The 144,179-nt window shown below is 43.0% G+C and overlaps 2 protein-coding genes across 2 annotated transcripts; one reads left to right on the top strand and one right to left on the bottom strand.

Annotated features, from left to right (window-relative positions):
* The first annotated feature begins 36,421 nt into the window (after positions 1 to 36,421).
* Positions 36,422 to 108,463, top strand: LOC147898510 (mitochondrial outer membrane protein porin of 36 kDa-like). Its single transcript, XM_087379186.1, has 9 exons — positions 36,422 to 36,529; positions 36,692 to 36,881; positions 68,795 to 68,979; positions 73,035 to 73,125; positions 107,040 to 107,107; positions 107,266 to 107,376; positions 107,490 to 107,576; positions 107,678 to 107,886; positions 107,978 to 108,463. Exons 1-9 carry the CDS (start codon positions 36,422 to 36,424, stop codon positions 108,282 to 108,284), a joined length of 1,356 nt encoding a protein of 451 aa, XP_087235312.1. The 3' UTR covers positions 108,285 to 108,463.
* A 26,943-nt stretch (positions 108,464 to 135,406) lies between these two features.
* LOC147898509 (tRNA dimethylallyltransferase) lies at positions 135,407 to 137,518 on the bottom strand. The gene is given in 8 exon segments (XM_087379451.1): positions 135,407 to 136,051; positions 136,236 to 136,347; positions 136,435 to 136,553; positions 136,637 to 136,726; positions 136,856 to 136,966; positions 137,059 to 137,179; positions 137,182 to 137,300; positions 137,384 to 137,518. Coding segments are annotated over 8 exon segments (837 nt in total). The 5' UTR covers positions 137,488 to 137,518; the 3' UTR covers positions 135,407 to 135,990.
* Positions 137,519 to 144,179: the final 6,661 nt, after the last annotated feature.

The following is a 144,179-nucleotide window of genomic DNA, read 5'->3' as shown; positions in this document are numbered from 1 at the left end:
CAAACTCCAAGGTCCATGACTAGCAGAGCAATACCTCCATGACGGATGAGCAAGCCTGCTACTCCAAAGGCCTCTTCAATGGGATCTAATGATAGCCTCGATGAGTGACACCAACACGCCATCACCTCGCCTCTAGTAGCCTCTTCAAAGCGGCTTTGCAATCTCAGCACAGTCTTCACGACCAAATGAATTCTGTCAAAAACAGAATCTCTGTGAAGATTTTGATCAGTTGAGTACTGACACGTGACATATATTTTACCCTATCCTCTAGGGTCACCACACACCATAGGGTTGGCTTAGAATCTGCCACGTGGTAGATTGGGTAAGACTGCCACATCAACAAGTGTATCCCGGTGCCACGTCAACCTTATCTATGACCTCAACTGACACATGGCATCCATGTCATCATTTACATCATCATCAACTCACCACATCATCAACTAACATCACTGCCATGTCAACATGTCCACATCATCTATCATATCATTAGGGTTGACCAGTCAATTACCACATCACCTTGTCCAATCATCAGTCCACCTCAACACTACCACATTAGCACTGCTGCCACATGGCAGCACCCCTTGCCTGGCACTCTTACCCCTCTGCAAGCACACTGTGCACACTCCATGTGCACACAAGTGACACCTCATCACATAGTGCTTCACAGGCACACCCCTTGCTAGGCACAGTCATAGCATGTGAACATAGTGCTACATCATCACTTTGCACGCTTTTTGCCCCTCCACCTAGATCAAGCCGTATCTCTTGATCTAGGAAGAATTTGAGGGCGCTCCAAAAAGGAAAAACGCTCGATTTTATATGCTCTATGTGCTCGTCACATCACATGCACATTCCAGCACAAGTATCACACACTTTTGAGCCTCGGTAAAAAATCCACTTCCTTCATGCACATCGGCCTCTACATCGACGCATCTGACCTAGCACATAAAATGAACAAAGAAAATGAATTATTTGCTACTTTTACATCACTCGATGGTTGGTCTAGATCTAGTTCAGAGTAGATTAGATCATCCATAGTGGAGAGAACTCCAAAGTAGCCAATCGAAGCCATGCTGAAAAATTCATAATTAGTTCCTACTCGAAGTTAGTCCCAGCGCTCACATGTGGTTTCACATCATCACATTACCTGAAACCTGGAGACATTGACCGATTGTTCAGTGGGCAGATAGCACATGATTTGATTTTTCACACACACATGCCATCACTGTAAAGCCTATTTGGCTATTTTTTGGCATTGTGTACATCATTTCAAGCCTTCTAAAGCCTCTTGGCTATTCCTGGCATCATTTGCCACAAGCCTTGTAGTAGATTTGATTATATATTGCAATTCTATCTTCACTGGCAGTTCAGATTGCATTTGATACAGTTAGTGTTTTGCAGTTGATTTAGACAGTGATTTAACATACACTTTGAGTACATTTCTTGCACCATGTCTACTATTAGCAATCTCAACCTGGAGGCATCTGCTAAGCTAGACAACTCCAATTACGGCACGCGGAAATACCAAATGGAGACCATTCTTGTACTTCAAGACAAATGGGAGTATGTCGATGGATCTACACCTAGACCATTGGACGATCCAGCCAATAGTAGCTCTACTCCACCTATTGTCACAGCACCAACAACAAGCAGGATCTCGAGCTACACCAATAGTGACCAAAACTGTAGCAGGTCCTGCCATTGCCCAAGCACAGGTAGAATGGGATAAGAAAGACAAGCATGTATATCATCTTATCAAGCAAAATGTGCAAGATGTCATGCTAGGGCAACTCAACATAGTTAAGACATCAAAAGAAGCATGGGATATGTTTGCATCTCTCTACGAGTCCAAGAACACTTCTAGGATTCTCACACTCAGAAACCAAATTAAGAAAAGTTTCCGCAACAGCAGTGAAACTGGTATGCTTTTGTACTCAGGACCAAATATTACAACAATCAACTCGTAGTAGCAAGAGAGACTATGAATCCCACAGAAATTGTTCAAGTCATCCTAAATGGACTAGGACAGGGATACAAGAATCTAGTGCAGAGTATTGTCGTTCAATGGCAAATTCTGACACTAGAAGAGCTCTTGTCAGTTTTACTTGGTGAAGAATTCAGGACGCAAGCCATCAGGAATGTTTTTATCGAAGCTATGCTTATATATTAATATAAAATATTGGCTAAAGTTTATCTAGCTAATTTTTTTAGTTTCACAATATTTATAGAACATATTATAATTTTAAATATTTTATTTTGAATTTAAAGAAAAAGCTATAAATCATGGGGAAATTTTAAAAATTTTCTCATTAAAGTTTCAAACCTTGGTGAATTGATCAAACCTTTATTTTTATTAGGGCATGCAAACTTTCGACACCAATGTAAAAGTTTTGTTTTGTAATGAAACTAATAGGGAAAAATCATCCATGCAAGCCATTCATGCACGCAAAGGTCATTCCAATGATCAAGCATTCACAGCTTCAGATAGAAGCAGAGGTAGAGATGGAGGCAGAGGTAGATCATTTCAGCAAAGTGGTCATCATCAACAACAAAGTCAGCATCAAATTCTGAATCAGCATCAACATCATCCTCAACAACATCAGCATCAACCAAGAAGAAAGCATTAGGAAATCATTCCAATCGAGGAAGATTCCAAGGATGAAGGAATGCATCCACCAATGTGTCAAACTTTCAGTGCAACTCCTATCATAAGTTTGAGAGATTGCCACAAGAAGCAGTACGACTAAGGCGGTCAATCCAACAGCAATCAAGGGAATTTCCAAGGAAGGGGAAATCATTTGGAGTGGACATTCTTATCACAGTCATTATGCAAGTGAACCTGAGAACATGTTTCTTGCAAGCAAGGATATGCAAAAGGCTAAAATAGTATATCTTGACATTGATTGCAATTCAAAAGGGGAATGCAGTTATCAAGTCGATCAACCAAAATAGGACTTGGTACATCGACAGTGGTGCATCATCTCATATGACAAAGCATCAAGAATGGTTCACAGAGATGAAACCATTAGAAGGTCAGAAGAACGTTATCTACACAACAGATAATACACCGAATCCAATTCAAGGGAAAGGCATTGTCCCTATGAAGAAAAATTTCACTAGTACGAAAGGATTGGTGAAAGATGTACTCTATGTTTTGAAGCTCAGTAAGAACCTCTTGTCAGTTGGTCAAATGAAGTAACCCAACTACCGAGTCATTTTTGACGGAGATGAATGCACTATCAGAGACAAAGCCAGAGGATATCAACTAGTAGGAAAAGTAGCCACGGAAAGATGCTTGTTCAGAATGCTAGCTACAGTACCAGATTTACATGCCATGTTAGCTCAACTGCAACAGATGCCACTTTCTACAAAATGGCACAAGAGATATGGACATGTCAATTTCAAAAACTTGATAGATCTTAGAGATCAAAATATGGCAATTGAAATTCCTAAGCTATAGTTTCTTGGAAAAGTTTGCAAAGCATATTGCTTCAGTAAACAAAAGCGAACCAATTTCAGCAGAAGCACCTCTCAAGCAAGAAGTATTCTTGATTTGATACATACAGATGTATGGGGTTATGCCTAGATCCGTAGCATCAATGGTCCAGTTTACTGCTTGGCTTTCATCGACGACTACAATTTCTGAAAGAGAAATCTAAAGTCTTTTCTAGATTTCAAGAATTCGAAGCCATGGTTGAAAACCAGACAGGCAAAAAGATCAAAGTCATGAGATTAGACAGAGGAGGTGAATACATATCTTCGGCATTCATGAACTTTTGCAGAAGTCATGGCATTCGAAGACAGTTCACTTGTGCAGATACTCCTTAGCAGAATGCAAGAGCTGAAAGGAAGAATGGTACTTTAGTAGACAACAATGCTAGAGCAATGCTCTGTGAGAAGCATCTTCCAAATCAGTGTTGGGCAGAAGCAATAGCCACTGAACTTGGATGCGAAGTCATGTAAATGCATCATGGTTGGCTACAGTGAAGAAAGAAAAGCATACAAGTTGTATGATCCCATCCACCGAAAGGTCATTATCTCTAGAGATGTAATCTTTGATGAGGAATGAGAATGGAAAACCTCAAATATACAGAGATAGAAGCATCGATTACACAATCATCTACAGAAAATGTTGATGAAGAAGAGAAAGGATCGCCCAAGAAGCACCCTGAGAAGAACCACAACAACTCAGATGGTCTACTAGGGAAAGCAGACCACCTCCCAGATTGATATATGCTCAGAAAGGAAAAGCAATTCAGGTTGAAACCACCAACTATGCTCTTATGACTACCATCATGGCTACAGAAGAGCCAGTGTACTTCAAAGAAGTAGTTGACAAGCTAGAATGGCAAACTGCTATGAATGAAGAAATGGAAGCTTTGTACAAGAATAATACTTAGGAATTATATGACCTTCCACTAGGAAAGAAGGCCATAGGAAACAAATGGGTATACAAAGTGAAGTACAATCCAGATGGAAGCATTGAAAGATACAAAGCTAGACTAGTTACAAAAGGATTTGCACAGCAATATGGTCAAGATTATGATGAGACTTATGCTCCAGTAGCAAATATGGATTCCATACGGTTCTTGAGATCATAGTGACACTCAGCAGATGGAATGTGTATCAGCTTGATGTCAAGAATGCTTTTCTCAATGGTTACCTAAACAAGGAAGTCTACATACAACAACCAGCAAGTTATGTTGAACTAGGAATGACCTCAAGAGAATTAGGCCGCGTGGACGGGGATGGAGAGGCTGCAGCATGGATGGCAGATGATTATGCTTCTTAGTTCCATGTGTGTGTTAGAAAGGACCCAACAGATGGTACACACAGCGGAAGACTGATAGTAATGCCCAGGAGCTCACACAGTGTGGTGTGGGGTGTGGAATCACAAACTTCTTCAACTTATGTGCATAGAATAGATGTGTAGACTCATCAATAGACAATGAACCAACCAGATAGAGAAACCACCAAAATAATGTATTTCCGTCCAAAGCTATGGACACAATACAAAAGAGATAGATCCAGCGTCCCACCAATGGTGTGGTCCTCTGATCTTACCACAAGGTACTTCTCCTATCTGCTGGCTATATCTAGACTCGAGCCTGCGTGCTCCTTGTCAAGCGTCTGTAGACTTTCCGTCCAGACTTGATCTCTACACCTTGCTGCCCTGGATGTCAGCCTAGGTGTGCAGCCCTAACTCAGCTTGTCTGCAGCTCTTCAGCCTACTATACACCTCCTGGATGTAGGCCCTATAGGTACTGATCTGCTGCTCCAGTCTGCTAAGGCTCTGCTGCTCCAGATGATGATCAAATGAGGGCTGGAGGCCCTCCTTTTATAGGCCCCAAGGGGGCTGACAAAAAAACCGACCAGCCTGCAGCAAACTGGCTGACCAGTCTGTGGCTGGTCCAGCCCTATAAGGGCTCACAACCCAGGGCCTTTTGGGCCCACACTTCTAGGGCCTTGGTCCTCTTATCAAGGCAAGGGCCCAGCCTATATAAAGGCATGTCCCTGCCTCATGGCAGCCTCTTTTGCTGCTCCACTAGGCCTCATCCAACCCTGTACTTCTTCGTACAGCTGTGTGCCACCTGTCCCGGGTCTGCACACCCTCCGTACTGCTCCATACAATTGCATGCCACCTGTCCCGGGTCTGCACACCCTCCGTACTGCTTCGTACAGTTGCGCCACCTGTCCCAGGTCTCCTCTAGGTGTGCTGCCCTCATGAAAGCCATGATGCTGTCCATGTGGCAGCCCCTTCCTCTCTTTTTCTGTGGGGTACTGCCCTAGGTCTCCCTCCCCCATGCTCACCTCACATGGGGGCTTACAGATGGGGAGGTGACCATTCCAACAGTGTGACCCGCCCTACAGCGTAGATCAGTCTACAATGGTACTGTCATGGCACTGCCCACTAATGGAGCTGCACATAAGCCATATGAAGGGACATTCGTGCTGCACAGTGGCCACATCTAGATAGGCATAAAGCCCACAGTATGGGCCAAGGCTGGTGCAAGGCCCTACGAAGGTGGGCTTGGTAAAGGCCCTTATATAGGGAAGCTAAGGGGCTGGCCTGCACAGGTCAGCCAGTCCAAAGACCAGGTCGGACAACCCTAACTGGGCCAGCTAGGGTTTAGGGCCGTTGGCCAGATTCAGAAGGCCTTCATCCCTATAAAAGGTCCCATTAGGGGGGCACACCATCATTCAGAAAGACAGGTGCAGGCTGCAGGACGAGGGCTCCAGAAGTAAAAGGCAATAGAGGAGCCATCAAATGTGCAGCAGGAAGGTGCACAAGTCACAAGTTCACGTTCATGTGGTTACTTCTACAACCAACCCCAATTCCCTAGATGAGTCTAGATTGCCATATGTCCAATTTCTAAAGCTTCCTTAGATATTCTCTTTACCCCTTCTTGGGATACCTTTAAATCTGTTGCCCCGAAGCATAATTCCCAAGTAGGAGCACCTAGGCCTTTCGCCTTTAGACTCACCTAGTCGTGTAATTACACTCACCGATGACCTTGACATTGAACTTCTTGACCAATCCAAATACAATACAAATGTCGGCCAATTAGAAGTTAATGACGACTGATCCTTCCGAGGTCGTGTTATCTTGGCTTGAGCATACCATGAGGAACAACTTGCTTCAACTAGTAGAAAACATGGCTCTGATACCAAATGTTGGGAATGGAAATGAGAGGAGAACACCAAAACGTGGAGATGCATTGAGAAAGCAAGCGTTGTGTTACAAAGAATGAAAAAAACTAGGAATATATCTCTACAAAAGAATATAGTCCTAATACTAATCCTAAAGGGGGAAACCTCCTAACTAAAGGGCAAAATGCCCCAAGGTGTGTTCTCATCACACTACTCATAATCTAACAATATACAAGAATGAGATGGAGTCCTCTTGTCCACTTGCCAAAGACAAAACCAAGATGCATATGGGAGCCAAGTAGTAAACCACTCCTCTTCATGAAAGAAGAACTCACCTACAAAAACAATGGTGAGTGAAGATGTGAAGACCATGCTATACTTGAACATCAATAAGCACCGGCCACTCAATGAGTGATGACTTCTCGGACCCACCTTCATGCTTTTGCCTTCACTTTTTAAATTTAGAGCTTGGTATTCTGTATTGTAGTTTTTTAATGTTCTTCAATCATTTTTTGCTGGAATGCCATGTTTGGAATCTCAATAAAAAATTCCAAGGTTCAAGATTCAACATCCTAAATCTTTCATGCTATTGTTTTTTCTTTTATATTATAAGCTACACATTTCCAGTTCTAAATTAAAAAGTTCAAACTTGGAAGTCAGAGAAAGTCATTTGATAATCGTCATGTTTTTGTTATTGTATAGCCATGTGGGTTAGCGGCAGTGACTGCGGGGGGTGTGCGCGGGTAGGTTAGTCGCAACGGTTGGCGGTTTAGGCCTTCAAGCAGTTCGGGTCTTCAACGGTCTCTAACCAACAGTCGGTTCTTGTACGCATGCTATTACTAGCATTCCGTCTCTGTTCTTTCCATGATATATGAGCTCTTGCTCCGAGATATACAGAGTTACACAATATTGTGTGATCATCTTATCGTGTTCTCTGTATTCTTTCAGTGGATGTTGCATTGTTTATTCATTCGTATTTTCCCGTAGCGTCTGCGTTGTATTATGACACTACACAATGGCGATCATGATGCGCATTCTTACTATGCACAAAAGGAATTCGATATCTAGCGAGTAACCTGTTTTTGGTAGGGTGTTTGCGATCTCTCCCTACTGCAATTGCGGAGGCACGTCACATGGAAGGTTACGCGCATCGACACGCACTCGAGCAAAGGTGTAGGAGGAGATTGCAGCGGTGAGGCTTCACATTCGCAACTTTCAAGATGAGCTCCATCGGATGCGGACAGAGCCACAACACCCTGCTTACGGTCGGGCAAGTAAGGAAATCCCGGTGAAGAACCTCATCCGGTGGTCTTGGGAGTGCATTTTACACTTGCTATCTTCACAGTAGGCATGCATGCGAACACGTCGCAGGGTCCTCCTGATCCTTTGACAGCAACGACACAGTTACGATAAAGGAGGAGTGACCCCGAGCATGGAGACGGTATGTCTCAGGGTTCCCCGGACGGAGTTGGCCATCGTCAAGGAACACCTTCACATTCACACTCACCGCCTCAGTTGCGCTCAGAGTTGTGGGTACAGGTTTCGTTGGATGGACGTAGGATGTTGAGTGCATCCTCGTCTCCGACAGTGGTTTTGACTGCTTCGCGCAACCTCTTCGGTCAAGGAGGGCCATCAAGAGGAGGAGCACCGAACGTTCCTCCCATTGGAGTCGAAGCGATTGCGGGTCAAGTCAAGTAAGCCAAGTTTTCGAGGGGAAATCCGATGACCCAGATGCTCATGTCCGACAATTTGAAAATGTGTATGGGGTCAACAACACGCCACCCGTGGTATCACTCCAACAGGAGGCAGTGTTAGAATCAACCTTGGTAGGCAAGGCATCAAGGTAGCTTGCAGAGTATGCGGTGGACCACTTCACCTCATATGATCTCGTCCACAAAGTATTCTTGAGACGGTTTCGTAAAGAGAAAACAATATTGCAAACTCTGGAAAGACTGCAGCGGTTGGATCAGGGAGATGAAGATGTGGAGGATTATGACACTACCATTCGCAACAAGAAGTTCCAAATCTACAATATATACAGGCTGCCATCTCAAAAATGCAAGGAGAACATTAAAGATGAAAGGGATACACCACCAACAGCTTTTGTTTTATATTTTGATGGGGCTTTTAGTCCGACGCCCCAAGATACTTGCGATCATTAACAAGTTTCCAACATAAGTAGAATTCCGCAAATAGTTAGCAATCAGCATTTTACAATTGCAAGTCTACACTGCCTGAGTTAAAGCCAAATTAGCAGTTCTAAAAAATAAATCCAAATACCCACTCATTACAATTATAAATAAACTTTTATTCACAACTGCCGAAAGACCTGTTCCATCCAATCGCTAAGTTTGACTTATAAACAACATCTTACACAATCAATATAAAGAATGCTTTCATATTCTCATGTGCCTGGTAAGAAAAACACCATGAGGGGCACCTTTAAAGAATGACTTAGTAGAGTCGCATACTGCAGCTTGCTCCTGTTTTCAATATCTCTTTTTTGCAGCGGTCAAGACAAACTCCGAGTATAAATTCTTCAGTGAGATCGCCACAGTCATAAGCAACGGCCCCATGATGGCTCCTTGTAATAATGATTAAGAAAGTTCAAACAGAGCATTAATGAGAGCACTGCTAGACTTTGCTAGGGACCACCTTTTACACAAATTCTGAATCCATCAACACCATGAAGACTCATGCTTCAGCAGTGAACTTCGGAGGAAAAAGGACAGCATAATGAATATTCAAGAGTACAAACACGCTAAAAAACAAACCCCAGCCTGTGCACATAGCCGAATTATGCTAAGAAGCTTTCAAAAATTAATTGCCATTGAAATTAGTTTCATCTTCCTATGGTCCTTTAAACTCTTTCACAACAGCACAACTTGAAAAGGCAATGAGTTTTGATTATATGGAGAGATAGCAAACCTTCAGACACTTAATATGGCACAATCAAACTAAACATGACTCAGCATGGCTAGAATACTTATATGCACTTCTTATTGTCAAATGGGTGGAATGAAATCTTCGCTGGTCTCATAGATGGCTGTAATCAAAGCATTATACTCAGCTGCATTGTTAGTTGTGATACCTGGAAGCTCTTGTCCTCTTGCCCATACCTCTTGACCTTCAGGATTCGTCAAGACTATCCCCCTGGCTCATTGAGGCAAAGTTTGACTATTGACCCTTAATCCCTTTTGTATGGATAGGATCATTCTAGGTGGCAACTCTAGTTGTGAGAGAGTACACCCTTGCACTAGAGAGTATGAGAGAGAGTAGACGCTTGCACGAGGATCCAAGTGAGTAATTCTATGGTTATGAGAGAGTACACCCTTGCACGAGATGCAACAGGATCTAGATGAGTAATCCTAGCCGTTCAAGGTAGGGCACTCAAATCAAGTGGCACAAGTGCCCTTCTCCTACACCACGACATTGGTAGACAAGTTTAGTCGGATGCTTTCACCTAAAACCCTGAAGAGAGCAACATTGTCTTGAGAATCAAGTGCCACAAAAGGGTCTTACTAGATTTTGGTCTATTGACCAGCCTTGGCCTAAGGAAGATCTCTTATTTCTTTTGGTTAGTAGCTCATGGAGGTTTGCCCATAGGACCTTGGTAGGAGAGAGGACGGTAGATGGAATTTGTCATTGGTATGATGCACGTAACGTTGAGACAATATAGCTCATTGCTTATGGAGCTATCCAATGGTTTAAAGGATCTAGGAATGCTCTCTCAAAATGGTGGCCAATATGCAAGGTACTGCTTTGCGACGTATTCTCACATGGGCATAGCAACTTGGTTGACAAAGGGATGACATGCTTTTCCCATTGCATGGGCATAGCAACTTGGTTGACTAAGGGATGACATGCTTTTCCCATTGAGATGGTCTAACCGATAAGGTAGACTGACTATCACTGACCTAGACATTCAAGACTCTCCCTCTCACCAAACGTGTGTTCCGTATGGAGTCAGTATGGGAGACCATTGCCAACATTACCCCCTCAAATATCTCCGTAACATCATCAACCTTTGGGAAGATATCTAGACCTTGCGCACCACCCAAGAGCAAGGCATAGAGGGATGTAGAAAGACTGCCAAAAGGCGGGAATATTTCTACAAGGCATGTCTTGCAAGCATGCTGTACACACATGGATCAAGAAATCCATTGGTTGCATAGCCCTTCACCCTGGTTGTTGGCACCTGTTTCCAAGTTACTGTTCGCAGTGAGCTGGAATCCTGAGAAGCACATTGCAATAGCAGCCGGCTGCCCTTTTTCGATTGGTCAAATTACTCAACCATCAAGTATTTTACTCATTTCTTTGGGGGGGGGGGGGGGTCTTTGAAAAGCATAGGAACTAAATGACAGACATTCAATGCTATTAGTTAAATTTTTATTTTGTTCACTGCAATTTAGTAGTGTTATCATTTGTCATACTATGCTTTAAAAATCAATTTTGTTAACATAACAAAGTCCTCACAAAATGCCAAGAACCCTCCATAAAATTGTCTATATCGAGTTCAGTATTTCAGGGCCTACTGTGACCGAATACACGCAAAGGAACTTGCTAGCGACTGACCACACGGACCAGTTGATCAATATGATATTGCAAAAGGTTGCGATCATCCGAGACTGCCCGATGGAAGCGCCTAACATTGACCAGCAAACCGTCGAAGGGCCAACACGCGCGAGGATGTTGGAAAAAATGGCCGAGTTTCGCACCGTCGCCAATGCCGCATTGACAGTAGAACAACAAAGAGTCTTCGAAAGCCTGGCTTCAACAAGCTCGGGGCTGCACGTTGTCTGTGGAACACCAGGTAGCAGCAAAAGCTTCTTGATACGGTACTATGTTTCGCATCTGGTAGCGCAAAACAAAATGGCAATACTCTGTGCATCAACAGGGGCGATTGCGGCGCGACTGAGCGGGATTGCAACCACTGTACACTACCAATTCAAGATCCCTATGCGCAGCAGTCAGTACCCACTGAACATCCATGAGACGGATGAGCGACACCTCGCAATCAAGGAAGCCAACGCGATCATCATTGACGAGATGTCCATGCTAACAAGGATGACTTTCGATCTTGTGGTAAGACAAATCGTCAATGTCACTAATGGCACATTGCATGAGCCATTCAGACACAAAATGCTCATAATTTTTGGTGACCTGGCGCAATTACCGCCAGTCTGCAAACACCGCGAGGATCTCTGTGAGCCGTGCCACATCACGTCCTCCGCGCACTGGCTTGCAGCGAAAATGTACCACATGCAATTCTCGGTGCGACATGCACGAGACATGCCGTTCCTGGCATTCTTGCATACCATAAGACTCAGGACGCCCACAACTGACGAGATTTCCGACTATTTGGGGCAGTGCATTGTCGACAAGGAAGGTGCATGCCACTTCATCGATGCCGAAACAACCATCATTTGCACGCACAGAGTCAATGTCGCTCTCATGTCGCTACCTTCAACAATGAGCTTGTGGAGAAATTCAACACTCCCGAGATGATTGTGCATGTTCAAATACACAGTAACGCCGCGAGCGAACCAGCTCTCAAAGAATGGTTGGAGGACAAAAGCTTCAACGAGATAGGAAAAATTTGCGTGGGGGCGAAGGCAATGATAACGGAAAACATCGACCTCGCAATAGGTGCCGCAAATGGAGCAATGTGCAAAATCAAGAGCATCAATGCAACTAGCAGGGGGGAAATCAACGGTATCACTATCGTCGTGGAGACAACAGCGGCCGTGCTCACATTACGACACTCGAAGCATCAGCGGAAGGCAATAAATGGAAAATGGTTCCACAAGTCCACATTTCCACTAACCCTAGCAATCACGGGACACAAATCCCAAGGCACAACCATATCCAACAAAGCGCTGCTCATATTTCGAGGAGTGTTTGCCCCTGGCCTAGCATACGTGATGTTGTTCAGAGTGACTGAGAGAACGAGGCTGCGCATACTACATTGCCCACATCCAGACATATTCAGACCAATTCCATGACAGTTCTCACAGCCGACAACACAACCACGCGCATAAAGGTATTCACTACCAGAGATTGAAAAAGGCAGAGGCAAGTCATGAATATGTTACGTCAAACATGCGTGCAAGGAAAATGGTTTTAATATCTTGTCTGTTGTCGAGAACAGGTGCAGAGAATCAGAAAGCTCGGGACATTGCAGCATAAGACATGGACGCAGACAAGGTAAATTCCACCAGCATGAAAGAATCTTTTTTTCTTGAAGATTTAAAAAGACGGCTCATTTGAAAAGACGGTGTAATAAGTCGTGCCTGCAAGCAGCTATTTGAGTTATACAAAAGCAACGCGAAGGCAACAAAACCTCCACCAGCAAAGAGGAGGTTCTTCCTAACCACAAAGCAATTCCGGCTAGCAAACAATGCAGGAGAACGTCCGAGAGCTTACATCAACGGCTTCAACACGTATGCGGAACTATGCGACTTCATTGACAACTGCAATAGGCATTTGCCAGCTAAAAGACAGCCTGGAGGCTTGAGATTCGCAAATGGTGCGTAATGCTTTCGAAAATTAAAAAAAACCGCAACAATTGAGAAAAAGAATTAACGAGTTGCAAGAACAACAAACTCATCATGGATTGCACTTCTCCTGCAGGACTCCTCAAAAGATCCTTGTCGAGCTTGACATTGAGTTCGATGAGACCGATAGGATGATGGAAAGTTTGGAGGGGCAGAAGCTACTAGACACGAAGACGAAAGGGATCACAGCGTATGCGTGCGAGCTGTTGCATTACGGGTACAACGTATCCTTGGAGTTGCTGAGGGACACGACGCGTGATCAAGCAACGGCTATACTCGAACAATTCATGGAACAATTTGGAGGGATGCACGACGCGACGCACCCGGTGACGACAATGGAGAAGCTTACGTATATTTTTGACAGGGACTTATACGAGGAGTGCTTCGGTATTGGAAACGATCCTTTCACGCCAATAGAGAAAAACCAGCGCAAGTAAATAAATGCATTCTATCATGGAACTCAAACGGGAAAAAAAAGTCCGAAAACCTCGATGACTAACGTAATTGTCAATGTTTACGCAGGTACGACATTGAAAGACGCGAGCCTCGAGATGAAGGAGGAGCCTCCACTGAAGCGCCCGTGCAAGGGAATCGTGCGAGCCTCGTCGTCTACTGCATCACGTGCAAGCCCAACAACAGAAAATACATAGGGAGCACGACGGACCTGCCGCGGAGGATCAAACAGCACAATAAAAAACCACCGGCGAAAATGAAAGAGGACTTGCAGCGTTACAAGCCCTTCGAAAAAAATTTCGAAATCAAAGTTTTGGAAACAACAGACACTGTAGACAAAGCACGAACTTTAGAGCAGTACTACATAAGGAGCCACAACACAGTAGGTCCATTAGGTTACAACATGCTCGAGGGCCATCCGGCTAGAGCGCGGAAGTACTATTTCCTAAAGCGTAGGAACATAATTTGACCCAAAAAAAAAACATTTGCGCCTTCGAAAAAAGGGATCCAATGAAGTTGCAAATGGTGCTCGAACTTTTGTCGTACATGCAATGCAACTTTGGGTTTGGATTTTTCCTGTCACAGTTGCATGCTTCTGGCTCAATTTGGTTTTGATTTATTATTTATACATTTCTGAAATACATCTCCCCGTCTTTCGCTCGAAGTGGAATGACAATAGATTTGCTTACAGTGCAAAGAATAGAAATTTGTCTTCCTCCGAAAAAAAGAAAAACTACGTTTTACTGTCGACATGAACAACATCAAGTGCAAGCAGGACTGGATGATAACGAAATCTCTAGAAAAGGTTGCATGCAATTGAACATCAATCTTCTGCATCATTTCTGACAACGTGACTCATGTGAACCTCAACAAGATAGCAAAAGAGAGAAGTAGTCATCAAGAGCCCAGCTGGCCAAGCACTCTAGTTATCCTTATGCATGAGCATATGCTCATGCATAAGCATATAAACAAAAGCATACACAAATGCATATGCTTATGAAAAGAGAGGGGAAGATAAGAAAAAAGAGAGGGGAAGAGAAGAAAAGAGAGGAAAAAAGAGGAAAAGAGAGAAAGTATATGATTATTCTTATGCATGAGCATATGAGTATATGCTCATGCATAAGCATATGCAAATGCATATGCTTATGAAAATAGAGAAAAAAGAGAGGGGAACGAGAGGATGAAAAGAGAGGGAAAAAAAGGAGAAGGAAGAAGATGAAAGAGAGTCTTTACTCCCCCCTTCTTTCTAATTAATTTTCTAAATTATTTTAGAAGTGAAAAATCCCAACCCCCCCCCTTTTTTCTCCCCCCCCCATCCATCGCATATCTTTCATCCTCTATCCTTTCTCCAAATGACACTCAAATTTATGCTTTCCTAGAGCTACCTAAACTACCCGCTTTTCTAGAACATTTATTAACCCCCCCTGTCCATCGCATTCTTTCTCCTCTTGGCACGTTTATACCTTCCCTAGAGCCGCCTACCTACTTGCCTCCCTAGGACAGTTATTGCACACCTAGCTACCCTCTACCTGAATACCCTGACTACTTAGCCTATAAAATACCTTCGCTACCCTAGTCTCCCTATGCCTCACTAGCTTTTAAATGACTTTATGCACTCACAGCCCCCCTACTTCCCTTTTCATTGCTAGATACCTCCTGCAGAGTCAGAACAGACTGTGCGCGGGCTAGGTAGGGCTAGGTAGTATGTACTTTGCAAGCCCTCCCATTCGTCGTGTGGATCTTTTTGACTATAGAGGCTACTGCTCCCTGAGTCTCTAGCCCCTGCATACCGGCTCTACTTACAGTGCATGGTGCATATTGGTGTGATCCCCTTGATTGCTGCACTGCCTACCTTGAACTGCTACACGGCCCCACCTTAAAAACTACTGCTGCTGCACTGCGCCTCGACGACTGGGCTGCCCAAACTTCTTCCATTTTTCATGCGAGTGGGAGGCCTCGTGCACTGTTTCACCTTCTAACTCTTGACAAGCTACGAGCTTTCCTACAGTACAAGCAAAGATGGATGCTAAGGTACTTCATTGCCGTTAAATACAATTTCCCCCATATCCCCACTCTACTCTCCTCTACACACCCTCCCTAGCCCCCAGCGGTGCCCTTCCCCTTCCCCCCCTTATCCCTTTCTTTATTCCTTGTCTACTATAAATCCCTCTTCTCTATCCACCTTGTCCTTAAAAAGGACAAAAACCCTTTTCCCCTTACTGGATCTTCTTTTAGCCCCCTTCTTTTTCTTTTCTTTTTTCTTGTTTCTTTTGTATGTTTAGTTATTAAGTATGTCTTAATTAGTTAATGTAAATGCCTCTTTTATTGAAATAATTAGTTTATGTAATGCTTCGTATATATATGTTTTCCTTTTTTTCTTTTCTTTTCTTTTTTCTTTTTATTTCTAGTTAACAACTATTTCTTAATTAGTTAATGTTATGCTTTTTACATTGAAATATTTTTTAGGCATATACCGGTTTAACCTCTAAAAATATAGGCCTTCTTGTTTACCTCTTTTTCTATAGCGATAAGTTTTTAACATAGCAGTCTTGAAATACACCCCTATGGCTTATGTGAATATAATAGCATTGATTACTATGGTTTCATTGACTATAGCTCAGTTTATGCTTGGTAGTTTCCTCTTTTTAACTTTGATGCATACTTCACATAGACTAAAGAGGAAATTTCTAAACTATATTTTGTACAAGGGTGTGGGTGACCCCCCTACACTCTGTATTAAACCCCCCCTTCATACACACACTCACACACAAGCTTTTGGTTGTTTAATCTTGTTTATTAACTAACCCCTTTAAAAAGCTTTTGTGTTGGACAATCCCTTGAATTGATTGATAAATGCATTGGATAGGAAATTCTGGTGACAAACTCAAACAAATTCCGTACAACTGCTAGGACGTCTACAATCATAAACCTTACTAAAATGGCCTTGATTTCTCAAAAGCTGGAGGAGGCACAAAGGGAAATGGAAACAACTAGACAAAAGACTAGAACTAGACCATATCTATATCAGAAAGCTAAATGCAAGAAACATTAGATTACTTTTTGGCTTCTTTATGGTATCCAATTCAATTAAAATTTTGGTATCCATTCAGAATCTTTCGTTAGTTCTATGTCTCCTTGGTATAAGCGATAACAAGCTGGGGAACACATGCACTACCTGTCTTCCCACATGATGCTAGATTTGTTCTAACAAATGGTTTTGTATGGATGGTGACATGTAAGTGGACCCCGACCTCAAAGCCTAGATTATCGGATAGATTCGACACTTTTTTACCAGTTGTACTCTCATGAGAATCCATATGCCAATGTTAAAGTTTTTTCCACCTTTATTTGAGCATTGTATGCCGTGTTGTCTATACGTTTCTATTTTTTAAACACACACACACCCAAACCTTGTTAACCTTTGGACGGGTTAACCATGTGTCACATTGCTAGTCCTTGGTTGGGTTAGTTGCATGTCACATTCCACGTGCCATGTTGCTCGTTAAACTCTTATCGGGTTGTGCAGGATTGAGGTGCTTGTACGACTCTGCTTCAAGAATGACTTATCCCTTCCACATTCTACTTTTTGTTGGAATTGTCATAGCTATGCAATCGTTGTGCCTCGTGTGTGATTGTCTGTAGCTAGTCATGGAAATTCCATGATGTGTCTTATTCCATTGAACAACTTGAAGATTACAACTTGAAGATCGAAAAAGAAATATCCACTCATGATATCCCCTTTTTTGCAAACACTTACATAGAGGCTTCCTCTTTGGCTTTTTGGTGTGGGGTAGGACTTGCCCCCATCATGTGGTGTCCCCTTGGGTGAGGGTGGGTACACACACACACACACACATGCGTGCATGCGTGCACACACATGCACGCACGCATGCATGCACACACAGATATGCATGCGACCGCGTGCATGCATGTGCACACACACACACACATTTTCTACACTCTTTCACACATTCATGGAGTTACTGACATTTAGATATTCACATTATCCACATTTCCCCCACCCCCCTCGTCTAACTTCTCTTGTCTCTGCATCCCCCCCAATTAATCTCTGCCCTAATTTATCCCTAGTCGAAGCTATTCCCCTTCTTAATATATGTATATATGTGTGTATTTATACATATATTAATCTCTCTCTCTCTCTCTCCCCAAATGAAAACCCCCTTTTTTTTCATTCTTTTACCCCCTTTAAAAATATATTTCCTATTAAAACTCCTTTTTTGCAAATTTTCCTATATCTACTTTTTAATTAGTTATCGTGTCCTAATTTATCTTTCCTTTACTCCCCCCATCTTTCTAATTAATTTTCTAAATTATTTTAGAAGTGAAAAATCCCACCCCCCTCCCCCACCCGCTGCAATTCTTTCATTCTCTATCCTTTCTCCAAATGGCACACTAATTTATGCTTTCCTAGAGCTACCTAAACTACCCGCTTTTCTAGAACATTTATTAACCCCTCCCCGCCCACCCATTGCATTATTTCTCCACTTGGCACGTTTATACCTTCCCTAGAGCCGCCTACCTACTCGCCTCCCTAGGATAGTTATTGCACACCTAGCTACCCTCTACCTGACTACCCCGACTACTTAGCCTATAAAATACCTTTGCTACCCTAGTCTCACTTTGCCTCGCTAGCTTCTAAATGACTTTATGCACTCATAGCCTCCCTACTTCCCTTTTCATTGCTAGATACCTCCCGCAGAGTCGGAATAGCTAGGTAGTAGGTACTTTGCAAGCCCTCCTGTGCACCGTGGGGGTCTTTATGACTATAGAGGCTACTGCTCCCTAAGTCTCTGGCCTATGTGTACTGACTCTACTTTATAGTGCATGGTGCATCCTGGGGTGATCCCCTTGACTGCTGCACTGCCCACCTTGAACTGCTGCACGGCTCCGCCTTAAAAACTACTACTGCACTGCGCCTCGGCGACTAGGTTGCCCAAGCTTCGTCTTCCATTTTCAGTGTGAGTGGGAGGCCTCTTGCGCCATTTTGCCTTCAAACTTTGCACAAGCTACGAGCTTTCCTATAGTACAAGCAAAGATGGATGCTAAGGTAATTAGTTCCACATTCGGTAGGAGTTGTTTGGCTTCTTGAACCTAAAGAGTCGTAGAGTTCATGGCTCATATGGACATCTTAGGATCACCATATCCTTTATAGGATACAGAGTGCATCGATCGATGCTTGCTTTTGGTCAAGGTAGAAATGGCAACTACATGTACACTTTCTTCATACACCTACTCACCACTCCACATGATGGTAAGCACTCTCATGGAGCATCAGAGGGTTCATTTGTGAACATGCGCTAAAGTGTATTTCCATTCAATTTTTAAAATTCTTACATTCATCCTTTTTTACTTGCGTAGGTGTCACTGGCATGCCGGGATACATGCGTCATTGACATATACTTATTCCAACACATCCAGGACATCATGCACAATGTCTATTTCATTAGCAAACCTCTATGTGCACCTACACTTATTTGACTATTGGAGCTTTATGGACTTTAGAATATGCATGCACTTTCAATTTTCATGTTTTTTCGACGATTTCAACAATGAAATTTCTATCGTTGTGTTATTATGCATCCATATGGAGGGGGAGAGAGAGAGAGAGAGAGAGAGAGAGAGAGAGAGAGAGAGAGAGAGAGAGAGAGAGAGAGAGAGAGAGAGAGAGAGAGAGAGAGAGAGAGAGAGAGAGAGAGGTGCATTGGTATAAAAGTATTTTTCAAAGTATATTAATTGTGTTCATATACATATACGATGGAGAGGGAGACATGCACATGCACATGCACACACACATGCATGCACGCACGCTCGCTCGCACACACACACACACACACACACATGGTGTAAAAGTGTTTTCTTAGTAAAGGCACTACATTAAAATTTTAATAATTGTGTTTATATATATATATAAAGAGGCATAGAGAGAGACACTCTAATGAATTTGTTGTTACTTTCAAACATAGATAAAGAACATGTGAATTGAGAGAAAGAGAGAGAGAGAGAGAGAGAGCGAGAGAGGGGGTGGGAGGTTACCAACCCTTCGTAGACGGGTTAGGGTACTCGTCCCCTTAACACCGATGGTGGCAAACCCATAGGTTCTCCCAGCATGGGAAATCTCCAATTGGTTTCATAAGGCACAGTCACTAGATAGTCTATTAACTCGTGGTATCACTCCATTATATGCTTATATGGTGGGTGATTACATAACCATGGGCATGGACTTTTCACAGTCTAAGAAAAATGAAAAGTATTCTATTTTTCATGAGTTTTTCATGACTGTGGTTAGTCCTGATCGAGACTACGTGTGGTTGGGTAAGAAGATTAAGTGGGCTGCGAATTTGATATTGCTTGACTTTCCCACTGGATTTCCACTTGATGAGAGAGGACCCATCCTAGTTTGGAACCTCTTGTTGGAGGACCATGTGCGTTATGGGCTTGCCGTTGTAGTAGCTTTATTATCAAATAGTGGCTAGCTGGCAGTTATATGTCCTATGGCAACAGGTAAGGTTCACTATCTAGCACTATTGTTGTCATATGTCCTCTATTCCCATTTTTCTTGAGATAGTATCATTTGATTGTAGGACACTGTATTTCTTGGCTGGAGCGCTTTGCATTTGTTCAAGGCTTGGAAGTTGTCAGATGTGTAGTCATTCATGACAAGCTTCCACATGGATATTGTAAATACCATGGTATAACTCTTAAGGTATGCTACAATTCCATGCATGGTGTGTTGTAATGCTACATTCATGAACTTTTTAATGTGTTTCTTTATGTGGGATTGATAGATGCCATGTTACATGTAGTATGAATGGTAGGTTTTGATGATAAAATCATACATTTCATTTGTGTTCCATATGTGTGGTCACATGTAGTCTTTCATGCTATGATACTTGTTGGCTAAGGTCATTCTTTGGTATGTGGTTCTCTATGCATGATTCACAAATGCAATACTATAGTACGTAGAGCTAAGAAGAATCCATCAATTTATTTGGAAGAGAGTGTTCCACTATTTCAAAACCTTTCCATTGATCCACTATCTAATTTATGGACTCACTATGTGCCTCTCAATAAGAGAACAATAGTGACTATGTCTTCTGAGATGGCTCAAGGTGGACTTGAGCAATGTTGCTACTTTGTTGGGTGACTTTTGTCTCTCCTATGTGTTCTAGGAGGATTGGTTTTGGAGATGGGTTGTGGTAGAACTCCTCTCATGCGTGTTTGTCAGGCTACTGGTAGACCTTGTTTTTCTTTTGACTTAGATAACAGTATTATGGCTACCATTGTTGAGCCACTTGTAGCAGACCATTCTAGGAAATGGGTGAGGTCAAAGCATGATGGTGATGGGGATTTAGATAGCAGTATTATGGCTACCATTGTTGAGCCATTCAGCAGACCATTCCGAGAAATGGGTAAGGTTAGAGCATGATAGATAGAGTGGACCCCATCACAAATCCATATGATGATTAGTATGGTACTGAACTTAGATCTTTGTTTGATGACATTTGGATATTTTTGGATTGTTGTTATGGTGTGTTTAACATTTTTACTTACTATGGTTTCAAATGTATGTTTGATTGTAGCTTGTTACCATGCTATGCAGAAGAAATGGCAAGATTCATGTCAACTGAAAGAAGATATGATGAGAGGCATTTAGATAGGCCACGAGCTCGCATTTACTTTGTTGATGATGAGTGTCAAGAGGAGTAGAAAATGATTTAAAACAGCATTTTGATGAGAGCTTGGTGATACTTGTGAAAAGAAGACCCATTTTGAATATGGTAATATTGCTCTATGTATTATGAAATCCTATGCTTTCAAATGACACTTGGGTTTCTCGACATATGGGTGAGCTAATAGTAATGTGGTAATATTGCTCTATGTATTATGCAATCCTATGCTTTCAAATGACAATTGGGTTCTCCCACATATGGGTGAAGTGATATGAATGTTACTAAGTATAATTTCAAGCAATGTGGCTGTTTTGATTGTACAAAAATAAAACCCATTTTGAATGCGGAAGAATTGTTAATGCAATCCACGTTTTGAGGTGACAATTCACTTTCTTTTGATTACTTACATTATTGAGATAATTCTAATCAATTTCATATCTTTTCATGTACTGTTAGTCCAAAACATCACTTTTTGACATCGGGTTTGTATACAGGTCATTTGACACCCAAATCATGTCAACTACAAGAAACATTAATCTTGAGATTTTAGTGAATCTAGACAACTCAAATCATGTTACTTGGAAATGTACATTGGTTTATTGGATGACAGATGGGAATATGCTGATGGTACATTAACAAACTAGCTATTGGTAATCCAAGAGTAATCCATTGACACAATCTATTTCACATGCACAATTTAAATGGGAAATGGGATAGGAAGGACAAATATAATTACCATTTGACAAAGAAAAATGTACAAAATGTTGTGCTTGGATATTTGAATACAATGAAAACATTAAAAAAGGCATGGGATATGTTTGCAACTTTATATGAGGCAAATGAATACCTAGAATCTTGTTGAAGAGAAAGAAAATCAATAAAAGCTTTTGACATAGCAATGAACTAGAACATGCGTATATAGTGAGACTCATAGACATAAATATACAACTTGCAGCCATTTGAGGGACTATGAAATATCAATAAATTGTGCAAGTCATCATCAATAGGCTCACTAAAGGATATGAGAATTGAGTTCAAAGCATAGCAATTCAAAAGCAAGTGCCAACATTGGAAGCACTCCAAAATATTTTATTAGGTGACAAATTAAGGACACTAGGAATTCAAGCTAGAAAAGACAAGCAATTGTAGAAGCTTTTGTAACCTCTAATAGAGGTAAAGGAAGATCCACATCAATATGTAAGGAAATGGAAATTATCATCAACATTAGCAACATAATTAGCATCAACAACAATGTAGAAATCATGGCAATTATCAGCATACAAGGGGGAACTATTCGAATAGAGTTAATGCCAAAGGTAAAGAAAATTTCTTCAAGAAATATGTTAAGAAATGTGAAGGCCCATCATATATTGATAGGGGTGCATCATCTCATATGACAGCACATAAAGAATGGTATTATATAGAAATATGACCTTTCTTTATATGTAATACATTTCCTATCCAAGGAAAAGTCAAAGTACCTTTACACAATTTTTTCAAGACATAAAGGATTGGTAAATGATGTACTTTAGGTTCCAAAAATAATCTCTTGTCAGTTGGACAAAGACAAAGAAAGATTATAGAGTCATCTTTAATGGAAATGAATGTGTAATCAAACACAAATCCAAAAGATAGCAAGTTGTTGGAAAAGTGTTAGTTGCTTTAGTCTCTCCTATGCTACCAAGTCAAAGTTACATTATCAAGATAATTCGAGGCAGTCGATCAAGCGAGCGATGTCGAGCGAGCAGGACCAATTAAGCGAGTGAGAAAAAGCGAGCAAAGCAGAAATGGTTGGGCTACCAACACATATTCTCATTGTATGTATGTACTCATCATTAATAAATATTTATAGTGCTTCCTCAACATTGGGAACATGATTATAACATAATATTGCAGGTGTGCATTAGTAATAGTGTTCTATATTCTATGAGATGAGCTAAAATAGAAGTAATTTGGCTATCAACAACAAGTACTATATAATTGAAGTGCATCACTTGAGAAAAACATAACCTCACTATATGTATGTACTGATTGTTAATAAAGCTTTATAGTATCACCACAATTTTGAAGATGATTATAACATAAGCTTGTAAGTCTACATTAGTGATAGTGTTATTTATTCTCATGAGATAAGCTTGCATAGAAATGCTTTGGCTACCAACAAGCAATATATAGTTGAAGTGCATCATTCAATAAAAAGCTCAACATCGAACATGATCATAACATGTTATTCAACGTCCACCTTGGTAAAAGTGTTCTATATATTTTCATCAGAAGAACTTGCATAAAACACATTTGATTGCTTTTGTCTCAATATATAGATAGAGCTCTAACATGACCCTATTACGAGTGCCCTTGCTTTAAGTCTGGTGTAAGAAACTAGTAAAAATTCCATTAAATTCACATTTTGATGCATGAAGTTTTGCTAAATGGTGCAAAAGGTCATGATAATCATCTAAATCATGCCTTGCCATTCGTTTTGATATGTGACATGACCCCATTTGGATTTGTAAATCAAAAGATATAAGACGTCGAAATTCTCATCTTTTGGGCCAAAAGAGGGAGCGCGTTAACGCGCTGCCTGTTTTGGCCCAAAAGATGAGAATTTAGGACCCTTATCTTTTGGGCCAAAACAGGCAGCGCGTTAACGCGCTCCCTCTTTTGGCCCAAAAGATGAGAATTTTGACGTCCTATATCTTTTGATTTACAAATCCAAATGGGGTCATGTCGCATATCAAAATGAATGGCAAGGCATGATTTAGATGATTATCATGACCTTTTGCACCATTTAGCAAAACTTCATGCATCAAAATTTTAGGTCCTAAATTCTCATCTTTTGGACCAAAACAGGCAGCGCGTTAACGCGCTCCCTCTTTTGGCCCAAAAGATGAGAATTTCGACGTCCTATATCTTTTGATTTACAAATCCAAATGGGGTCATGTCGCATATCAAAACGAATGGCAAGGCATGATTTAGATGATTATCATGACCTTTTGCACCATTTAGCAAAACTTCATGCATCAAAATGTGAATTTAATAAACAATAAGCCGATTTCTTACATCAGATCTAGAGGAAAGTTTACCTAATAGGGATCATGTCAATATGTTGTTTATTTTGGCTTCTACCATTGATTTCTACAAGCAAAGATTGATTTGCTTGGAATTTAATTCATTTTAAAGAAAGGGATGTACTTACTCTTTAGATTTTGTTGGATAGGTGGGATGTAAGAGTGATTCATTAGGGAGGGTTTTTTGGCAAACAGAAAAACATGGGTCTTGTTCCAAGAGTGAATAGAGTTTCAAAAACCAAGCATTTGCACATGCATGTAATGTGGACTATTCCATTTAAGAAGTCCTATGAAATTTTTGACTTGTGTAAAAGATTTCATTGGTGATCTCACTTATGTTGGTGGAGAAAGAGAACTTGATTATGGAGGATTACAAAAAATTGAATAAGTAAAAGTGAGCGAAGATAGGGTGCATCTTTACTAATGATGCCTTGGCAATGACATAGGTCCAAGTCTCTCATGGGCTTTTGAAGAACTTAAACAATTGCTAAAATAAGGATTTGTCAATCTATTATTGTTTTTTTTTTAATTTTTTTTTGGCTCGCTCACTTTTTCTTGCTCACTTTTTTTGGTTTGCTCACTTTTCCTTGCTCGCTTTTTGGTAATCCTCAAATAATTCTAATCAATTATCGACTTGCTTTAGTCTCTCCTATGCTACCAAGTCTAAGTTACATTATCAAAATAATTATAATCTATTTATCAACTTACTTTTTAGTCTCCCAAGTATGGAAAGTAGGTTAAGTTTCATTTTGGAGATTCTTCCCAAATAGTGGATAGCTATGTTGGCTACCTCTATAAGGGATTGTGGAAAAGATCGCTCGCCTTTTTGGGCCCGCTCGCTTTTTCTCTCTTGCTCTATCGACTACCTCCCCATAAGAAAGCTCGAAACAGGCTCTCAATTTCTGCCCAATGTCCCTTTTGAAGTGCCACACTGTTGCCAAGTATGTCGTCAAAGCCGAGAGGGTATGATTAATAACCAGGAGCCTGGCATTCCACCTGAGCAACGCCCCATGCCATTTTCTCAGTTTATCTTTTACCCTGGTCTTAAACCAATGAAAGCGCTTCTTGAGAGAGATATTAACTCCTATGGGCCCTCCCAGGTATCTGACCACCTTGCCTCTCTAAATAATTTGGACACGAAGGTTCAACACCCATTCTGGAGGCGGCTGCCAACTCGATCTCAGGAGGAAGGACTTGTCTAGACTGCAGACTGCCCAGAGACCCTGCAACATAAATTAATGCATTCCATCAAACAGTCTACACTTTCAGGCTCTTCCTAGACCATAGCTATGTTGTCGTCATCAAAAAGTTGGTTGCACATGATTTCCCCATTTGGCAATCTCAAGCCAGCAATTCTTCCTAATTCCATCTTCCTTTAATGATTGAGATTAGGGGAATTGAGAAGATGGCAAAGAGAAGTGGGCACCCTTGCCTAATCAATCGCCTGAGTGGGAATTTTCCCACTACTCTGCCATTTAAGCAAAGTGCCGCCGATGCATTTCCAAAGACGCATCCCACCAAGCCTACAAATCCCACACCAAAACCGAGGCTTTTTAGGCATTCCAGTGGAAAATCCCACTTGACCATGTCATAAGCCTTATCAAGATCCATGCTAAAAATTAGGATTTTTTGCCTAGTCTCCAATGCCCAATCAATGGCTGTCAAGACATTTAAGGGATTGGCAAAGATATTTCTCCCTTTGACAAAACCATTATGTTCTTGATCCACTGCTATTGAACAAATTTCACCAATTCCAATGGCTAGGGCCTTCACCAAAATTTTGTAGGAGGTATTAAGCATGGAGATAGGCCTCCAGTCACCAACCCGAATTCGATCTTGGCGCTTTGGAAACAGTTTTACCAAGCCAACATTGACATCCTCGGAGAGATATCCCCTGGCAACTGCCACATTAGCCATGTTCGTCAGATTGTTACTAATGATCAACACGCGGCAGAAGGCCCTATTCATTAGATGAGGGTGGTAAGCTGTGCTGAATTGGAGTTGAGTGCCAATGGCTTAAATAAAGAAGTCTACAACAAAGAGGTGAACTTAGGGTCACAATTTCTGATTATGAACTTGGGGAGACCATGAAGTCTGAAGATCTCGCGGATGAAGATCCGTGCCACATTAGGAGCCTTAAGAGTCTTCTTTACAGGAATTAGATGAGCTACCTTGGTGAGGCGATCAACAACAACCATAATGGAGTTAAATCCACCACCCACTGAGGGTAGTTCAGTGATAAAGTCCATGCTAATACTCTCCCATTTCATCTTGGGGATATCCAAAGGGCCCATGGAGCTTCCCAGGGAGTTTAACTCTTTCAGCTTTGATTTTCTAGCATATCAAGCTTTGGGTCCAAAATTAACTCTTTTGTATGGCATTAAGAGTCTTTGCATAGCCTAGATGGCCCAAGACTAGGGTATCATGGGCTTCATAAAGGACTTTTTGCCTCAGGTCATCACCAAGTGGGATGTAAAGGCGATTCTAATAGTAGAGGATCCCATCATTCAGAATGTAATCTTTGGTGATCCTCGCCTATTTCTCAAATAAATGTCCTTGGGAAAGGAGTTGGATGATGAAGGAGAAATACAGATGTAGGGGTAGATATTGGACTAGAAGAGGAAGTAGCGGATGATCGGGCATGGAAATTGCCCCAAAAAAGGATTTGCAGCTCAAGGCATCAGCAATCACGTTGTCCTTCCCAGGTCAAAAGACAATCTGTGGTACATGGAACTCGTGAAGGATCTCAATCTATCGCCTTTGGCACATGTTGAGCTCCAGTTGTGTGAAGATCTACTTCAAACTTTTATGATCTGTGACCAGGAAAAATTGGGCTGCGAGTAGATAATGTCGCCATAGCTTCAAGGCATGAATCACGATGACAAGGTGTTCCAAATCATGAGTGGGGATAGTTCCAGTCATAAGGCTTGAGCTTGTAGGAAGTGTAGGCCAAAGGATGGCCTTCTTGCAGAAGCACTTCACCAATGGCAGTGCCGCTGTCACCACTTCAAATAGCAGACTAAAATATCTTGCTAGCTTTCAAAATATAGATAAAGGTAGCTGAATTTGGCGAGATGCCCTCAGCTTGCATGGACCCGTACTTGATAAAAATCTCTCATGATTTTGCGAGCATGCCACTCTTGGCATACATGTCCACCAATGTCATGTTTAGTACAATATCATTATTTTCAGATAGCCTCAATGTCCAAATCTATACATGTATCTTTTTGCCCTTCTTAGTTGATCCTACACTGTGGTAAATTGTCAAAATTTAAGTGACTCCAAACGTTTGTTACCAAGGGAAAGTCCAGTGATCGATGCAATCCTAGTGAAAATATGTGTAACACAATTCAAGGTTACCCACCATCAATATAAGACTCTTAGCATACATGTCCACCAATGTCATGTTTAGTACAATATCATTATTTTGAGATAGCCTCAGTGTCCAAATCTATACATGTATCTTTTTGCCCTTCTTAGTTGATCCTATGCTGTGGTAAATTTCTCAAAATTTAAGTGACTCCAAATGTTTGTACCAAGGGAAAGTCCAGTGATCGATGCAATCCTAGTGACAATATGTGTAATACAATTCAAGGTTACCCATCAATTTAAGAGTCTTAGAAAACAACATCCCATCTAAGCTTGCCAAACACTCCTTGTGCTTTTGCACAATGCACACTATAATTTTCAAATAGCCCCACCCTTTAGATTCTACCATGTTAACCCCTTACCCCTTTTAGGTCACTCCAAATGTGGGCAAGCTTTCAAAATGCAAATAAAGGAGACCATCTAGGGAGAGACCCTTGTCTCACATGCATGCGAAGTAGTTAATAGCCAACAATTAGCTCATGCCAAGTATACTTTAAGCAAGAAGCTCATAATATTTTATTACTTGTGTTTATTGAAGAGACTAAGGTGGGTTAAAAACAAGGCAAGCCATAGACTAAGCAACGGACCTTGCCGCATACTTTATGAATCAATGGATTATTGCTCATAAGAGTGTGCTTTTTATGAGAATTTGGGCTTCTTTTATAAGAGAAGTACAAAAGAATCTTGAATATGATTGGACCACTCTCACTCCCATCCTTATCTTCTAGATGATTCTTTTCCATAGGTCTTGTTCTCATGCTCTCTTCTACCTCTTGAGTGCACCGTGGTACCACAATTCTTAACACCCCCCCTTGGTGCCAAGCTAGCATTATTTGGATTTTTCACTTGTCACCAGGGATGTAGTGTTTCCCACCCCACTTAAGCCCCCTATCGTGCATCTTACGACACGTGCAAGACTATCAATATATGGGGTTCTTACAATGGCATTTTAGCCTTGGATTTTGAGGTTTCTTTTGTTCTCATGCTGTTGTTGGTGACATTTTAGGAGTGGTGGCATATCAATTAAGCTTGGTTGCATGGGGCTTTCATGAGATCACACTTATGTGTCACGATGGGCATGTATACAAGCGGTCTTACCAGCACACATCTTTGGTGTGGGCAGTGTCTAGAACAAATAGTGCATTTTTTATCTTTCAATAATGTTAATTCATTGTCAATAATTTTGAATGCTTTGCATCCTATTTTCCTGAGTAAATCACTAAGATAAGTTAAAGATTCCATTAAACTATCTTCACTATAATGAGATATTGCCCTGGGGTGCCAACTCAATATGTAATATGTTACTACCCTCATCCAAAATCCAGAGTATGGGGGGGACAAGGTCCATATATAATATGCATGGATTTCCTTAAAATTTTTCAAATATGCCAGGGAAAAATATGAAAATTTCATGTCCCCCCTCCCACAAAATATAAGGTATATATGTTAAAAAATATGCACGATTTTAAGATATGTACATATTTTTCATAATATGTGAGGCCCAAGCGGGGGGGTCTTTTGGATGAGGGGGGGTAAAACAAAAAATACACTAAAATATGAAAACCCATCTCCTTTCAAATTAATGTAACTTTTTCATGTGTTGCCCAAATTTTAAGATGTAAAGACATATTTGAAGCTCTTTTAGTATAGAACACAACCATGTTAATTTGAATCATATCTACTCATGGCATATTCTTAAATTCATCTCATACTCAAGATTTTGATACGTTTTCTTACTGAAGGGAGTTGGCGCCCCAAGGATATTGCCTCATAATAGGTTGTTATGTCAAAAGTATGCAAAGAAGTTATTGAGCTAGGTAGATTAATTAAATTCATTGCTAGTAATTTTGAATCCTTTGTATCCTATTTTCTTGAGTAAATCACGAAGATAAGTTAAAGATTCCATTAAACTATCTTCACCATAATGAGGTATTTCCTCATAATAGGTTATTATGGTAAAACTATGAAAAGAAGTTATTGAGCTAGGCAGATTAATTAAAAATTATATTGATTATTAATTATCCAAAAAGCATTTATTTTTTACAACAAAATACCCTTATATCTTTCTTCATAATGTTTATGATAGCTTTAATTCTTGCAACATACTATTGAGTCTTGAGTTAACAAGAATAGTGATTTTTGAAAATATACAAGATTCTACTTGTGAGCCTTGAATATTCCCATTAAATAGGGTCGAGCATTTTGCTCCAAGGGGATAAGATTAAACTTGTTTAGTTTTTCACAGATTGTTGTTAGAATTTCTACTTCTGAATTTTGGACAATTTCAAACTTTGCACATGAAATTCAATGGTTGGCAAGTGCTTGAATGAGTTTCTTACATACAAATGTTGGTGTTTGTGCAAACTTATCTAATCGTCCAATAGATAGATGAGTGTTAATTTTTTCTATAATGTCATTATCAATAAACCAAGGTTTAGAAGGATTCCAATTAGGGCATGATCTATCCATTCCATTTAGGGCATGATCTATCTAGTTTAGTCAATGCCAAGGCTCTAATTTTGTCTTTATGCATACCCCATATAAATAAGTTTGCATAGTATTTCCCATTCCTTGAAGACTTTTTCAATAATATGGAAGGGATTGTGGGGAAGGACTAGAATGTGATTAAGTCCTTTAGACAAGAAATCTCTAAGTTTAGGATGTCTACATATATTAATGCCTACAATTAAGAAATGACATTCCCCAAAGGTAATATCTAAAATGAAGCAAATCATTTACTTGTTCAGCAAATACATGTGGTGTTTGGAATTGTGTTACAAAATGTTTCCGAGGGTTTATAAACCAAATTGCCAATGTTAAGCGTATGTATTTCTAAAAATCTATTGTCGAATTCATCAGCTAGAATAGTATGATTGGTACCTTTAGTCATGTAGATTTGGCAGATGATATCACTGGTGGCATTGAACCTCTGTGCTCCTCGCATAGGTTGCTTATTTGATGTTGTTGAGTTTGAGCCATATTAAGTAGTACCTTTGGACCTTTTTAACGATATCTTTGAATTTTCTAAAAGAGGGGTATGTTTAAGTATGTGCTCGATGATTCCTGCCACTGGTGCATGTCCAAGTAATGGTGATCCAAATGAGGCTCTTGCTAAATTCTTGGTTCCTTCCAAGCGTTGGTCCTAAAAAATGTAGAAGGTTGTTGTGGCAATGTGCACTTCCAGTGTACGGCTGTTTGCAAACTTGCACTTGGCAAATGGCCGTATGATATTCCAACATGTTTTTATATATTTTGTGGCATTTTCCCTATATGGAGGGATTCCTTTAGTCGTGAACTAGATGTTGGGATTGATGCACTTTGAGGAGTCAAATGATTGTTAAAAAAGACTAGTCTAGAGTGAATTGTACATCAAAGGTTAAGAATTTGTCTTCCTTGCCAAACTGAAAGCTTACATTGATCAATGGCTTTTGATGAGAGAATGCACACTATGGAAAGGGTTTCATAGTTGATGGTTTGATAAGCCCAAATTTTGTGTTCAAGAGCTCAAGAATCTAGCTCTAATTGTCTCAGTGGTAGAAGCAAAATATAAACTACAAACTTGGCAATAAAATTATCTATATTGCTATAATTATTGCTAAAGGCTTGGGAGATGTTACTAAGAGCCTCTTTGTCACTAGGATCTAGGTCACTTTCATCTATAATGAGGTTAAGAGATACACAAGCTAACTAAGAGGGAAGGGGAATCAAGGGTAGATTATAAAAATTAAGCAACTTATTGACTATGGATGGCAAATACCGGTTGTGAAATTGAAGATCTTGTTCAGTAGTTATGTCCAATCAAAACAACAAGTTAAGGCTTGGTTGCTTTTAAGCCATTATTCATTTACAAAGGCATTTACATCATGATGATTTTTACATCTCCCCTTTAGCCGTTCGGGAAAGATATGGCCTAGTATGTCTATTAGGATAAGTACGTTAAAAAATGGCTTCTTCTAACTTGCATTTGATAATAGCTATTTTATCATAATCCCTAGTTATTGACATCCTTGTTGTGAGGCGTTATTTGACCTTGGTAACCGTTAGTGCTACCTACAAAAAGAACTACCATGAATTTTGGACCAATCCTAAGTCTACGATTAACTTTGGGTCCTTCCCTACTATGTCCTGTATGCCATTAATCAAATGGTGATTCTATGCCTAAGTATTTGGGCCTGGCTCTACCATGGCCAACAAGTGAAGCATCCTTCTTCTTTTCATATGCAATTAGTGGAGTGCTAAATATATGATTAAATTTTGGTCCTTCCCTACCACTCTGGTAATAGTTTTCATCCCATATGCAAATTAATCAAATGCTAAGTCTACGATTAAGTATCAAGGCACTTATTTTCTTTAGGATTAATGTGGAAGCTTGTAACTCTTGGCTATGGTCATCTACGATTGATCCCATGCAATTAGCAACATTGTCAAATCTACGATGAAGTATCAACACATTGGCATTTCGTAATTCAAACCAAATGTTGATGTCAAAGCTGTGACTATAGTCATTTCTACAAAGTCATAGTGCTAAGTCAACAATAAAAAGTCACTCACTAAAGCAACAGGCTTCGGCTATGGTTGTAGCAAAAAAAAATCATTTGTAAAATACAATTAGGTAACGAAGCAACAATCTTTGATTGTGGTAGTGGCCACTATCTTTTTCCCATATAGAGTTCACAAGATACCTAGTTAATGATTGAAACATCGGTGCCAACAGTCGAAGAAATCAACTAATGAAGCAACATGCTTCGATTGTGGTAGTAGACACTATCTTCTTCCTATATAGAGTTGACAAGATGCTTAGTTAATGATTGAAAAACTTGGGCTCCGTCCCATTAGTGTCAACAATTAAAGCAACAAGATTTTGTTGGTGGATGGCGTATTCCATGACATGAGGTATACTACATAAGTGCTTATTATAAAATGATTCATGAAGGGCATCATGCAAGCACCATCAAATTTGAAGTTTGAAGCTTGTACTTGGTCTATTGTTTCTAAATTCTAAGCTCCAAATGTATCAGACCTTCCTTTTTAGATCTTAAAAATTGTTGGACCATAGGATGCAATAGATTCAAGAGATTGTGGAGGAGAGATGGCATTACATGCATGGGCCCATTCATGGGATGACGACCTTGTTGCATCCATTGTATAGATCACAACAACTACTCTCAAACATTACGATTCAATCAAATCATGATGCATACTTTGCTTAAGTGTATCATCACAATCACAACAAACAAATGAAAGTTGATTAGTACATGATGGGTGTGGAGCTTGCATTCTCTTGTGCAACATTTGGGTGAAGAGAGACATGTGATAGGCCCTTGAACTAGTGGACGCGTATGGATATTGTATTTCACAAGTGAGCCTCCTAGCAATGTAAGTTTTTGTCCCAAGCATATGTAGTATTAGGGTCTACATATTACATAGTACATTCAGCTATCAGAAATTACGATGTCATGATTTGATTAAGTAACAAACCCCATCTATTTTTAGATTGTTGTAGTTCCATAGTGGCAAAGAACTGGAGTTGAACTGGAGTTGTTCTTCTTTGATACACACAAGGCTCTGCAACAGGCTGACCATGCTGCAATTGTAGCGAATTGTATATTATCACTCAAACATGAGGTTGTTGTGGAGGATTCAAACGATAGAAGGTCCACAATAAGTCAATCATCATGATTGTTCATCCAACCTCAATGGTTACTCATATTGGAAGTATCTTGGATTTGATTAAGTAACAAAGCCCATCTATTTTTAGATTGCTCCAGTTCCGTAGCGGAAAAGAACTGGAGTTGTTATTCTTTGATACACATGACGCTCTGCAACAGGCTGACCATGATGCAGTTGTAGGATTCAAACAATAGAAGGCCCACATCAGGTCAATCATCCAATGGTTACTCATATTGGAAGTATCTTGGAGGATAGCGCAACAATTGGAGGCTACCTTTTCAAAAGAGGAATGTTTAAAAGCTCGAGGCCCTCCCAATGCAAAAATGCCTCCACAAGATGGCATGTGGCATATGTCTGATCTTAGAATAGGGGGATAGGACAAGCATTCAGCAATGGCATCTAGTCACTCTACTTGAGCCTGCATACAAGATCTTAGTGAACATCTTGAGTTTGTGGCATGGCCCCTTCTTCCAAATACCATTCATGACGTGCATGAATGTTTTTGCTTAAAAGCGCAGTATCTTGGACACCATCTTTACTTTTGGATATGCAATGACATGGGCATGCCCTTTGCAAATTGCAATTCTCCTCTTGAATTTCCACAAGGCTTGCAACAAAGTAGATTGGGCCTTCTTAAAGGAAGACCATGTGCAGACTCGGATTTTCAGAGCAATGGATGCACAGAATTTCAGCTTTATAGGCAAGTAGTTCTAGTCAGGTGTTGATCTTTCGCCATATAAGAGATGTGTTTCCCTCTCTAAGTGCCAACGAAATGCCGAGTATGTCCAAGATAGTCCTAGACTGGGGTGTCATCCCCAATTGTGAGCTTTGCAGAGTCACACCAGAGGAGGGATCTCTTTTTCCTTCTCTTTGCTTCTTATGTTTTGATTAGGGGCAGAGCCTTGAGGAGGGCTAGCCATTTCAATAAGGAGGGAGGAAGGCAATCTATTATAGAGGCAGCATAGGTCAAAAGTGGCAGAAAATCAGGGATTTGAGGGGAAGGGGTCAGCCAGCTGCTGCAGGCTGACTTGCCTGGTCCACTGAGCCCCTGCAGGTCAGTCAAAGCTGGCCGACCTAGTTGGTCAGCTGCTGACCAATTGTATGATAGGCAGTTTGCTAACCAACTGTAGGATAGGCAGTCTGCCGCTACCCTTGGCCCCTTGCCTATTTAAGAGCCCTTCTCCCATTCTTCTTTATTCAATACCGAAGTCTGCTTTAGCACGTATCTGAGAGAGGACTCGTCCTATTTTGCCATTGTCTACCACAGCTTTTGGTGCAGATCTGACAATGTGGTTAACAAAGCAAAGCCCAAACAATTACACAGCCTTGCAAAGATTAATACAGAGATTTCTTCAAATGGACATGTAGTCCACACGTACCTGTCAGCTTTTGCAAAAAGCTATGTGCCTTACAGACCTTGCCATCAATCCCAATGTATTTCTGGTAAGCAGTTCTCTCAAACAGCTCAGGTGGGACACAGGACCATAACTCATAGTCCTCTTGTTGCAACTTTTCATCAATATCCATTAAACCCTTGAGTTTATACTTATGATCTCCCTTTTTCCTCTTGAATACTTGAATGAGAGTCTTTTCACCCAAGAATCCATCAATGACAAATGACAGGGGAATTTTCCTCCTCCGGCATTACATAAACCCCTTCCGCTACATTCTGCTTCAGTTCAGCCATGCCACGGATTGACACGGCCTTAAATGGTGGGTGCTCAACTGTTTCAACCGGATAAGAGCGACCACTGGCATCCACTTTCTTCCTTTGTAGCACACACCCACGTGTCAATATGCAATGTACCAACACTTCAAAGTAACAGCCCTACATGGTTCCAAATTGTTCTTTGTAAACTGTCGCTGAAAGAAGCTGGCTGATTTTCAAATCAGTGACTACTTTCACTTGCTTTGTAATCACTCTCTTCACTGCTGGGGTCGCAAAATCATAAACTGGCGACTTGTGGTTAGACCTTGAGGCTTTAATGTGCACAAGACGATCCCTCATGTCCTTTACAAATCCACCAGACAATGCTTGTACTGCAGCATCCATATTTGCTGAGAATATGCTGATGGCCTGCGTTAGCCGTTCCAATCCATCCTCATGTTGTGTTCTCAGTAGTATATACCTTACAACCCCACCTAGTTTTCCGTACAGCCTAAGCACAGAATCCTTGTCATTAATGTCCATTTTTTTGTACTGCTCCCTATATGGCTCAAAATCTTCAAGGAATTGAACAATCTCCTGCCTGCTCCCTACGGCCATGTACAACTTGAGGGTACGTTGAGTCTTGCCAAACTCTTCAAAGTTGGCAGGCTTCGTTGAGCATGCCTGAAGAATATTGCATCGGTAAGGTAGACGACCAGTTTGCTCTCCATCAATCACCAGCCAGCTCATTCTATTATTTAGAGCATTATGCAACACAGGTTCCGTCCCCTGGAAGGAGCCGCTAGCAGTCCTGCTAACAAAGTCCAAAATGTACCAGCCGACGGAGGACAACCTGGCGACCCTCTTTCGCAAGTTGCAGCATCCATACTATCGAGAACCAAGACTTACCAATACCCGCCGTACCAAGGATGATGAACCTTGTAAAGCCATTAATACGCCCCAAAAAGACATTATATATGGTGCGATTCCAAATCAGGTTAGGACAATCAAACTTAGCAAATGGATCAGGTTTGATCCTCCAAAACTTGCCATCACTAGGAAGGCTTTCTTCCTCACCATTAGAAGTGCCATTAGAAGTGCACTTAGAAGCCTTAGAAGCGTGATGACTGGTGGTGCAAAACCCTTCTCAACGCATATCTTTTTGACATTGCGTGGCCATGGTGGTGTAAGCATCCTGAATGATGCTTGCGATTGGGCAACTATACTCCCCTTCACTTGAAAGGCTGACAAGACAACCAACGATTCAGAGCCACTACTTTGCTTGAGCAGCACTACATGTTCGACGGAGCAGCGATGGCTTCAGGTGAGACAACCAGCCATTCAGAGCCACTGCTCAAGCAAGCACTACCTGAAGCCATCACTGTTCGACGGAGCTGTTCGACGGAGCGGCGATGGCTTCAGGTAGTGCTTGCTTGAGCAACGGCTCTGAATGGCTGGTTGTCTTGTCGGCCTTTCAAGTGAAGGGGAGTACAATTGCCAAATCGCAAGCATCATTCAGGATGCTTGCACCACCATGGCCACGCAATGTCAAAAAGCTTTGTGTTGAGGAGGGTTTCACTACAGGATACACCACCAGTCATCACGCTTCTAAGGCTTCTAAGGGCAGTTCTAATGGCACTTCTAACGGTGATGAAGAAAGTCTTCATCGCAACTTATCTAGAACATTACTGCTCCGTTGAACATTTTCGACGAGCACAGCCAGAAATGGAACAAGCAACAGTGTTGACAAAGAATTGGGCGTTGCCCAAAGAAAGTAGTGAAATTCTCATACATGAAGGATCTTTAAAATTGTCAATTGCCTTTCTTGGGTAGATTGCATGTTGCATTTAGCACATTGCGTATTGCATTCCACATATAGCGCTTTGTATTTGGCACATAGCAAGTTTGTAATTATCACATAACATAATGGTGTTGGCACTCTTTTTCTCCAAAAATCATAAGGTGCCCTTCCTTGGATAGATTGCATGTTGCATTTACCACATTGCACATTATGGTACATAGCACTTTGCACCTATCACAGAACCACACATTCATGTGAGGGGAGAGTTGGCACGCTTCCTCTCCAAAAATTATAAGACTAAGGAATGTGCCCTTCCTTGCGTGGATTGCACATTGTGCTTAGCACATTGCCTTTAGCATATTGAGTTTCACATATTGCACTTTATATTTGGTACATAGCACTTTGCACTTATCACACAACCACACATTCATGTGGGAGAAGAGTTGGCACGCTTCCTCTAGACCAAGGAACGTGCCCTTCCTTGGGTAGATTGCATGTCACATTGAGTACATTGCACACTACGTTCTATAGATAATAATTTACACAAAGCACTTTGTTTTGCAAATAAGATTTTGCATTCAACAAATAGCATTTTGAATCAATAAAGGAGAGAGTAGGATCAACAAATAGCATTTTGAGTCAATAAAGGAGAGAGTAGGATCTTGGACTGCTAGTTGGATGACTTTTGTTTGTGCATCGAGCCGTCAACAGGCTGGAATTAGTCAATAAGAATCTGCTTTGCTTTTATCGTTTACACTTTACTACCTCAAAAAGAGTATCATGGAAAACTTCACGAGGATAAGAGTCAATTCATGAAACGAACAATAGAGAGGAGCAAAGCAAACCGACCTGGAGGGATTTGAAGCAAGCAAAACTAACTTGCATAGCAGAGAATTCACGTAACAGCCTGCAACAAGAAGAACTCATGAGGCGAATCTATAAAGCAGCGTGAGAACAACTTGATGGTACAACTACGTAGAACAAAACTCTTTTATATATGAGTCAAAATGACGATTCTCCTCTCTACGCGTCGCAACAGCAAAATTCTTGCATCTGTAAGTCATCAGCTTTGTCGATGCCCATTCATTGCACACACCAGTCGTGCATCTCTGTTCTGCCAATTCCATTGCAGAGTCATTCTCTCCCGACCAGACAAGCTGACATGATAGTACATTGTCTACAATCCTAAACTTGTCGTTTAGATAGTTGCACACGTCCATACAACTCATTCATTGACAGGCAATACACTATCCCGCACTGATTGTTGAAGCGACTTTGTAGAGTGTGACCCAGTTGCTTAAATAGATCCTGCTCCTTGATAACAACTTCGCACGTGAGGTTGGGTTAATCGAAGCTACCTTCCACCACAAGAGCACCCGAGAGGTATACGTAGGATCTTCATGACTTCCTGCAATTTTTTTCGGCAGACGTCGTGAGACATTTGAGTGGCGGTGGCTGTGAGAGCCATGAGTGGGATGCCTGGAAATTGTTGTTCCAATGCTCCAAGAGCCTTGTAGTCTGGTCTGAAGTCGTGCCCCCATTGACTGCGAGAAGAGAAAAAATGCAAAGAATTTGTCAAAAATCCATCGACGACTCTGCTAGTGCTGTAATGCAAGTATGTATTCATCCTCTGTTAACGATAAGTGTTGCAAGAATGAGTCAAAGTCCATCGTTAGTGTGTCTGGTCTTTCCAATGATGATGAAATGCGCTTTGCATTTGTGGCATGCTTTGCTGCATCGATGTTTGTACTTAATGGAAATAGTATGGTTGTTTCCCTTATTGGTGGCTTGGGAAAACCAAAACGACATCGTTTTTGCAATTTCTTGCATGTTTTGCGGTGCTTGTGTGTCTGTATCTCCTTCTCGGGCGAGTCTATTGTTGCTATTTGTCGATGAATTTTAGTAATTCCTCTCTCATGGACCCGTCCATGGATGGTGCATCTTTGATCCATATTAAACCATGCTCATGTTGACTTCCTCTCTTTTGGAACTCTATGACAAAGAAGTAGTCCACAACTTCTCCTACGACAAGGCTATCTTTTTTTAGCACATGCTTAAGTGCGTCGAACTTGTGAACGAAGTATTGTGATGTAGTTATTGGGTCAGAGCGTATCAAGTCATGAATTTGTGTTGTGGACGTGGAAGATTGAATAGGTGTGGTCTAATTTCATAGAGCTTGTAAGCATTGTGTTAGTGGAGTCCACAATCTTTCTGCTGCTGATAGTGTCATAAAGAATGTTGGCGCATCTAGTTGTCAGAACATGGCAAATATGTTTTTCTTTAGTTTGTTCTTATAATCCATTGATGTTCAAAGACACAAAATCTTAATATCGAAACGAATGTTTGACTGGAGGAGTCTCTCAAAGTTTGTGTCCAATATTGCATCTTTTATAGATAATTTCCGCCCCTTTAGTTGTCCTTTCTGCATTCTGACCAATGTGGATGATAAGATTTATATTGAGGGGCATTCTGTTTGAGCAAAATTATGGGATGTTTCCACGATTGATTTGTTTGGCACACATTGTGCATAGAGATCGTTCACTTGGTGAAGTTTCTGTTGGAAGTACTGAATGTTCATGCAAAAAGGATCTTGTTTTCTTTGTAAGTGCTCTTAATTTTCGTGAGAATGTCAATGTACCACAACAAATGCACTGGAATTGAGGCGAGTTGGAGATTTTCTCATAGTATACTTCTTCCTGTGACTTTGTTTTTCTTTGTTGACTTCATAGGTATGATGTATGTGTCTTGCAAGTGGTCTATGGTGAACTCTGGAGTGGTAATGGACAAGCGACGTTGCTTTTTGGTGATGTGAATGCATTCTTGATGCCGATCTTTGTAGCATGTTGTTGTTGTTGAAGTAATTGATGTAGTTGGTTCTCGTCTTCCTTTTCCCATCACATTTTTTCTTTTTGTCTTTCTTGGGAAAAGTGGTGAGATTGTAGGGGGTTGCTTATGCTCATCTAGTATGAGTACGTTGCATTATTTTTCACTTTGATCACCAATCTCGAAGAGTGTAATTATACTTTGCCCATCATAGAGAAGGACCTTGTATACAGCATTGAGTTCTATTAACAAATGTGTCAAGTAATCATGAATTAACATCCTTGAAGAAGAGGCTGTGTGCACAAACATTGTAATGTGTTGTTGTGTAATGGCTGTGTGAGGAATTTTCTCCAAAACACTAGCGAGGAAGAACAGCGGTGAAGTTTCCAATGTGTAGATCTTCCAATGCAGGAGGCGGTCATATGTACTGGATGGGTGTAACTGCTCCAAACATTTAATAAGGTCCATGTTTTTTGGGTTTTCATCATTGAATGCTTTTGTATGGTCAATGTCAAAGCCTCGCAAAATGTTTAAGTCATCCATTATGTCGTTAAATGTGCATACAATAAGATCCGCAAATGTTGAAGTTTGAAGCGCTTCACTTTACACCGTATGAATGTTTTGGCTTTATGCCCTATGGAAGTTATTCCGAACGTAAACCAAACAACTATGTCGCATTGCATAGAAGCATGCTTGGCATTGCTACAAGTTGTCTCAAGCGTGTGAATCGCACGTTGTATGTAAAAAAGTATCGACTTTCACCTTTGCAATCGTTGCAAATAAAAACCTTTGCAATCGTTGCAAATCAAAAACTATGTAAATGTCTTGGTATCCAACTTTGCATTGTGAATGAGTAATGCAAACAATATGAAGTATGAAGGAAAACCACAACTCTTTATTTCAAACCAAAAATGAGGCTCAAATGAGGTGTCAAACAATTGAAGTCCAAGTACAAACTGATGTGTAACTCAAGCCAAAATGAGGGGAGTACAGCCCCTACTGCACATGGATGCAAATATCAATATTGTGTAGAGACCAACATGTATAAATATATCTCAATGGAATGAAGCTCCCACTCTTTGGGGTTCAGTGTTCAAGCTCACTATTGTGTTCATGTGATTGTTCTCCATTGCATCCATGCTCTCTTACACTATCGTGTTCTAGCATGCCCTTACCCTTGCATTCTCTACCCTTGTACTCCCTCCTCCTTCCTTCCTCCTACTCCTCCTCCTCCTCTCTCCTCCTCCTCCTCCTCCTCCTCCTTCCTCCCTCCTCCTCCTCCTCCTCCTCCCTCCCTCCTCCTCCTCCCTCCTCCTCCTCCTCCTCCCATCTCCTTCTCCTTTCTCCTCCCTCCTCCTCCCTCCTCCTCCTCCTCCCATCTCCTTCTCCTTTCTCCTCCTTCCTCCCTCCTCCTCCTCCTCCCTTCTTCTTAACCCTTACCCCTCGAAGGAGACTAGCTCTCCACTCATCATCCTTGGACTCCTCCTAAACCTTGCAACCCCCTCTGAACCCTATAACTCCTAGTTAGCTCTCTCAACCCTGTCTCCCTCTGGAACCTTGAAATCCCCTTCTAAACCCTTGAACTCCTGTGGAGACGAGAGCCTCCATCAATCGTTACGATCAAGTTCTCTTTCTCATTCACGCACTCATAAGATCTGCTTTCCACGCTTTAGCCTATACCTCTCACCGGAACACGACCCGAGGACCTATGCTACACTTGTGAACACCTATGCTACAACGAAACGACACGACTGTAGGTGAATAACACCCTCGGAACCTGCACTTGGATAAAATAGAGACAATATTTGGTGTTGTTGTCGAGGAGGTTAGCGCTTGAAGCGAAAGTGGAGCACATGCTTGCATGTGTGAAAAAGAACCCCCTTCGAAAAACTATTCAAGATACATCCCTCAAGGCAAAAAGCTTCCAAATGATGCAAAAGGATACTGTTGACTTACAAAATCACATTAATACACCAAACACCCAAAATTAACCCTTAATCCCCCCATATCCTATAAAAGCAACACCAACACCCTCATTTCTTTCCCCACACTTTTGCTAGCTACTTCCTTCTCCAAATTCCATTAAGCCTCCATATTTTCCGTCTATCTCTATTTTTCGTCCTCCAACTTCTGTCCACCATTTTCACCCCCACCACTTTTTCTGTCACCGAACCACGTCCACTTTTTCCATCCATCCCCCATCTCCCCCACTCAAGGTAACGATCCTTTTCCCCTCCACCATCTCTCTACCTCTCTCTACAACCCATCTCCCCTTTTCCCCCTCCACCTTCATCCCCCATCTCCATTACCCTCCACTCTAATATCTCTTTATCTCTCTCTACCCCCCATCTCTATCAACCACCACTCCACCATCTCTCTACCTGTCTCTACCCCCATCTCCATCACCCCCCTTTCCCATCAACCACCACTCCACCATCTCTCTACCTCTCTCTACCCCCCATCTTCACCACCCCCCTTTTCCCTCCCCAACCCCTCCACCTCCATCTCTACCCCCCATCCTCCACCCCCCATCTCCATCACCCTCCACTCCATCATCTCTCTACCTCTCTCTACCCCCATCTCCTCCACCGCCCATCTCCATCACCCTCCACTCCACTATCTCTCTACCTCTCTCTATACCCCATCTCTCCTTCCCCCCCTCCACCTCCACCACCACTCCCCCTTTTCCTCTCCCAACCACCCCCCATCTTTTCCCACCTCCACCCCCCCCCTCTCCAACCCTACTATCTCTCTACCTCTCTCTACATCCCCATCTCTCCTTTTCTCCCTCCATCTCCCCTTTCCCCCACCTTCACCTCCACCCCACCCCTCCCCTCCACCCTCTCCACCCCCCCCCCCCCTTCCCCCTCCACCTCCATAACCACCCCCCTTCCCCCCCCCCGTCTCCTCCATCCCCCATCTCCATCACCCTCCACTCCACCATCTCTCCACCTCCACCACCACACCCCCTTTTTTTTCCCTTTCCCCCCCAAACACTCCTCCACCACCCCCATCTCTACCACCCCCCTTCCCTCTTCCCCCCCCATCTCCAGCTCCATCCCCCATTCCCTCCCTCTCCTCCACCCCTCATCTCCTCCCCCCCCTTCACCTCCCCCCCACCTCCACACACCTCCTCCTCCCCCCCTCCCCCCCCCCTTTTTCCTTCTCTCTCTTCCCCCCCTCTTCCCCCCCTTTTCTTCTCTCTCTTCCCCCCTCCCTCTCTCTCTCTTCTCCCCCTTTCTTCTCTCTCTTTGCCTCCCCTCTCTCTCTCTCTCTTTCCTCCACCCCCTTTCTTCTCTCTCTTCCCCCTCCTCTCTCTACCTAACTAATAAGGCCTTAAGGCCTGGCTGCCTAAGCACAACTCGCCCGCCCGCCAGGCGCGACGCCTGCACGCCACATAGCGGTGGCACCTCCCAAATGCGGAGGTGACGCCAACGGCACTTGCCAACCTCGACGATGATGCCAACCAGTGGCAACGGTGCCCGCCTGCTCATCGCTAGGCCATAAAGGGCCTTAGCCACCAAAGGCCATAAGGCCCTGCGCCCCCCCCTTGTCATTTCACAACCCCCCCCCCCCCCCCCCTCCATCGCCGTCCCCCCTCCCCCCCCCTTTCCCTTCAAAAAATAATAATAAATAAAAATAAAACAAAACAAATTTAAATTGAAAAAAAGAGTAAACTAACCCTTAAAAACTAATTGTGGTTAGGTTAGTAAAACTTAGGTTAGGTTAGTTGACAATCGGTTAGGTTAGTTGATCATAGGCTAGATTTGTTGACCCTAGGTTAGGTTAGCTTGGTGTTAGATTAACATTAACTGTGGATCAGCTAGTTAGTTGGACTAACTACAGTCACACTAACTGATATAGTTAGATAAACTAGGCTAGGTTAAGGACCACTAGTTATAGTAACTAAGTCCAAACTAACTAACAGTTAGCTAACAACCTTAGTTAAGTCAAAGGTCTAGGACCCTTCACACTAGACCTAAAGACAAAAGGGCCCCTAAATTCCCCTAACTTTGAGGGTACATAACTTGCTTGTTTGGAACTCGAATGGACCTAGATTAAACCACAAATTCACACATGTAGTCATGCATCCCCTGTACCTACCAATGCACTAAAATCCATAGAGGGGGATACACAAAGTGACATCAATAATTGGATATAGACGGCTACAATAGATAATTGTAAAATAACACATATAATGTTGCCAGATGTGGATGCCCAAATGATACAACTAGAAGCACCAATCTGGGATGATGAATCAAAAGTAGTGGAAATGCCAGTCTTCATGACAGGCGTCAAATGGGACAGTGACACTGAAGAGTCCATAATAGATGGCTGCGGTGTCGACATAGAGTGGGATATGGAAACAGAAGCTAATAATGCAACCTTGGAAGACCAAGTATTTGACAATGACTTGGAAATCCTATAGGCACTCATGGCCATTGAATACCCCAAGATCGACCCTCCAGCACAATCCAATAGCAATCGGTCAAGGACAAAAAAGGAGGGTGTCCAGTGCCAAAAGGCTAAGATAGATCACTTCAACGAATTCGAAAGAATGCAGACCAGAGTGGTAGAATTGTACTTAACTAAGCCCACAAAAGCACCTGAGTCCCCAAATTTTAAGTGTGATCCTAAAGGGCTTGAAGATGTTTGTATGGCCAAAGAACCACTCCTTGGGAGTGCGACTCCTATTGAAAATCCATCACTGATATCACAAAGCAAAAAGCTTAGAAAGTTCAAACCCAATGTGAGAATGAAGAGTGAAATGGTGAATAGTAACAAAAAAGAACAACAAGGGAACACAAGTGAATTGGACCAAATATCTTCCAATAGAGCTAGCAGCCAAGTAAGCACCTCAAAATGCCATGAAGGCCTAAGGGAAGTTCCCGATTACTTCAAAAACTGCACTAGAGGAGAAGCAGCAATAGCAATGCATAGGCCAATCATGGAATCAGAGCTCAAAGAAACATAGAATATTGAGGATACCCTAGTTTATGAAGGACTAGTAAAGATAAGGAAACGGAACTTGCATTGGACAGTGAAGAAGAAAAGCCTATGTACATCGATGAACAGCTCACTCTAGAAGAAGAAATTGAATTGAAAGCATTACTAATGGAATATAGAGATTGCATGGCTTGGTCCTACAAAGAAATGAAAGGGATTTCCCCAGAAGTTGCAGTACATACCATACCAATAACAGAAGGATCCAAACCAAAGGTATGTGGACCTTACAGGACAAAGCCCAAGTATGGCACCCATGTCTATGAAGAACTAGAAAAATTACTGGATGCTGGTTTCATTTTATGAGATCGAGCATATCGATTGGGTGTCACCAATTGTGATTGTTCCTAAGAAAAACAAGAAGCTCAGAATATGTGTAAATCTCAAGAACGTCAATGCAGCAACAATCAGATATCATTATCCCCTACCATTGATTGAAACAGTTTCAGAAAGGGTAGCGGGATTTGAAGTGTATAGCTTCTTGGATAGGTTTAGCGGGTACAACCAAGTACAAATTGCACCTCAAGATCAGGCAAAGACAACGTTTGCCACAGAATGGGACATTTTTGCATACAGAATCATGCCATTTGGCTTATGCAATGCCCCAACTACTTTTCAAAGGGTAATGTACACCGCCTTCAAGGAATTTCTCAACAAATTCCTACAAGTCTTCCTCGATGACTTGTGCGTACACTCAGGAAAAAAGGATCACTTGAAATGCCTTGAAGAGGTCCTTAAAAAATACAGGGAGTATGGAATCTCTTTGAATCCTCTAAAATGCCAATTCTTGGTCACACATGGAGTAGTCTTGGGACACATAGTCTCTCGACATGGGATTGCAATTGGCATTAATAAAGATCATCATGGAACTTCCCCCCCACTAAATGCCAAGGGAATCCAAGTCTTCATGGGACATGCCAAATACTATAGAAGATTCATACTGAGGTATGCCATTATTGCAAGGCCCCTATATAAGCTCCTAGTCAACTTCATCTAGACAGACAAATGCGAACAAGCATTCGAAACCCTCAAGTGGAGATTGATCATAGCCCTTGTTCTAATTGCACCAAATTGGGACATAGAATTTCATGTACATACTGACGGTTCCAATTATGCAAAAGGGAGTGTGTTATGTCAACCTGGCAAACACAACAAAGACTACCCAGTATACTTTGCAAGCAGATAGCTAAATGCCGGATCACTCGATGGCTTCTACTATTTCAAGAATTAAATTTCAAAATCGTGGTGAAAAAAGGAGCTCAACATTTCATTTCCAATCACATGTCACGATTGAGGATAGGAGAAGAGCTGGAAGGAATAGAAGATGACCTACCAGATGCCGCATTATTTCAAATAGATGATGTGCCTGATTGGTTTGTAGACATCATTGCGTACTTAATGGCAGGAAGACCAGCTCCTAAAATGAAAGTAGTGGATGCTAGGAAACTATTTCTAAAAGCTGCACCCTATCAACTCATTGTAGGACACCCATAGAAGATGGGCAAGGACCAGGTTTTAAGGAGATGTGTGATGCCACATGAGATCATGCCAATCCTCAGTGAAGCACATGAAGGCATTGCAAGTGGACATTTCCAAGGGGAAGCAACAGCAAGGAAAGTCCTTCTCGCAGGATACTGGTGGCCAACACTTTGGTCAAATGCCTATGAATATGTCAAAAGCTGTGATGTATGCCAATGAACTATTAAATCACAACACAAAGACTTCAATCCCCTAACAATAGTCGTTGCCCAAAAACCCTTTGAAAAATGGGGGATTGATTTTGTGGGTCCCATCCATCTAAAAACAAAAGGAACATAGGCACGCTACATCATTGTGGCCATTGATTACTAAGTAGGCTGAAGCTAAAGCCATCAAAAAGGCAGATGCCAAAAGCACAGCAAGGTTCTTGTACGAGAATGTGGTCACTCGATTTGGATGTCCCATTGAAATTGTGTCAGATAGAGGCACACATTTTGTCACTGAGGTTATCCAAGAACTCTTGTCTACCTTTATGGTGATCCATAGAAAGAGCACACCTTACTACCCCCAAGGGAATGGACAAGCCGAATCCACCAACAAAATTCTATGTATTGTCCTCACCAAGGTAGTAGAACCAAAGTGTTCTGATTGGGCAGAGAAACTAAATGCACCCTTATGGGCATACAGAACCACACTCAAGGTCAATACAAGAAATACACCTTTTCAATTGGTGTACGGCTTTGAGGCTATGGTTCCATTGGAATTTGTAATACCTAGTCTATGCATAGCAGTACAAGAACATATGGGAGATCATGCATCGCTAAAAGAAAGACTCTAGCAATTAGAAAAGAATATAGAGACCAGATTAGTTGCCTACCATGCCATGACAATAGAAAAACGAAGAAGGAAGGCATGGTTTATAGAAACCTCAAAGACAAAGACATCAAGGAAGGTGACTTGGTTCTACTGTACAACACCAAAGTCCATAAGGGCAAGCTAAAATTTCTAGAGGTCAAGGACCTTATAGAGTCAAAAAAATGAATCCCATTAGAGCTGTGCAGCTAGAAACACTGGATGGAGTCCAATTCACAACAACAATAAACAAGAGCCAACTGAAGCACTACTACATCAACATGCAAGCCATCCTCAACAATATTGAAGACTTGGGGGGCCCAAGTCTTCCATAATCATGATCACTCACTAGCATTTGGACGCCTTCACACATATAGGTAGTTTCAATGGATTTCAACCTAGGGCTCAGAGGTGATGACTAAGTCCTAGTTGCCCTATGATTCCCTTAGCAAATTAAGCATATAGGAGGAATGGCCACCTCACTAGTCATGCATAGTGCACCCACACGTTTCGAGCACCACAAATAAATTGCACAAATAAAAGGCCCAAGAGATATTTGTTTTGATCCACACACACGGCACCCTCATCACAAAAAGAGTAAAATACATTAGTCACTCACAAAAGAAACATGCACTCTTAGCACATGGCACTATATTAGCATTGTCAAACTGGGACTTGATTCATGTGTGCAATGCCAGGGTTAATACAATCCAATAAGATGGGAAAAAGGCCCACAACGCCATCGGCAAAGTGACACCATGTCAAATGGTCCAAGCCTCAACCTCAACAGCCCTCCTCAAATCACCAACTTGAAGGACATGGTCCAGAATCACCAACCCAGAGGTCAATACCAAAACAACCACAGCTAGTGGTTCTAGACAAGGCAGTGATACTAATGAGCAAATAAATGCAACATGCCAAGAAGAAATGCCACAAAACTGAGGGATACTAGAGACAGGAGAAATTGAGCCAGAGCAATTGACTATGCAAGATGCAGGTGCATAACACCTTGAGGACCATACCAACAAAGAGCTAGCAACAGATGGAACAATACAGCTTATATGGCCACGAGTCTCAACATTTGCCATGTCACCCAATGCTTACAACTTCTTGTAGTCAAAGGGACTAGGTAGTCTTTTTGAGAAGCTAAAATCGTTCTCACCAACATTTGCTATGACAGAATACATTTGTCAATTCATAACATCATATAAAAGCAGAGAGTTGGAGAAAGATAAGTACGGCACAGTAACATATAAAGAAAAGCCCTTACAGATCTACCTCAGTAGATCCACTATGCAGGAGGCTTTCTCATTTCTAGAGGCACAAGAAGAATATCCAAAGAAACATTTGGATGCAAGATTCTCTAAAATATTCCCACCTAACACAAAGTCACAAAATAGGGTTTTGGATCCCATATGCAAAGAGGCAGCTAAGTTTTTGGCTAACATTTTCAATCATACAAGAGTGAGAAAAAACTATATGTCAATAAAAACTCTTACACTCCTTGGTAGAGCAAAACTACAAGACTGGCTCAACACATATCCTTGCTACTAACCAATTATGTATCCACTACACATAATGGAAAAAGCTACATTGCTCATCTATTGGCCATAATAATTGGGTTTGCAATAGAGAAAGAGGATGACTCTACACCCCTCTCAACACAATATATAGAGGACTTTGAAACATTGATATCATTGCCAAAATGGGAATTAGACCCTCCACCTACTCTCAATGTGGATAGCATGGATGGGCAACAATCTGAACAGATTCCAGAGAATGACAATGTGGAACTCTGCCAAAGAATATTGCAACTCAGTTCAGTTTCAGTCTTGCTCCCACAACAAAAGGACTCGAGCGTGGAAATCCAAGAAGATACCATGCCACATAATGACTTTGCAAGAGAGCCAAATAGCATGCCTCTCTAAGAATCGCAAGTCACCAATGTTGACAACTCCATGACTCTAGAGTCATAACCCCCAAATGTCTCTAGTGGTACCATACAACAAACTACTGTTCAAGAAATTGATCAAAATTCCACATGGGCATATGGGAGTCAACTATCATGTCCAATACAAGCAAGGCCATAGCACATTCCAGATCATACAACATCCTAGCCTACAGTTACAACAATGGTGTCAATTATTTGCTACCATGGCTTCAGATGAGCAAGAAAGAGAAATGCAAAGACAGATGCTCCCATCACTCCAATCCAAGTTGCAAAGTGTCGAGACTGAAATTATGAAGCTAAAGGAAAGCATGGCAGAACAAACGCAGCAAGAGCTCCTTGCACAAAATGCTCTAGTAGAAAGTAGAAAGGATGCCCTACAAGCCATGGTTTCTCTACAAGAAAAACACCTACAGCTATCTGATGCCTTGAACCAAAAGGAAAAGGTCAAGTTATCCCTCTCCCATATGCAAGCCACTTGTAATAATATCAAGAAGGAATTGGTGTGCTTAAATGAAAGATTACTACTTAAAGAGGATCAGCTCCATGCCACATTAGACACAAACAATGAGTTGCAGAACAGCCTCAAAGAAGGTAAACATCAAATTCAAGCATGCATGACATCAAGTGAGATACTGTAGAACTGGACGCTCAAGAGCAAGAGATACTCCAACTCCACGTGCTTAATGATCAATTTCTAGGGCATCCAAAAGCAGCTCAACAATTCAATAGTCTAAAACTTGCATACACCTCCACATTGGGTAAGTATAAAGACAAGTGCATGGAGTGGCAAAATCAAAAGGCAATAATTTCCAAGTTGGAAATTCAACTACTAGGTCAAGCCGATGACGATGCGGAGGGGTCAACAAAAGATCTTCTGCTACAAGGCACCACTACATTATACCAAGAGCTTGTTGCAATCCTCTAGCAAGAGGATCACCTTGAAGGAAGAATATGCATACTCTGGAAACATTTGCAAATCAAAATGTTACATGCAGTCTCTGATCTTGATTGGACCAGACCAGTAAGCACCAATACTCTCCAAGATCTATGCCAGCATCATATGGATGAAGACGAGAAGAATGTGTTATGTCTCTCCATGCATGCAGATCTCATATGGATAAAGGCTAATACAATACTACTATATGAATGCTTGATGGGAAGCCCCCCTCTTTGGGTAGTAGCCAAACTCCTACCTTTACTGCAATAATCACTAGCAACTTCCGTGGGATATAACTCCCAAAAGAATCCAAAATTAAAGTTGTCAATGCCTACCAAAAGCGACAGGAATCTGCAAGAGGATATGTGGTCTACCTTCAATCTAATCTGCCCTATCTTGCGACTCTCTATTCTGATCTACTCACATCCCTACCTAACTCCAGTACTATCCTCCATACCTTCCTAGAAATCCATGCTAATCCATATTCCTTGCCATGCCTCTTTGCTCATGCCTCTCAACACTATTGCATAATCCAAGAATCTATCTCCTATCATCCAGTTACACCTAACTTTTTTTCAAAACTTGACAATCCATCCCTCCTCTCCCTTGAGATTTCAATGGAAGACACCATTAATGATTCCATCAATGAGCTCCAAGAATTGGATAATCCAATTCACACACCCACAAGGGAGTTGCAACAAGATACAGATAGGCTTCCCATGCCTGGTAATTCCATTGGTGATTTTTGGAGGCAATACCCAAACATGCAATCAAGAGGAGGATGGGACCTCTCCAGAATTTCAATGAGTATCCACCAAGCACAAATCACTCCAGACATCAGCATGAAATCGGACCAAAGCTGCTCAATGAAAAGTACCTCCTTGAATACATGCAGGCTCCATCTTCCTTTCACATGCATCCCACATTTGATGCGATGCCCCGTTGCTACCGGTGGGATGCCAATCATCATGATCCAGATAATGCAGATGCTCCTCGCAATTGGCCATTAATAAATAGAAACTCTAAAATCAAATGGACAAGGCAAGAAACACTCATCAGAGCCTTGGACAGACATGCATCAATTATACAAAGCAGTTATGAAAAAACACTCAGGGAAAATGCAAGATACAATGAAGCCTTAGCAGTCATCTTGGAGGTGTCCCTCACCATTAACGACCATTTGCCCAACCTCAGCTTCAATTCAAATCAATAGATAGATGCTCAAACAACAAGTTGCCTCTTTCAAAGGGCCATATCTCTTCAAGAGTGCTATGTGTGTTTGTTTGAAGAAATTGTTAACACTAGCTTCTTAAAAACTGAGCAAGCAATCTACAGTGTTCGTAGATTACAAGGAAAAGATCGACACAAAGCTCGCCATCTTTACCATACTCATTAGGTAAAGACAATCGCATCACAACATCATTTGCAGGCCAAACCATAACCCGAGGACGGGTAATCAAATCAGTCCAGGGGAGTTGTTAACCCTGAAGGAAAGGGTTAGATCCCCTAACCCTAACCCTATATTCTATTTTTTCAACTAAATCTAGTGTACAGTTAGTCATTTGTGGTGTGCTCTGTAGTTTTGCCCTCTCTCCTCATCTCCACTCTTCTCCTCTCTCCTCTTCATATTTTGTCATGGTATCAGAGCTTGGTTCTGCCTTCTGCTGAGGCGACATCCTCCTTGTGAGAGTGAGATAGTGATTGAGAGATCATGAGTGATTGAGTGTGCATTCTCTTCCGTTGAGAGAAAATTATGTTCATTGAAAGTTCTTTCTTCCGTGAGAGAAAGAGAGGTGTTCATTCCATTCTAGCTGAGAGAGATCCTTTGAGAGAAAGACAGAGATAGTTCTTCATTGAGAAAGATTTGTGAGAAAAGATAGATTTTTGAGTCTTTTGAGAGAGAGAGAGAGTCTTAGTGCTATTGTGCCAAGCCTCTGGTCAACAAGCTCTCTTGGAGAGCTCAAGTGATCCCTCTTCATGGAGCTCTTTTGTATTTGAGTTTGTGTGGGTATTGCAGACAGACAGTAAGACAACAAAAAGTAAGAGAGCCAGGGAGGTTCCTCGAGGGAGAGCGCGACGGTCGCAGGACGACGAGCAAGGAGCTTCTTATTAGAACCTTACTTCACAGCAGACCTTGCCAACTACTGGCTTCATTCCTACAACACCAGCTACGACTCCCACATTGCAAACGAGCTAGTGCTCAACACACAGCCAACGCACAGATAAGCAAACAGTTAGCGCAACAGCTCAAGCAGCCAACTCACATAGCAGTAGCCCCTAGCACTGACTCTAGGTAAGGCAACCTCGACAAGGCCCTCAGCAACTAAACTAAAGCGCCTCCTACGTGAGCCTCTGCAATGACTGTGCCAACGGGCCTCCTTTCACATCACACATGACTCAGTCCCCAACGCTACATGCTCAAATGACGAATGAGCTCCAGCGTAGCCATCAATAGCCACCACAAACATCCAAAGAGTCACCTCACAGAGCGCTATCACCGACACGACCGCAGCTCCTCCAACCAAAGCTCCAACTGGCTCAATAGCCAACCCATCGGCCATCTGTGACTAAAGGACTACTCCTCTAAGGTGCAAGCTCTAAGGTCTTGCACCGGCCGAATAGCTACTCTGCCCAAGGCTCCATGCAAACGACAACACCCACATGCCTCTCCAATAACATAACAAAGCAATAGCAATGCTCCATCTTTGACGACGTGCAGCCCATCGATGGGCTCAGCAACCTACTGCTCTAAGAGCTCCCATGCCTTCACACGAAAATTCACAGACAGACGAAATCTTTTTAGATTCCATCAAAATCTCAAAAGATTTCGACACACCAACATGCGATATGTGGTACAACATTAGCCCACCTTATCCTAAGGTTATCCACCCAAGGCTTGGTCAAGAAACAGCCATGTGTCAACTTATCTGCACCGTGCCACATTAGCATAGGGAGACCTTATCGTGCCACATCATCAATTAGATACCACATCATCAACCTGATCCTCAATGACATGTCAGCCCTGCCAGCTCAACTCCCACATCAGCATCTACCACATCATTTGCCACGGTGGCAGTCCACATCAGTAGGCCACATCATCAGCCACCTCAGCTACCACATCACCTGTGCCATGTCATCTGCCATGTCACCTATGCCACGTTATCATTGCCATGTCAACTACCACATCAGCATAGCCATGTCATCTACTAACATCATCATCTGTGCCACCTCATCACTGCCACATGGCACACTAACCCTCTGCAAGCACACATAGTGCTCCACAGGCAGTTCATGTGACCACTGTGACACCAAAAATTGATATTTTTTATTAGGCATTGGTATTATTTTTCTCTATGTTTGATAAGAGTTTGAGTATCAAGTGATAGCCTAGCGGCTCTCACTTATTTCTATTTTCTAAGATATTGTATGGGATTGAAACGATGAGTGGAATGGATCATTGTAAATACCATGTGTATGAATGATAAATACCTTGGTATGGGGTGAGTTATTTGTGTATGGGATATTATGGGGTTTTTAGAAAATAGGAAGAGTGAGTCATATAAAGAGGTGGGCTCATGTCCATGTGTTCCAATAATATAAGAGAGATCACATGCCAAGCATGTGGAGGAGTGTGGAGTCAAGAGGAATCCTTCTAGAATTCCTATGTGGAATAAGGAGGATGTGGGCATATGAAGAAGGGAGGGTCCCTATGGGCTCCATGTGGGGAGACTCTTGACTTTCTCAATATTTTAAGAGTCTTGAGCATCTTTTGATGGGACACATGGCAAGAATAGCCAAATGGACATGGATGGTGACATACAGGCTTATGTGATTGATGGGGAAAGGAATCTACAGGCAGCAATTGTAAATGGGTGAAGGAGGGTGACAAAATCTCTATAAAAGGAGCCCTCCTCTCCGTTGTTCAACATCTCTTGCAGCATTAGGCCTCATGTTGTTGTAGCTCTAATCTCCTTAAGCCTCTTCCATGAGCCTTCTCTCCCTCTTGTAGATATTCTCTTATGTAGACTCTTGAGTCTACCTCTCTCTAGTTTATTCTCTCTCTATGAGTAGTCTTGGAGCTTTCCTCCCTCTTGTACGTATGAAAACTCTTCTTCTCCCTTGTGTTTGTAGTATTTTGAGTTTCATTGGAGTGGAGTCTCACTCTATTGACAATGAAGATCACTTCGTATTCCCTCTCTTGAATCTCTCTTCCCTTTTCTTTCTTTCAAAGCCTTAAAAGTTCTTTCTATTCGGCTGTTCATTGCACACACATGGTCCATCCATTTCTCGAGTCACCAAGGGAGTTACTTACCCTCTTCTAGGCGAAATCTATGAGTAGTGGATCGTTGATGAAGGTGGAGTCTTGAGGGAGTATCATGCTCAGGTGAATTTAGCATGGGTGGAAGGCAGTTTTTATGACAGTTTGACACTCTATTAGTATTTTGCTCATAACTTTCCGCTCATAGTCCAATTTTGACAAAACTTATATCAACGCGAAGCTTTCTTCAAGGTGCATTTCTCTATGCAATTAGACCTTGAATCAAATACTATAGCAAAAAGTTATGAGTCTCTGTGTTTGACAGTCTATTTTCATGATAGTTTTTACCCCCGTTTAGTAAACCACCCGTAACTTTCTGGCTGCTTCTTTGTTTCTTACAAAATGTATATCAGTGCGAAGCCATCTCTAGGAGCATCTCTATATGTGTTTGAATCTTTGATATCAATTCTCTATTGAAAGTTATAGGTCTTTGTGTCTAATGACAGTTTGTAGAGTGTTTTGAGCTAATTGTAAAGGTATCTATGAAGGAGGTGCAATGTTTCCTCGGAACCTACCCATCCAATCCAATCAGCCCCTTCAAACTCCTCAATATATATCAATTCATGTCATGTTGAGCCACAAGATCTTCTTTCAATAACATATTGCTCTTCTCTTTGGTGCAGATTGGCTTGTTGAGATTATGGCCTCTGCTGATCCTTTCCTTCTCCCTATGCTTGAGTACAACATCACTTGGGATGTTACCATCTTCATTCTCATTTGAGTGAGGAATGTATGGTGTGGTATCTTAGCATAAAAGCTTCTTTTAAATGTCCCTTTCTCAATTATAAATATCTTTGTCACTCAGTTCAGAAGAAGTCGGAAGTGAAGAGGTGCATGAAGTTTATTACCCCCAACTTCATGTCACATCTTTTGGTGGAGATGCCGGGTACATTTGGTATTGGATTCATCCCACCTTACTAAACAGTCTCGGTTGCATGTTATGCCTAGTATAGGATGTGTTTTCTGATGTGATAAAGAAGATGCCTAGAAGAACTCCGTTAGAAGAGATTACATTCCATTTAAGAGAACTAGAAGATTGTGAAGGTGATGCTCAAGCTATTCGCATGGTCATCATGATCATATCCTTTATGTTTGCACTCTTGAATATGTTGGTGAATTGATGACACCGGTAGCAAGCACAATGATAGATTGGGGATTGTTTCATGCACTGGCAGCTTGGTGTGAAGAAGAGTTGAGTCTTTGGGTAGTTTTTGACTATAACAGTGGAGTGGTGATTCTCAATGCTTTCAACTTCTTTTGCTATGAAAATGATGAAGAGTACAATATCTTAAAGCTGTTATGTGCACTTCCAATTGTGACAAGGGTGATTCTTGAATGCATGTATACACAATGTTTTCATGGTGCTAGTTGGTCACTTATTATTGAAGATTTTGTTGAGGATCACATTGTGGAGGGTTTTCAACAAGTGGTTATGCATAATAAGTTGGTCTTGGTATACTAAGGCTCTGTGGGATCTTGTTTGGGATATTATTTAAATCTTGTTGTTTCCTTTTTGTGTTTCATCATGGTGAAGATTCCAATGTTTCAAGGGACCCAAGGGGAAGACCCAGAGTCTTATTTTTGGGATTTTGTTCGAGGATTCCAGCTTTTTGGATGGTCCATAAAGGATTGGGTGGAGATTTTGCCTGATTTTCTTGAATGTATAGCCTTGAGTTGGCATGAGGCCTTGCTAGACTCTACCAAGGAGGACTAGGATCAAGTGGTGGCTGCAATGAAGTAGAGATTTGGGGCAGTGGAGTTGCCAAATGCTTTGATGTTGCAGTTGGACTAGTTCTATCAAGGAGAGGGTGAGATGGTCTCTACGTTGGCAATCCAATATGAAACTTTATGGACAAAGTATGAAAGGGTAGCTTTTCGAGCTGTGGCATTTGCATCATCGGCCCCTCAAAGTCTTGTAGGGATGGAGCACTTAAAGATGAGCAAATTTGTTATGCCTTTGGAGCCTCGTCTTCGCTCGAAAGTAATGAGTAAAGATCCAACAACATACATGGAGGCACTTTGCATTGCGACCAAGAAAGAAGCTTCTCTAAAGATCGAATCCTCTTTTGTGTCTTCAACAGTTTCAACTTCTAAGGTGGAGGTAATGGGCACTCCTCCAGTACCAAAGTCCTCTAAGTTAGATCATAATATCTCCCAATTGATGGCAGAGTTTGCTGATTTGAAATTGCATTTGGTTAATGCACAATAACTTAGAGCACCAAAGAGTGAGTATAGGCCTCGAGATAAGAGTGGGGTCACTTGCAGTGAATGCAATGAAAAAGGTCACTATCGCCCTGAGTGTCCTAGATTGAGAAAGAAAGAAGAAAAACAAGTATCCTTGTTAGAAGCTTCTTCAGGGGATGAGGAAAGAGAGGTAATGATGGCTAAATGGGGGCGTGGCTAAGCAAAAGAAGAAAAAGAAAGCAAGGAAGAAGTAGATCGGGAACATCAGGAAGAGGAATGCCGTATTAATAAAAAGAGGGCATCTAGAAGGAGAATTAGCCAGTCGAACTTTCCTTTAGGACAAGGCATTGGAAGCTATGACTTGTTGTCCGACTTTAAAGGAAAGGAAGCTCATATCACCTTTGGTCAATTACTTACTTTGTCTCCAAAACTACAAAATAATAGGGAAAGCTAGCAAGCACAAGAATGTCAAAGAAGAAAAAGAAGAAAAGTACCATTCCTATTGTTCAAAAGGTAGATGTAGATGTTGGTGATGATGTACCTGTGGTTGATGTGATCATTGATGGTCAAGTGATTTCTAATGTTTACATTGATGGAGGAGCATCAATTAATGTCATGAGTGAGAAGACCATGATAGATGCTTATTTAAAATACTCTAGTACTACCTCTCCTTATCACATCAAATTGGCTGACAACACTAGGGTAAAGACCTTGGGTGTTGTGAAGAATATAGAAGTGGATGTATGTGGAATTTGCCGACTACTTTTTAGGTAATCCCTACCAAGCCAAATGCACGTGCCTATCCATTGATTTTGGAAAGGCCTTGGCTATGCAAGGTGAAGGCTGTTCAAAAGTGGGATACTGGAGAATTGATTTTGCAGGGAAATGATAAGAAGGTGCACTTCAACATCAGAAGTCACAAAAAGGAAGTTGTCAAGGAGGAGTCTTCAACATCAGAGAGTTCGAGCTCTGACTTAACCGATGAAGAAGAAGAGACAGGGTGTAGCTCGTAGGAGTCCAGCTTAGAGGGTGAGGTGGAAGGAGTGGCCTTTGGTCTTTGTCTTGGTGTTGATTGGTATGAGTCAGGAGGGAACAAGGCGGTGGTACAAGAAGATCTTGTAGAGGCACATCATGTGGAGGATGTGGAGCACACTAAACAATGCCAACGCAATGAAGAGCTTCTTGGTGATTCTCTATCAGGTAGTGAGAAGCTCTAGTACTTGGATACGTTAGATGATTTTCCATGTCTCTTTGCAACAAGCTATTCACAGGTTTGACCAGTCTCTCTTGTGGAGCACAAGATTGAGTTGAAGCCAGAAAGCAAGCCAGTGGTGCAATGCTTAAGGCAATTGGAAGTGATCCAAGCTGATGCACTAAAGAAAGAGGTAACACAACTACTTGAGGTGGGATTCATCTTTCCTATTGATGATTCAGAATGGATATCTCCTGTAGTTGTCACACCAAAGAAGGAAATAAGTGGCGGGTTTGTGTGGACTTTCGTCCTTTGAATGCGTGCACTAAGAGGGATCATTTTCCTTTGCCATTCCAAGATGAAATGCTAGACCAAGTAGTAGGGCATGAGATGTATTCTGTATGTGATGGGTATTCTGGGTACTTTCAAATTTGTATTCGAGAGGAAGATCAAAAGAAAACATCATTTGTCACAACTTGGGGAGTTTTTGCTTACAGAGTGATGCCTTTCGGGTTAACCAATGCGCTACCTTTCCAAGGTTCATGAGTCAAGTCCTTGAGCCTTACTTGTGAAAGTTCATAAGGGTATTTTTGAATGATTTTTGCATTTAGTCTCGACGCATAAATCGCATGGAGAAGTTAAAGATGGCCTTAGCTAGGATGAAGCAAAAGGGTGTCTAAATCCTAGCAAGTGTCATTTGGCTCAAACAAAAGTAGTCTTGTTGGGGCATATTGTGTCTAAAGAAGGCTTGCAAATGGATCCTGACAAAGTTCAAGCAATCATGGCATTTCCAAGTCTTAAGAGTGTCACTGGTGTTTGCAGAATTCTAGGAAAAAGCAAGTATTATCAACGCTTTTGTGATGATTTCATAGAGATAGTGCATCCCATGCACTTGTTGACAAGAAAAGGAGTTTTTTTCCAATGGGGTATGGAGCAACGAGAGTCTTTTCAGAAACTCAAGGAGGCCATGAGTAAGGGCCCAATATTGAAGCCCCCTGATTGGTCTCAAGACTTTTATGTAAATCCAAGTGTATCTTTGAATTTCAGTTAACAAAAAGGAGAGGCAGGTAGAACGCAACCCATCTATTATGCCACCCGACAGCTTACAGAGGTGGAAATAAGGTATGAAGAAATGGAGCAGCAAGCCATCTCTTTGCTTTTTTTAGTCAGAAAGTTTCGCTCCTATTTATTACCTCGACCATTTTTCTTCCTTACCTCTCAGTCTGTAATAGCATATCTAGTTCGCAAGCCTAATCCTGGGGGGAGATTTGCAAAATGGTTGTCAGAGATTCAAGAGTTCTCTTTCTCTTTTGTCATTGAAAATACCACTAGGTCCACTATGGCATATTTGCTCACAAGATGAGAGGATCTAGGAGAAGAAAAGAAATGTAAGGAGAACATTAAAGATGAAAAGGATACACCACCAACATCTTTTGTTTTGTATTTTGATGGGGCTTTTAGTCATTCATGCCAACAAGGAGCCGAGGGGATAGTCTTGATGAATTCTGAAGGTCAAGAGGTGTGGGCAAGAGGACAAGAGCTTCCAGGTATCACAACTAATAATGCATCTGAGTATAATGCTTTGATTCTTGGTTTGGAGGGTTGTCTTCAAAGTCAAGTTAAAGAATTGGAAGTAAGAGAAGATTCTCAGCTTATTATAAAGCAAATGCAAGGGCATTACAAGATAAGAAGTCCTCATTTGAAGAAGCTTAATCAAAAGGCTATGGCACTATGTAGCCAGTTTGATTTTTGCAAGTTTGTTCATATAAACAGAAAAGAAAATCAAAAGGCAGATGAGTTAGCTACTCAAGCCATTGTAGAACAAGCCTGAGGGGTGGTTTCTTTGGTAGACACTGGATGGCCACAACTGCAAGATATTGACCAATATGTGAAAGAAGGTATGCTTCCTCGAGGGTTATCTCCACAAAAGAAGTAGAGATTGGTAAGGAAGGCTTGTCCCTATACTATTGTTGATGACATTCTTTATAAATTGAGAAAAGATAAGGTGCTTCGTCAGGTGGTCCATCCCATGGAGACTAGGAGAATCCTAGAAATGTGTCATGAATGCTCTGGTCATTTTGCTTTAGCAAGCACAGCTATGAGAATTCTTAATGCAGGTTACTTTTGGCCACGCCTCCATAAGGATGTATATGAATGGTGTCAAAGTTGTAAAGTATGCCAAAAGTTTAGAAGGCGACTGTTGATTCTTGGGCCCTTGAAGCCTATTCCATCATATGGACCATTTGAGAGGTGGGGGTTGGACTTTGTGGGACCACTCCCTCGCTCAAAGCATTATTTATTGGTGGCCACAGATTATGTGACTTGATGGGTAGAGGCCAAGGCACGGTGATACCTGGACGCACCAATGAGCATTGCCTTAAATTCTTCTATGCTCGACCACCTTGAGGGCCAGCAAACCCTCTCTATCAGTAGAGAGGATCTGCTGGGGGGGGAAAGATGTGATGCCCACAATTGATATTTTTTATTTGGCATTGGTATTATTTTTCTCTATGTTTGATAAGAGTTTGAGTATCAAGTGATGGCCTAGCGGCTCTCACTTATTTCTATTTTCTAAGATATTGTATGGGATTGAGAGAATGAGTGGAATGGATCATTGTAAATTCCATGTGTATGAATGATAAATACCTTGGTATGGGGTAAGAGTTATTTGTGTATGGGATATTATGGGGTTTTTAGAAAATAGGAAGAGTGAGTCATATAAAGAGGTGGACTCATGTCCATGTGTTCCAATAATATAAGAGAGATCACATGCCAAGCATGTGGATGGCATGCGAAGGAGTGTGGAATCAAGAGGAATCCTTCTAGAATTCCTATGTGGAATAAGGAGGTTGTGGGCATATGGAAAAGAGAGGGTCCCTATGGGCTCCATGTGGGGAGACTCTTGACTTTCTCAATATTTTAAGAGTCTTGAGCATCTTTTGATGGGACACATGGCAAGAGTAGCCAAAAAGGACATGGATGGTGACATACGGTCTTATGTCATTAATGGGGAAAGGAATCTACAGGTAGCAATTGTAAATGGGTGAAGGAGGGTGACAAAATCTCTATAAAAGGAGCCCTCCTCTCCCTTGTTCAACATCTCTTCCACCATTAGGCCTCATGTTGCTGTAGCCCTAGTCTCCTCAAGCCTCTTCCATGAGCCTTATCTCCCTCTTGTAGATATTCTCTTATGGAGAGTCTTGAGTCCACCACTCTCTAGTTCATTCCCTCTCTATGAGTAGTCTTGGAGCTTCCGCTCCCTCTTGTACATATGAAACCTCTTCTTCTCCCTTGTGTTTGTAGTATTTTGAGTTGCATTGGAGTGGAGTCTCACTCTATTGACAATGAAGATCACTTCGTATTCCCCCTCTGGACTCTCTTCCCTTTTCTTTCTTTCAAAGCCTTAAAAGTTCTTTCTATTCGGCCACTCATTGCACACACATGGTCCATCCATTTCTTGAGCCACCAAGTGAGTGACTTACCCTCTTTTAGGGAAAATCTATGAGTGGTGGATCGTTGATGAAGGTGGAGTCTTGAGGGAGCATCCTGCTCAGGCAAAATTACCATGGGTGGAGGGTAGTTTTATGACAATTTGACCCCCTGTTAGTGTTTTGCTCATAAGTTTTCGCTCGGTAGTCTGATTTTGATGAAACTTATATCAGTGTGAAGCTCTCTTGAAGGTGCATTTTTTTATGTGATTAGACCTTGAATCAGATACTACAGCAAAAAGTTATGAGTCTCTGTGTTTGACAATCTGTTTTCATGACAAATTTTTCCCCCGTCTAGTAAACCGCCCATAACTTTCTAGCTGCTTCTTTGTTTCTTACGAAATGTATATCAGCATGAAGCTCATCTCCAGGAGCATCTCTATATGTGTTTGAATCTTTGATATCATGTCTCTATTGAAAGTTATAGGCCTCTGTGTCTAAGAGTGTTTTGAGCTAATTGTAAAGTTATCTATGAAGGAGGTGCAATGTTTCCTGGGAACCTACCCATTCGACCCAATCAGCCCCTTCAAACTCCTTGATATATATCAGTTCATGTCATGTTGAGATGCAAGATCTTCTTTCAACAATGTATCGCTCTTCTCTTTGGCGCAGACCTGCTTGCTGAGATTATGGCCTCTGTTGATCCTTTCCTTCTCCCTATGCTTGAGTACAACATCACTTGGGATGTTACCATCTTCATTCTCATTTGAGGGAGGAAAGTATGGTGTTGTATCTTGGCATAAAAGCTTCTTTTTGATGTCCCTTTCTCAATGATAAATATCTTTGTCACTCAGTTCAAAAGCAGTAGGAAGTGAAGAGGTGCGTGAAGTTTATTACCCCCAACTTCATGTCACACCACTCCTGCCAGCTCATCAGTACTCCACAGGCACACCTCTTGCTAGGCACATTACCACATCATCACTACATGTGACCCACAGTGACACATCATCATTGAGCACATTTGCACTCCTTTTGCCCCTCCACCTAGATCAAGTCATATCTCTTAATCTAGGAAGAATTTGAGGGCACTCCAAAAAGAAAAGTCGCTCATTTTTTTGTACTCTACGTGTTCATCACATCAGGCACACACTTTGGCACAAGTTACACTCACATTTGAGCCTTGCCATTGACAAAACCACTTCCTTCATGCACATCAGCCTCTACATTGACGCATCTAATCTAGCTTTTAAAAAGAACAAAAGAAAAGGAATTATTTGTTGTTCTTTCATCGATCGATGGTTGATATAGATCTAGATCAGAGTAGACTAGATCACCATAGAGGGGACACTTTGAATCTCCCCAATTTGCCAATCTAAGCCATGCCCGAAATTCCCGACTAGTACCTACTTGGAGTAAGTCCATATGCTCACATACGGTTTCACATCATCACATTACCTAAAACCTGACATTCATCAGTTCAGTGAGTAGACTTCAGAGTTGTTCAGAGGCATTGCCGATTGTTCAGTGGGGCAGGTAGCAAATGATTTGATTTCACACACACATGCCACCATTGTAAAGCCTATTCGGCTATTTCACGGCATTGTGCACATCATTTCAGCCTTGTAAAGCCTCTTGGCTATTCCCAACATCATTTGCCACAAGCCTTGTAACACAAATCGGATTTTATACATTGCAGTTCTATCTTCACCGACAGTTCAGATTCCACTTGGCACAATCAGTGTTTTTGTAGTTGATTCATATAGAGATTTTCATGACACTTTGAGTACATTTCTTTCACCATGTCTACGACTAGCAACCTCAATCTGGAGGCATCTGCTAAGCTAGACAACTCCAATTATGGTACATGGAAATACCGAATAGAGACCATTCTTGTACTTCATGACAAATGGGAGTATGTTGATGGGTCTACACCTAGACCATTGGACGATCCACCCACCAGTAGCTCTACTCCACCTGTTGTCACAGCACCAGCAGCGGGATCTACAACTACACAAATAGTTTGTGCACCTATAGGAGATCCTGCCAATACCCGAGCTCAGGAAGAATGGGATAAGAAAGACAAGTACGCTTATCATCTGATCAAGCAGAATGTGCAAGATGTCATGCTAGGACAGCTCAACACAATCAAGACATCGAAAGAAGCATGGGATATGTTCGCAGCTCTCTACGAGTCAAAGAACACTTCCAGGATTCTCACACCGAGAAACCAAATCAACCAGAGTTTTCGCAACAATAGCGAAACTGGTCATGCTTATGTACTCCGGATAAAAGACTACAACAATCAACTTGCAATAGCAGAAGAGACTATGAACCCCATAGTCAAGTAATCCTCAATGGACTAGGAGAGGGATATGAGAATCTAGTCTAGAGTATTGCCATCCAATGGCAAATTCCAACACTGGAAGAACTTCAGTTCATCCTACTTGGTAAGAACTCAGGATGCAAGTCATTCAAGCACGGAAAGGTCATTCTAATGATCAGGCATTCATAGCTTCAAACAAAAGCAGAGGCAGAGGTAGATCATACTAGAAAAGTGGTCATCATCAGCAATAGAGTCATCGGCAAAGTTAGTATTAGCATCAGCATCAGCATTCGCATCATCCTTAGCAATATTAGAATCAACAAAGAGGAAATCATTCCAACCGAGGAAGATTCCAAGGATAAGGTAATGCATCCACCAATGTGTCAAACATTCAATGCAACTACTGTCACAAGTTTGGACACTATGAAAGAGATTGCTGCAAGAAGCAGTACGACCAAGGCGGTCAATCGAGCAGTAATTGAGGGAATTTTTGCAGTAGAGGAAATCATCGTGGTGGCCATTCTAGTCACAGTCATTTTGCAAATGAACATGGGAATATGTTTCTTACAAACGAGGAAATGTAGCAGACTGATGCAGTGTACCTAGACACTAACTACAATCCAAAAGAGGATTTCAACTATCAAGTCGACCAACCAGAACAGGATCCTTGGTATATCGACAGCGGTGCATCATCTCACATGACAAATCATCAGGAATGGTTCACACAAATGAAGCCATTAGAAGGTCAGAAAAATGTCATTTACACAGCAAACAATACACCGAATCCAGTTCAAGGGACAAGCGTTATCCCTATGAACAATTTCACTAGTACGAAAGGATTGGTGAAAGATGTGCTCTATGTTCCTAAGCTCAACAAGAACCTCTTGTCAGTAGGTCAAATGACGGAACACAACTACAGAGTCATCTTCGACGGAGATGAATGCACTATCACAGACAAATCCAAAAGGTGTCAGCTAGTAGCAAAAGGTGTCAAGGAAGGACACTTATACAAAATGCTAGCTACAGTACCAGATAAGCATGCCATGTTAGCTCAACCACAACAGATGCCACTATCTGCAAAATGGCACAAGAGATATGGTCATGCCAATTTCAAGTACTTGTTAGACCTCAAGGATCAAAATATGGCAATTGGGATTCCTAAGCTACAGTTTCTTCAAAAAGTTTGCGAAGCATGCTACTTCGACAAACAAAAGCGAACCAACTTTGGCAGAAGTACCTCTCGTGCATGAGGTATTCTTGATTTAATACATACAGATGTATGGGGTTATGCCCAGACCCGTAGCATCAATGGTTCACTTTACTACTTGACTTTTATCGACAACTACAACATATATTGTTGGGTCTACTTTCTTAAAGAGAAATCTGAAGTGTTTTCTAGATTTCAAGAATTCAAAGCCATGGTAGAAAACCAAGCAGGCAGAAGATCAAAGTCATGAGATTAGACAGAGGAGGTGAATACATGTCTTTGGCATTCATTAACTTTTGCAGAAGTCACGGCATTCGAAGACAATTCACATGTGCAGATACTCCTCAGTAGAATGCAAGAGCTGAAAGGAAGAATGGGACTTTAGCAGACAGTGCTAGAGCAATGCTTAGTAAAAAGCATCTTCCAAATTAGTATTGGACAGCAGCAATAGCCACAACAAATTATTTCCTGAATCGGCTTCCTACCGAACCGATACAAGGTATGACTCCTTATGAAGCATTCACTGGACATAAGCCACACATTCGGCATCTCCGCATATTTGGTTGCATAGCATATACCCACATACATGATGATCATCGCTAGAAATTGGATGCGAAGTCATGCAAATGCATCATGGTTGGCTACAGTGAAGAAAGCAAAGCATACAAGTTGTACATGATCCCATCAATTTCAAGGTCATTATCTCCAGAGATGTAATCTTTGATGAGGAATCAGAATGGAAAACCTCAAACACACAGGAGATGGAAGCACCGATTTCACAATCATCTATAGAACAGGTTAATGAAGAAGAGCAAGAATTTCCAGAAACACCCCAAGCAAAGCCACAGCAGCTCAGGCGGTCTACTAGGGAAAGCAGACCTCTAGCCAGATTGACATATGCTCAGAAAGGCAAAGCAATTCAGGTTGAAACTACCAACTATGCTCTTATGACTACCATCATGGCTACACAAGAGCTAGTATACTTCGAAGATGCAATAGACAAGTTAGAATGGCAAACTGCTATGAATGAAGAAATGGACTTGGGAATTATGCAACCTTCCACCAGGAAATAAGGCCATAGCAAACAAATGGGTATACAAAGTGAAGTACAATCCAAATGGAAGTATTCAAAGATACAAAGCCAGACTAGTTGCAAAAGGATTTGCACAGCAATATGGTCAGGACTATGATGAGACTTATGCTCCAGTAGCAAAGACGGATTCCATATGATTCTTGATATCACTAGCAACACTCAGCAGATGGAATGTGTATCATCTTGATGTCAAGAATGCATTTCTCAATGGTTACCTAGACGAGGAAGTCTACATGCAACAACCAGAAGGTTATGTTGAACCAGGAAAAGAGAATAAGGTTTGCCATCTTAAGAAAAGTCTCTATAGCTTAAAGCAAGCACCCAGAAGTTCGTACAGTAGAATCGACAAGTATTTTGCTGATCTAGGATACATGAAGTCCGATGTAGATCATACTCTCTACCACAAAATTCAAGGGGAAGACATTACTATTGCACTCTGCTTGTGACTAGAAGCAAGGATAGCTTCTTCAAAAAATCGAAACAAGACTTATCTACAGAGTTCAACACAACAATATACTGTTTTAATCAATCGGCTCAAGTGTTGGCCAAGAATCCAGTATATCACTCCAGGACAAAGCACATTGATGTCAGAGAGTACTTCATCAGAGAAAGAGTGTTACTTGGTGACATCACACTGCAGCATTGTGATAGCAAAGAGACTATTGCAGACATCTTTCCTAAACCACTCGGTAAAGAGCTTTTCGAGAAACACCAATTAGCTCTTGGTTTGACGCAGAGGAAGGACATTCCCATTAAAGGGGTCTGATGGAATGTAATGCTCAGTCCTTCTTCGATTCCCCAGAATCATCATCTTGAGGGAAGGCCTACTTCGTGGAGTTGATCTTGAGGGAAGGTGTTGAGAGTTCACGCTCAACGTCATGTGATCATGTGTGCATAGCACCATCATGTGATCATATGTGCATAGCACATATGATCACATGAAGGAAAGGGTTAGATCCCCTAACCCTAACCCTAAATGGATTTGTATATATTCTATTTTTTCAACTAAATCTAGTGTATGGTTAGTCATTTGTGGTGTGCTCTCTAGCTGTGCCCTCTCTCCTGATCTCCACTCTTCTCCTCTTCCCTATTCATATTTTGTCAATTTTGTATTTGGTCACACGCAAAGAAAGAAAATTAAATGCAATATCTACTAAATAAGAAAGAATAATTTAATTGTACTATAATGAAATTGAAAATATGGGAGACAATAACGGATTTGAAACTAATTTATCCACCGATTGGTCTTACTAACTTCAATATATACTCATGAATGTCATATTTTTTCATAATTTATTCCCCTATATTGGTCTAACTAACTTCAAGATATACTCATGAATCTCATATTTTTCCATAACTTTTGAGATTGGTGCTATGTACTTTAAGAAAAATACACTTCAAAATCTCTCTTTTTTTTCACCAAAATTAAGATTTCTAAAAAAAATGGGACTTGGGATATTCCCGATTTTCCTAATACAGTCTTGGAGGAGTATTTTTAGGATTAATTTCCTCTTGTCCTTGGTTCTCTTTATCTCCCCATCAAGTAGTAGCATATTTTAGCATACCAACCAAAAGTACGTATTTAATCATCACAAAGGACCATAAGGAACATCCTTTGAGAAGCTAGTCGAGTAATATGTGCCTCCCATTTTGATAATCCCATTATTCCCCTTTCCTTGCAAGCTTCACATCTGCTCCACATTTGAACATAAATTGGTGCAAATTCAGATTTAATAGGTAGTCTCCATGCCAAAACAGATGATAGGTAGTGAGTGTGGAATAGTAGGAAAATCTTCCTTCCTTTCCTCCTTGTGTGTTCAAAAGGTCTGGATATTTGAAGTGTTGCTTCAATGATTGTCAGATCTAAATCTCTTGGTGGATTGCCCATGCATGTATGATTTTGAAATTTGTCAAAATCATCGATAAATTGGATAACTTCCTTGGAGTTCACCCACCATGAATGATCCTTGTCTCGGCTCTTTCTTGCAGAAGGTCAGGTAGGCATGATTTGCACATTTTGTAAGGAGCCCCCCTCATGGAATCCACAATTTTAACAAGTCCTTTTGCTTGTAGGATTTGGCCCAATTGATATCTCCGACACCAAATTCCATAGAAGCATGTAGGGCTTGGATAGTTCTGCCTACATGCTAGAGCGGGATTACAAATCATACTCGTCAAGTATAAGATCTTGCGAAAAACTTTGAACCCCAACACACTCGCTGGGTTGTATTGAGTGAAATGGGATTATATGATGATGGTGTGGGTGGTGCTAAAGCTCCCAATTGTGATCCCCTCACCTTTCTTATGTCAAGACATAATTTTAATCGTACTCTCCAATCTACTCTAATTGAATCTTTGAGCCCTAATTCGATATGACCTGCCGACCTTGGTCCAGCCCTCATCCCACCTTATCCCATGAAGGTCTAGCATCAATTCCTTTGAAGGCGAAATCTGCCAAGATCAATCACGTTCAGTGACCAGGAAATGTGCACATCCCAGTGATGGCAGACTTGATATCATGGCTATAGCAATGCTTCACTGTTTGTAGATGTAGATGATTCTACACTCACAATACGCTTGCCACAACTGATCATGGAAGAACCTCAGCTTGCTGGTGGTTCAAGCATGGTTGAACATCTAGCCCCCAACAAGAATAAACTAGCACAAGCGTGGATCCCTTGGATGTTGAGATGGATGAAATCATCCATGCACACAAGACCCATCAAACGGCCCATATTGAGTTGATCTATCCAACATTGGAAGTATCTCCAATCGTCGTGACTGAAGCCTCTCCTTAATAGAGAGTAGATCTTTTAGCTAAAAAGCTCTCCAAGCTTCTCAAGAAACATCTTTCCAAAATTTGGTCTCCTTAAGAGAGAGTAGAGATTTTAGCTCGATTTTAGCTAAAAGCTCTCCGGAATTCTGGAGAAAAACCATTCCAAATTTTGGTAGGCGAGGTTTTGTGATGTGTTGAGAGAAAAGATAGGAAGGAGGAATTGGGTGAGCTCTCTCCAAAGTGTGGAACGTGAGAAGAAGGCCTTGGAAGCTTGGAGCTTGCATTTAGAATGTAAAAGGTGTATAAAGTTTATATTTAGAAATAATAAGTTTACAAGGTTGGATTTGGCCACCTCCTTTTTCACGTTCCCAAGCTCTCTGTCTATTATGGCTATGGCCGATCCATCGCCAACACCCTCTTGATCCATCGCCACCACCTCTAACAACAAAATCAATCAGGAGCTCTCCTCCCATCGTAGCTCGACCTTCGCTTCCGATCCACCTGGTATTTCTCTTCTCTTCGTCGTCGTTGCTTTGCATTGCCTCTTTTGCAGCAAGAACGTCGTCTGGCCGCCGCTGCTTGCAGTAGCCCGTCCACACTTGCACAGAGTTCAGCCTGCTCCACTTGATTTTTTTCTTCCCACGTCTGCATTTCGGAATTCGAATGAGTAGACCGAGTACTCTCTACGTCTGTCAATTGGATCATTTGTATTAGTCAATGCGCACGCTTCATTTTCTTCTTGGTACCCTGCATCACATCCAACTCTTTTCATTTCTTAATAAAAACTAGAGTTACTTGCCTTGGGCTGTTAAGCCTCTACTGCTCGTTTACTGAAATATCCCCTACATAGTATCTGATTGTAGCACGTTTAATTTCGAAGGCGCATTTCATTGAGCGATCGAATGGAGTGTCATGGTACTACGTCTTGGCTACTAGGTACTAGAATTCCAACATTTTATTAATACTGTGCTCGGATCAGGCTAGTGGAACTTTCACAGTCTAAATACACGAATATGGGCTCACGTGTATCTGATCTCATTCTTTTGAACTACGGAGTTCTAAAACCCGTACCAGATATTTCGTATTCCTTCGCTTCTCACCATGAGCTGCGCGGTGCTGTCGTGATCAGAGTAAACTTCCTTCTTTTAGATGATGTCTTAGTTCTCAGCTGTAAAAGCCAGGTCGTTCTCTCGTTCAAAGTTGGTACTTTGGTATAGTGTTCGGGTGTGAGAAGTTGGGTCTTCTGTCAGCTTTTCTCCTTCACTCTGTCTATTCATGTTGGCACAGTTCGCTTCTAATAGTTGGGAAAGGACTGTTAGTAATTAGGCTTCTCTTCACCTTAAGCGCTTCAATTAGTATTAGAACAAATTTGGTGCTATGCTTCAGATCATGTTGCATGCAAGTTGAACTGGTTAGGAGGCCTTAGTGAGAGGGCACCGCAATGCTGATGTCTATTAAGTAGCAGATTGAAGGGTGAGTGATCGATTTCTAATTGAGACGGAGATTGTTTGGAATTGCCAACTTTAAGGATTATGTTTTGATGATCTCATCGATGAGGAGAAAGGGCTAGTTGCCTCGTGTTATGTAAGGGCTGAATGGGGGCTGAATCTGCTGAATCGTTCGGAGTAATGGCAGTGTTCATATAGGCAACCTCACACAATAGTTTTATCTTTGTAAGCAGAAGAATCAAAACATACTCTTCTATGATCATAATGAGAGTCAACTTCCTGAGATATATTCGTTCTGTAAATTGAATCAGCTGTTGATGGCATCACTCCTACTTTCTTTATCACACTGGAATATGATAAAGGTCAGTAGTGATTTGGGACAATGGCATCATGCCCTCCTCTCACTAGAGACTCAATGGGAAAGACAGAACCCTCATTTCCCTCCTTGATCTTCTGCATGACACTAAGACCAGTTTTCTACAGGACAGGAGCATATTCGATAAGATCTTTTCTTTTTGGCAATTAATTAAGAGGGCCAAGCAGAGTCGTCAGCTCTTCACTATTGACTTCGAGAAAGTTTGGACTTTGGAAGGGATCCTCTAACATTTTATATATATGTGTATATATAAGCTGAGCGGTGGATCACAAGTGTTTCTTCTCTTTATCACTCAGCTCAGAGCCAAGTTCTCAATCAAGGTGGCAAAGGACATAGAATCTTGATATCCAAATCCGTTCATTAGGGTTTCCGTCTTGCTCTCTTTTTGGCCTGACCTGTGTGGGGAAGGGTATAGTAAAGGCGTCCACGTGGGATTTCATCACCGCCTGTTGCCCGTTTTTCGTATTTTCTCCTTCTTTTTCTCTTCCTTCCAGCTATTTCTATTTCGAGGCTCTCATACTTCTTCAGGGCAGGCCATTTGAATGCAAATTCAACTTTTTTAATCTCTTTATAGCTGAGACGATGAGTTATTTCCTTGACTCACAAGCACAGATGGCGAGATTTCGTCTTTCCTTCAAGGATGATAAGGAGTTTCTTGATTCATTAGGGAGGTTAGGGTCTCAAAAAGGCCCCAAATTCGTGTTTCCTAGTTTTAGGGAATTAATGAGGGATTTTAGGTATACCAGTGAGAGGGCTCCGTTTTGTGGTCTCATGCCATATTAGGTGGCATATGTGCATTTATTATGCCTAAGGTTCATATATGGTTTTAATTTGAAAAAGGGGGGTTTATGCTGAAAATACCATCGATTTTGAGAAGAAAACCGCCATGATTGGCGAGGGAGAACTGTGTGCTTCCATGTTTTCAAAAATTCAAAAAAGGGGGGGTTGTGTGCATTTAAGGCATGTGCAAGTGGGTGCGTGCTGCGTGGATGTAGCACTGTGAATGGACCAGAGCAGGCCGTGTGAAACCCTGTGAAACACAGGCTCACCACATGTATGTTGCTTGTGATTTGTGGAGGGAGGCACCTACCAAATTGTTAATGCATTTTGGCTCCTAGTGGGATTTGAACCCCTGACCACCTAGCTCAAAGTCTTACACCCTAACCTCTAGACCATTGAGCCAATCATGACATACCGTCCTGGCATGTTTTATATAAACTAGTTCTACTACTCCTTGTCCATCATTGCTTGCAAAACCATGTGCAATCTACCAAATCTACCGTATCCACCATTATCTTGCCTACACGCAGGCTTGTACTGTATCATGAAAACTAACCTTTCACTAATCCATTGCTTAAGAGGGCCTTTTGAGACTCCAATTCTCCGTTAATGGTAAACTGTGGATGGCATAATCATATTTCTAAAGGTCTTTATCAAGAACGTGCAATGCTTTAAGGCAGCTTTGGAGGACTTTTACCTTACGGTAGATGTACTCATCAACTATCACATAAGTTTTTGGGTCAGTGATGAGTTCCATGATTGGAAATTGATCTTTGATTCAGATGGATAGAGAGGGATACCACAGCTATATATTTGGGATGCTAATAGGCATGGACATGGCCTCCACCAAGCTGTTTGCTCCGGTCATGGAGAACATCCGGAGGAAATTTCTTTACTAGAGTTTCACTACCCTAGGTCTAGCCTCTAGAGCTCCAGTGGTTCTCCACTAGTGAACCACGTTTATAAGCATCTACATGGTACATGTCGTCTTCTTCAGTTCATGCAGTTGTGAGCTCCAGAGATTGATACAGAATTACCTTTGGCCTGGTTCTCAAACTGCCTTTTTTTTTTTGGTTGGCATCCTCTTGGTAGGTGTAAGTGTTGGCTTCCTTGCACCCTTGGCATCATAGCGCCGGGTATCTAGCATGGCTTCAAATAGAGTTCTAACTCTCATACTTCTTTTTTTTCGCATGTTCACAATACAGGTGGTTAGTTCTACATTCTGAATGGGTGGTTGTTCCAAAATGGAAAGGTTTGTGTTCTTGATGATGCTAAAAGTCAACCAATCATCAAGCTAGATGTGAACTCAAGAGTCTACAATCAATCTCCCACGAAGATGGGACTGGCGATCACTATCAACTAATAATGATCCCATTTTTATTGAGAGAGAATATTACAAACTTGTCCTTTATTGAGTACTTGCTGGGCTAGCTTGTGTGCTAGACCTAATTCCTTATTGCAATGTTCCAAAATCTCTTTCAAGTGGCTTCCTAGCTTTTTGGTTGGCTGGTCCATTAGTTTTTTTGGATCTCTGCTGTCCCCATAGCCTTCTCTAATGTCTGCATAGGCTCTACATCTCAGAAGTACATGGTGTTCATTTTCTATTTCCTCTTTGGGGCAGATTTTGCAGGTTCTTTCCTTTCTGGGATCTGGGGTCTTGCCCATCTACCCATCTCTACCTCGACATCATGTGAACTAGTTCTGATTTTGCAGATTAGATGCCTTTTAAATGTTGATATGTCTTCCCCGAGAGAGAGAGAGAGAGAGAGAGAGAGAGAGAGAGAGAGAGTTTGGGGAGGGGAGGGTGATGAGTATCCTTAAGTCTCTTGAAGGACACGTTTTCCACACAGAGGCTTATTGGAGACTGATGGTATGATTTCAGTAATGATTTTGGGTCTTTTCCTTCAACTACCTGACTTGTACTGACACATTTTAGTGGAAATTCTGAAATGCAGGAGGCATTCAAGTTGCAACTATATCAGTTGCTTTTGGATTGCACATCAATATGGGAAAGGGTCCAGGCAGATATCGAAAAGAAGACCAGAGGTTTCAACATATTGAAACTTAATCCACTTGAGAATTAAGGATTGGAAGATAACATATCTGTGAAATGTTGGGGTCTCATTATGTCAATAATGTTTTGGTTTAATGAAGAATGTGCTATCTTGTTCCTATATGCAATGAATATGGATGAAATTATAGGTTTAAATTCACAAGAACCCAATACATCATCAAAGCTGGCTTTTTGTTTAGAAAAAGAGCTTTTATGCTGCCAATGCCAGGTTTATGAGCTCGAGTTAGCATCAGTTAGGACACAACGATTTTATTTCTGATTGAACCGGAAGGATGATTGAATTGGAAGGGGTTTAGACCCCCATATTTCTCCTCTCTTGAGACAACCAGATTAACAGGCATGGGCATTGATGGGAATGAACAAGAGACTGAGATTGCACTAATGGGCTTTCAGATCAGTGAAAATTTTAAGAAGAGGATCTCATAGGATGGTTTTTAATGGATTTGTAAAAAAATATGGACTTAATTCAATCATGCTTTTATTACCCTACAAGGACTGGAAATTAATCGCCACTGACTGATGTGGCATTCCTTTTGAAGCAAGCTTGCTGCTAAGGATCTATGCCCTTTTGTCATCTTTGCTTACCATGTGGTAAAGAGGGGCTTAGTGAGTAGATAAAGCTTGTGCTTTTCATCTAGCTATTCTTTAAAGCACGACACATGTGACCACCCTTAATCTTTTGTTCCAAAAAGAGTTTTTGCAAGCTTGATGATGCTCTATCTTTTCATAGGTGGGTTCTCTATTTCTAAACAAAGAAACATTGTGTCTCTTTAAGCAGCAGCTTGCTGCCACCTCTCTGAAAAAAAGCTAATTTTATTATAATCTTATAAACGATGTCTAGGAAAAAACATAGGTACCTCAACTAGGAGACTATTCCCGGTCGGATGAATTCAAGAAACCAAAACAGTTTTTGTAAAATCCTACTATCTTGGAGAAACAATTAAATTTCATTCTGCATAAATTGTAGAGATAGACAGGAAACATACTTACTAAGCTAAACCTGCTAAAAATAGAAAGGACCAACCGAGACCCGGACCCAGGTCAGAATTGAATTCTGACTTGCAGTTCCAAACGTATGAGACTTTAAAGAAGGCCAAAAAGTCCTAGAAAACAAGCACATGACGCATGAAATATTGCATGGAATACATGAAGTGGCATGGGACACCCACATGGCAAGAGTGGCATGACGTGGCATGGGACACCCGCATGGCATGGGACAGCCACATGACACATGACATGTGGTAAGAGCCTCTAACATTCTGACACATGGCACTCCCACGACCCAACACATGAAACCATAAATCAATTGACAATTGGGAGGGCCATGCATAACACATGGCATCCACTTGTTATGGCTAGGACCAAGCCTCTTCCAACCCACCAAAATTATGGAAATCTCCCACAACCCACGAAAGGGGAAAGGAAAGTTTCTCAAAAAGAGAGCCCACCAAAATTGAGTCCAGTTATATCTCGAGTCCAGCCCAAAAGGCATGGAAACGACCCACCCCACCTCTAGAGGGGAGAATTGGTTACTCCTTGGGCTAGATAAGGAGGACCCCTTGCATTCCTTTGTATCTCTCTTCCCTTCTTCATGGAGCTTCCTCTTGCCCTGGAGTTCCTCCGCATTGAGCCTCCTCCTCTCCACTTCTGTGGAGCCTTGTCTACCCTCTACTGAAAACTTGGAGCTGCTACTACTACCCTTCTCTCTTCCCCTCTTGAAGCAGCAATCACCCACTCTTTTGGGCAGCAATATCCCCTCAATTTGAAGCCAGCCATTGCCAGTTTGCTTGTCCATAAACCTGCTCAGTTTTCAGCCATACCTCAGCTGAGTTTGCATCCAGCAATTGCTCAGCTAGCAACCACCATACACCTGCTCAGTTTCCAGTCAATCATTGCTCAGCTAGCAGCCCTACATCTGCTGAGTTTGCAGCCATATGTATGCTCAGTTCCTGCAGCTGCGAACTTGGAGAGTGATCGCGCAATGTCACATCAAACACCAACTCACTCCGTGCGCATGCATGTAGAGGAAACACTTCAGATCTGGAGTATTTCTACTCTATTATATATGGTTCAATCATTGTGTCTGCATCTATCTCTATCTACATTCACTTGTGTGATCACAAAAAAAGTGTAAGATTTGAATTAAGCAGTGTGTGTTTCCTGGGCCATTTCTACACCATCTTTCACTTTGGGAGTGTTGGCTGTAAGAGATTACAAAGATATGGTGTTGTAAGCATAAAGTCAACCCTATGGTTGACCAGTAGTACTTGGGTACTATATATACCAAGTACTTGTACTGTTTCATTTGAACATTTCTATTGGAGCTTTCTTGTGTGCGCACTCTTGCTCACTTGTGTTCACAACCTGTCTCCACTTTGTTCCTACATTTGGTATCAAAGCACTTCCGTCTCTAGAGCCCATTCCCGCGCTTGCTTCCAGACTCCTGCAAGCTTGGTGCTCCAGTGCGTGTTCCTGGTTCTCACATTCAGCTCTCCAGCTTTTGCTTGAGGTAGCTCCAACAGTCCAGCGGCTGTTTTTTGACCTTTTGAGGTCCAATTTCGACGTTTTTTCAAATTTCGGAGCTGCCCGCATACAAACAAGCCTGTCCCACACCATTTCATGCCCGAAAAAAAAGAAATTTTCTTTTTTTTTTTTCATCCGTACAGTCCGTACGTGACAGTGCCGCGAGTCCGTACGACTTGTCGGAACCTGATTTCGAGCCCGTACGACTTGTTAGAAGGCGATTCGAGCAGTTTTTGGCTGTTTTTGGGCGTTTCTGCTTAGATTTAGACCTTTTCAGCCCCAGTCTCTCCCAGGTGTGTTCCAACAGCTCCAAGCATCTCCATGCTTCTCCCGTGTATTGTGTTTAGAAGTACTCCGACAGCTTCATTCAGCTCCAAACAACTCACTTCAGCTCCTTTGTCATCTGCAGCTTGCCCACACAGTCAGTGGACTATTTTGCAGGTGTTTGAGGCCAAGGTGCACTTTCAGTAAGTGTTTTGAGCTGTGTACTTCGCTTCGGGACTGTTTTTGCAGCCCATACTCTTGCACTCTCAGGTGCATTTGCAGATTCTCTGCATTGTTGGGCGCATTTGTAGTTACTTTACAGTTGTGGATGCTTTTGAGCTCTGTTGGATGCATTTGAGCACTCGTGGGTGTGCTCTTTCAGATTTGGGTTGTGCATTTTCAGTTTGGGATCGCACTTTAGATTGCAACAGAGTGCAGTGATTGGTTGATGCCATTTTTGCAGTGATTGCATTGTGCAGTCAGTGGCATTTCAGAGCAGCCAGTCGTACTTTGCATTTGTAGCCAGTATTAGTTTGGGATTTGAGTCATTCATGCTTAAGAACATCTTGGTTGGTAAGGGCTTGTGGGATATTGTTAGTGGGGATGAGGTAAGGCCAACCGGCTCATCTACATCCAGCACAGCTTCTTCGGGTCAGACTACAGGCAGACAGCAGACTGCTACAGCCCCTCCTGCTAGTCCCATAGCATCGACGGAGGAGCAGAAGAAGTTTGACTGCCGCAGTGCCCAAGCGATGTTTTTGATTGCCACAAATGTGAAGAGGCACATTATGACGACTATCAAGTCGTGCAAGGATGCAAAGGCAGCATGGGAAAGATTGGCAAGCATGTATCATGTTAAGAATGAGGCAAGGGCCATTGCCTTGACAAATCAGCTCAAGGATCTTGAGATGCAGGAAGGCCAAGCCATCAGTGATCATATTGCCAGGATCACTGATCTACGTGATCAGCTCACAAGTATTGATGAGGAAATAGAAGACAAGAAGCTCGTCTCTATTACTCTTAATAGCTTAGCGCCCTCATATGGTACATTCGTCACTTCATTGACCATTGTTCTCAAGGCAGCCCCACTCTCGTTCGATGAGTTAGTTGGGCTTTTGTTGCACGAAGAGGAGAGATGCTCAAATTTTGCCAAAGCCTCTCATCAGGGTGAGCAAGCACTTGCCATGGGTGGAAAGGGCCAATTTCAGAAAAAGTTTGAGCCCAAACACAGCCATAGAACTCAGCCCAAGGAGGGGAATGCAAGCAATTCAAGCAAAAATAAAAAAAATGGCAAATGCAATTATTGCAAGAAGCCAGGGCATTACATCGCAGAGTGTCAGAAAAGGATTGCCAATGAAAAGAAGAGGCAAAGGGACAGCTCTAGCAAAATTTTGTAGCCCCCACTGAAACTCGTACTTTAGATGCACATGGTGAAGCTCATCTTGCCCAAGGTGATAGAGATTTTGTGTTTGCTGCATTTAATGAGAAGATGGATGCAACAAGGGAAGCATCCCGTGATTGATTTTCAGCATTTAAATCCCCCCTTGCACATGACTCCTCGCCAGGAGTGGTTTGAGAGCATCACACCTGTTCATGGCAGACAGGTTACGTGTGCCAATGATGCTTCTCAAGGCATCATCGGAGTTGGGCACATTCCTATTCAGCTTGATAATGGGAAAGTTAAGTATATCCGAGATGTTTGGTATGTTCCAGATTTGAGGCAAAATCTGATTTCAGTTTCAAACATTGCCCATGAACAACATATAGTTGTCGAATTTCAGGATAACCAATGCAGGATCAAGGATCCAAAGAAAGGGTATGAGGTTGTAGCGGCACATATGACAGAGGCTTATACAAGCTTGATGCTTAGCCTTATGATCAGAAGGTATTGGATGTAGCAAACACTTCCCAAACTGATTTATGGCATGCCAGGTTTGGACATGTCCATCACAGGGCATTGTCCTACTTGTACAACAATAATATGACTCAAGGAATGCTAAAATTACAGCAACCAGCAAATGAAGTGTGTGAGGGGTGTGCACTTGGCAAATTGCATTGCTTGCCATTCAGTAAACAAGGCAAGAATTGGGTCAAGGCAACCAGAGTGTTGCAGATAGTGCACAGTGATGTATGTGGCCCCATGACTATTCCCACGCATACAGGAGCAAGGTACTTTGTGACCTTTAGAGATGACTTCTCCAGGTTCACATGGCTTTTTCTCATGAAGGAAAAATCTGAGGTGTTCTATTGGTTTCAAGAGCTCAAAGCTATGGCTGAGAACCAAACCAATTCTAGAATTGGAACACTCAACTCAGATAGAGGGGGAGAGTACATGTTACATGTATTCCAGGGATTTTTGAAGCAGCATGGGATTAAACATCACTTGACATGCCCTTACACACCACAGCAGAATCCACTCCTTGAGAGGAAGAATCGTACTCTCATGGAAATGACGAGATGCATGCTGAAATTTAAGAGAGTCTCAAAGGCTTTTTGGGGAGAAGCAGTTGTGACAGCCACTTATATTCAGAATAGATGCCCTACCAAATCTTTGGTTAATGTGACTCCATTTGAGGCTTTGTATGGCTTTAAGACAAAGGTTAGTCATTTCAGAATTTTTGGCTCAATGGCATATGCTTTGGTTCTAGATGCACATGGGACAAAGCTTGATGACAAGAGTGTTGGAAAATGAAGCCAAAGTGAGTAAAAAATGAGTGTAGTAGGTGTCTAGGGAGTATTTTATAGTCTAGTGAGTCCTAGACATGCCACGTGTCATATTGGGAGTTATCCCATATACACTATGGCTTTCTAGAGTCTAGTGTCACACTATATAGTGTTGTACTTGTCTTGAGTCTTTTGATATCAATCAACATCAAGCTATCTACATGTGAGTATTTTTTGTTATCATTGCCTAGCACTTGTTCTTTCATTTTCCTTTCCATTTTGCTTTTCATTATGCTTTCAACATTTCCATTCCGTTCCTAGCTAGCTACTAGATCTCTTCATATGGTATCAGAGCCATGTTCCTAGACCTGCTCTCTCTTTCCCTTTCCCTTCCAAGAGGTTGAGGTGAGAGAGGCCAATGAAGCTACTCTAACTCCTCCTCCTTGGAAGGCTGCCCTCTTCTCTTCAACTCTCTTCTCCACGCCATGATCTACCACCTCTCTTCTCCTTCCTTCAGCTACATCTTTCTGTGACCTGTGGACGATGTGATGCTTCTATCTGGAGCATCATTGCAATCCGAGTTTTCTGTGGAAAGTTACAGCCCTTGCAAGAAGTAACGAAATTTATTTCTGCGTGCGAATTTTGTTCTAAAGCTCAATGATTTGACAGCCCAAGCATGATGCAACCAGCTCAACGTGGAGCTGTCCATCCTCTTCATTGTTGACCTCTACTCCAGCCCACCATTTGCTCCTTCTGCCTGACATTCTCTTGGAGCTACTGCCCGCAAGTTCGTGCCCGCATTTTGCCTGTCATTCTCTTGGAGCTGCTGTCCACGCTAACTCTATCTTCTCTGCCCATCACTTGATGTGAGCTCTTGGCATTACATTGCGATGAATCCTTCACATGACTACTCCAAACTTTGGTGAAGACTTCACGAGCTAAATGTGAGTTCTCCGATAATACTCCGACACACTCCACTGCAGTGATCTCTCTGATTAGTGTATTACATCGAGCTTGATGTAGACCACTCTACATCAACAAGTGACTTCTTCAACATTGCTTATTCGATCGGTGCCTGAGGTACTTCGCATTGATTAACTTTCCGATTGGTCGTGGTACCTGAGGCTTCTACTTCGACATTGGTGACTCTCCTTTCTGCATTTTGAGACTCATCATGTAATTGCTCCATGTAGCTACCCATGGACTTCACCGACACATATTTTGGGGCATTCCTACCTAGCGCTTCATTGACATCGTCATCGACACGCAGGGATGTGCACACATGTGCATTAGCTACTTGGAGGACATCTCTTTCATAAAGAGAGATTTTTATTTATTACTACACGCTTGATGTATTTTGGGGTCCTCTACCCTGGGTAGTCTCCCTAAAATGATATGTATTGAGTGTTTGGTTTTCATTGAGTCTAAAGGTCCTCTGCCTTGGATAGTCCTCCTAAAAAGATTTATTGGTTTTCCTTTTTTTTTGGTGTGTGGCTTCCTAACATGTCCTGTTATGAAGCCAAGGGGGGATGTACTGTGGGAGCCATATGTATTGGCTTTGATAGGTCTATTTGTTTATTAGGCCTGGCTTGAGAGTTCCAGGATGTTGGTGCATTGGTCTCCTAGACCTCTGAGTTGGTCATGCATCCATGCATGATGAGCCTCTGAGCCATGCTCACTTGCCTCTGAGATTGTGTGGGAAGCATGTCTAGTTCTAGATCGGCATGCACAGTTCTGATGACCATCATTGTCATGTTCTCTTCTTGGTTCCATTCCAGTAGTCTCTCACCTTGCCTTCATGGGGGGGTGTTGGAATATGAAGCCAAAGTGAGTCAAAAATGAGTGTACCAGTCTGAGCAAGTGAAAATCATCGAACTGCTGCTGCTCCCCGCTCCTCCTGCTCCCCTCCTCACTGCTACTCTCCTTGCTGCTGCCCTCCCCGCTCTCTGCTACTCCCCCGCTCCTTGCTGCTCCTCCTGCTCCCCTCGCTGCCCCCTCCCTTCCCTCCTGCTGCTCCTCCTCCCTGCTGCTGCTCCTCTCCCCACTCCCTGCTGCCTCTCTCCCCGCTCCCTGCTGCTTCTCCTGCTTCCTCCTCGCTACCCCCTCCCCTCCTTCCTCGCTGCCCCTTCCTTCCTGCCCTCTCCCCCGTGCTGCAGCCTCCCCCCCCTGCGCTGCAGCCCCCCCCCCCGCGCTTGCTGCTGCTCCCCCCCCGCGCCTGCTGCTGCTCCCCCTGCGCAGCAGCCTGCTGCCCCCCCCCCCCCCCCCCCCGCATCTGCTTCTGCTCCCCCCCGCTCCTGCTGCTGCTTTCCCCCCGCTGCAGCCTGCTACTGCTTCTACTCCCTTTTCCTTCCCCTTCCCTTCTCCTCCACTTCCTCCCCTCCTCTCCCCTCCTCCCTGATTTCTTCTTCTCTCTCCCTTCTCCTTCACCCTCTCCTTCATCTGGATTACCCCTATTTTCTTATAGGGGTCTCCTGGGATTCAGGAAAGTGGACGGAGTTTTATTTTTTGTGTTTGAATCGGCCAACACACCTCGATTGACGAATGGGTTCCCATTCAGTCAATCTGTCTTCGCTCACACCGGCCGCGAGAACTGTAACTTTTTCAAAAGACGAGCTATAGCAGTTGCAAAAGGATTTCGAACATGAGTGTTCCACGACTTTCTTCGCACGCATTCATGGCTCACACCCCTCCAGGTCACAAGCTAGAGATTGGATGCTGTCGGCGCTTCCTCAAGACCTCGCCGCCCACCTCAAGGATGTTCGTTTGCTGGGACGGGGTTTCTTTCAGGTGTGCCTAGATTCCCTGGACGTTACGAGAGACCTGCCACATGCCGGGTTTCTACTTCTAGGCTACAGGAGGATCTTTTTGTTTCCTTTTCAACTGGGATTTGACCCAGTTGAAGAGGACAAGCAGGGAGTTTCTGTTCTCATCAGGTTCCCTGGTCTTCCCTCAGTCTATCACCGGCTTCTTATTGGCGAGAGGTTTGGTGTGGTGGCAGAGATCCCCCCTCTCCCTGGCGAGCCCTCTTCGGCTGCTGAGACGGTCACGATGGACGGGGTACCCAGGGTTAGGGTCATTGTCCAGGACCCCAGTATTTCAGATGATCACATCATGCTACAGCGACCTGATGGGTCTTTCTTCCGCCAGAGATTTGAGGTTGCAGGTCGGCAGGACCAGTGCAGGATTTGCAGATCCTTGGGGCACTTCGCCAAAGATTGTCCAAAGAAGAAAAAGAGGCCCACAAAGCAACCAGCTCGTACTCGCTTACGACAGAGAGCTGGAGCAGGACCGACCGCTCCACAGACACGGCCTCAGAACGGGCTCCCCCCTCTCCTAGGGCTACTCGAGTCCCTTCGACACCCCGCCCCACCTCTGGCCCACGGTGGGTTTCGGTCGCGGCTAGGCCCTCTACTCTAGCTCACTCCTCCACCTCTTCAAAGGCTACCCCCTTGGAGCCTCAGGAGGAGACTACTGTTCAGGAGCCTTGTTCGACTCCACCCTTGGATCAGGCTGTACCTTCCTCAGCAGCGCAGGTAGTTGGCACCTCGTCTGCACCACTTGTTGATTAGGATCCAGTACAGGTGCCTCCCTCTTTGGACAGAGGGAAGGGGGTTTTACATTCTCTTCCTGCTTCGGTAGGAATCCTTCGTACCCCCTCCCCAGGATTGGCTCAGCGGAACTCTTTTTTTGCTTTGGAGGACCTATCTAGCCTCCCAGATGATGATTTTGTACCCTCTACTTTTGGAGAGCCAGTTATCGGCATCCCTTTTGAGAGATCCTTCTCTCTCTCACCTGTGGACTTTCCTCCCCTCGGACCTCGTGTGTATGGCAAGAGGTCTGCTCCGGTAGAGGCTTCTGTTTCCGCCACCAGGTCGGGTAAGATATTCCAACCCACTTCCTCTCGCCGATGAAGATAGCCAGTTGGAATATACAGGGATTGGGCGGCATCCCTCATTGCCGTCGCAGACAGCTGATCAGGAATCAGCTCCATCCAGGTGTTTCAGGTGGTTCCATAGACATTCTTTTTCTTCAGGAACACAAATTTAGGAACACAAACTGGATTTCAGAGATTGCTCCAAGTCAGGTAAGTTGCTTTCAGGCCGGACTTTTTGGCTTCCTGCCTTGGGAACCAGAGGAGGTACATGCATTTCAGTTTCAGACTCTATTCTCCCTCCTCTGGTCATTGGACACGGTACTATAATCCCCTCCAGGGCCCAGTGGGTTTTACTTCTGATTGATGGACGTAAGGTTGGTTTCCTTAACCTTTATGCTCCGAACAACAGAGGGGACCGTGTTTTGCTTTGGAAAGAGTTGCTCTCGTGGGCTGACATTGCGGATTCATGGATTATTGGAGGCGACTTCAACATGGTTGAGGCACCTTCTGATAAGAAAGGGGGCAGAGAAGGTGGTATCCACTCCCTTGAGAGAGCAGCCTGGGATGCCTTTTTGTTCAGGTTTAGTGGCAGAGATGTTTGGTCAGATGATGCATTTCTTGTTCAGTCTCAGTCACTTTTGTTTTCATGGTCGAACCATAGGGTGCAGATGCCTATCCATGCTCGGATTGACAGATTCTATGTGGATGATTGGGCTCTTGATAGAGGGGGGACAGTTTGCATTGCACCCGGTGTTTCCACTTCATACCATTTTCTGGTAATTTTGTCCATTTCAGAGCCTCATCTGAGAGGACGGTCTCACAGTATCAGGATCCTAGACGCCTTATACACGGATGAGACTCTCACAAAGGCAGTGTTGGAGATCTGGGTTTCTCATATGCAGGGGGGGTGGCCGGTCCTTCACATGTGGCCACAGCACTTCACAGTATCAGTGACTTCTATCACTCAGTTGCTAGTGCTCGACGAGATGAGGTACTCAGGCGAGAGTTCGGTATCCGCCGGCAGTTGGCAGCCCTTCAGAGGGAGGAGCAGAAACGACCATCAGATGCTTGGATACAGGAGCGCCTTGCTGCCGCAAGGGCTCACTTGCAGACCTTGCTTGATCAGAGAGCAGAGTATGCCTTCCATGCACGGGAGTCCTTTTGGATACAGATGGGAGGGAGAGTCAATAAACATTTTTTCTCTACACTTGGCCCCAGACATAGTAGAGAGAGTGTCAGGCAGCTTATTGACTTTGACAGCGTTTTGCAGTCCCATCCAGAAACTGTCATGCATTTAGAGACAGATTTTTATACCTCCCTTCTTTCCGCAGATCCGAACTCACAGGCCAGAGAGGCGGCTAGAGGTAAAGTTTGGCAGAGTTTACCTGTGTTGGTCACCCCAGAGATGTTATGTTCACTTGATGCACGCTTTACCAACACAGAATTCAAGGCTGCTCTTTCTGCCCTTCATAAGGGCAAATGCCTTGGTTCCGATGGTCTTACTCCTTTTTTTATAGCCTTTTGGGATATGATAGGTGATCATATTACTTCAGCCCTGCAGGGCATTTGGGACTCGGGTGAGATGCCTGACTCACTGACCGAGGGACTCATTCACCTTATCCCGAAAGGTGGCAACAGGAATTTTGTATCCCATTGGAGACCCATCACTCTTTTGGGCACTCTTTACAAAATCCTTGCCAAGGCGATCAGCATCCGACTACAGCCCCTTCTTCCAGACCTGATCCATGATACTCAGACAGGTTTGTGCATGGCAGGAGCATTTTTTATAATATCTTTTCCTTTTGGGAAGCCATAGAGTGGGCTATGCAAAGTGGGCAGAGGCTAGCAGTTTTACTCTTGGACTTCGAGAAAGCCTATGACAGAGTAGATTGGGGTTTTCTCGAGGGCACTCTTCTACCGTTTGGATTTTCAGATGCTTGGATCAGAGGTGTGGCCTCCCTTTACAGATCAGCCCACAGCTAGGTTTTGATTGGAGGGGTAAGGGGTGACAGGTTTCAGATTTCCAGATCAGTTCGTCAGGGATGCCCTTTAGCCCCCTTCCTCTTTCTTTTTGTGGCAGAAGCTATGAGTATCTTCCTTAGATCTCAGGCTGAGCTTTTTGGGCTGAGACTGCCCTTGAGACAGGAGCAGGAGCTTTTTGACTGTGAGTTGGCTGATGACACTGCTATTTTTATTCAGGCCTCCTTGTAGTCACTTGATTCTTTCCGGACAGCCTTGGATATTTTTTGCTCAGCTGCAGGGGCACACATTAACTGGCATAAATCCTTTGGCTTTTGGATCAGTGATGAGGACACTCCAAGCTGGGGTGTTATTGGTTTCTTCTGGATTCAGAGGGGTGTTCCTATCAGATATTTGGGATGCCAGGTAGGATTGGACATCTCTCCAGCACAGCAGTTTGCCCCAGTACTAGAAAGTATAAGGAAAAAGCTCCTATTCTGGAGCTCTGCCAAACTCGACCTTGCATCTAGAGTTGTGGTAGTGAACCAGGTTCTCTTGGCCACCTCCTGGTTCGTGTGTTCTTGCTGGTGCCGGTCTAGGGATTGCATCACTCAGCTCATTAGACCAGTCAGGAATTTTTTATGGAGTGGACTTGATGGCACAGCAGATGTTGCAGCAAGGGTGGCCTGGGAGACTGTTATTCTCCCTACATGTGAAGGGGGCCTTAATGTCATTGACCCGGACTTGCAGTGCAGGGCGTTGCTTTGTAAGGTGGTGGTGAGGGGACTCATGCTTGGGCAGGAACCTTGGAAGGATTTCTTTTTTGGACGCATTCAGGCTTGCACACCAACCTTGGGAGATGATTGGGTGGACAGCCCTCGCTGGATTTTCACATCAGCCCCTCTCAGATCTCCTGCCTCTCCTCTCATGACTGCCATCCTAAAAGCTTGGGGGAGCTTCAGGAACACTCTTTGAAGGATTCCACCTTCTACCGTCGAAGAGATTGATAGGCAGCCAATCATTTGGAATGATAGTATTCTTGACGAGCATGCCAGACCACTGGGCACTTCCCATTACATGCAGTGGTCTAAATGGGAGAGAGGCCCCGCCTACACAGTAGGCACTTGGAAATCTTTTATCAAGCTACCTGTGGATCAGAGACTGCAGTCCGTGAGTCACCTTAGAGGGGTAGCACGCAGGATTCAGCAGATAGATGCAGCCACCCTGGTGGAATGGACAGTTGAGCTGCCTACTACTTCCACCACTTGGATGGGAGCTTTTTCGTGGACATCAGTTCCTTTACAGGTGATCGCTCTCCGAGGTCTCGGGGAAGACGCACTGGTCTTTGATGTTGGGGATGGAGGTTTACTTTCTACATCCAAGGATGGCATTCTTCTTGAGGTTGCCTTTCAGCCTGTCAGGATTGCTGGTTTTGTGGACATGGAGCGGGCTTGCAGTGGTACTTAGACCCCGACCCTCTGCTCTTGGCCTTGGGTTCCTGGAGGTTGTGGTTATATGGAGGTGCACCTATCAGGTGCTTGCAGTGGGACCCAGGAGAGTGGGAATGGATAGATCATGGGCGAGAGAGGGGGATTCCCTTCTTTCGTTTCACGGTTGGTAATGCCAGGAGGTTTCAGCTGAACAGTAGGGGTTGGATTCCTTCCAGAGCCCCCCATTGGGAAAGCTTCTTCATCACCGCAAACTTGCGTAGAAATTTCTGGAGGAGGCTCTAGAAATCCCTCAGAAATAGCAAGATCACTCTTTTCTTTTGGCTTTCTATTCATGGAGGGATTGCAGTGAACCTGTGGAGATCACGTTTTGGGGCTGATCCCACTTATCCTCGATGTCATTCTGCAAAGGAGTCAGTGCGACATTGCCTTTGGGACTGTAATCAGGCGAGGACTGTTTGGAAAGGGGTTGCTCGGATACTCAGCATCTTTCACACATCCCCTTTCTTCATGACTTGGGGCTCGGTCGCATGGTTATCTCTTACCGGGCCCCATGTGTTTTATGAGGGTGAGCCTTCTTCTTGGGCACTCTCGGTCCGCCGGCACGTGATAGAGCCCTGCTCTCTACAGGATGTACCACTTACTCCCTTCAGAGCTTCTCATGTTTCAGTCGACACCTCTTGGGAGATTTTGGCTAGCATTTCCTCTTGGCACATTTGGAGAGCCAGATGTACTGAGGCCTTGGATGGCACCCAGATACACCCATTACAGCTGTTCACGGGTATTTGGACTGACACGGTTCACACTTTGATAGCCATATGGGCTAGCATGCAGGGTTCTTCACGGGTAGCCTCTTCTAGAAGGACTATTTTTCTTCGGGTTTGGAAGGGTTCTCCCTTTTTCTCGGAGGTTTCTACCGGATTGAGATGGCACTATCAGCCTCAATCCTTTCTTTTTGGCTCTTGAGCTTTTCGTGCATTGCATGATGTATCCCGTATGGAGCTTGCTCTAACGGTTTTTCTTTAATACTTAATAGAAGTCTCTTTTTGCAAAAAAAAAAAAAAAGAGTGTACTAGGTGTCTAGGGGGTGTTTTATAGTCTAGTGAGTCCTAGACATGCCATGTGTCATATTGGGAGTTATCCCATATACAATATGGCTTTCTAGAGTCTAGTGTCACACTATATAGTGTTGTACTTGTCTTGAGTCTTTCGATATCAGTCAACATCAAGCTATCTACATGTGAGTATTTTGGTTATCATTGCCTAGCACTTGTTCTTTTATTTTCCTTTCCATTTTGCTTTTCATTATGCTTTCCACATTTCCATTCCGTTCCTAGCTAGCTACTAGATCTCTTCAAAGAGTGTCAAATGCATTTTCGTGGGGTATAGCACTGAAATCAGGGGATTTAGGCTTTATAATCCCGCTACCAGGAAGGTAATAATCAGCAGAGATATTCTCTTTGCTGAGAATGAGTGCATGCAGCCTGCTAGTGCAGACTTGCCACCATACGATGACACCTCTTTGGACATCATCCAGTTTGAGGATGATGAGATGGAGTCTCCTGATGCTTCCCCTTCTACTTCTCATAGTGTTGATGGCTTGCCACATGTTGAGGATGGCTCTCCCTCAAATGTTTCAGATTTGCAGCCAAGTAATGAGAATAGACAGCCTCATGTTTGGAGGCATTATCAACGTCGTGAGGCCACTAAAGATGTTGATGCAGCTCTGAGTGGTACAGCAGAGAAATCGATTCCACGTTGGGCAAGGTTAACCATTCAAGATGCTAAGGATCAGCCTACTTTGGGAAAAACCAGAGCCAGCACTCAAAAAAATCAGAAAAAGGTCAATTTTGCTTTGATGACCTCAGTGATGGAAGCTGAAAATGAGCCTCAAAGCTTCAAGGATGCTCAGCATAATCTAGCATGGCACAAAGCTATGGAAGCTGAGATTAAATCCATTGAGAAGAATGCCACATGGGACTTGGTTGATGCGCCCATTGGGAAAAATGTGGTTGGCACGAAATGGATTTATAAGGTGAAATACCATTCAAATGGCACAGTTGAGAAATACAAAGCCCGTTTGGTTGCCAAGGGGTATGCACAAGAGGAGGGGATAGATTATGAGGAGACTTTTGCTCCAGTGGCCAAGATGACCACCATTCGTTCTGTCATCTCTCTTGCTGCGTTTTATGGTTGGTTAGTGTACTAGATGGATGTCAAGACCGCTTTCCTCAATGGAGATCTTAAAGAGGAGGTCTATGTACATCAGCCCCAAGGTTTTGAGGTGAAGGGACAAGAGCACAATGTATGTAAGCTCAGGAAGGCTCTATATGGGCTGAAGCCACACCTCGTGCGTGGTATGAGAAGATACATCAGTTTTTGCTGTCCCAAGGCTTCGTAAACACTCATACAGAGCCAAATCTGTATGTTCTGCAGCAAAAATCAGAATTGGTCATGTTGGTACTATATGTGGATGACATTATACTCACTGGTAGTGATATGCACCAAATTACAGCAGTGCAGTTCGCTTTATGTCACAACTTTGACATGACAGATTTGGGCCTATTGTACTATTGTCTTGGCATTGAGTTTTGGCAGACCCATGATGGGATTTCTATGTCACAGACAAAGTATTCGAAGGGGTTGTTGCAGAAATTTAAAATGGAGAACTGTAAGCCTGTGGCTACTCCTTTGGAAAAGGGACTCAAGTTGAGTAAGCATGATACTGCTGAAAAGTTTGATGGCACTTTGTACAGGCAGTTGGTTGGCAGTTTGATATATCTACAAGCTGTAGAGGTCGACATCTCTATTGTTTATACCACACAGCAAAGTCAACCAAACTTAATTTCAGTAGACCAGAATTCTGAACGCACCTGACTGAACGTGAGTCACCCTCCTTCTTGCAAGGGCACAATTCTCCAGTCGTGGAAGTCGATTCCCAAGAGCTTCTGAATTAGGGTCGTCCTTCAGCAAGGTCCGTGCCTTCAGGCTCTCTCACCTGTGAGCCTCCTACTTGGGCTCTGATACCATGTTAGAAAAGACCCAACAGAGGGTACACACAGCGGAAGACTTATAGTAATGCCCAGGAGCTCACTCAGTGTGCGGTGTGGGTATGGAATCACAAACTTCTTTACTTATGTGCATTCGATAGATGTGCAGACTCATCAATAGACAATGAACCGGCCAGATAGAGAAACCACCAAAATATATATTTCCGTCCAAAACTATGGACACAATACAAGAGAGATAGATCCAAAGTCCCACCAATGGTGTGGTCCTCTGATCTTACCACAAGGTCCTTCTCCTATCAGCTGGCTATCTCTAGACTTGAGCCCGCATGCTCCACCTGGAGCTTCTGTAGACTTTCCGCCCTTTGACCTCAGCTCCTTGCTGCCCTAGAAGACAGCCAAGGTCTTAGCCTCACACTTGAGCTAAGTCTATAGCAACACTGGTACTCCTTCAGCTTCTAGATGTAGGCCCCAAGGGTTGTGCTTTGCTGCTCCTTTCTGCTCTGTTGGAAGCTGCACTACTGGATGCTGAAATGAGGCAAGAGCCTCTGCATTTATAGGCCCCAAGGCATGGCAAAAATACCGACCAGTCTGTCCCAATCTGGCCGACTGGACAGACCAGGTTGGCTGGCCCAACCAACCTGGTTGGCTCAGCCCAACCAGCCCTTTAAGGGCTCCAAAACCGGGGCCTTTTGTCCCACACTTCTAGGGTCTTTGGCCCTCCAATCAAGGCAGGGGCCCAGCCTATATAAGGCATGCCTACTGCCCACTGACAGCCCCAATTTGCTGCTCTACCAGGCCTGCTGGTTCTGCCCTCTGCCAGGCTCTTCCCAGCCACGTGTCCTGCGCCGTACTGCCCCGTACATCCTGCTGTCCTGACCCGCCTGTACCGCGCCATCATCAGGGTCTGTTGCAGGCCCTTCACCTGCCCACTACCCTCACCATATGGCTTGCCAATCTGACGCCATCTGCAAGTCGCAATCCTGTGAAGTGCTGCCCATGTGGCAGCCCCCTCTCTTTCTTCTCTCTTGCGCACATCCTGCCCTAGGTCTCCCTCCCCCACGCACTCCTCATGTGGGGGCTTACAGATGGGGAGGTGACCTTTCCAACATGGACCACTATGCTCATGCAAAACACCACACCAATCACATGGGTAGGTTTCAAACAGGTGTTTTCAGCTGCGTGGCTTACCACGACTTTTGAAGTGGATATCATGACTGCTTGGCATGAGCTGAATTTCCATAATTGACATGATTTAGAGGAGTATAACAGTAAATTTTGGGTGGATTTGCTGCCTATTAGCTCCTACCGGATTGTTCCTTTCGCTAAGCAAGTTGAGAAATATTGTTGCGGGCTGCCTAAGGAGTTGAGAGACTACTGCACAAAGACTAAAGTCTCCAATATGTCTCAGCTTATTGAGAATGCTAGCACGGCATATGCTTTGATGCAAGGGAAGACTTTTTGGGTTCAAAGGTGGACAAAAGCAGGAATCTAAGAAGGATGGCACACACAAGAGATCTGGGTTCCGATTTTCCAAAATAGAGAAGAAGGCTAATCATCAAAAGGCTGCGTTTGTTACAAGGAGGCGACAAAACAATAAAAAGGCAGCTACGTATTTGAGTCCAAAAGAGCTGAAAAATCTCTATGAAGAAAAGAGATGTTTTAAATGCAAAGAACCAGGTCATGTGTCTCGAGATTGCCCAAAGTGGAATGAGGAGAAGGCTGATGCAGGAAAAGGTGATCAGAAGGGGAAGAAATAGAAGACGATGGCTAGTTTGATGCCTAATGTGATCAGTGAACAACCCCAAGGTGAGAAAACTGAGTTATGCAGAGCTTGGGATAACAATCGAGATCAAACAGCCCTTATTTTCTTTGATCCAGGTGCAAAGGCCAACTTTATTTCTCTAGAGATGGCAGCGAGATTAGGCATTCAAGCCGAGGAGATGGGACCGAGTTGTGAAGCCGGTATGGCTAACCCGGAGTTCACCACTCCTATCACACCTATTATAGGGAAGTTGCGCTTGCATATTCAGTCTTTCATGGACAACGAAGACTTTTATATTATGCCCCTTGCAGGTTGTGACATTTTGTTGGGTATGCCATGGATGCATCACTAGGATGCGGTGATAGAAGCCAAGAAGAGAAAAATTACAATTTCACATAAGGAGAAGACCCATGTAATTGATGAAAAACTAAAAGGGGATTCTGTCCCAGTTGTAACAGCTTCTACCATTAATCCTATAATGAAAAGCCATATTGCGTACATGGTTTTTGCTAGAGAGATACCCCCTGTAAATGAAGAGCATACTGTTTTCCATTTGGAAAAGCAAAGGACTGTTTTTCTAACTGAATTTTCAGATTGCTTTTCTAATGAGTTGCCTAGTGAGCTTCCACCAGAAAGGGCAGAGGACCATGGGATTGACATCATACCTAGTAGTAGTGCACCCAATAAACCACCTTACAGAGTTAGTGCGGCGCAGCAGGAGGAGATCATGAGTCAGGTAAATGAACTTTTGGAGAAGGGGCTGATTCAGCCAAGTTCATCGCCTTATTGTTCTATTGGTTCAGAAGAAGTATGTGTATTGATTACTGCACCTTGAATAAGATCACTATTAAGAATCGTTTCCCTATACCCAGGATAGATGACATTCTGGATAGGTTGAAGCGAGGAGCTGTTTTCAGCCGCATTAATTTGAAGAGTGGGTATCATCAGGTTTGCATACGTCCGAAAGATGTGCATAAGACGGCGTTCAAGACTTCTTTTGGGTTGTATGAGTTTTTGGTTATGCCTTTCGGACTCACTAATGCTCCTACCACCTTCAATCGCATGATGGATAGGATCTTTTGAGACCACAGAGCCTTTGTGGGTACATTCTTTGATGACATGATTGTGTTTTCGAAAGATGATGAGGAGCATTGGGAGCATCTTGCGATTGTGTTCGTTGAGCTCAGGAAGCAGAAGCTGTTTATAAACCCCAAAAAGAGTGAGTTTTTCGTGGCTGATATTTTGGGGCATATTGTTTCCAAGGATGGGGTTCGTATGGATCTGGCTAAAGTGGAAGCAATACGGAGTTGGCCACAACTAAAGAATTTGCATAAGGTTCGTAGTTTCTTGAGTTTGTGTTCCTACTACCGTCGTTTTATCCGTCACTTTGCAGAAATTGCAGCCAGTTTCCAAGAAGGAAAGACCTTTCCAGTGGACACAAGTGGAGAATGACTCTTTTGAGGAGCTGAAGCGCAAGTTTACAACAGATCCGGTGTTGATTTTGCCTGACTTGAGGAATTCTTTTCATGTGCATGCGGATGCTTGTGGTAAAAATGGTATTGGAGCTGTGTCCTCACACGGGATGGGCATCCTGCAGCTTATGAGAGTCTCATTTTACAGCCAGCTGAGTTACATTTACAGAATTATGAGAAGGAGATATTGGTTGTACTTCATGCTTTATCCACTTGGAAACATTATCTATTGGGAGCTGATTTTACAATACAGATGGATCATCAGTCTTTGCGCTACTTTCTGACACAATCTAAGCTGTCCGAGAAGCACATGAGGTGGGCAAACTTCTTGTCAATGTTTCATTTTCAGATTGTACATGTTGAAGGCAAGAAGAATGTGGTTGATTCTTTGTCCAAGAAGCCACAAGTTTCTGCTATAACAATTGCGTATCACGATGAGTTGGATGTAATGAAGGATTACTATTTTGCTGAATATATGACCAGCTTAATAATGGACAGAGGCACGGGCATTATGTGCTTTTTGATGGGTTTATGATGATGCATGGCAGGCTGTGTGTAACTAAGCAGCTAAGGCAGAAGGTTATGAGTGAATTTCATGATCCACCATATGGAGGACATTGTGGTATTGATGCCACAGTCAAGTCAGAAGAGCATTTCTTTTATTAGCCTACGCTGCGTCATGATGTTGAGGAGTATGTTCGCACATGCATAACCTGTCAGAAGGTGATGTATGATCACAAGAAGACTCCTGGACTGTTACGTCCTTTGCCCATACCTGACGGACCATGGGAGAGCATAGCCATGGATTTTATTTTTGATTTACCGAGGACACCTACAGGTAATGATGGAATATGGATGATCATTGATCGCTTCAACAAGCAGGCGCACTTCATTCCTGTACAGAAGAAGATTGGGGTAGATCATATGGCGAAGTTATTTATGCAGAATATCTTTTAGTATCATGGTATGCCAAAGTTCATTGTGAGTGATAGAGACCTGCGCATGACCAGCTTGTTTTGGCGGGGACTTTTTGAGAATATGGGCACTAATCTCTTATTTTCTTTTGCTTTTCATCCACAGACTGATGGGCAATCGGAGGAGGCTAATTCCACAGTTCTAGATTTGCTGAAATTTTATGTTTTGGAGCACCAGTCACAGTGGGAGAAGTTTTTACCATTGTTGGAGTATGCATACAATAACACGGTACATTCTTCCACAGGTAAAGCTCCATTTGAGATAGTGGAAGGCCGACGTAAGATTCCACCCATCTTGTAGACGAGAGAAAAAAAATTTCAGGCTGATAAGTATGTGGAGAGCTTGGACATAGCTTATTAGAGGGTGAAACAAGCATTGCAAAAGTCACAAGAGAAGCAGCAAAAGGTGGTAGACAAGCACAGGCGTGACGTTGTCATCAAGGAAGGTGATTATGTCTTGCTGCGTTTTCAGAAAGCAAGGCTGAAAAGTACATGGGGTTGTACTCGGCTATTCCCTAAGCTGAGTATGAGGTACTGTGGGCCTTTCAAGGTAACTGATTCAATTAATGATGTAGCATTTCGCTTATAGTTGCCTGACCATTGGAGGATTCACAATGCTTTTCATGTGAGTCTCCTTAAGCCTTTTCAAGGTGATGTGCCTACGGATCTGCCTTGTGAGATGCAGCCAGAGGTAGAAGACATGAATGAGATCCTTGTACCCGATCATATTCTAGCACATAGGGAAAGGAAGGTAAGAGATAAAGTTGCATGATCCTACTTGGTGAAATTTTGTAATTATTCATCATTGCATGAGAAGTGGTTGGACGAGGACAAGTTAGCAGATACTTCTCAGGTGTTAAAGCTTTACCTTGAGGCTTTCCAGTTGGAGCCCACTTTGCATGGCACTCATTCAAGTTCAGCAGAGTGCCAGGTGTCTGTAGCATTACCTGATGCACAAGGGGGAAGTTAGCTCTTTCATTCCTTTTGTACAGACCCACTCATGTATTTAGAGGACACTTGGTGTTGCATTCTGTTTCACTCGAGGTACTGGTTGCTGACAGTATCTTCGCCGTGAGGGCCTCTATGATTGGTGTCCTAGCCACTTGGTTATGATGCATCTTATGTGTAATGTATTTTTTAATTATTACCATGGCTCTACAGATACATATTCATTGTTGGTTGACCTGTTGGCAGCATTGGTACGCTGTCCATTTAGGTTTGGTTGGTCTATTGGATCGCTCCCATTTCAGACTTGGATGATCTGTTGAAGACATTGTTCGTTGTCTTTCAGATTTGGTTATTTGGTTATTTTTCCATTTCAGCTTTGGTTGTTTCACTTGCTTTGATTTTTCCATTGCTATTATTTCTTTTTGTTTGGTTTGCAGGAAATCGAGGACGTTTGCCTTCTTTCAAGATGGGGGTCCATCACGTGGACGTGAAATTATGAGACTTTTGATTTACGACTCCCAAAATTTGCGAGTGATTGCCTTGAGCCTCTGGGGCATGAGGTGTTGGAATATGAAGCCAAAGTGAGTCAAAATGAGTGTACTAGGTGTCTAGGGGGTGTTTTATAGTCTAGTAAGTCCTAGACATGCCATGTGTCATATTGGGAGTCATCCCATATACACTATGGCTTTTTAGAGTCTAGTGTCACACTATATAGTGTTATACTTGTCTTGAGTCTTTTGATATCAATCAACATCAAGATATCTACATGTGAGTATTTTGGTTATCATTGCCTAGCACTTGTTCTTTCATTTTCCTTTCCATTTTTCTTTTCATTATGCTTTCCACATTTCCATTCCGTTACTAGCTAGCTACTAGATCTCTTTATATGGTATCAGAGCCATGTTCCTAGCCCTGCTCTCTCTTTTGCTTTCCCTTCCAAGAGGTTGAGGTGAGGGAAGCCAACGAAGCTACTCTAACTCCTCCTCCTTGGAAGGCTGACCTCTTCTCTTGAGCTCTCTTCTCCACGCCATGATCTGCCACCTCTCTTCTCCTTCCTTCAGCTACATCTTTCCGTGACTTGCGGACGATGTGATGCTCCTATCCGGAGCTAGACGCAGAATCACAGTTTTGTGTCTTCAGAAAAGTTGTAGAAGACCTTGAGTACTACAAATTTCGTTTTTACATCATTGCAATCTGAGTTTTCTGTGAAAAGTTACAGCCCTTGCAAGAAGTGACAAAATTTGTTTCTGCGCACGAATTTTGTTCTGGAGCTCAATGATTTGACAGCCCAAGCATGATGCAACCAGCTCAACGTGGAGCTGTCCATCCTCTTCATCGTTGACCTCTGCTCCAGCCCGCCATTTGCTCCTTCTGCCTGACATTCTCTTAGAGCTGCTCATCGCAAGTTTGTGCCCGCATTCTGCCCGTCATTCTCTTGGAGTTGCTATCCACGCTGCCTCTATCTTCACTGCCCGTCACTTATATGAGCTCTTGACATTACATTGCGGTGACTCCTTCACATGACTACTCCAAACTTTGGTAAAGACTTCCCGAGCGAAATGTGAGTTCTCCAATACTACTCCAACACACTCCACTATAGTGATCTCTCTGATTAGTGTATTACATCGAGTTTGATGTAGACCACTCTACACCAACAAGTGACTTCTTCAACATTGCTTATTCGATTGGTGCCTGAGGTACTTCGCATTGATAGACTTTTCGATTGGTCGTGGTACCTGAGGCTTCTACTTCGACATTGGTGACTCTCGTTCTTGCATTTTGAGAGTCATCATGTGATTGCTCCATGTAGCTACCCATGGACTTCACCGGCACATATTTTGGGGCATTCCTGCCTAGCGCTTCATTGACATTGTCATCAACTCGCAAGGATGTGAACACATATGCATTAGCTACTTGGAGGACATCTCTTTCACAAAGAGATATTTTTATTTATTACTACACACTTGATGTATTTTGGGGTCCTTTGCCCTGGGTAGTCCCCCTAAAATGGTATGTATTGAGTGTTTGGTTTTCATTGAGTCTAAAGGTCCTCTGCCTTGGATAGTCCTCCTAAAAAGATGTATTGGTTTTCCTATTTTTTTGGTGTGTGGCTTCCTAACATGTCCTGTTATGAAGCCAAGGGGGGATGTACTGTGGGAGCCATATGTATTGGCTTTGATAGGTCTATTTGTTTATCAAGCCTGGCTTGAGAGTTCCAAGATGTTGGTGCATTGGTCTCCTAGACCTCTGAGTTGGTCATGCATCCATGCATGATGAGCCTTTGAGCCATGCTAGATGAGATTTCTATGTTATGCTCACTAGCCTTTGAGCCATGCTCACTTGCCTCCAAGATTGTGTGGGAACCATGTGTAGTTCTAGACCGGCATGCACAGTTCTGATGACCGTCATTGTCATGTTCTGTTCTTGGTTCCATTCCAGTAGTCTCTTACCTTGCCTTCATGGGGGGGTGTTGGAATATGAAGCCAAAGTGAGTCAAAAATGAGTGTACGGTATTTTCAAGTCCAAGGTAGTACAAGCGCCTGAGTTGCTGCTCCTTCCTGTGAGCTACTGTCCTCCCCTCTCCCTCTCTCAGCCAGCCCCCTCTCCCTCTCCCTCTCCCTCGCTGCCCCCCCTTCTCCCCCCCTCGCTGCTCCTCCTCTCCCTCCCCTCTCCCTCCTCCCTTACCCTCCCTCTCCCCTTCCTCCTCTCCGCCCTCCCTCTCCCCCCTTCGCTACCCCCTACCTCTCCCTCCCCGCCCAACCTCTCCCCCACCCGTCAGCCCCCCCGCCCCCCTTCTCCTCCCCCGTCCCCTCCCCCATCATCCCTCTCCCTCGCCAGCCCCTCCCGCCCGCTGCCCCCCTCCCCGCTGCCCCTTTCTCCTCTCCCCTCCCCCGCTGCCCCCTTCTTCTCCGCCCTCCCTCTCCCCCGCCAGCCCCCCCATCCCCTTCTCCTCCCCCGCCCCCCCCCCTCGCCCTCCCTCTCCCGCCCCGCTGCTCTCCCCCTTCCCGCTGTCCCCTTCTCCTCCGCCCTCCCTCTCCCCCGCCAGCCCCCCCGTCCCCCTCCCTCCCCCATGCTCTCCCCCCCCCCCCGGAAAAAAAAAAAAAAAAAAACCTCCTCTCTCTCCCTCCCCGCCCCCTTCCTCCCTATCTCAACTTCCCACGCCTCCCCCTCAGCCTACCTCTGTCTCCCCTCTCTTTCTCCTTCTTCCTGCCCCCCTCTTTCCCTTCCCTTCCCCTCTCTCCTACCCTCTCTTTCTCCTTCTTCCTGCGCCCGCGTTCAGGGCGTCCTGGACAGTAGTTTCACGGACAGAGCTTTTTCAGTGTTGGAATCGGCCTTTTCACATCGATTGGCGAACGGATCCCCATTCAGCCAATCTCCGTCCACCTCCACCGGCCGCGAGAACCGTCATTTTTTCAGAAGACAAGTTGCAGCAGCTCAAGAAAGATGTGGAATTAGAGGGCTCCACATCACTTTTCGCCCGCATCTTTGGGTCACACCCTTCCAGATCACAGGCTAGAGACTGGATGCTGGCGGCGTTACCAGGAGACCTCGCCCCTCACCTCAGGGATATTCGACTTTTGGGACGTGGATTCTTCCAAGTGGTTTTCGACTCCCACGAGTCCACAGTCCTTGTTCTCAAAGCTAATCCCCTAGCTTTGGGTTTGAGGAGGATCTTTCTTTTGCCCTACACCTTGGGCTTCGATCCGGTCGAGGAGGACAAGCAGGTCACATCACTGTTCATTAGGTTTCCTGGTCTTCCTCAGGTCTACCATCGACTGCTTGCCTTCTTCCTTGGCAGAGGCAGTCAGTGCAGACGGGGTGCCTCGTGTTAGGGTCATTGTCTCCGACCCTAACATCTCAGATGACCACATTATGCTTCAGCGTCCAGACGGCTCTCTCTTTCGACAGAGAGTCGAGATTTCAGGTAGACAGGACCAGTGCAGGATTTGCAGGACCCTTGGGCACTTTGCTAGAGACTGCCCAAGGAAGAGAAAAAGACCCAAGAGGTCTTCTGGTGCGGCTCCTTCACGTACTACCATGACTGCACCTCCCCAGCACCCTGTACCACGCACTCCAGGACCACCAAGAGCAACAGGGCGCCCTGCTTCGCGCACCCCAGGACCACCAGGGGCAGCAGGGCGCCCAATGCCCGCAGCACACCCAGTACCACGATGGAGAGCTATCAGAGCGGCTCCCTTACCTCAGGAGGAGACTTTTGATCCTGTTCAGACAGACGCCTTCCAGACTTCAGAGGTGGATGTTGCTGCAGCCCCAGACACTACAGCTCCACATCAGGAGGGGCCTTTAGATCCACTAGCCCCAGTCACTTTAGTCTCTGACCCCTTGGTTTCTGACCACGAGGGGACTACAGGTACTTCTTCCCCGCAGACTGTTCCTGCCACAGTCAGGACAATCGAGAAAGTGCAGGCGCAGATGAGGGCTCCTGATTCCTCTTCACCCTAGCCACAGGCCTCCTCAATCCCCAGCTCTAGTTCTGCTGATAGAGGCCTGGCAGGTCCTTCTCCTCCATCTTCCACGAGTGCAGGTCTTCTTCGCACTCCTCGGCTAGACTTGCTTATTATCAGGAATTCTTTTTTGGCACTGGCAGATTCGGCGACTTTCATGGATGATGATGAGTTTGTGCCCTCCACCTTAGGGGTCCCGGTCATTGGGATTCCTTCTGACAGGGCCTCCCTTTCAGAAGATGTGGGGATCCTTTCACCTGTTGAGTTTCCTGCCCTCAGCAGGAGTGTTTCGGCCCAGGGGAAGCTGGTCCCCTCTACTAGGTCGGGTAAGCCTTTCCATCCAGCATCCTCCTATCGATGAGGATAGTCAGCTGGAACATACAGGGCCTAGGCGGAGTTCTACACCGTCATCGTAGGCAGCTGATCTGGAACCAGCTTCATCCAGGCGTCACTGGAGGTGCTATTGATATCCTTTTTATCCAGGAACACAAGCTGGATGCCAGTGATTGCTCTAAGTCTGGCAAACTGCTTTCAGGACATACCTTCTGATCGCCTGCTATGGGCACAAGGGGAGGTACTTGCATTTCGGTCTCTCTTTCTATTCTCCCCTTGGTTGCTGGTCATGGTATTATCTCCCCTTCTAGAGCTCAATGGATCATTATTTTGATTGGAGGGCGTAAGATTGGTCTTCTCAATCTTTATGCTCCCAACAACAGAGGGGAGTGGATCTCCTTTTGGAAGGAGTTACTCTCTTGGGCCCCCATTGCAGATTCTTGGATCATTGGTGGCGACTTCAACATGGTTGAGTTGCCTTCAGACAAAAAGGGAGGCAGACAAGGTGGAATTCATTCTTTGGAGAGGGCAGCCTGGGATGCCTTTCTCTTTTAGTTCAGTGGCAGAGACACTTGGTTGGATGATGCCTTTCATATTATGCCACAGTCACTCCTGTACTCTTGGTTGAACATGAGAATACACATGCCCATTCATGCACGGATTGACAGATTTTATGTAGACGATTGGGCACTTGACAGAGGAGGATCTGTATGCATTTCTACTGGGGTTTCCACCTCAGATCGTTTTTCAGTGGTGTTGCAGATTCTTGAGCCTCATCGGAGAGGACGCTCTGCCAGTGTCAGGATTCCGGATGCTTTTTATGCAGAGGAGAGCCTCACGGAGGATATTTTACAGATTTGGGTTTCTCACATACAGGGTGGAGCTGTCCATCCATCTCAAGTAGCTGCAGCCTTATCTGGAATTAGTGACTATAATCAATCAGTCGCTGATTCTAGGAGACGTGAGATTCTCATATGTGAGATTGGTATACGCCAGCAGTTAGCGTCCCTTCAGAGGGAAGAGCAGAAGAGGCCCACAGATGCTTGGATTCTGGAGCACCTTGCTGCAGCAAGGGCTCATTTGCAGACATTGTTGGATCAGAGGCAGAGTATGCCTTTCATGCACGGGAATCCTTTTGGGTTCAGATGGGTGGCAGGGTCAACAAACACTTTTTCTCTCTATGGGCCCAGACATAGTAGAGATAGTGTTTCGCAGCTTGTTGACTCAGACGGGGTGTTACAGTCAGATCCTGATGCTGTCATGCGTGTAGCTTCAGATTTTTTTGCATCCCTTCTTACTGCAGATCCAGGCACACAGGCCATTGATGATGCCAGAGAGGTTATTTGGCAGTGTATTCTTGTATTGGTGAAGGATGAGATGTATGTTTCTCTGAATGTACCTTTCACCAATGCAGAATTCAAGACTGCATTACTTGCCCTTCACAAGGGCAAGTGCCCAGGTTCAGATGGACTTACCCCCTCCTTTTTTATTACTTTTTGGGAGCAGATTGGTGATCGCATTACATCAGCCCTGTAGGGCGTGTGGGACTTTGGTGAGATGCCGGACTCACTCACAGATGGTCTCATTCATCTCATCCCAAAGGGGGGTAATAGGAATCTTGTGTCTCAATGGAGACCCATCACTCTTTTGGGCACTTTTTACAAGATTTTGGCGAAAGCCATCAGTCTGCGGCTATAGGTTTTTCTTCCAGATTTGATTCACGACACGCAGACAGGGTTTGTGCATGGCAAAAGTATTTTTTATAATATTTTCTCATTTTGGGAGGCCTCAGAATGGGCCATGCAGAGCCGCCAGAGATTGGCCATTCTACTCTTGGACTTTGAGAAAGCTTACGACAGAGTAGACTGGGATTTCTTAGAGGGTACTCTATCTCGCTTTGGTTTTTCATATGCATGGATTACAGGAGTATCCTCTCTCTACAGATCAGCCCATAACCAGTTGCTCATTGGGGGGGTAAGAGGGGACAGGTTTCAGATTTCCAGATTCGTCCGCCAGGCATGTCCTCTTGCCCCGTTTCTTTTTCTGTTTGTGGCGGAAGCTATGAGTATCTACATTAGATCTCAAGCTGATATTTATGGGCTAAGGCTTCCTATCCGCTGGGAAGAAGAGCTCCTGGATAGTGAGTTGGCAGATGACACGGCTGTTTTTTTGGATGCCTCCCCCAAGACACTCACTTCCTTCTGGACAGCCTTGGATTTGTTTTGCACGGCTGCAGGTGCACACATTAATTGGCATAAATCCAGTGGTTTTTGGATTTGCGAGGATGACACCCTGGATTGGGATAATGATATTGGCTTCACTTGGGTACAGAGGGGCTTCTCCGTCAGATATTTGGGCTGCCAGGTTGGGTTGGGCATCTCTCCCTCACAACAGTTTGCTCCGGTGTTGGAAAGCATCAGAAGAAGCTCTTTTTCTGGAGCTCAGCCAAACTTGACTTGGCCTCCAGGGTGGTGGTGGTTAACCAGGTTCTTCTAGCCACAACATGGTTTGTATGCTCTTGTTGGTGCCACTCTAGGGATTGTATCACTCAACTTAAGAGGCTTGTACGAAACTTTTTATGGAGTGGTCTAGATGGCACAACTGATGTTACAGCCAAGGTGGCTTGGGAGACCTTGATTCTTCCTACAAGAGAAGGGGGTTTGAATATCATCGACCCAGATCTACAGTGTAGAGCTTTACTCTGCAAGTTCGTTGTGAGAGGGCTTATGCCAGGACAAAAGCCTTGGAAGGATTTTTTAATCAGATGCATACAGTCTCGCACGATTACTTCAGGAGAGGATTGGACACACAGTACTAGATGGGTTTTCACCACAGCCCACCTCAAGTCCCCTCTTATGGTTGCTATCCTGAAAGCATGGGCCAGCTTCAGGAGTACTCTTCGTAGGATTCCCCCATCCACCCGTGAAGAGATTGAAAGGCAGCCTATCATGTGGAATGATAGGATTTTGGATGAGCTTGGCAGACCACTTGGAGCTTCTCCTTACATGCAGTGGCCAAGATGGGAGAGGGGCCCTACATCTACAGTGGGAGCATGGAAAGCCTTTAGGAAGCTTCCTGCAGACCAATAGGCCCAGATGGTTCTTAATCTCAGAGGGAGTGCAGGGAGAGTCCAGCACATTGATGCAGCCTTGCCCTTGGATTGGGTGGACACAGATGACATGCCTATTACTTGCTCCACCTGGATGGGGGCATTTTCCAGATTGGGAGTTCCTTTACAGGTGATTGCTTTTCTTGACCCACATGAGGATGCCTTAGTATTTGATGTTTCTTCGGGGGGCAAGCTGTCCAGATCCACAGACGATATCTTGTTGGAGGTACCGTTTCAGCCAGTCAGGATAGTGGGCTTCATGGAGCATGGCTCTCTTTCACAGTGGTACTTGGATCCTGACCCGCTTCTCCTCGCCCTTAGTTCATGGAGGCTGTGGCTCTATGGAGGTGTCCCAATTAAGTTTTTGCAGTGGGACCCTGGGGAATGGGAATGGATAGATGAAGGGCACCGAGAGAAGGGCATCCCCTTCTTTTGTTACACGGTCAGTAATGCTAGGAAATTCCAGCTCAGCTCTAGGGGTTGGAAGCCTACCAGAGCTTCTCATTGGGAGAACTTTCAGATTTCTACTGACTTGCAGAGAATTTTTTGGCAAAGGCTCTGGAAATCCCACCGGACTAGAAAAATCACTCTCTTCTTTTGGCTTTTTATTCATGGTGGGATAGCAGTGAACCATTGGAGGTCCAAGTTCGGAGCTGACCCTTCTTGCCCTCGCTGCCTTTCTGCTTTGGAGACAATACAGCACTGCCTATGGGATTGCAGACAGGCGAGAATCATATGGAAGGGGATTGCAAGACTTTTCAGCACTTTTGTTCGCCTACCTTTCTATATGACCTGGGGATCAGTGGCTTGGCTTACTCTTTCAGGGCCCCAGGTATTTTTTGAGAGACTTGACTCCTCTTGGGCTCTTCACATCCGACGACACCTTGTGGAGTCGTGCTCTCTAGAGGATGTTCCGACCACTCTTTTTAGGGCTGCTCACTCCTCGGTCGACTCTCCATGGGAGATCCTAGCTAGCATTGCAGCATGGCACATTTGGAGAGCGAGGTGCACTGAGGCTTTGGAGGGTTCTCAGGTTCACCCTTCTCAGATCTTGGCCAGTACTTGGACAGATATACGATACACACTCTGATGGCCATTTGGGCGACCATGCAAGGATCATCTCGAGCAGCCTCCTCCAGGAGAGTTACTTTTCTCAGAGATTGGAGAGACTCTCCCTTCTTTGCTGAGACTTCTACAGGGTTGAGATGGCATTTTCAGCCTCAGCCTTGGTTTCTTTCTACCTCATTCCTCTGAGGTGTTTTTATTACATGCTTAGCATGGTGTACTTCCGCATAGAGCTTGCTCTAGCGGATTTCTTTCTTACTTAATAGAAGTCTCTTTTTTGAGAAAAAATAAAATAGAATGAGTGTACTAGGTGTCTAGGGGGTGTTTTATAGTCTAGTGAGTCCTAGACATGCCACTTGTCATATTGGGAGTTATCCCATATACACTATGGCTTTCTAGAGTCTAGTGTCACACTATATAATGTTGTACTTGTCTTGAGTCTTTTGATATCAATCAACATCAAGCTATCTACATGTGAGTATTTTGGTTATCATTGCCTAGCACTTGTTCTTTCATTTTCCTTTCCATTTTGCTTTTCATTATGCTTTCCATATTTCCATTCCATTCCTAGCTTGCTACTAGATCTCTTCATGAGGGTCCGGCCATGTGTGCGGGACTTGGGAAATTAAAATTCCCTAGTGGCCCCTTGGGAATTGTGAATGTGTGCCCAGTTACTAGGCAATTAATTCCTAGGGCCAAAGTATGCAACAGGGGGCCAAAAGAGTGGTGCAATTAAAATTTGCTATTTTTAGCACAGGTGCCTTCTTTTGGATCTACAAAGCCAAAATCAGTGTCTGAAGAGCCATATATCAGTTGTGAGCTACCAAAGCCTGCTAGGTGTTGCTAGAGCCAAATCACTTTTTGCTAGGAGGATCCAGAGCCTGCTAGGGGAAATCGCCATTAGCTAGGGCCAGTTCTAGTGGATTCTAGAGCTACAGGGAGAAATCGCACCTGATCAAGGAGCCTGCTGCAGATTGCGATTTCTGCCACGGTGTCTGTTATAGATTGTGATCTGATTTCGAGGCCTTTCGAGTTGTTCTAGGTGGCTGCGACCTGTTCTAGGGTGTCTCCAAGTGATTATGACCTGTCCAAGCTGCTGTTGGAGATTGCTATTTGTTTTCCAAGCTGTCCAGGCTCTGCAAGGAACTTGCGATTTGATTCTGGGGAGCTTCTGGGTGTTGTTACGGATTTTCAGAACTTTCCAGGCGTGGGTGTCCTCTTCTAAGCTGCTTTTGGGGGTGTGCTTGAGCAAAATCAGCTTCTCTCTGCAGGATCTAGGGTTTTCCAGCCTCGGTGACCTAGCTTATGAGGATTCTAGGTAGAAGGAGATTTGTTTTTTGCTTGCTTTTGCCGTTCCCAGATTGGTTGCTGGCTAGTTATTGCGTTTGGGTTTCTTTCCTCGCGAAGAAAGGTTGATTTATGCTACTGGGCAATGGCCAGAAAGACTATAGATTGAGGCAACTTGTCTGGAAGCGCTTTGTTGATTGATTGCATTAGAGTTTGGCTGTTGAGGGCTTTGTTGCAGTTGTTCAGCCGTGTTTGGCTGGTTGGGCACTTGGTTGTGCAATTGCAGGTGTGGCACAAATGGTGGATTCTTTTGGGGTCTCTTTTGCATGCTTTGGTTGGCTTAGGACACAGGGTTGTCTAGTAACTGGATGCCATTTCACCATTTGGGGTTAAGCAGGGAATTACAGGGTGGGCTTGGACGGGGAGTCTGCGGGCGTTGGTTTGCCTGTGGTGCAGCTTCCCAGAGACCTTTATAATCAGCCACTTGGCTTCAAATGAATGTTAAATAAATACCGCAAGGGGCGCAAACATTTGGGGTCAATCGGTGTCCTTGTATGTGAGTAGGAGCACTCTAGCTCCCTTCTTATTTAATCTGTGGTGCATAATTATTTGTCAATTTACTATGTATGCTGTAATTAAGTAAGGCTGGTTCCAACATGGGCTCCTGTATAAAAAGGAAGTCCACTGCTCGCCCACTGTCGTTTGCAACTCTTGCCGAAGGATCACGTACTGCGGCTAACTACGTGCATGGTCGTAGAGCCCGTGCACGTTCCAATGCACTATGGTCCAACTCATGGGGTGGTTTTTGGAGCTGTAAGAAGAACGGGTCCCTCCTCTCCCTAGCTGTAATTGGTCTTGAGCCGATTTGACTAGTTATTCCACCACATTTTTGGTTTGTGAGCGTTGTACTACCATGATGAAGCTCCCTACTTACATTTCCTCCAATTGTTGAGCTTGAGAACGAGTTTGGAGTAGATCCTTTCCTCAATATTAAGGATGATGGAGAGGTTGCACTTGTATCTCATTCCTGGCCAACGTGTCCTAGGTCTAACAATATCTAGTACTTTGGAGACACTTGCTATAGCAGTTTGGAGAGCTATGTTATGTGGAGAATTTATTGAGGTCTTGGAACTCCTGTGTCATTATCTTGTGCTTGCATCTCTTCTATGTGGCGGGGCATGCACTCGTTGATTTTGCTTAGTAGTTAAGGGAGGTCTAGCTTAATCCCAAATGTGTTACCTTGCCTTCTCACCCCCGCTTTGCCCAAGTCTTGCAAGTAGGGAAATGATGAAGACATGAAACTATCAAGGCCAAATGATTGATGAAGGTCAATTTACGGTCCATACCTACTACAAACTTGTGTCCCCTGATCTGTTTATCTTGGCAAAGCAGAGGATCAGCTCCTGTCGGTCATTCTTGATGGCCTCTTAATGGAGGGACAAGATTTTCTTCAAGAAGTAGGACCCATCCATGTTGGGGTTCATGGATCAAATTTTTAGCTGGAGCCTTTTTCCATATGTATTGATAATATTGCTTCAGGCCCAAAGTCGGCTGAAGATAATGAATAGTGGTCATGTTATCAATTAGTATGGAGATCAGCATGCTCTTGTGTCTCTATTCCTAGCCTCCTTGGCTTGGCCTTAGAAGAGGTGCAGATCTTTCTATACCTTCATCCTGTCTTGGGTATGAACCACGAGTGGCTTGATTTGGAGCTGGTTATTCTCCTCCTTTAGGTTGGCGATGGTGCTCGTCTATTATCTGACGCTGCCTTGAGCTTGTTGGAGATTCAATTGTGACTCCTTCAGATAGCCCTTGAATTCAACTAACCGTTCGTGATATTGTCCATCAATGCCCTTCCCTGGCACATCCCTTTCTTCAAGCTTAGCCTTTTACAGCAGAGAGTGCCGTCTCATATCCTTGAGTGGACTTTGGGCACTCCTTTAACACCGTTTTCAGTTTCACCTCTATGATTTACTTGGTCTTTCCATTCATCTCCTAGGCCTTTGAGTTTTTTCTCCTGTTCTCGTCCAAATGGGATAAAGGACTGGCCTCCATAGTGGGCATCTAGAGATTCTTCAGAGAGTTACATTTGCCAGAGTGGCACATCATCACCCAAGACCTATGAGTTACTCGTAGACATACGCCACAGATTAACATAACTACACCTCTTGACTGGTTTCAGGGGGCAGATCGTGAGCCCTTATGGTCGCCCAGGTTTTATGCATGGTAGTTGCTGGTTGTACAAACAACAAAACATTTAATTAAGTTGTAAATAACATTGCCCAGTTCTGCCCGTGATTCTTTCATACAATGCTCTTTCAGTTCGCAGCCTAGAATTAGCTCATAATAGAGGGTTCTAAAAGTGGCATGCTATTTCTGTCGCAGTATAAGAAAAGTAATGCTATCTTAAAAAAATGTGAGCAATGCTGTTTATTGGCACAAGGGCTGTGGATACTTTTGTGGTTCTAAAAGTGGCATGCTATTTCTGTCGCAGTATAAAAAAAGCAATGCTATCTTTAAAAAATGTGAGCAATGCTGTTTATTGGCACGAGTGCTGTGGATACTTTTGTGGCATTTTTAATTCTGCACTTCAGTAAGGAAGGCAGATAACTTTGGCATTGAGTTGTGGATTGTTGGGTTGCCAGGGTCTATTGCATGTTTCCACCACTCCACTGGCAATTTATAGCTTGGAATTTTTACTTAGTGTATGACTTTGGCTTCTTACAGATTTGCTGTTCAAGGACTACACATATAATCAGAAATTTGTTGTCACAACAGAACGACCAAATGGTTTGGTGGGTTTACGTGCTTGTGTTCCAAGGCTTGCTAATGCTCAAGGTGTACTAATTCATATTAAGGCAACTTATTGTTGGAAATCTGTTCTGAAATGAGTTTGCTACATATGATTGTCTGATTTTGTGCTTATTAACTTTGGATAGGGATGCACTTGCAGACATTGGTCACTAGTGGTACTAAGGAGGGTGAATCTTCTTATGGTGAGTTAACAACTCGGTTGAAGAAAAACAATGTGGAGACTGATGTTAAAGTGGACACAAACTCAAATGTATGTTTTCCTGATTTTACTTTTGTACATTGAGTTGTTTTGCCGTGAAAAGATGATATTGGCATTTTCTGCTCATACACATTTTTAGATGTCTCTGTCTTAAACTGTGGCAGATCCTTACAACAGTGACAGTGGATGAAGCAGCCCCAGGGTTAAAGACTATCTTTACCTTTGCTATCCCCGATCAACGGTCTGGAAAGGTAGCAATACACTGCCATATTTTATATGCACAAATATTTAGTCACCTTTTTCAGCGATACAAGTTTGCAAGATTCAATTAAGAAATTTTGGCGTTTCTCAGGCTGAAATACAATACCTACATGATGTCACTGGATTTAGCCTTTCTATTGGAATGAGTTCAGCTCCTGTAGTTGAATGTTCTGGGGTGGTTGGCTCAAAGGAATTTGCAATTGGTGGTGAAGCTGGTTTCGACACTGCATCAGGATCCCTTACAAAATACAATACTGGATTTAGCTTTATGAAACCGGATTTCATTACTTCAGTTATCCTGTATGTGCACATGTGAAGAAGTTAAATTATTTTGGTTTGCCAGTTGATTTGCTAGCATCTGTTTGACCTCTGTTTAACTTGCTCTTTGCAGAACTGACAAATGTGAGACAGTCAGAGCTTCTTACCTTCACACAGTGAACCACCACACTGATTCAACAGTTGCTGCTGAGATAGCACATAATTTCTCTAAGGGCCAGAATACTTTTACTGTGGGTGGATTGTACAAGCTGGATGACTTTACATATGTTAAGGCTCGCCTAGACAATCACCTTAAGTTGGCTGGCCTTATCCAGCATGAATGGAGACCTAAGTCTTTGATAACAATTTCCGGTGAGATCGATACAAGGTTTTTGGATCAAAGTGCTAGAGTAGGGCTGGCGTTATCTTTAAATCCTTGATTCTGTAACAGGGCATCATGAACGTTCAAGCCTTTTGGAACAGACCACATCATGACAAGCACGTGTTTGCATAGCGCACACACTGTTTTGTACGAATAGGTGCTGTATGAACATGTCAGAGCTTAGCAATGCATCATGGTCGTGAAGGAAGTTGGAGTAAACTTCTATGTGCGTCTACCTCTACCTAAAAAAGTTGTTGATTCGGTTCTCTCTCTCAAATAACATTGGTTTCCTTTACTGGGTTTTCATGTTCTAGTTCTATGTTCAATGAGAGTTTATATGCTTTTGAGCTACCATTGTGAGTACATTAAGGCCAATGCTTGATGCTGTCAGTGCTGAATGTGTGGCTCTTTGATAGCTCATCCACAATTAAATGGGACCCATTTGGGTTGGAGTTGACATTCCAAATATCAAGACAGAGATCTGATAGACCCATGAAGCAACCCATGTTTTAATTCAAATTAAATGACTACCATGGGTGCCTTTGAGGCAAGATGGTATTAGATTCAATAATCAGATGGGACTAATTGGGTTGAAGTTGGCTTGTCAAGAATTTTGAAGCAAACAAAACCCTCCTCCAGAAAAAAAGAGGGCCACCAAGAAGGTTGAATACTTCTTGAAGACGTCCCCCACTATGCCAAACACTAGGGGATTTTGTTGTTTTAATTGCCATATACTAAATGGTACAGTTCAGCAATGCCCAAACCCACAGTTTATGTGATTGCATAGCGTAATTTCATTTTTTTACAGGTTGGGTTCAAGCATCCCTCTTGCACAGCCGTTCTTAAACTCTACTGCCGATGTGAGTTTATGGAGTCGTACCATCTGCCTGCCATAGGATCCTAGTGTTGGATGTTGTGGTAGACTATGGTCCTAGATTGTGGTAGACTATGGTCCTAGATTTGTCTTGGGACAATCTTTCATAGATTCCCTTAATTTGATCCAAAATGATGGCTCAGGCTCTTTTGACAGATTGGTTCTTCTTGGATCCATTAGGATTGGAGATTGCCATGTATGGATTTTATTGATAAGATGATTTAATGTACCATCACGAGTCGTAACATGATACAAAGTTTGAGTTGGCATCCGTGTTGAGGCTTTCCTTATTGGATTTTGAGCAGCAACAAGGATCTCTGCATCATCACGCAGATAGTAAAAGAAATGAAGATTTCATCTTTTCTCAAGCTTAAGCAGATAACGGCATAACAATGCATAGTCAGGGTATTAGCGTTGCCATTCTCATTCAAAGAGTGTTAAGAAATGACTTTGAGCTTGCTCTCAGCCTGCAGGGGTCATCAAGGGCAGCCTTTGCTAGGAGGAACAATTTCTTCAGAGTTTGGAGGGGACCTCCTTTCTTCTCTGATTCTGTCTCAGGGTTGACTTGGCATTCTCAGCCTCGTCCCTAGTTATTTGCTAGCTCTTTTTGAGCGTTGATTTCTCTCATGTATTTATTGACATGATGTACTCCCGCATTGACCTTGCTTGCGGTTTTCTTTCATACTTAATAGGAGTACTTTTTTGCGTGCACAAAAAATTGTATTTGGTTTGGGAAGTACTAATTAGGCCTCAAATTTGAAGGATGGCTTAAAGGGAAATTTAGAATTCATCCTTCTAGTCATGCTATTATTAATAGAAACTTGTATGGATACATAAACATAATGATAGAGTTTCTTCTAAAATCCATAATTAACGATCTACAACTCCGATGACCATACTACCAAAGCTAACATTTTTTTTAATTTTCACTATAAAAATACCATGCCACAAAAACAATTGAATCTACAACTTGAAAATTCAAATTAATTTGCATCATTCATGTTAAGCTAAGTGCACTTGGCAGTCAGCTTAATAAATCAAACTAAACTAACGTAAAGGCTAACCTAAACAAACTAAACATAAACTAACAAGGGGGCACTACTGCAAATGTGAGAGAACAAAAGCATGTGAAGTATACCCTTCATGGGGAAAAAAAGCCCACCTCCCTGACCTTGCTGCTGCTCCCCGTCTCCTCAGCCGTATTACTGTACGGCCTGCTCTCCCTCTCCCCTCTGCCGTACGGCTTGCTCTCCCTCTCCCCTCTGCGCTCTCCTCTCCCTCCTGTAGCTCCTCTCAGCCTCACCGCCCTCTCCTCTCTACCTCGCTCCTCTCCTCTCCTCTCTACCCCGGCCGTACGGCCTCCTCCCCGCCTGCACTCTCTTCTCCGCCCCCCTCCCCTAGCCTCTCCTCCCTAGCCCTCTCTTCCTCTCCACCTACCCTCTCCTCCCCCTTCCCTAGCCTCTCCGCCCTACCCTCTCCTCCCTAGTCTTGCCTACCCTCAACAAAACCATGTGAAGTATATACTTCATGGGGCAAAAAAGCCCACGAGCTCCTGTTCCTCCTTGACCTTGCTACTACTCCCCCTCTCCTCAGCTGTACGACTGTACGGCCTGCTCTCCCTCTCCCCTTTGCGCTCTCCTCCCCCTCCCGTAGCTCCTCTCAGCCTCACCGCCCTCTCCTTTCTACCTCGCTCCTCTCCTCTCCTCTGTACCCCGCTCCCTTCCTGCCCTCCTTGCCGTACGGCCGTACGGCCTCCTCCTCGCTTGCACTCTCTTCTCCGTCCCCCTCCCCTAGCCTCTCCGCCCTACCCTCTCCTCCCTAGTCCTCTCTTCCTCTCCACCTACCCTCTCCTCTCCCTTCCCTAGCCTCTCCACCCTACCCTCTCCTCCCTAGTCTCGCCTACCCTTTCCTTCCCCTTCCCTCCTTACACCCTCTCCTCTCCCTCCCTACTGCCCCCCTTCTTCCCTTGCCCTCACTCTCTCCCTCCTGCTGCCCCCTTCACCCTCTCCCTCTCCCCCTGCTGCCCCTTCTCCCCTTAGCCCTCACCCTCTCCCTCTCCCTTCCTCCCATCCTCTTCTTTCCTAGCCCTTCCTAGCAGCACTGTTGGTCAGACGGAGCTTTTTGTGTTCGAGTCGGCCTTCACACCTTGATTGACAATGGCCCAACCTTCAGCCAATCCTCGCTTGCTTCCACCGGCCACAAAAACCATCATTTTCTCAAAAGACGAGTTGCAGCAGCTCAAAAAAGATACTGAGCAGGAGAGCTGGACATCGCTCTTTGCTCGCATCCATGGGTCCCACTGTTTTAGGTTACAGGCCAGGGACTGGATGCTCGCCACTCTACCTAGAGACTTCGTAGGGCACTTCACAGATGTTCGTCTGCTTGGGCGAGGTTGCTTCCAGATTGTTTTCGACTCCTCGGAGGTAGCACGTATAGTGCTGCAGGTTAGCCCGTTAGCACTAGGCTCCAAGAGGATTTTTTTGACCCCTTTTTCTTTGGGGTTTGATCCTGTTCGAGAAAGACAGCCGGACAACGTTACTCTTCATCAGATTTCCAGGCCTTATTCAGGTGTACCATCAACTACTACATTCCATTGGAGCCGCCTTTGGAGTGGTTACTGAGATCCCCCCTCTCCCTGAGATGCCTACTTCAGCAGCAAAGGCAGTCAGGTCCGATGGGGTACTGCGTGTTAGGGTCATTGTCTCTGACCCTAACATCTCGGATGACCACATTATGCTTCAGCATCCAGATGGCTCTTTCTTCAGATAGAGTGTTGAAATTGCAGGGAGACATGATCAGTGTAGGATTTGCAGGACCCTTGGGCACTTTGCCAGAGATTGCCCAAGGAAAAAGAAAAGACCAAAAAGATCCATGGGTGCGCCTCATAGCTTCACCCAACTTGGACCTTTATCACAACTAGTTTCTACCGCCTTACGTGCTGCTAAACCTTTGACTTCACAGCCAGGACCATTAGCCTCTTGTCCTGGTACTTCTACAGCACGGACAGGACAGTCAGCACGTCCTGCTTCGGTCGTCCCCCGTTGGATGCCTGTCAGAGTTGGGGAGCCAGTACCTCATGCTACCACTGATGGAGCTACGGACCTGTCTTTTCAGGCAGGAGACATTCCTGTCCTGGTGCCATGTGCAGATGAGACTGCTCCTGCCCCTGTTCATGTTCAGGAGCGCTCACCTAGGGAGAATCTTTCTGCAGAGACCCGTGTCTTACTTGAGAACAATGCCAAAGTCGTGGCTAAGGTAATGAAGATTCATGCAGAGGTCATGCAACGACATCCCCCTTCTTTTCTTACACGTCTGTCTACTCCTGACAGAGGTAAGGGGGCTATTGGTTCCACTCCTCCTTCCACAGGGCTCCTTCGCACTGCTGCGCCAAAGGTACTTCGCAGGAATTCATTTTCAGTTCTGGTAGACTTGGCTGAGTTTGAGGCAGAGGAGGAGTTTATACCCTCTACGCTCGGGGACCACATCTTTTAGACATCCGTGGACAGAGTTTCCCCCTTAGCAGGTGTGGGTGAGCTTTCCCCAGTTGACTTTTCTCCTCTTGATAGGAGGAACTTTTTGCAAGAGAGGGCTTTCTCCGCATAGGATATTCCATCCGGCCGCCTCCTCTCGTAGATGAGGATTGTCAGTTGGAACGTTCAGGGCCTCGGAGGTGTACACCTCACTGCTGCCGCAAGCAGCTGATTCGTAACTTCGTAACCAACTTCATCCAGGTGTTACTAGGGGTCCCATGGACATTCTGATGATTTAGGAACACAAATTGGATGTCAGGGATTTGTGCCAAGTCGGGTAAGCTTCTTTTAGGCCATACTTTTTGGTCACCCACCTTGGGCACCAAGGGAGGTACTTGCATTTCTGTTTCTTCTTCTATACTCCCCTTGGTGATTGGACATGGGATCATAGTCCCTTCTAAAGCTCAGTGGATTTTACTTTTGATTGGTGGGCATAAGGTTGGTCTTTTAAATCTGCATGCACCCAATTCTAGAGGGGATTGTGTTCTTTTGTGGAAGGAACTGCTCTCTTGGTCACATATTGTAGGTGATTTCAACATGGTTGAAATGCCCTCAGACAAAAGGGGTGGTAGAGAAGGTGGCAGCATGGGATGCCTTCCTTTTTCAGTACAGTGGCAGGGATGATTGGCATGATGATGCTTTTCACACTCATCAGCCACTGTCTCTCCTGTTTTCTTGGTCAAACAGAAGATTGCAGATGTCTATACATGCACGGATTGACATATTTTATGTGGATGATTGGGCTCTGGACAGAGGTGAATTCGTTTGCATTGCAGCTAGGGTGTCCACTTTGGATCATTTTCCAATGGTTTTGATGGTCTCAGATTCCCATGTGCCCGCTCTGCCAGTGTTAGGCTAGATTCTTTTTATGCAGAGGAGGGCCTTACAGAGAGTGTTGAGGACCTGGGTATCTCATTTGCAAGATGGGCAGCTTTCTCCTTAAGACTTAGCCGTAGCCCTCTCTAATATTAGTGACTTTTATCTTTCAGTTGCTCGTATCAGGAGGGGTGAGATCCTTAAGCATGAGATAGGTATCCGCCAGCAGTTGGCTGTCCTCCAAAGGGAGGAGCAGAAGAGGCCTACAGATGCTTGGATTCATGAGCGCCTTGCTGCAGCAAGGGCTCAGCAGCAATCACTATTAGATCAGAGAGCAGAGTATGCCTTTCATGCCAGAGAGTCATTTTGGACTCAGACGGGAGGTAGGGTCAACAAGTAGTTCTTCTCTACTCTTGGCCCCAGACATAGTAGGGAGAGAGTCTCACAGCTTGTTGACTCAGGCGGAGTTCTTTAGACACATCCAGATGCCATCTTGCAGGTTGCCATCGATTTCTATGCCTCCCTTCTTATAGCAGATCCTGACACTCCAGGCCACAGATGATGCTAGAGTGGTTATTTGGCGGTACTTACAGGGGTTGGTGACAGGGGATATGACTGTTTCACTTGATGCACCCTTCACCAATGTAGAGTTTAGGACTAGTCTTTCTACCCTTCACAAGGGCAAGTGTCCTGGTTTAGATGGACTTACCCCCTTATTTTTTATTAGTTTTTGGGATCAGATTGGGGATCACATTACCTCAGCCCTGCAGGATGTGTGGGACTCGAGTGAGATGCTAGACTCACTTACGGAGAGCCTCATTCATTTGATTCCGAAAGGGGGTTGCAGGAATTTAGTGTCTCAGTGGAGACCGATTACCTTGATGGGTACCTTGTATAAAATCCTAGCTAAAGCTATCAGCCTTCATCTGCAGCCCTTTCTACCAGATCTCATTCATGATACGCAGACACGTTTTGTGCATGGCAGGAGAATCTTTGATAACATCTTCTCATTTTGGGAGGCTTCGGATTGGGCCGTGCATAATGGCCAAAGGTTGGCCATTCTACTCTTGGACTTTAAGAAAGTTTATGATAGGGTAGACTGGGGCTTTTTGGAGGGCACACTTACTCGTTTTGGCTTCTCAGACACATGGATCAGAGGGGTGTCAGCCCTCTATAGATCAGCCCACAGCCAGGTTCTTATTGGTGGAGTCTGGGGGGACAGTTTTGAGATTACCAGATCAATCCGTCAGGGATGCCCCTTAGCCCCCTTTTTATTCCTTTTTGTGGCTGAGGCTATGAGCTATTACATTAGAGATCAAGCTGGGATTGTAGGGCGCAGGCTTCCTCTGAGGCAGGAGGATGAGCTCTTAGACAGTGAGTTGGCAGATGATATGGCTATTTTTTTGGATGCCACTCCACAGACACTGAATTGATTCAGGACGGCATTGGATTTGTTTTGCATTGTGGCAGATGCACACATAAATTGGAACAAATCCAATGTTTTTTGGATAAGTGATGAGGACACTCCAGTCTAGGGGATTGACATAGGGTTCACTTGGATTCAGAGGGGAGTCGCCGTCAGGTATCTGGGATGCTAGGTTGGGGTGGGCATCTCTCTGGCACAGCAGTTCGCTCCCGTGTTGGAGAGTATCAGGAGGAAGCTCATCTTTTGGAGTTCAGCCAGGCTTGATCTTGCATCCAGAGTTGTGGTTATGAACCAGGTCTTATTGGCCACGGCCTGTTTTGTCTGCTCATGTTGGTGCAGATCTAGAGGTTGTATCGCTCAGCTCATGAGACCTATCAGCAACTTCCTATGGAGTGGTTTAGATGGCACCTCAGATGTTGTAGTGGCTTGGGAGACCCTCATTCTCCCCATAGGAGGAGGTCTCAATATTATTGACCCGAACTTGCAATGTATGGCCTTACTCTGCAAGTTTGTAGTACATGGATTGATGCCTGGACAGGAGCCCTGGAAGGATTTTTTCTCACGCAGCATTCAGTCTTGTGCCCCTTCTCATGGGGGAGATTGGTTGGACAGTAGCAGATGGATCTTTACTTCAGCCCATCTCAAATCTCCCCCTTCCCCTCTCATGGCTTCAATTTTGAAAGCTTGGGGCTGCTTCAGAAACACACTTCGCAGAGTTCCACCCACCTCTCGTGAAGAAATTCACAGGCAGCCAGTCATGTGAAATGACTCGATTTTGGATGATCATGGTAGGCCACTTGGAGTGTCACATTATATGCAGTGGTCTAGATGGGAGAGGGGACCTGCCTCTACAGTAGGCGCTTGGCAGGCCTTTATGAGACTTCCAAAGGATCAGAGACTTTTAGTAGTTGGCCAACTTAGAGGGAGGGCACTCAGGATACATCAAATACAGGTAGCCATTCCGTCAGAGTGGATTGACACAGCCGCTTACAGAGTCCACTTGGTGGGAAGATTTTTCAGGGACCGGCATTCCATTACAGATTTTTGTTTGTAGGATGCACATGAGGATACCCTTGTCTCTGATGTTCAGTCGGGAGGCAGACTTATTAGATCTTCTGATGATATTCTCTTGGAGGTTGCATTTCAGCCTGTCAGGATTGCAGGATTCATGGAGTGGGGTAGGGACTCACAGTGGTATCTTGACCCTGATCTTATGCCCCTCGCGTTGGAGTCTTGAAGACTTCGGCTGTATGGTGGTTCTTCTATTAGGTTCTTGCAATGGGACCCAGGGGAGGATGCGTCAATTTTACAAGCAAAAACCTATGAGCAAGTTTATCCGAGCGTGTTTTTCAATAGATTTTTAAAAATGTTTTTCTTTAGGAAACATGGTTTTTACACTTTTATTTTCACTAGAACTAGATCCCTTTATCATAAAAATATACAGACTAGTCACTCATTCATTTTTACACAACATAATTTTCTTATTTAGAGACATCCCTTTGTACCCCTGTTATTACCTTAAAAAAGTGTTGATTCCTTTAAGAAACATTCCTCATAATCACTCTCAATGTAATAATACTATGCATATATAATTACTTATTAACACATTTATATCATATGGCAATATCTTTTTAGTGTTTTTATAGCATATTTATGGACATGTTTCTAAAGAATTTTAAATTACTATAAATAAGTATTAACTTGGGCTTATATATCACTCTCATAAAATACATGTAATATTTAATACTATATATGGAAGATTTTCCAAAATATAACTTCATGGATGTGCTCAAATGGGGTGTTCCGATCAATTTGAGTGGTTGAATGACTATATTTGGACATTGGATATGAAAGTTATATTACTTTTAAAAGTGCTGTCCAAGGTAGTTTCGCTGGCGAAACTACCTTGGGAGACTTGCTTCAAAGGGGTTTCGCTGGCGAAACTACCTGGATGGCTTGCTTCAATGAGTTTTCTTTGAAGAAACTCTTTCATGAAGATAGGTTGAGAGAGGGTTTTCAATGTCACCCCCTATTAAGTAAAAGTTGTAAGAAGGATCATAAGGGAATTTTCATAGAGAAGTCTACTCTACATGTGGGTTTCTTCAAAAGCCATCCCATTATGCTCTCACCATTCCTACAGATTCACGTAAAGATTTTTGTATAAAATAGGCATTGCTATAATACTTTGCATATTTCTAAGTGAAACTATGTTTTCTTCTGATCGATTTTTGCCATATTTATGCATAGTTGGAAGCTTTTTTTTTCCTTCGCTCGGACGCTCGGAAGATTTCGCTCAGAAAATGCTCGTCCCCCCCAGGGGAGTGGGAATGGATTGATGAGGGGCACCAAGAGAAGAGCTTCCCCTTCTTTCGCTACACAGTTAGAAATGCCCGAAAATTTCAGCTCAACAGTAGAGGTTGGAGGCCCTCTAGAGTGACACATTGGGATGGTTTTCAGATTTCCGTAGTTGTGCAGAAGAACTTCTGGCGTATGCTCTGGAAATCCCTCCTGAATAGAAAGATCACTCTTTTCTTTTGGCTTTCTATTCATGGAGGGATTGTAGTGAACCTGTGGAGATCCAAGTTCAGGACTGACCCTACTTATCCTCGTTGTCACATGGCAGTTGAGATAGTACCGCATTGCCTTTGGGAGTGCAGACAGGCGAGGACGATCTGGAAAGGTGTTGCTAGGATTTTCTGTATCTTTCATACAACACCTTTCTATATGACCTGGGGTTCAGTGGCTTGGTTATCTCTTACTAGCCCACAGGTGTTTTTCGAGGGACATGATCCAGATCGAGCTTTCATTTCATTGTACGGCGTCTTGTTCCCTCCAGGATGTTCCCTTCACTCCTTTCAGAGCTGCTTGAAGAATCTTTTTAGCAACCATTTATAAGGTGTGCCCCTACTCATAAAGGACAAAGAATGATTCCCCCATTTAGATGTCTCATTCAAGTGCCTTGAAGTTTTCTTGTCCATTGACATTGGTAACTTGTTGTTGCCCACTTAAGAGAAATGTCATCTGCATGCATGTAGTTCTAACCATTTAAAAAGTCAATGGCATTTTTCGACATAGGTACACTTCAATGTTAATGGCAAGAGTGTGTGATAGCTCGGCCTACACACGGACATAAACTATATCTATAGGTGCGGGTGTGTGTGTGTGTTTACATATATACATGTACATATACATACTATGTATGTAAGATTTGTAATATCTATGTGAGATTTTCTCCAAACTTCATATTAGTCTTATACTTGGACTCTCAAAGACTTGGGACTACAAGATTCTTTAATATAAGCCAAAAAAAAAAAGGATTATAGTCTTTGTTTTGCATTGTATGCTCACCAAGAAATTTTTGAATTAAGTAGCATAGAAGGATACAACAAGCTATAAAGGTCAATGCTCAATAGAGTAACAATCAAGACGCACCCCGCCCTCCCCCCCCGCTTCTAACATCCTCTAACAATGATAGAAAAGACCACAAACAAGACTAAAAGTTGAACCTTTATGACATATGGGTGGTGATGTTGAAATCTTGCTATTTTTGTATTTAAATATATTTTTGGTTCAACATATGTTAATGATCATCATTATCTACTCCAGTGTGTATAGATGGGCAAGACTACTAAGATTTTAACAAAGGTTCAAGTGTAATAAAGGATGTGATGGAAGAAGGCACAAAGGTTTGCCCAACCTCACCACAAGCCCTGGTTTAGGAACGTGGGAAGCCGCAGAGGGTTGTCCAACCATGTCGTCGTGCCAAAATGGGACTCACTCCCACCCTGGCATGAGCTACCGACAGATGGGTTTTCACAGTGTGAACAATTTAATGAAGCTCAAGAGTGATAGCCCCATGAGTGACCGCTGAAGAGTTGTATGCCATTTGGCATTTCATTTGAGTTGTATGGGATTTGGCAGTCCATTTGACTTGTTACTTGAGTTATATGTCATTTGGCACCCATTCGTGTTGTTACATACATTTGAGTCATGGTGGCTACATAATGTCATGAGTTTATATTATGGTTACATAATCCATGAGTTATATTATGATTACATAAGCTAATGCATGTTTACTTGCACATTGCTATGTGCCATAGGGATGATAGTCTTACATATGCCTTCACCAAGAGAACTCCAAAACCACTTTATGTTTGAAAATAATAAGATCTAGTGAGGATTATGACATGTGGCATATTGCCAAAATAATGAGTCTGAGAACTCCTTTGTAAAATCATTCACGTACGGATTTTTGTAATTCAACCTCTGTGCTACAAAATTGTTATACTTGGAATTTCTCTTGATAATATAAACCTCTGTAATTCAACCTCTGTGTTGCAGAATTGTTATATTCAAAATTTCTCTTGATAATAAAAACCTTGGGGGGGGGGAATCCCAACACTTTACCCTGGGCCCTAATGTTGTGTGAGAGAGAAACGGAGAGAGAGAATATGAATCGGTTGTATAGCAATTTAGAGAGAATGTGAATCGGTTGTATTGATACAATACACAAATGTATAGATGGAAGATGATCACAATCCAAATCAATCTTACCAATCTTAAACATTGCTATGTGCTTTTGCTCCCTTTGCTAACTTATAATAGAAAGAGCACCAATGTAGGTATCCCATGTACGTGTGCATGGTCCATAGGAGGACCATCTCTATCCTAAAGTGAGCTCAAATATTGACCATATTAGTTGCAATCTTTCGTATGAAGCCACATACGATGGATATGATTGCAGATCCACTACCATAAAATGAAGATAAATGAGAACCCCACACTTGTATTAGAGAAGAGGAGATTTCTAGACAAAATTGTTAGTCATCTCAGGTCATCACTCCATTGAGCCTACTAAACACTACAAGAGCTATAAATACTTTCATGAATTTGAAGGATGCACTATATTCTTATCGCATTTGTCAGTTCTAACTTATTTTAGGTGATTATATGAAATTCACTTTGTAAGAAAAGAAGGGCAAGAACCAATGGTAAAGTCCCCAAACAAAGACTTCCCCTTGTACATTCCCCCATTTTTGAATATCATCCCCATTCTTCTCACCCTTCCCTTTGTGAAGCACCCTTCTCATCTCCACTAGAATGCATCCCCACTCCCCTATGTCTATATATGTTACTCCTTGCGGTGCACATAAACATGCCACCATTACAGACACAAGAAATATGGACATGATGCCATGTGCTCTCCAAAAATCACCCATAGTAGAAATTGTGGTGAAATCTGGTTATAGTCCCTGACCAAGTCCATGTGATGAGTCGATAGTTGGCAAGGTGTTGTGGCATCACTTGTTATCATAGTGGGGTGGCGAATGAAATGTCCTTGACTAGCTATTATTGCATATGTAGGGGTGAGAAAGGGGCTAAAACCAGGCATGTGGTAGGTATTTGTTGGCTTGATCACCCTACTTTGACCTGGTAATATTCATTGCATGAACATGACAAGAATAGAAGCAATGGGGCCTTCTTTGGACTAGTTTCCCCTCAAGACCATTGTCCATGTCATGAGTAGCACTAATTGGAGGTGTCATTGATGTAATAAGTATATTCCATGACCTTGTATCGGAATGGCCCATGGAAAGTATCTCCCACAATCGAAATTTTTAATAAATGTATTCGAGGAGTCATCTCCCTAGAGAGCGGCCTGTCGAACTTATGGGGCACTACTGTTATCCAGGGAAATGAATAAGGATGAAATAAGGTTGTATTCGTTGCCATAAATGGTGACTTGGAAGGCGTATTAGGGATGATTGTGTGGAAGAGGTAGGGGTTTGTAGGAGGAGGTAGCTTGACAGGTATAAGCGGGTGGCGGAGATGTGCAATTTTATGCCAAAGGGGGAGCCTTCAAAGTCTTTAGTCATGCGGGTGATCTCTTGAATGCTTGCTAGGCTCCATATTGCTTGGTTCTTCAACCCCTTTTGGTACCTACAACACTTAACTAAAGCGCACAACCATGGCACCCATTAATTGTTAGTGTTTTTCATGCAAACAATAATCTATGGACTAATCCTAGTCACTGTGGGTGTCCCCACCAAGCAAACATGTGCACATACCATAGAACATTGCTTTGGTCGAACCCTCTTGGTCATAATTAAGGGGCTTGATCAACACTCGAAGCACCTTAATTATGGTAAAATCTCTCCAACCGAAGCTGACACATCTTGGTTAACCATAGTCAACCTTCTTGGCCAAGCCAAGTCTCCCTAATTGGAGTTAGTCTTACTTAATCGGAGGTAAGTATCTTTGAGACTGTAGTCAATACTTTGACCAATAAAAGATAACTCTTTGAACATAATTAAATAAATGAAGAACTCTTTAATTATGATCAAATAAATGGTCAACTAGAACTTTGACTTGAAGCATTTACAACTTGGTGACATCCCCTTGGCACCTCAATTGAAAAGCTTCCTTGTAAATATCCAAGAGCTATGGACAATCAAATAGCAATCTTCATCCACCCACTTTCCATCCAATTCCCAATAGTTCTTGAATTTTCCAAGATACCCGTATAGTATGGTACACTATCTACTATGGCTAAAGGACCTCCTCCAACTCATCCACTTCTGATGGATCTTTTGTTACTGGATCTATAGGCTTCGACCCTTAATATTTCTTTAGAAGACTCACATGAAAGGCATTGTGAATCCTCCAATGCTCTAGGAGTGCCAATCTATACGCAACTTCAATAATCTTATTGTAAATATTCCAAGTCAAAGTTTTAGTTGACCATTTATTTTGTTCTATGTTATGTGCGCATGTTTGCTTGGTGGGGATGCCCACAGTGACTAGGTTAGTCTATGAAGAGAGTGGGAGAGAAGTAAGGAGTCTCACTTGTGGCTTTTTCACATACACAATGGGGGAATACACACAAAGGTGGAGGCTGAAAACAGTTTTCCTCTTCTTAGTTGTGGAAGCCAAAAGAACTCTCTCTTAGTATAATAGAATAGATGAACCCTATATGTGGGTCTCAAACCAAACTCAGCTAACCTAGGTGGCATACTAACTGAGCCACTAACTAGAGTACCTAAAGATAGCTGTCATCCAGCTATTATTCATGGGTGGTGTACCACCAACCGCATCTACAACTAACAAGTCGGTGACATAAATGCACAACGGTCACCCTGGCATATCACGAGTGGAGCTTGATATTTCAACACTCCCCCTCGAGCTCAATCCCAATTCCTGCACACCAAGTAGGTCTCTGAACTTACGCAGCTTCTTTGCACCCAATGCCTTCGTGAATATGTCAACTACTTGATCCTCTGTGCTAACATAAACTAGATCAATAAAGCCTTCTAGAACATTCTCCCGCACATAGTGATAATGCACCTCAATGTGCTTTGTTCTAGCATGATAGATTGGGTTATTTGCCAAGTGTATACTGCTCATGTTGTCACAATAAATGACAACTGGCCTGATGCATATCATAAAGTAGCTTATGCAACCAAGCTACCTCACATGCAGCCATTGCTGCACCCTGTACTCAACCTCTGTGCTCGACAAGGCAACTATAGGCTGTTTCTTGCTGCTCCAAGTGACTGCAACACTCCCAAAAGAGAACACATATCCACTGGTAGATCGCCTATCAAAAACACTACCAGCCCAATCAGCATCAGTGTATCCATGCAACTGTATCTGAACCCCAGTCTCATAAAATAGTCCATACTGCAATGTGGACTTCACATACCTCAGTATGCATCTAGCTGCATCCAAATGTGGTTTCCTTGGAGCCTGCATAAACTGCCTTACCAACCAACATCATAGCTCAAATCTGGCCTGGTAATAGTCATATAAATCAAACTTCCTACTATGCGTTTGTACATAGTAGGGTCTTCCAAAAGCTCACCTGCATCTGCACTCAGCTTCACATTCTGCTCCAAAGGAATTGAAATAGGCTTATAGCTTGTCATCCCATATTTGGACAGCATGTCCAATCCATACTTCCTCTGCAAGAGCCATATCCCACTTGTGGATCTAATCACCTCAATGCCCAAGAAGTAATGTAGCTCTCCCAAATCCTTCATCTCAAACTTCTGCTTCAATAGCATTTTCACATGAAGGATATCTTCATCACTATCACCTGTGATGATCAAATCATCAACATAAATGACAACCAATATAATACCTTTCTCTGTTTTTCTCACATAAAGTGAGAAATCTGCCTTGGAAATCTAAAAGCCAATAGTGACAAGATACTGTCCTATCTTGTCAGACCATGCTCTGGGTGCTTGCTTTAAGCCATACAAGGCTTTCTTCAACCTGCAAACAAACTCAAGATAAACAGCATGAACATAACTTGGTGGTTGCTCCATATAGACCTCTTCTTGCAAATCACCATGCAAGAAAGCATTCTTTACATCCATCTGATGTAAAGACCATCCCTTTGATGCAGCCATAGCAATGACTGCTCTTACGGTTGCCATCCTTGCAAGCGGACTGAATGTTTCTTCATAATCAATGCCATATGTCTGTGCATACCCCTTGACAACTAATCTTGCCTTGTATCTATTCACAGAACCATTTGCATTGTGCTTCACCTTATAAACCCACTTGCAGCCAATTGCATTCTTGTCTTTAGGCAAAGGCACCAATTCCCATGTAGCATTTGCTTCCAAGGCATCCATTTCTTCATCCATGGCTTTCTCCCATTTTTCTTTTCCCATGGCTTGCTCAAAAGAAGTGGGTTCTGGTTCATGTATCACTTTGACCATATAGGCATAGTGAATGGCTGTAAATCCATCATATTTCAGCCTATCCACAGGATACCTACGTCTGGTAGACCTGCACAAAATAGGCTCACTACCAGGTGCTCTTAAAACATCCCTTGTCTTCCTTACTCTAGGTGTAACAACAAAAGGAATACCCAACTCATCATCAAGGCTCTATTTTGAGCCACTGGATTCACCATCCACATAAGAGTGACCTGCATTCACATCAACCATGGGCTGATCTACTTTCTCTTTTCCTTTTCGTGATACTTGCATACCACTATCTGCATTTGAGGAGATTCTCTTGATCTTAATCTGCCTATCCATGGTGAAGTATGTGAACCACTGCTAGAGGACACTATAAGTCCACTAATATTTTGTGATTGCTGCTATGAATTCTGTGCAGCATTACCATTTTGTGCATCTACATCATCAATCACATTTACTGGTTTATACCAGCTGCTCATCTCATCAAAAACAACATCTCGGCTTACTATAAACTTACGAGTAGAAGGGTTATAGCATCTATACCCTTCCTGCTATAGAGAATAACCAATAAAGATGCATTTCTCTGCTTTTGGATCCACAACTTGGATCTCAACTCATCTGGCACATGAACATAGGCAATGCAACAAAAAACTTTCAAATGAGAAATATCTGGTTTCCTACCAGTATACCTCTCCTCTGGCGTCATGCCATGTATTGTTGCAGTGGGAGTCCTGTTCATTATGTAGACTGCTGTAGCAACTACTTCAGCCCAATAATAATCTGGCAGGTCTTTTTCGTTGAGCATGGCATGAGATACCTCTCCAATATGCCTGTTTTTCCTTTCTGCAAGTCCATTTTGTTGTGGGGTATGACTGCATGAATATTGCTAATTTATGTCAAGCTCTTGCAGGAACCTTGCAAACTCATTTGAGAGGTACCCTCCCCCTCCATCTGACCTTAGGCATTTTATTTGCAGACCTGTTTCTTTTTCAACCATAGCTTTAAAAGCTTTGAAATGCCCAAACACCAGTTTTCTTTTTCATAAAATACACCCAAACTTTTCTGCTGTAGTCATCAATAAAAGTGACAAAAAATGACAACCTCCAATAGATGCAACTTTAGTAGTCCACACATTAGAGTGGATTAATTCCAATGGCCTCTTACTCTCTTGAACATGTCTAGGAAATGGTTTCCTTACCTGTTTTCCAAATTGACAGGCTTCACATACCTTATGCATTTCTGCAACCTTGAACTTAGGCAATCCTGCAACAATATTTTGGGCCTACATTAATTTAAGTCACTGTACATTAACATGACCAATGCGTTTATGCCAAATATCAATATTTGCAACTACACCGGTCCGATGTGCAGACATTGTTGCACTCAATTCAGGCATATCTGCATCCAACGTAAACATCATGCCCTTCTTCTTCCCTTTTGCTATCAAGCGACCTTTATTTTTCATATCCTCAATAAAGCATCCATGAGGATTAAATCTGACCTGGAAGCCCTGCTCAACCATTTGACCAATAGAAACGAGGTTCTTGGTGATATTCGGGACATGAAATACATCAGACAGGTATTTCTTTTTCCCATCCTGCATAGACAAAGGAATTTTATCAATCTGCACAATAGGATGTGCAGTATCATCACCAGTCTCCACAAATCCTGGTCTTTCCATTTTTCTTGCATCCTACATCCATTCTGCATGACCAGTCATGTGGTTTGACACACCTGAGTCAACATACCACACATCATTGCTTTCTTCTGCACTTGTCACAGAATTGGTCATGTGCTGCACCATAAATAAATGCTCATTTCTGTCATCACTCTGTCTACTAGAGGATGTATAATTGCCTTGCTGCAATTTTCCAGTCATGATGTCATTTTGCTTTTTATAGCAGTCTTTAACCATATGACCCATTTTACCACAGTAGTAGCATTCAACATTGTTGTTTGCATTTTGGCCTCTCTGCCATCCACCATGACCTATTTGGCTCCCCCTGCCTCTAAAGTTACCACGTCCTCCTCCATAGGACTGGTTTTCTTGAACTTGATGCATATTCTGATTTCTACCATGGCCTCCAAATCGGCCTGCTCTACCTCCGCCTCTGCCTCTGCCTCTGCCTCTGCCTCTACCTCTTCCAGCATTTGAGTAGAAGACAGCTTCTTTTGAAGTTTCTCCTGAAGAAGATGCATCACAATTTCTCTCCTCTTCAGAAATTAAAAGAGCAATCAACTCCGCAAAATCAAGAAAATTCTCACGGACGGCAATGGATGTCCGAAATTGTGCATAATCCTTTCCTAGACCATTCAAGGTCACAGAAACTAAATCATCATCTTCCACTGGCGACCCAATGAAAGCAAGAGCATCTGCAATCTTCTTCACCTTCATGCGGTAGTCATGGATGCTCATATTTTCTCTCTGCACATTATGCAACTCCTGCTTGAGCTGCATTTTCCTAGCTTGCGTATTTGTGCTATATATTTTTGTCAAATTATCCCATGCCTCCTTTGGCGTGCTTGCATCCTGAATATACACAATCATAGAATCTGAAATACTGATAGACAGCCAATAATAACTTTTCTAGCTCTCTCACACCATCCTTTAAATGCTTGCAACTCCTATTAATTGGGAACATTAGGAATTACTGGTTCTTGTTTAGCTCCAATAATGAACTCCCAATAGCCTTTTCCCTTAAGGAAATTCATCATTCTAAACTTCCATGTTGGGAAGTTTTTCTTGTTAAGCTTTTCAGTGACAATCTGTGAAAGAGCATCAGATGCCATTATAGAACACTGCAAAATATTCTGTCACTGCAAAAAAACACAACTTCTGCCTCACAAGGGCAAATCTACAAAACTGACGAGAGTAGTGACGATTTTGCATCAACAAGCAATAAGAATGGTTCTGTCACTCCCAATATCTCTGTGCACAGGCATACAATGCAATTTCTATAGCAACTTTTCACCGACCTGCAGAATAGTGGTCACACAGCAAAAACAAGGCGCTTTTCGAAGTGCCTGCGAAAAACTTCTGCCACCAAAATGGGCCCTGAAATGGCCTCGAATCAAAAAAATAATGTCACTAAGGGCTTCAACCTCTCTCGTAGCATATATTGCCCTCTCGCCACACCGCGAAGGGCGTCCCAATTTGAGACAATGCACTCTTGCACTTTTCGGCTGTGCTACTTGTAGAGATTAGCTCCCAAACTCGAAAAAGGAAAGCAACACTGATCCTCTTACCAAGACACCGCGAACTTGGTTTGCTTTCTTGAGCTCCTTACCACGAACCGAGCTCTGATACCATGTGAAGAGAGTGGGAGAGAAGTAAGGAGTCTCACTTATGGCTTTCTCACATACACAATGTGGGAATACACACAAAGGTGGAGGCTGAAAACAATTTTCCTCTTCTTAGTTGTGAAAGCCAAAAGAACTCTAGTACAAAGAAATAAAAGAACCCTATATGTGGGCCTCAAACGAAACTCAACTAACTAAGGTGGCATACTAACTGAGCCACTAACTAGAGTACATAAAGATAGCTATCATCTAGATATTATTCATGGGCACTGTACCAACCGCATCTACAACTAACAAGTCGGTGACATAAATGCACAACGGTCACCCTAGCATATCATGAGTGGAGCTCGATATCTCAACATAGTCCACACATTATTGTTTTCATGCAAAGCGCTAACAATTAATGGATGCCATGGTTGTGCACTTTAGTTAATTGTTGCAAGTACTAAGAGGGGTTGAAAAACCAAGCAATAACGAGCTTAGCAAGCATTCAAGAGATCACCGGTCCCATGTGACCGAAGACTTTGAAGGCTCCAGAGCTTTGCCCTTTGAGGCATGTAACTAAGAGCTAGTTAGGATTATGACAAGTGGCATATCGCCAAAAGAATGAGCTTGAGAGATCCTTTGTAAAATCATTCATGTACATATTTTTGTAATTGAGCCTCTATATTGTAGAACTATTATACTCAGAATTTCTCAAATTGTTGTACTCAAAATTTCTCTTAATAATAAAAACCTTCGGGGGGGTCTAGCCCAATAATTTGTCCTAGGCCCTAGTGATGTGTGAGAGAGAAAGGGAGAGATTGGTTGTATAGTAGTTTAAAGAAAGAGTTGAATTGGTCGTATTGGTATCAGCAACTTTGTTGGCTACCACATCAACACCACGTGCCATGTCAGCAAGCTGCTTTGATTGTGCCACATTACCTACTGGCCTATTTGCCACGGGTCAGTGCTACTCCACATCAACAAGCTTTTCTTGTCTGCCATCTATCATTGGCCACATCACCACCTACATGTGTTAGGTCTTGTGCCACATCAGCACACCTAGAAGAATCCCACCTGTAGAGGCATTTTGCATCACGATGCGTTGTGCACATAGGAACCTTATGAGATCTGACATAAGTCAATCGCATCTGTGCCAAATTGTTTGTCTAATCATGTAGACTTATTTTTTTTCTATCATAGGCTATTTCCAGGCCATCGCCAATAGGCTCAAGTTCTTAGAATAAGAGGACGTTCCCGCTCAGTGCCACTTCAGTGGGAATGCCAATCTATGGGCTGGGCGTTGGCTGCCTGTGGCAACGGGTGCTGTAACTTTTTGTGTTAGCGTCAAGGGATATCTATCAGAGTGAGAGCCTCTCTAGGGGAATACCCACCCAAGGGAATCACTCCAAATGAACAAAGCCAAACATACCTATGAGGCACCGCTCGGGTGGAGACTCTATTTTCCCGTCTCCCTTGGGGCGGTGCACCGCTGCATCTTGGCGTGGTGGTCTCCATGGTAAGGATAGGGAACAGCATAGGATTTGCCAAAAAGTGGCATTCCCGCTTGGCAGGTGCCTCGCGGGAACACACTCTAAAGAATCTCATCGTCCTTCAGCATGATGAGGAGTTCTTCACCAAAGAAAAACATCAACTTGTCATCCAGTATTCATCAACGCTTTGTCTTCCCAAATAATCAAATTGAGTAGGGGGTTGAACATGCACCACCTTGCTTGATAACTAGGTTGGTAGGATGACCTTACCAAGGATGTGCTATTGTATCCATTTCACCTCTCCACCACGATGTCTTTGATGTTGATTAACACTCAAGCTACAAGTTATAACTTACAAGTTTCAAAGGATATTGCCATCCAAATTTTAACAACGTGTTGCAGTTTAATGACATTTTGCACAGATACAATGCTTAAATACAAATCATGTTATTTTGTATGTGGACACTAAGATACCACAAATATGTAGGCACATTGTAACATACCCGAAACTTGACCTTGAGAAAAAGGACAAGAGATAAAGAGGATGAAATTGACCCAAGTGAATATGATGAAAGTGTGAATTAATGTATTGGATTGAATAAAATGATTGAATTTAAATTAATCATTGATTGGACTAATGGTGTGCTTGGTTTTGATTAAGGTACAAGGACGTGAATTTAAAAAGGGTCCCCATCATGTGGATTAAACCAATGATCCACATGAAGCGGGGGAATGCCATGCAAGGCTTAGAACACATGCATGATGTGGACTAGTCTTGGGGTGTAGGCTAAAGCTACAAAGAGATTGAGATCTCAAAGAGAAGCATACAAGAAAGTAAGACAATTTTTCTAGACAAAGTGAAAGCAGCCGGTTGACAAGGGTAGACTCCCTTGTCCTCTAAGAGAGTGATTCTTCCACCACATCCCTCTCTTCAAGATGAGGCTAAGTGGAACAAATACTTGTGATCCCTTCAAAGGATTTAAAGAAGTGACAAGAGAACTATAGCCTTGTGACTGAAAAGAAGCATTTGGAGTACTCTTTTGGGGCCTTACAAGGAGGAGGAACATTGCACTTGTGTAGAAAAGCAGCAAATACTTCTCTAGAGCAGGACGAGTACCACAAAAAGGGGTGGTTGGGAGGCAAATCCTTAGTCTAGGGTCCTAAGAGAGAGGAGATTAGTTGACCAATTGGGCTAAGAGCTTCTCTCTCTTCTTGTTTCGTGTTATGTTTTGATTCTCTGCTTATTATTTTAATTGGTACTTATTGCACGTGGTGAATCCATTCTCTATCAACAATGATTTTACTCACTGTATATGTGAGGAACCAGGTCAGGATAGAGGGCTACATGCACTCTCAATGGTTTGAGAAAATGATTGCATATTTGTGAGAATCTGGTTAAACTCGTCATCATTTTATGTGAATAAGTCCCCTACTAAAACTCAAGTTTGAGGCTAGAATTTGTTCTTCTTACATTATGAGGAAGGGGTTAAACCGTTGATGTTGGTCCTTTCCTTACTATAGGCATAGTAAGCCAGTTGTAAAAGGGTATTGATCATTGCCTACACCCAAGGGATAATGTAATAGGGTCGAAGGGAAAAGAATCATTTTTAGAAGGAAACTTATTCAATGCAAATAGGTTGGCTTGATTATTAGGCCCCATGATTGTCATAACGATTTAATATGGGAAAGGGTTGCATGTGAAAGAAAAGGGTCGTATTTGTTGAGGGCTTAAGGGAAAAGAGGTGTTTGATCATCTGTGTGATGCTTAGCAATGTGCATTAGGGTTTTGAAAGTAGTCTCAAAAGTTTTTTATACTCATAGGCTCCCTTTCAAGTACGTAATATAGAGTTTGAGCCAGGACAATGGCTAGGATTTAATGAATTGGTGTTTGAAAGATGTAAGATTCCTAGGTTTGAACAGTGGAGACCATGTTCTTACAGTGTTGCCTTGTACTCTTTGCATACATGAATTGGGGTGAAGCTCTGGAAAGTGTTGGAAGAAGAACTAAAGGACTAAGCATTTTGTATAGTAGTCATAGACTAATTCAAGCTGGTATTTGACATGAAAACTCATGCAAAGATGGATACGGATTTCCTCAAATATAATTGTTTGATTATAGGAAAAATCTTAGGAAAAGTAATGGTTGTGTTGAAAGGAAGGACATTAAGTGGATGAGTTAAAGTTGTGGGAGACTAATCAATGTGAATACCTAAGAAAGGCATGTTTCATCTTCTTTGGTATGGGAATGTAAAAGGGATTGGCAATTTAGAAATAGTAACGGGGATTAATCTCTAGGAGATTCTATTCAAAAGGAGATATGCATGGAGATATACTATGAGAAGTTTTAATTCACTTAGATTTAATGGGAGTACTTGGCTCATGACATTATACAACAAAAGTAAAGGATTGCTTTAATATATATAAATCATGGTAGAATAAGGATAAGCAGATGGGAAGATAAATTCCAAATGCCTGAGGAAGTGTGGTTTAAAACATCAAAGTCTAAAGCTTTCTCCTAAGTTTTGAAAAGCCGTTGTCCCTTTGTTAAATAAATATAGCTTAAAAGGTTTGAGAAATTCTAAGCACCACCTTCTTCCCTGAGGAATTATAATAACCCCCCATTGGAATTTGAAGTTTAAACACAACACCTCAAACACCCCGCTCCCCCCGCCCTCCCCCACTCCCCTCCTAAAAGGAAGAATTGTGTGGCACTCCCTTCTCCTCCAACATTTTTTTTCTTTTCAACTAATTATATGTAATCCCTCATAGGCAAAATGTTAGAATGGGAGGGTGTGTTAGATTTTGGTATGAGAGCATTAAATTTATGGTTTTGGATTTTTTGATGCATAGATGGAATTTAGGGTTTGGACCACTCATATGAGGAGATTTATTGAAAGAGACCATCTTGGTGTAGACTTGTGAGATCCCGTTGGGTCCCCGGAGAGGTTCACATCTACAATTGCTTCTCCCCAAACTTGGGAGTGTCTTAGGGTTGGCTTGAGATTATTCATCAGGCATAGCCCTTATATTCACTACTTTTTTGTTAAAAGACACATGCTCCGTGCACTACAACCCCCACACCCAAATTCTCTTTTTCGATGGGGATTTCGTGCATTGTGATGCCTCTACTACCCACTATCTCAACATTATGTTGGCCATGTGGCATCTTGGATAGATCTAGGGTATACATATTTTGCATGGGGTTGCCCATCACTAGTAGATGCTTTAAATTTACTTGTATTTTTATTACATAAGCAAAAGCTTAGACTTTATAATACCCACCGCTATGTACCTCTGATAGGACTTTAGCACTAGAAAAATATTTTTGTATGCAGTTCCCCTAGTGAGAAAAGTCTTGATGTAATAAATAAACACCTGTAAACTATCTGATTCGTCGTTTTCTTTGAGAAAAGAAACGAAAAGAAAAGCGTTTTTAAAATTTTTTTTCCTTTTACAAACACTTCAAAAGTATGCCCCTGGCCAATCTAAGACCCATAAGATTGCAAGATTTGTTGAAGGCCTCCATCGTCAAATAAGGTATTTGGTAAAAGGCCATAGGCCCAATATTATTTATGATGCCTTGGCTTGTGTAAGGAACTTTGAGCAAATAGAAAGTGACCGTGATCCACATACCCTTTCCAAGAAAAGAAACAAGAACCCAACGTTCAACAAGGTGGCAAAAAGAAGGAAGCTCTATTCTCAAGCATCCGGTGACTCTAGTTCTAAGTTTTTAAAAACCAAATAAGGATGAATCTACTAAAAGGTGGTTGTCTGATGAAGACAGAACTAAAGCTTTAAAGCAAGATTTATATTTCAAATGTCTTGAATCAAGGAATCGTGGATTTGAATGTCCCAACATCAAACCCTCATAGATAAAACCTAGAAAGGGAACCAAGGAGGGCTTAGCTAAGGCCAAAGCTATCACTTTGGGGGAGGAAATGGAGGAACAATCTTGATTCTTGCAGTGGTGGTTGAGCAAGAGAAGGTATGGTTACAACATAATAAAGATGAAAGATGTGATGTTCTCTATACATTTGGAATTCTTCATTAATACTAGTATCAATCCTTTTATTTTCCCTTGAACACTAAGGATTTTAAATTTGAAAAGTGAAAGACATCTTCCCACGAAGTGTTGAATTGGCCGATGGTAGGATGAGTGTAACCACTGGCATTGCAAAAGTTTTGTCATTTGATTTAGACCTTGAAAATTTTAAGGCTACCTTTTAAGTTTCTCCTTTAGGAAATTATGATGGCATACTAGCAATGGATTGACTCATTGCTCATGAAGCACCAATCTTGGAGTAGCACAAAAGGATGCACTTCTAAAGGAGGAGAGAGAATTCATCAACAAGATTTCCTTAGTAGACCTTGAAGAAACTTGAGAAAGGGAAGTAAATTGTTTTTGCTTTGAAAACTTAAACTTTCCAGAGTGTCTTCACATGAATATGATGACCTTTCCCTTGCTTAGCTTTTACCAAGAGGGAGCTTGATCACATCATTGACTTACTCCCAAGAGCTCAACCAATTTCTCAAAGTCCTTATAAATTGTTAGTTGCCAAAGGAATGGCACTTAAGACCCAATTGAACTTGATTTTAAACTCACCATGGGGGTTTCCTATCCTCTCTGGGAAGAAGAAAGATGGCACCTATAAGATAGAGAGGACACATATTTTGGACCCCATCCTAAGGAAAGAAAACCTCTGTGACCCTAAATTGAAACATTTCCAAGGATAGGATGGAATATTATTCTACAAGGAAAGGGTGTGTAATCCAAATAAAACCTAATAAAAGAACACCATCCTATATGAACTACATAGTTCACATATTGCTTCTCATCCAAGTTTTAAAAAAACCTATAATGTGGTAAAGAGCCGTTTTTATGAGCCAAGATTAAAGAAAGAAATAAGAGAATATGTGCTTAAATGCTTACCCTACCAAAATGTTAAAATAGAGCATGTAGAGACCCCTTGAAGACTTCCCAACATGAAATAAGAGTGTGTGACCATGGATTTGATCATTGAATTATCAAAGCTTAGATCAGGTCATGGCTTTATCTTTGTAGTAATGGATAACTTGAGCAAGGTGGGTTATTTTATCTTGGTCAAAACCATAGATACAACCTTAGACATTGCTAGAATGTTTATAGAGGAAATATTTAGATTGCATGGTCTCGCAAAGAGAATAGTCTCCGTCAAACACATCAAGTTTACTTCTAATTTTTGGAAAGCTTTATTCCATGCCATGGGCACTCAAGTAAATTCGAGCTCTTCCTACCATCCTCAAAAGACTAATGGACGCTTACCATTCATAAGGGCATACTATTGGGCTCATGTTTACAATATATGGGTGGACCTACTCTTTGTATGAGATGTCACTCACAAAGGAATCTTGTAAGCATTGCTTGTGGAGTTGTCACATTGCCATGCAGGTTTGGACCGTGTTTTCAAATTGTTCTCTTATATCACATCCAATGCTTTCATTATGACATGGTGAGAAGCTATATGGGACAGAGGGTCTATTGTCTTTTCTTTATATGAATCTTTAGGCTGGTAACCATGCTTGCTTCATGCAACGTTACCTGAGACATGGTCCTACTGATCTTAGCATCATGGACCTACAAGATTTGTTTTTGTTTCTTGTTCCAACTCCAGATTCCTTGCCTTCATCAATCTCTCTTCGCTGGCTGGTTTGGCTTGGGAGGTGGTATCCAACATTATATTGTGGGGGATTTGGTGTACAAGATGTGCACGTGTTTTAGACAACTAGCCATTACTTTGGCTGATATGCTCGCTTTTATGTGGGCAGACCTTATTTTCACCATTGAGTCAATCAGAGAGAGAAACTAGGTCCTCTACAATGACACAAGAGATTGACCTCATTCATGAGGACATGAGATTATTTCGTCTTTTTTCGTTTCATACCACTTGGGATGTCGTGCCACTATAGACCATCCCCTTGCATTTGCATGCACTTGTAGTGGTTTAGAACATGTGGTACCATGCACATGGGTTGTAAAGCTTGAATTGAAAATTATAACTTAAAACTTGAAACTCCGAACACCATACATGGACATCGAGGAGAGTCATGAGCATTCTAGTATTTATAGTCAACATCTAATGTCATAAAATCGATGTCTCAAAACATGGTTGACATTAAAGCCATAGATGATAGGCAATTAGCTTTAAAAAAGTCGTGTAGGTCATGTGGAAGTCACCACTGAAGACAAGTCTAGGTTAGTCAATTCGTGTCGTGTTTGGTACCATACTGGAGTATCGAGCTACCCTAGACTTCCAACTCATCAATTACTTGTCCTCTTTCTTCAAGAAGGATAAGGCACTATCTCCACTAGAGAGGATATTGCCCTAACGATCACATATTTGGCTCAAGGATCTCTATGTCCTACCAATACTACGACTTGTCAGATGATATCTAGAAGGGGAAGTGCCCCATCTTGTCCTAGCACCATTATTGAGGAGTTGCCTTTACAAGTGTGCGTTTGGTTCACTGCTAGTGACATCTCATAGGTCTCCCTTTGAATCACACATTTACCTTGTTGGATTAAACAACAGCTCCTTGGTCATTCATGATAGCTCTTGATATATTTGAGCATCGAGAGTACATTGAAACAAACCATTGAAGCTCCTTGGTTATTCATGATAGCTCTTCATATATTTGAGCATCGAGAGTACATTGAAACAAACCATTTCATACTTGATTGATGGAGAACAACTACAATTCAAGTAAGTCAACTTGTGACAATAGCCACTAAATTGCCACATAAGCAGAAAGAAATTTGAATGACATCATACTTTCTGTATTTCACATTGCATACTTAGGTTATATTACCACACAAGAGCACCATTTAGTGCCCATTATGATCAGTACGTTCAAATTTGAATGAATGAACACACAATGATCCATCCTGTTACGCCTTCTTATTATAGCACACATACAAATGGCTTCATGACACACAAGGCGAGAGAGAGAGAGAGAGAGAGAGAGAGAGAGAGAGAGAGAGAGAATTTGGTTAATGATCTTTGTCTTTCCCCCTTCTCACCATGGGAAAGGGCCCATACAAGGTTATTAGTGCATGACTCTGCTACAAAGGCTAATTTGAGCCTAGAATATATGTAAAAGTATTCAACCATCGGGATGATTGTGCTGTGTGCTGGATTCAGTTACAGTACGTGCAGCAGGTTTCAATAACAGTACCCACTTGAAAACTTTCACAAACTGAACTCTTTGATGCATAGGTGTGGCTCACATGCCGTGACCATGTGTCTACCCCAACAAATTAAAAATTCATTTTGCTAAAGTATGTCCTTAAACGTCACTTTCTTTTCCTTGACAAGATTATTTCTGGAGACTGATGAACCTGGCAGCATTTGTATGAAATTACAAGACAAAACTTTCAAGGAACACCCATACCCCCACAGAATATTAAAAAACTCGTTTTTACACCCTAAAGAAAACCAATAAAAAACAGACAAATGAATTTAAAACAGCACAAGCTTTTCAAGGGTGTCTTTAAGATGTGCTTAAGCACTTACCTCAACACTTTGTCCCACAAGTATCGATCCTGTGGAACAATAAATCCACATCATGCATCACTACTTGATAGCATATAGGGACTCAAAGATGTGTTGGACGATTGCTGATAGCAGCGTTTACGTTTCCTGACGTGTTGGATCCTCTGGATGGGAATCGCATCAAAGAAAACATGCGAAAACATGCACTTCCATAAAATTTGTCCTTTCCATGAAGAACATAAAATTTGTCCTTTCCATGAAGAACAGTAAGTATATAGGCAGTAAATTCATGAGGAAGTCACTTTTATACAACATCACATTTGCAAGAAAGGGTTTCCAAAAGATTACCCAAGCAATTCCAGGTTTAAATTCTCTTGCGTAATGGAATACTGGGCAAAACTCGTGTCATCTTGACTGCACTCACTCCAATAAGTTCTCAGCGTGAACCTTGAATGGAGTGCTGCAGCCATCGCTATGAAGGTGTGAGTTGCCTACTAAAATGGTCACGCTTTGAAACATCAGAAAGTAGCGAAATATGTATGCTTACCTTCGATTGTCAAAATCGTAGATAGCCATCTTTGATAAATGTACAGAAGACGAGGCCCTTGTCCAATGTGTGTATCTGAAATTACCAGCTTACACAGGGCATCCGAGGGCGCTTTTGTACTACAAATATGCCCGACAGACAATGGTTAAAACCTTGATGAAATCCCCAGCCTTATCTACACAGAAACGACTGCCAAGCTCACTTTGCATGGTCGACAGCATCTTTGCACAGCGCGAGAGTCCGGATAATGGCAGTTTCCCTGCCTCGTAGTCCGTATAGTTTGGAGCATTTCCTAAAGAAGGGTGCAACTTCACATATAAGCTCTGAACGGGCAAATGCAAAGCTCTCTGCACTAGAAAAATGTCAAAGAAGAAATTGAATGCAAAATACAAAAAAAAGGAGGAAGGGTCATTTATTCTACCACTCATCGAAGAACTCACAGAAATCATCAATGATCACTGCTCTGGGAAAATTATCTTGCAAGTGAAAGGCCGCAAAATACTTGCGAATACCTTCATCATCGTCAACATACCTGCAAAATACGTATTAAAAAGTGATTAATTCCTAGAATCACCGTCCCTAAATGCACAGTTCCGCCTACCAGTGCCATTATGCGTCTCTCACTTCATATGTACGCGTTCAAAAACGTCCGAATCAGCGTCCACACCCTGCAAAGGGCGCCGAAATCGGTGAGAACCCTTCGAAACGAATGGAATGAAGCTGAACGCCGAGGAGGTCAAGAAGTCACCTGAGACAAAAGGGGAGGCTGTCTTTCCAGATTATGACGCTTGCATACGAAGACAACAGGGGAGGAATCTTGCAAGGCACAATTGTAAGCGAACTGGAGAAGAAGAGAGGTTTTACCGCTGTGGAAAAATCAAGAGAAAGGGATGAGATGAGGAAGGATGGATGAAATGCAAGTTGAGGGCGATAGAGAAAAGGCAAGAACCTGCGAGGGGGGCCTGAGAGGAGAGCGTAAAAAGGAAAGGGAGGCTTTGGGTCGGCACCGGTTTGCTTCTGCGAGAAGAAGAACTCTTGCAACATCCCTCTCATGCAAAACTCACATAATGTCACTTTTGCTACTCGGGATGGCAACAAACATACAAGGTCGCACACATGTCTCTCTTCCGAATCCCGATTGCATTCCGTTGAACCGGTTTCTTGCCCCATCTCAAGGCACATGTCAGCTTGAAGCTCGTCACACTCTATCGAATTGAAGAGCTTTCTTGCCCCATGTCAGGACACATGTCAGCTTGAAGCTCATCAGACTCTATCACATTTACCCGCGCACATCTGAGGATTACAATCCCATATGTGAGAGAAGCATTCCTATTGGATGTCGCCTCCACCTGCCGCCGCCTGTGCAGTCCGATTGCTTTTCGGTAGGCATCCAACTGCCTTCCCTGCCTGAACCTTGCTTGAACCATGCCCAAAAAAAAACATGTAGCCAGGGTGAGAGCAATGGAGTTTTTGCATCCCTGCGTTTGGGATCATCAGGGTAATAAATGGTGAGGTTGAAGTCAAGCTAAAGCATTGATTCACATCCTCTGTTGCATCTTCATTTGTCTAAACTCTGACAAAGCCTTCCAATCAATGCCCAACTAGAATTGAGAAAATTTGGGATTCTGGGCTACTGCTGCAATGCTGAACTAGTAGGGCTAATACTTCGTGGAGACAGTGCAAACTCTTCTTCTTCCTTCTCACTCAGAGTTGCTAGCCCATGTGTGGAAGTGCTCTTAGCCAGACAGTGCTATCGTATTCTAGCACTTTGCATTTATCACACATCACTTTGTTAGCTCTGCCCCTAAAGGGGCCGGCTGTAGTAACAATCCAGTTGCCCATTGGAATTCGGGTCGATGGACGCAGCACAAAAGAAAGTGGGTATGGGATGCCCTGACCCCCAACTTTGAAGTTCTACAGCGCACTTCTTGCAACAACAGATGTGAAGAGTTGGGGAATGGATCTAGGGCCCACGATTCAAGCTTACGAAAAAGAGAGTGCATCTCGATGTAGCACACGAGATGGCATGGCGATTGAGGAGTAGTGGAAAGGCCGGTGCCTATGGAGAGCTGGTGGTGCAGGAGCAAAGGTGATTAAGGATGAAGGAGTCATCATGAGCAGTTCTTCCTCCCTGCCTGCCTCTCAAGCGTCTTGGTTTTTCCTCGAGTACGTTCAGCTCCGCTTGCTCCCTCCAAATCTCTGAATTTGAACTCCTCATCTCCCTTGGCTACTTCTTTCTGGCTATGTTTTTTGCTCTAGCATGCCCACTGATTGCGATGTCGCCCACTGATTGCGATGTCGCCCCCTTCTGTTGATTAGTGAATGCACCCCTTGAAACATGAAATTAAAGGTCTCCCTCTTCCACTTCCCTTTGTGGGTGGATTCTTCTATTTGTGCATTGTTGTGGAAAGTTTTTTTGTCATGCATGGACTCATCCTTGTATCATCTTGACAAGGAGGATGAATGCATTTTCGCTAGGAATTGTGATTATCTTTCAAATACATAGTAGATTTGAGCAAGTTTGCCAAGATTTTCAATAGCCAAGGAGTATTTTGAACTCGATATGTATCAGGGCAATTATATATATATATATATATATATACAGTGGCATGATCAATCTGCAAAATGCATAAGAGCTTTTGCATTAGGGGAATTTTGGACTCAAAAAGGGCCTCACAAGGAGTGGATTAGCAAAATGGATTAAGAACTAGTAAGGCCTACACAGGGTCCCATCACCCCATATGGGGACGAAAAAGTACATCTCCCTAGGCCCTTGGTCATCCCCAAAAGTGCACCTCAGTTGGAGGGCCCCCCCACTCTCAAAAAGTTAACTCTCTTTACAACCTTTAGGTGGTCCACATTCTCAAAAAGTATCTCGCGGGTACACCCTAGCCCAAAAATTTGAAATTTTTCAAAAGTGCCCAAAATGGCCCAAAACTCTTCAAAACCTTCCCCCAAACCATGCCTATGCACCCAAATCACTTTCAACATCTAAATCCTACTCCTTCTCACCATAATCATCTTCCAATCCCACATTCATACTCCTTCTATTGTAAGCACTTTGCAACACCCAAATCCAATTTCTTCTCATCATTTTGTCCCAAGCTTGTTTCCATTAATCCTATTATATCTTTCCATCGTCCCAAACTTGTTTCCATTGGTTCTATTCTATTCTTTGAACTGATCCAAGGCCTTATTTCTAAATCCCTCTCATGGCTCCATTGGAAGATCGCACCAACAAGCCACGAAAAAGCACCTTGCACATCAAAGTTGCACTAGAGTATGCCACGACTCATCAATGTTATGGCCACAAGGTTGTTGGCAAAGATACACTAGATCAATTACAAAAACAAGGAACAAAGCATGTCGACTTATGGAGTGTTGGTGGACTCTATCCAATGGATCCTTTGACGGGTGCTCCACCTTTGTTTGAAAATGTGATGAGTTTCATTCAATACGTAGGAGATGGTCTTCAAGGCTTACTAGGATATTGTAAATGCATTGGCCATTCCAATGCTGAAGCACACTTTGCGAAGGTTCACTTGTTGAGAATGGAAGGAGAGACAAAGATGCTTAGAGATATCGTGCATAACCTCCAAGAACAACTAACCCAAGAACAAAAAAACCTTGCTGACTCAGAAATCGCGAAAGAGAGGTCACAAGATTAATAGATGAGAAGAACAAACTGTTGAAAAAGACTTAGTGTATCCAACAAGGGCTTGCTACATTGACTAGGAGATTAGAAAGGATAAAAAGAATCCCTCTAGGTTACAAGCATAGGATCAAGCCCTGCAACCAACGGAGAGCTTGGCATATGGTGGTGGAGCAAGGAAGCATAGGGTGAAAGCTACAAGGTATGTATATTTGGACTATTTTGTAATTATGAAGCATTACTTACAAATGAGTCATTTATTTTTCTAATGTTATCATGATTTCTGCATAAATTTTATAGAGGAGGTTATTGGAAGACATTCCTTTGACAGACTTTGTGTCGTAAAGAGTGTAGTTAAGAAGAAAGAATTCATTTGTATTCTTAGGGAACCTTGTCGGCGTGCATTGTGACATGCAATATTACAAGAGGTTGCAATTGATTTAGAGAATCTTGTAGATCCATTGGAAATTATCCATGCATGTGATGCTGCTGGCATTAGTCGACAAGGGTACTTAGGTGTGTATAATGTCTTTGTAAATGCACTTCAAGGTCAAGGCATTAAGAATCCTCTATTGTCGAGACTAGTATACATTAGAAATGTAAGGAAAGAAACAAATTCTGATGTTCAAGATTTGTTGGGTGGATTTATACACATCTCAAAAAGCATGATGTTAGAAGGCACAAACAAGACAAATGTCCAACATAGCAAAAATAAAGGAGGACCAACTACTAAAGGGGCAAAGCAAGGACCAAGAACCTTTGAGTACACATAGCATAATAATGTTTTTTTGGATGTACGTAGGGTCCAAGCTGCAATGGTGGAGTTTTACAACATGAAAGCATGAGGTAGGTTAAAATTATATTGTTTAGAGAGCAGCAATCTTTATTGAAATCTTTTCTAATCATGTAAATCTTTTAATCTTTCATATTGTGAAGGAAAGTTAGTCTTTGTTATCAAATTGGATGAGTGTGAGGTTGTAAAAGGCCACAAGTTAGAGAGGGTTAGTATTATTTTGATGAATAAAGCCCTCGGACATGCCAAAGATAAGAAAATTAGGGAAGATTTTAGTGTGCAATTGGAAAAGCACATTTGGTGGCTTCCCGTGTTTGAACTTGCTAAAGAGACACACTCATTCTTGAAATGGGTATTTGATAGATCTCCAATTCCAAGTGTTATAGATGCGCAAACGAAAGGAGAGTTGCTTCAAGTTGAAGGGTTCGGATCATTTAAAGTTGAATGGCACATGGCAGAAGATCTTAAGACATTGAAGTGTATGTTTGGAATGGAATTGAGTGCAAATGTGACATATCCGTGTCTTTATTGTATGCACTCACAACAACTTCGAGGCAGTAACATAGGAATACATAGAGGGAAAGAGTAAATAAAAATAGGAAAAGACTTTGGGAATGCTAAAGATGTAATGAATGACATCATAGATGATGATGCTAACAAACGGATGTATTGGAGCAATGGAGTAATGAGTTGCAATCAGGATGCTACACCCAACAGAGATCAAAACAATAAAAATTGGGATCCAATTTTAAACTTTTCATTACAAAGAGTGCATTTCTGTGTGTTACATGCGGATGTGGCTCATTTTTAAATTGCTTTACTTGCACATTGTATATGTATGGAACATGAAACGGGAGGAGAGAGCAGCATCATGTATGCAAGGGTCGAAACATCTCCCATAGCCCCACCATCACTGACATGGCAAGAACAAAGTAGACTAGAAGACCGGTTGATTCCAGAACAAGTCTCCCAATCCCTCCCAATGTATACAATGCAATGATCGAAGAGAGAAGAAAGAGGAGGCAAGAGGAGGAGGAGGAGGAAGAGGAGAGGACATAAATCGATGAGCAAATAGTTGACGATGAAGAAGATCATGGGGAGCAATTAAATCCTCAGAGTCAGCCTGAGGCACCTCAAGAGCCAGAAAGCAGACAAGAAGAACAAGAGTGCAAAAGATGCAGATTGGAAGAATGGGCCAGAGGACAAGAAGATGCCAGACAAATGTGGATTCAATTGGCTCAACAACAAAGGGCACGAATGGAGAGCCAACAACGATGACCCGCATGGCACAATGCCACTCAGGACTTTCCACATTCTCAGGGTGGAAAATCTTTGCCAGAATCGCATCGCACAACAAAGGAAAAGGCAAAGCTGGTAGTAGGCAAGGTGGAGGTGGAGGCAGAGGCAGAGGTGAAGGTGGAGGTAGAGGTGGAGGTGGAGGTGGAGGTGGAGGTGGAGGAGGAGGTGGAGGAGTCCCTAGAAGACACCGCAGAAAGCTTGGAAGGAAGGAGCTCCAAGAGATAAGAAAGTATTAAAGTAGTCTGAACCTTCTAATCCCAACAGCTCCGTTCGCTCAATTGGTGAAAGAGATTTTGTAGTCCTATAGGGATGACTATCATATTCAATCAATCGCACTGGTTGCCATACAAGAAGTAGCAGAAGTGGCTATAATAACCCTTCTTGAGGACATAAACTTGTGTGCAATCCATGCCAAGAGGGTTACGATCATGGCAAAAGATATGCAGCTAGTAAGGCGGATCAGAGAAGACCACAACTTAGGCCATAGATCAGATTTTTTGTTGTATTCACTATGGACACCAATTTTGGTTATCAAAAGCAATTTTGTGCAAAGATGGTTGTAAATATTTTTTGCAGTAGAATACCTTTGGAAACTATGTTTCTTGTAGATATAATTTGCATCCATGTAGAGTTAATTTAATATTCTCTAAAATTTTTAAGTTGTTAATAATATATTGGGCAAATTAATGAAATTAATAAAGGTGGCTTTAAAGAGTCAAATTTGGGGCCTAAATCATTGTATGTTGAAGGTGTTAGTTAATTTGGAAGTTCATAATGTGCTTTAAAAAAAAAAAAGAGATGTGCCATGATGTGTGTGTGTGTGTGTGTGTGTGTGTGTATGTGTGTGTGTGTGATGGGGGATGCATCCTCATTAGAAAAGCAAAAAAAAAGCCCCAGAGGGGGCCTGATGCGCGCAGATGTGACTTAGGGCCAGACGGGGGCCCTGGTGCACACAGGCACGACTTAGGGCCAAATGGGGCCCCATCTAGCCCTAAGTCGCACCTGCATGCACCAAGCCCCCTTTGGGGTTTTTTTTTAAATAAATAAATTGGGATGCATTCCCCATATATATATAATATGTGTGTGTGTGTGTGTGTGTGTGATGGGGGCTGCATCCCCCCAAAAAAAAGCAAAAAAAAGCCCTAGTGCGCATAGGTGCGACTTTGGGCCAGACGAGGACTGCCTAAAGTTGTGCCTGCACACACTAGGGCCCCTCAGGGGCTTTAAAAAATAAATAAAATTTGCCATTCATGCCTAGGGTCTTTTTGAATTTCTATGTTGCAATTCCTTGAGCACATGCGGATAGCGCCACTTGATATAAGGCTTTTCTTGGAGCCCCATAATATAGAAACCATAAACATATCTCAAACAAACAAATGCTTATGTAGTCTTTGTTATAGTCACCTCAGCAAACGAAAACTACCAGACTTCTACCTTAGCAACATGTAGCTAGCTAAGAAGACACTCTACACAACCACCCTTAATGACGTCGAGGCTCATCTGGTGTCAATATGTATCTCTTTTGCACAAATTTGTGAGTTAAGCTACAAGGGGCAAATAGGTCTTCACGGTAGTGTAGTAAATGTTTTTGCCAATGTTGACAAAGCGCAACACTTGTTGCCATAGTTTCATATGGAAGAAGCAAGTGTAGTAGTTGCCATCATATGTACACTATCGTACAAGCACAACCACATGAGTGGACTCGTACAACCAAGTCTTACAGTCTTAGCTCTTGACAAGCTGTTGTAAATCAAGATATACATGCAGAACAAAGGTTTGATGAACTGGCTCATATGGAGCAGCTAAAGAAACATGAACAAGCACCCACATTGCTAGAGGAGAACGATCATAGTATGCACACAGACAAAGTCATCACCAACACTTTAGTACATGAAATATACACAAGTCAGCAAGTCATGGATTTCTAGGATCAGTCCATGATTGTTGCTCCGTCAGAGGGATTCTCTCGTCCAAGCATATCTCAAAGACAAATATTACGAA

This window comes from Dipteris shenzhenensis, chromosome 9, assembly GCF_047967505.1.
Source record: "Dipteris shenzhenensis isolate YYH24624 ecotype China chromosome 9, Dip_SZ_1.0, whole genome shotgun sequence".
Lineage (NCBI taxonomy): Eukaryota > Viridiplantae > Streptophyta > Polypodiopsida > Gleicheniales > Dipteridaceae > Dipteris > Dipteris shenzhenensis.
The sequence above is the reverse complement of the archived record's forward strand: the minus strand, read 5'-3'. Positions and strand labels throughout refer to the sequence as shown.

Coding starts and splice junctions, on each gene's coding strand:
- LOC147898510 (XM_087379186.1), top strand. CDS start 36,422: ATGGCTTCAGGTGAGACAACCAGCCATTCAGAGCCACTGCTCAAGCAA. Junction 68,980..73,034: donor CTTCGCTTCCGATCCACCTG/GTATTTCTCTTC, acceptor TCTGAAATGCAG/GAGGCATTCAAGTTGCAACT. Junction 107,577..107,677: donor CCGATCAACGGTCTGGAAAG/GTAGCAATACAC, acceptor GGCGTTTCTCAG/GCTGAAATACAATACCTACA.